General features: G+C 43.4%; 4 protein-coding genes and 1 long non-coding RNA gene across 9 annotated transcripts in view; 3 read left to right on the top strand and 2 right to left on the bottom strand.

Moving 5' to 3' along the window:
* The window catches only part of LOC127612875 (uncharacterized), a 70310-nt gene extending 18240 nt beyond the window's left edge, over positions 1 to 52070 (bottom strand). The window contains exons 1-2 of the long non-coding RNA XR_007965988.1: positions 51948 to 52070; positions 7881 to 7974 (exon numbers count right to left, since the gene is read on the bottom strand). This is a non-coding gene — a long non-coding RNA (uncharacterized LOC127612875). The remainder of the gene's footprint in view (positions 1 to 7880; positions 7975 to 51947) is intronic.
* A 4858-nt stretch (positions 52071 to 56928) lies between these two features.
* Positions 56929 to 71374, top strand: ednraa (endothelin receptor type Aa). The gene is made up of 8 exons (XM_052083677.1): positions 56929 to 57184; positions 59127 to 59604; positions 62670 to 62797; positions 66652 to 66850; positions 67668 to 67820; positions 68511 to 68644; positions 68746 to 68854; positions 69432 to 71374. The coding sequence occupies exons 2-8, from the start codon at positions 59170 to 59172 to the stop codon at positions 69567 to 69569; spliced, it is 1296 nt and encodes a 431-aa protein (XP_051939637.1). The 5' UTR covers positions 56929 to 57184; positions 59127 to 59169; the 3' UTR covers positions 69570 to 71374.
* Positions 71375 to 73073: 1699 nt separating this feature from the next.
* On the top strand, positions 73074 to 77426 carry tmem184c (transmembrane protein 184C). Its single transcript, XM_052083676.1, has 10 exons — positions 73074 to 73598; positions 73966 to 74096; positions 74180 to 74216; positions 74514 to 74719; positions 74810 to 74884; positions 74953 to 75046; positions 75141 to 75253; positions 75351 to 75450; positions 76137 to 76308; positions 76748 to 77426. Exons 1-10 carry the CDS (start codon positions 73482 to 73484, stop codon positions 77068 to 77070), a joined length of 1368 nt encoding a protein of 455 aa, XP_051939636.1. The 5' UTR covers positions 73074 to 73481; the 3' UTR covers positions 77071 to 77426.
* A 629-nt stretch (positions 77427 to 78055) lies between these two features.
* prmt9 (protein arginine methyltransferase 9) lies at positions 78056 to 89425 on the bottom strand. 2 transcript variants are annotated; one of them, XM_052083630.1, is made up of 14 exons: positions 89112 to 89425; positions 88316 to 88519; positions 88052 to 88200; positions 86090 to 86326; positions 85827 to 85994; positions 85164 to 85266; positions 84624 to 84733; positions 84256 to 84448; positions 82043 to 82226; positions 80843 to 81207; positions 80242 to 80564; positions 80005 to 80158; positions 78976 to 79098; positions 78056 to 78801 (listed from the first exon to the last, which is right to left on the bottom strand). In XM_052083630.1, exons 2-14 carry the CDS (start codon positions 88514 to 88516, stop codon positions 78580 to 78582), a joined length of 2532 nt encoding a protein of 843 aa, XP_051939590.1. In that variant the 5' UTR covers positions 88517 to 88519; positions 89112 to 89425; the 3' UTR covers positions 78056 to 78579. The 2 variants fall into 2 exon arrangements, with proteins under 2 accessions (XP_051939590.1, XP_051939591.1); XM_052083631.1 differs by having other exon boundaries at positions 80852 to 81207.
* Positions 89426 to 90997: 1572 nt separating this feature from the next.
* Positions 90998 to 136784, top strand: arhgap10 (Rho GTPase activating protein 10). Of its 4 annotated transcripts, none has more exons than XM_052083650.1 (23): positions 90999 to 91753; positions 100044 to 100139; positions 101362 to 101423; positions 102912 to 102977; positions 103789 to 103890; positions 106947 to 107057; positions 109018 to 109122; positions 109415 to 109544; positions 110143 to 110249; positions 110340 to 110434; positions 111294 to 111375; positions 111503 to 111545; positions 111758 to 111826; positions 112147 to 112221; positions 116792 to 116876; positions 117799 to 117857; positions 119802 to 119907; positions 122792 to 122951; positions 126288 to 126429; positions 128443 to 128608; positions 132336 to 132413; positions 134644 to 134732; positions 135844 to 136784. In XM_052083650.1, the coding sequence occupies exons 1-23, from the start codon at positions 91600 to 91602 to the stop codon at positions 135930 to 135932; spliced, it is 2271 nt and encodes a 756-aa protein (XP_051939610.1). In that variant the 5' UTR covers positions 90999 to 91599; the 3' UTR covers positions 135933 to 136784. The 4 variants fall into 4 exon arrangements, with proteins under 4 accessions (XP_051939611.1, XP_051939610.1, XP_051939612.1 ...); XM_052083652.1 differs by lacking the exon at positions 135844 to 136784 and adding an exon at positions 133372 to 133438 and having other exon boundaries at positions 91000 to 91753; positions 102912 to 102983; XM_052083649.1 differs by having other exon boundaries at positions 91004 to 91753; positions 102912 to 102983.
* Positions 136785 to 144179: the final 7395 nt, after the last annotated feature.

The following is a 144179-nucleotide window of genomic DNA, read 5'->3' as shown; positions in this document are numbered from 1 at the left end:
CAAAGAAAGTATTGGAAATAATAATAATAATAATACAATCACGGTCTATGAAATGTAGTATTCTAATTTAAGTAAGGCTTTCAGCATACAAGAGATGCTGCAAGACTGAAGACTGAAGCCAGTATGATGACGCCGGGATCAAAACGACCATCACATAGCCAAACCCAGAAAACAGGAGAGCCGTCACAGTGACGTGAGCCACTCTGTGCTGTGATGTCGTTTTCAATCCAGAGACAAAATGGCTGATGTGATCTCATTTTCAGTCCACAGGCAAAATGGCCGCCCATCTTTGGCCAAAAGTAAGTCAATCTGATGAAAAATCCACAGCGACCCAGCGATTAGGTTGGGAAAAATAGCATTTTGTTTGATTCATGCACTTTAATAACTGTTGGATCAAAAATAACCCAAATTGGCAGTGTCTGCTTTTTGGGTTGTTCATTTAACCCCAAAATTTGAGTATAACTTATAATATAATATATTATATATAATATATATTATTATTATATAAATAATATATATTATTTATATAATAATAATATAAAATTAAAAAAAATAAAAAATCCTCATCTCACCCCTCGGGTGGTGTCCGTCCCTCATTCAGCTTGGGTCCTCTACCAGAGGCCAGGAAGCTTGAGGGTTCTGCGCAGTATCCTTGCTGTTCCCAGCACTGCACATTTCTGGACTGAGATGTCCGATGTTGTTCCAGGGATCTGTTGCAACCACTCATCTAGTTTGGGGGTCACTGCCCCGAGTGCTCCGACCACCACAGGCACGACTGTCACCTTTACCTTCCAGGCTCTCTCCAGCTCCTCTCTGAGCCCTTGGTATTTCTCGAGTTTCTCATGTTCCTTCTTCCTGATGTTTCCATCACTTGGGACCGCTACATCCACTACAACGGCTTTCCTCTGCCCTTTATCTATGATCACGATATCTGGTTGGTTCGCCATTACCATCTTGTCAGTCTGGATCTGGAAGTCCCACAGGATCTTCGCTCTGTCATTCTCCACCACCTTCGGAGGTGTTTCCCATTTTGACCTTGGGGTTTCCAGTCCATACTCCGCACAGATGTTTCGGTAGACTATGCCAGCAACCTGGTTATGGCGTTCCATGTAGGCTTTCCCTGCCAGCATCTTACACCCTGCAGTTATGTGTTGGATCGTCTCAGGTGCCTCTTTGCACAACCTACACCTTGGGTCTTGTCTGGTGTGGTATATCTGGGCCTCGATGGCTCTGGTGCTCAAGGCCTGTTCCTGAGCAGCCAGGATGAGTGCCTCTGTGCTGTCCTTCAGGCCAGCCCTCTCTAGCCACTGATAGGCCTTCTTGAGATCAGCCACTTCAGTTATGGTCCGGTGGTACATCCCGTGTAGGGGCTTGTCCTCCCATGATGGTCCCTCTTCCAGCACCTCATCTTCTGTTCCCCATTGTCTGAGACATTCTCTGAGTACGTCATCCGTTGGAGCCTTCTCCTTGATGTATTCATGGAGCTTGGATGTTTCATCCTGGACAGTGGCTCTCACACTCACTAGTCCCCGGCCTCCTTCCTTTCGGCTTGCGTACAGTCTCAGGGTGCTGGATTTGGGATGGAACCCTCCATGCATGGTTAGGAGCTTTCGGGTCTTAACGTCCGTGGTCTGAATCTCTTCCTTTGGCCACCTTATTATTCCTGCAGGGTATCTGATCACTGGCAGGGCATAGCTGTTTATTGCCCGGGTCTTATTCTTGCCATTGAGCTGGCTTCTTAGGACTTGCCTCACTCGCTGGAGGTATTTGGCCATAGCCGCTTTCCTTTTTGCCAGTTCGAGGTTGCCATTGGCTTGTGGTATACCAAGGTACTTGTAGCTGTCCTCAATGTCTGCTATTGTTCCTTCTGGGAGTGAGACCCCTTCAGTGCGGACTACCTTTCCTCTCTGAGTCACCATCCGACTACATTTCTCAAGCCCTATATATATATATATATATATATATATATATATATTAAACAAATCTGAATAACCCATAAAACATTGAGTTGGTCTCTTTTTTGATTGTGGATTTATTTATTTAATAGATTTTTGGACCCAACTGTTTTTAGCGAAAAGGTCGGCATTGTCAGGATGAGATGGGATGTTATTTAAGTAAGCGTATGCCAGAAAGGCCGCAATTATGACGTTTAAATCTGCGGGAAATCAACGACAAATAAATCTCAGACCTGCTATTACGGCTCGGATGTAGCAAACGGATGGGTTCAATGCTATTTTCTACACCACACCAGACACTCGTGATGACATGACTTCATCACCTGCTTGCGTCACGCAGTGACGTGAAATAGCTACAAAGATGCTTCGGACTGATTTGCAGTCTTTTGCGCTCGCTGCGGTTCAGGTTTTCATGGCCTTTGCCTTATTTCTCGGTCGCCTTCGAGCACGTGGCACGGAGGCCGTAATGATGCCACCATCAAAGCGCAGCTTGGCTGCCAATCATCCCGTCAACCGTTAAAGGGCGAGGGGGGGGGGGGGGTACATGAGTTACAACTCTCGAGTGTCAGCTAATGACTTGTAGTCCAAACCGGCAAATTCCAGAGACTCTCAGGTGGCTTCGTCTTCCTCCTCAGCCCGTGCAGGCTCTGCCAAGATGATGAAAAGCGGGAGATAAAATAAACTGACACTTGCAACTCCTCGCGAGGAGCCGACAGCACTCCAGCATCGACTGAGACCCCGCAAACCCCCCAGTAGTCCCCACACCCTCCCCCACCCATTTTCCTTTTGTCCTCTCAACGCACAGCACTGTGGAGTAGAGACCTGTTTTTAGTGTCTCTTCCACGCAAAAGTGCAACCATCCGCTATTGCCTTCGGACAATGAACTTTTGCGGACGGTGTGAAAGGGGCTTACGCTACGCCCCTTTTCAGAGAGCCATCAAAATTGGGGCATCAGTGCCAAAAGACCCAGCCATCATCTCCCGATGCCCAAAACGCAGCAAAGATGGGATAACACTACCCTGCCCCACAAGAAGAGAATAGATTGTTGTCACATGGATGAAACAGACACTTACTGTACTTGCCAGAAATTCCTGCAACTTCTTCAATCCTTTTCTGTCTGACTTTAGGCAGGCTCCCGAACCAGTTTTCAAAAATGTTGCCATATTTTCTCGGCTCGATGACTTCCTAGAATGCCATGTTACGTTAAGTCCAACCGAGATGTCCAAAATGTTGTCTTTCGAGCACATAATGGAGGCAAAGTAGCCACCTTTGAAGGGCGCCAAGGAAAGAGCAGCGGTGACTTTTTCGGATCACTGACCGTGTCGCTTCCACTCGAGGCACAACACTGAAGTGCGTGATGTACGCTAGCGTCGTGCAACTGTGCACGACATCAGGACACAAAATAACAGCTTATCCCCCCCCCCAAAAAAAGTCCACTTTGTTGACTGTCATGGAATGAAATTCATTTGCAAAATATGGATGTTACACACAGTGAACACTTATTTTGACACGCATCAAATTCCACATAATTCATCGGATTCAGTTCATTCCAGTTTCAACATATTCCCAAAATGACACCCTGCTGATGACAAAAATGTTCCTGATTCCAAAAATTCAAATCGTTTCACGTCATTTCCACTTGAAATGAATACAACCAGCTCATTCAAATCAGCTCGGGAAGAATTTTCAACACGCCAAAATTTTTCAACAATGCATTTTTTTCATTCAGCATTTTAACATTCACGTGACATTTCTCCAGAAAATGCAAACATCTAGCATCCATCAAAACTGCCCAACACTCATTTTTGCTCAACTCCTCTTTGCACACCACATTTCCACCGCAGCCTGTTGGTGCACCAAACTCGTCGGGCCTGAATGAATTTGCACCCTCTGCTGGTTGCTGACTAAATTTTGTGTCAGACGGGTGGCTTGATATCCATATGACAGAGAAAATGCTTAACAATCAAACAGCCCCCCCCCCCCCGCAAAAAAATCCTTCCATCATGCCCGTTTTAGCAGCAGCTGCCTTGAGCCAGTGAATAGAGTCTGCCCTCCTATGCAGACTACACAGTATTAAATATGAATGGTGTTTGGGTGCCGCTTCATTTGCCTCCCCGTCTCCACGTGCCAATCCTTGTAAGTGGATGTTTCCGTAATGCGAAGCCTCCTCAGATGCGCGCCGGCTCCCAGAAGCACACAAGACAAACAGTGGTTGTAACCTCGACCCCCCTCAGTCACTCCCCCCCACACCCAATACCCCAAGCCAATGATTCCCGCGGAATAGAAAGTCAAGGAATAGAAGGGCCGACGAGGAGTAAAATGGGAAATTCCAACGGGCATCTTGGCCGTGTGTGTCTAACCCGGTGAACACACACGGGAGACGTGAGTTTGATAGAGTTATTACACACGGCTGCTTCCAGCATTTGTGCGCCTGAATCTATTATCCGCCGGGCAGACGGTTGGGCTAAGCTGGGATTCTGCCGGGACGTCTCATCACCTCTGTGTCACGGGTCAGGTAATTGCAGCAGCCACTGTGTGCTTTTCATTACTAAACTACAAACTTTAAAGGATTCTCTTTTTTTTCCTTCTTCTTCTTCCCTGAGATCGAACGGTGTTGACTTTAGTGGCGATTACGTTGTTATTATTTCTTCCTCTCAAAATGTAATCCTTCAGGCAACCGTTTGTGCCACAGAGGCAGATGGACAGACGTTTTTTTTTTTTTTTGTAGTATCATGCGTATTGTGTACAAAGTATTTATTGGGCACAATTTTGATTTTTCGCAAAGGAACGGGACTGCATCAGATTGTTTGGGGGGGGTTTTTTTGGTTTTGTTTTTCTATTCTCAAATGTGACAGGGCGACGCTGCCTCCCCGATCTCCCCTCACCGCACATCCCTGATTGAGTTGTCCAGGTTATCTTGGTATCATTTTTTCCCCCTCGATTACAAAAACATGCCATTTGAACATTATATTCATTCATACTACTGAAACTCCGGAAGCAAAAAAAAAAACCAATCAAATCCTGACTGACTTTTCCTAAAAAAAAATAAATTAAAAACATTGTATCTATATTTATCTGTCATGTGAGAAGAGCATGCTCATTTTCACGGTACGTACCCCCCGCCACCTCCACACCGTGCGCCCATCGGGGAGTAGAAATAAGATGCTGGTTATCAGCGAATCCACCTCCCCTGACAACTGTCCAATTATGTATATGACACCGGGCCTTACTGTTTGCACTGTGAGTAATCAATAAAGGATGTGGCTGAGTGCACATAGATTTCGGCAGAACCGAATGCATGAAAATCACTCGGTGGTGAACAAGCCAAGGGTGTCGGAAGGTGGGCGGGGGCGGGATGGGGCTGATTAGGGAGCGGAGGGCCAAGTTTGATGGGGGTCTCAAATGGAAAGGGTGACAGGTGGAAATGGGGATGAAAAAAGGTGGTTTCATGAATAAATGTAAACACAGACCCATGCAATTACCACAGACGGTAACCTTCTTGACGGTGCCTTTTTCTAATGAAAACACGCAGGGTACTGGGGCGTTTAATTGTATATTTATAAACACACATCTCACAGCCTGTTGAATGCAAGAAAAAAAAATCCCACAGCTGGAAAATGGGATTGGGTTAAAAAAAAAAAAGGCGGCGTTTGGGTTATTTATTGATCTCTCAGATCATCACACGGGTTGTTGCCTTGCGGAATAACTTAAGATGATCCACTCTTAAAACGGTGGCATATTTAAAATTTCATTTCTTCCCATTTTGGAACAGTTGATAACAATTTTCAAGGAATAGCAAGTGATCATATACAAAAAAAACCCAACTCTACAGTCAAAAAGCTGTTTTACGCTCGAGTATATTTAACTTTTATGTAGGCGTAATAACGAATTGAAAATTTCCCGGAAAAGAAAGCAAAAGAGAATCCCATTCCCTCGGCCGTGTGACGTCACAGCACCGAAACGGCACGCCGGCTGAATTTATAGCCACACTTGATGTTCTCATCTGCATGCATAATATGCCGGCGTTCCCACTGATCCACTGTAGAAGAGGCAGGTCAAAAGCACGCTACAGTTATATCTTTTCTATTACCCAGGTTAATCAATAATTCATGGGTCACAATAGCAGGCTGTGCGAGCTGGGGGAGGGAAGTAAGAGGGGGCGGTGGGCAGTAGCAGGGGGGGAGAAAGGGGGTGCTCTCCCAAAACGGGAAGAGGAAATCAAAGCATCTCTCATCTGTCGCAGAATGTCGGCCATATTCGCAAACGTGACGATAGGTTGATATTTTCCCCTCCTCGGTCGGTCGCTACGTCGTGCGGGGGTAAAGCCTTAATAGCGCGGGACAGGCGGGCGGCCATTAAGGGCTCCTTGCGTTTCTCACATAAAAACACTTACGGCCCACGAGATGTTAGCGCACCGTGCATGAAGAAAGCTTTTTGATAGCGTGCTAATCTGCGCCATTACTGTGCGGGGTGATTTACAATCACTTAAAAGGCAGGCGCGCACGCGCACACACGGACGTACTGGCTGGCAGGGCGGATAATAAAGATGCTGGCACATGTGGATCATTAGAGAGCTTAGAGTGAGTGTGTGTCTGTGTGTAGGGACTGGATGCGGTGGCATTTGGCTTAATTAGTAGGCAATTTTGACATGAAAGAGACAAAGAGAAGACAACGAGGAGACAGCATGTGCTTGTTCAAAAAAATTAAATGAAAATAAAATGCGAACAGTGAGTGCACCTGCAGTACAAAATGTAAGGATATATGTGGAAATATATCTACTCTAGATCGATCGATAGATAGATAATTAGCTAGCTAGCTAGCTTGCTAGATCATCACATCATTTGTTGCATCGTCAAAGAGCACAAGCCATTTTCAACACCCACAGTTGATTGACTATATATTTATAGTCTATACTATAGACTATACATAAGAAAAAAAAAGAAAAAAGAAATCCATCAAATTGTGGCATAGGATGTTTCAGCCTGCTAGAGAGTGAATCGAACTGTTCCACTTGAACTCAGCGCAACTTCATTTTGAAAATATATCGAGATAAGTATGAAATCTTTGAGAGACCTTTGTAGGAAATGCTTCATTGACAGTACTGTCAGGGACGATCATATGTATGAAAAATTACTAGAAGAAACTAATTGTTTTACCTCCCTCGACTGAGTCCTACTATGTCGAATCAATCCCACTCAACTGACCCGAATTAAATCACTGCACTTTAAAAAGGAAGCATCCTTGAATCGTATCGCAATTACATTTACAAATACATGGAGGTACATATCAAATCGTCTTTTCTTACAGACACAAACATACACATATAGTATTTGGGGTGTAAGAAAAAAAACTATGTTAAGTGGAAAATCAATTTCAATTTAACCAAACCAATGAAATCTTGAACATTTTGTAATGTACTGTCCACAGGTGAGATAGTTTCTGTGACATTTTGATTTGGCGGTGTGCCGTGACATTTTTGTAATGTCATAATATGAATGTAACGAATGTGAGCCTTGGCTCAATAAATGCTGATCAAAAGACCTGAGGTCAAGGGACGATGCTGTTTGATGGATAATATTCAAGGATGCTCCATAGGGTTGAGGTGTGGCGACAATTTCGCCAACACCATCACTTTTTGTCCTTTCATAGCAGATAATGCCCCAATGGTGGCAGTGTGGCGCGAACACGATGGTGCATCCACGACTTCAACAGCCCACGCGAGCAGTGATTTCGTTGCCGTGTTTGACACTCCCCGCGAGCAGGCGTCGTGCCACCCGGTGTTACACCTCGTTTCTTTCTCCCGTCGCTTCCTCAACGTGTTAAGCCGAGGGAAATTGCATCAATATTTCATGGCGGGGCCGCACCGATTCAACGGGTGAGGCGATAAACAGTCGGCCATTAATAATGCAGCGCGGTGACACTGACCTTATTTTGCGCCTTTCAACCTGCCGTCGCTGATATTTGGGGATGTGCGCCGCCCTAGAGTACACGCAAGAGGCGGAGCTCTTTTGTTCAAAGTCTGCGAAGGAGAAGAATAAGAGGGCGGGTTGAATTAAAAAAAAAAATCCACAAACTTCCTGTTTGACAGAGGTTACGTTGCATTAACTGAGCACGGAAGCATATCTTCATTTTCTCAGAAACGCCACTCGACAAGTGCTGCTGACAGGCGCTCGAGCACATGCCTCCGAGGTAAAGCGGGAGAAGCTTTGACAGGAAACTTGGAAAAAAAAAAAGAGGACAATGCGCTCTGCTTCAGGGATGCTGCTTCTGAAGCAAAAACACCTGGTCCAAGTTTAGGCAACATGTGTCAAACACAATAACTGAAGGGGAAAAAACAAAATCTCATTTTAAAACGAAAATGATCTTTGTGTTGCTTGTATCAGCACAACTACAGAATAACGAGGCAAGATCAAGGACGTCTCGAAAATACGAGCACTTGGTATGAGCATCGTGAGCGAGGTTGAATAGTCCGACAACGAGATGTCGGCCTGGCACAATTTATAAAGGTAGCTGGATCACGAGGATGATTAGCGACAGGTGAGGCTCTGGAGGAAACGCCCTCCGCTCCCATCGGATATTGAAAAAACAAACATGAGAGGATCGTGAAATTCGGTTTATGAACTGTCCGGTTTATAAGCCATTTTACAAGTTTACAGTCATGGATTGACTGAAGAAAATTTGCTAGCAAACCTACTGTTAAATAAATTAAATAAATAAAAAATAATTGATTATCTCAATGAGGTAAATGTGTCCCTCTGCTGATGGTACAGATAAACGGCATTTCCATGCATCTCAATGGAAAACATTAACTGCCTTGGCAAACGTTTTGGTTGAAGGATGATTTCGGGAAACAAATTACATTCCGAACCCCATGTTCTTTTCATGGGACACCACTGTAGGAAAGGCCATTGTGTAGTTTGTACAACAGTGGAAATTCGTTCCCTCCTCAAAAACAACTCAAGACACCGCAATTAAGAGCCAATATGTGAAAGTATGTTTTTTTCGTCGCTGGTGTCATGTGGTGTGTTTGTATAACAAGATCTCAGGTGTGAATGTGAAGCTAGTGTGTTAAATTTGGTGGGACTGCTGTCACATTCGTACATACTCGAAGTTGAAAACAATGGCACCTAACATACAGTATCAAACAGTCCCTCCATTTTAAAATCGCAGGTACAGTGCACTCCGCTTAATAGAACACCATTGGGCTGAAGCGCTTCTGTTCTACTAAGCGGGGTTTCTATTAACCGGAGACACTTTATTAGGTACACCTTCAGACACGTCGACGACCAAGTTATGCACGCAGAAAACCCCCTGCTGACGAGTTAGAAGAGATATTTCGACTGTGGACGTCCATATCTTTAATCAAACAACAAAACAACAACTTTAATCAACTTCAGTCAAACATCTCAACTCACGAGAAAAATTTCGTTACTTTTGTCTGGAAACAGGAGTCCGTAATTTTGCGGTTGACTTCCCTCTCAATGCGCTGGATAAGAGGGAAGTCCTGGAAACCGCGGGCGTACCTTCTGAGAATCCGGCAATGCATCGTATCGTCTGAGTGTGTCCTTCTTATCCGCAGGTGATAGCCCTCGTCTCTTGAATGAAGTTGAAGCCATTGTGACGTGCGTGTGTCTATGTGTGGAGTGACGCGTGCTACCTGTAACTGTATACAGCTAGAACTACCGCGTTTTCTCGCGATAGTGGTACAGTATCGCGATAGCTACACTTCGTCTCTCTCTCGTCTCTTGAATGAAGTTGAAGCCATTGTGACGTGCGTGTGTCTATGTGTGGAGTGACGCGTGCTACCTGTTACTGTATACGGCTAGAACTACCGCGTTTTCTCGCGATAGTGGTACAGTATCGCGATAGCTACACTTCGAAAACCACTAGTTTACAATGTTCATTGCTTACGGCCTGTTCTATTAAGCGGAGATCTGTTCTACTAAGCGGAGTATCTTTATAGGAAATTGCATTAGGCAAATCCGTTCCGGAGCCTTTTGCTCTATTAAGCGGATTACTCTATTAACCGGTGTTCTATTAAGCGGAGTGCACTGTATTAGGAACACATTTAAAATGAGACTCCCGTGAATCGCGCTCTTTAATCCTGTCTAATCCCCCGCCCAGGACGGGCTTTCTGCAGATGTTCACGTCCCGTCGTCTATCCATAATTGATGCAACAGGGAGGTCGCGTGTACCGGCCGCTAATAAATGCTTATTGACCAAACAAGCCAGCGTGGCAGCGAGGCGAGGATGGAGGAGGCGTTGCGAGGAGGGAGGGAGGGAGGAAGAAGCGGGGATAAGGAGGACTGCGAGGTGAGCGTCGGAGTGCGCCGAGTGCACTGGGCCAGCTGTCCGCTCTCCTTTCATCTGCGGGCTTCACGTCAGATACAATCTACCTCGCTGTCAAGCGTCGGCAAACATCTCGCATCCCCTCCTCCCCCCCTCCTCTCTTGTTCCCTCCTCTATCCCCGTAGCCTACCACCAAGCCCCCCTTCTCTCCTCACCTTCTGTACCCCAAACCATCTCCCCTCCTTCCCCCACACACCTCTCCATCCATCTCTCTGGTGGCCTTGCTCATTCTCCTTCAGCTGCCTCCCCCGACTTCAATGTCTCTCTGTTCATGCCACAAAAAAAAAAAAAAAAACGATATTTTCGATGACATCGCATTGGATTGGGTCGCCGGCGGTTGCCTGATTTACCGAGTTGATTTTGTTCGATCTGTCTATCTGTCTGCCAGTTAAGGGGTGCGCATCTCTTCTATAAAAGACGATTTGAGGCGTATCTCGATACAGGGGGTGGGATACGATTCAAGGATCGTTCATTTTAACGTGAAACAATTTGATTTGTTTCGATTCAGTGGGGCTTTATGTATCTCACGATGCTAAGCCAACAAGAAAGGTTTGGACGCAAACAACAATATAATCACGTCCTGTGATTTATTTTTTTTTACATTTTTCATTTTTTCCAGTGTGAAAGGCCCTCTTGTATAAAAATGACCATTCAAGGGCGGCACAAAATTGCTGAACAAGAACACAACCGTCCCATAAATAAATAAATAAATTGGGCCTACTCACGTTGAAGTACCAGTGTAAATGTAACTAAGACTGCCATCTTCTGGTCATCGGTGATATTACAATATAACATTACAGTCAGAGTATTATTCATACATGCAGATTTTTTTTTCATTCTTTTGTAAAATATATTTTAATATTTTGGAATGTTCCTGTTTTTTTTCTGTGATTCTCCCCGCCTCCCCCCCAAAATTGGGGTAACCTTTTTTTTCCCTCAAATTTTTTTTTATTAATTTTTTTTGAGTTTTGGGTAAAGAATGTATACTAAGCTTTTATCAGTGTTTTTGAAGACCTTTATAAGTAGGTTTGCAAATAATTTTAAAATGTCTTAAATATTTTGTCTGCCTATACCAAACCTTATAAATACAGTTTATATTTTCCTACTTTATTTTGAAACATCAACAGAATAGTTAGAAATTTTACAATTGAACAAAAAAAAATAACCAGCTCTCTACATGACAACGCCTTATCATAAGTAGAAATTCTAAAAAGTAGAAGTAATGTACTTAATTTTAGACCGAACTTTTAATTGTCAACACAAGCTATTGATGTCACACACGTATCCTCCACAAGTGGCTCATTTCTAAGAATCAGCTCGGGGAAAAAGGCAAAGAGGACAACATGCTTCTTTTTTTAGTCTTGGCAAAGAAAAAAAAGAGAGACAGGCGTTTTTAGACACAAAAAACCCTAAAACACACACGCATTCACACACACACCCGCACACACACAAATCTGGAAGTGAGCTAGTTGATGGAGTCGCCTTCGCCGCCGCTTAATTACCGCGCGCCGTCATGAATATTTCAGGCATATGCTTTCCCACTTTGTCATTGGAGTTCGGAACTAAGAGAAACAAGTTCATATGCATATTAATAAGGGGTGAGGAGGGGGAGGTGAAGGGAGGGAGGAGGGAGGGTGACAGCAGGAGGAAATGGCACTGGTTCCCCGGCAGCTGCTCTTTTTAGATTCCCCCCTCAGAGGGAAGTGCCCGAGGAGGGCCTCCACCACAAAGGGGATAAAGGAGATGAGGGCTCTTGATGGAAAAGAGGCAAACAACCACTGGGACCCACCCAACCCCACTCCAAACCCCCCATCCCAGCACCCTCCATTGCACCGTCCTCTTCCCACCCTCCCCACTTCACACTACCCCATACACCGCACTTAGCCGAGCCTCCGAGGAGTCGTGGCGGGGCCCTCGTTAGCATGCCCCCCCCCCCCGCTACCCACCCGCTAAAGCCGAGCTAATGGGCGGTGCTAGGATGACAGACTGAAGGTGATGAAGGCAAGGAGGCTGGGGGCCTCAGAGCCCTCTGCCGGTGGAAGCCGGCACACGCCTTGAAGACGAACATTACCGTGAGCCTTCCTTTATTCGCGGTTCAGCAGTCACAAATGAAAATTTTCCTGAGATATTTTTTTGGTTTGGGGTGGAGGGTTATTAGTTGATTAATCTTCAGATTAATCAAAGTCATACTTTTTTGCTTTGGCCTCAGCCAAGGTGAGTTTTTCAGGGAATTAACAGAGGAAAGCCCCCCCCCCCCCCCACACACACACACACTTTACGACAAATAAGAATCAGCTAAAAATAAAACAAATAGCTGCCCGGTGTCTAGTGGTTTGCGCATCCACCACACATCGCAGAGGTACCGGGTTCGATTTCAGCTCCGGCCTTCCTGTGTAGAGTTTGCATGTTCTCCCCGTCCGTGCCTGCGTGGGTTTTCTCCGGGTGATCCGGTTTCCTCCCACATTCCAAAAACAAGCATGGCAGACTGATTGAACACTCCAAAAATTGTCCCTAGGTGTGAGTGTGAGCGCAGATGGTTGTTTGTCTCCATGTCCCCTGCGATTGGCTGGCGACCGGTTCAGGGTGTCCCCCGCCTACTGCCCGGGAACAGCTGGGATAAGCTCCAGCACACCCCGCGACCCGTGTGAGGACAAAGCGGATTGGACAATGGATGGATAAAATCCAAATAATCGAAATGACCTTGAAAAAAAAAACATTCATGGGCTATCTCTGGTCATAACATGATTTAGGACCCCAAAAACCTTTCATGCACAAATAATGACAACCTGTAAGCTAATCAGCTGTCCGCTGTCAACGAAAGGGTTAAAATGCTAATTTGGTCAAGTTGCACAAATGATGGATTCGCTCTACGTTTGGGGTATTCGCCAAACCTTTGTAGCAACTCTTCAAAATGGCTGTCAAGACACTTCCCCCTACCTTGATCGCGAGCATAATGACAGTTGAGTGGCGGGACACCAAACGGTCTAATTGAATTCATGAGCTTTTAAAAGCCATCATTTAGCAGGCAGTGGAGCATAATGATATGCTTTATTTAACATATGTAAAAAAAGAGCACTATACGCCATTGCGCCTGTTTAATGAAGCGGCACGTGTATCTCATTGAGACTGTCCTTTTGCCAACCCCACACAAATAAAAGACTCCCTTCGCACTCCTTTAGTGCTTTGCAAAGTGTTAAAAAAAAGTGTCCTGTCCCGAGCTAATTACCACGTTTTCACCGCGCTCAATGAATTTCACCTCTGTCACATCTTTTTCTGCGACTTTTAGCGGCGGGTTCAAGCGGCGCGCTAATTAGTTTGACCTTAGCCACCGCGATTATCGCGCCTCCCGCCGGCTGGCGGAGAGAACAAAAGCGCAGACGCCGTTGTGGTCCCTTTAATTGACGCTGTCGGGACGATGCGCAACGGCGCATTTGCATAATTCGGAACACAAATAGTACAGATGAACTTGGGTGAGTCATTTTAAGCATTTTACAGTAGGTCAAAAATTGCTGGATTAAAAAAAGAGACTTTGGTCAATTTGACTCAACTAAGCCAATTTTTTAATTGAAGAAAATATTGTTGCCCACAAAATAAAATAAAACTGGACTGCTTCTATAAAACATAACTTACTGATAAAAGAAACTAAAATGAACAAAATTGCTTCGTTTTTGTGTTTGTCAATGAACTTCATTCATGAGCTGTCGGGTTTCGTTATTATTTTACGGATGTGCGAAAACAGTATTTTACTTGACTACTTTCGATACTGATTGCAACTTTTTTTTTCCGTGCACTTGACAAATTTTTATCTAAAAAAACTAAAACTAAGACAAAAATTTAAAAACACAATTAAAACCAAACATTTTTCAAAAACATAAATGAATAAATCCTTTCTAAATCCATTTTCCATCCATTTTCTAATCCGCTTTAACCTCACAAAGGTCGCGGGGGGGGGGGGGGCTGTAGCCTTTCGCAGCCATCTCCGGGCAGTAGACGGGGGACACCCTGAACCGGTCGCCAGCCAATCGCAGGGCACACACAGACGAACAACCATTCACGATCACAATCACACCTAGGGACAATTTTTGGAGTGTTCAATCAGTCTGCCATGCTTGTTTTTGGAATGTGGGAGGGAACCGGAAGACCCGGAGAAAACCCACACAGGCCCGCGGAGAACATGCAAACTCCACACAGGAAGGCCAGAGCTGGAATTGAACCCGGTACCTTTGAACTGTGAGGTAGAAGCACTAACCACTGGACTACCGGGCCACCCTAATTTAAATTCATTTAATTAAAAAAAAGATAATTTTTAATTAACTATGGAAAATGTCATTGCCTGCGCGATGAAGTTTCCACCTACACTGGCTGCGAACAGACTAAAAAGTTCTCGACTGGTCCAGTTTATGCGGCCTGGAAACATCTGTGTTAATATGTCCGAAGCAAATTTTGCATCGGCCTAATTTTAGTGGTCGACTTGTTCGACTTTTCTTCCCTTGCTGCCGGGCCTTCTGTTTTATGATCAAATTGTGATTGAAATGACCTTTGAAAGGGGTTGCCGTGGGAAACTTTGCAATTGTCGCCATCACAGATCTCCCTGCAATTCCGCAATCTTTGTGTCAACATTCTGGTTTGGTTTTCCACTCGGAGAACAAGGCAGAGAAGACCAGCTTTTGTTTTGGTGTCTGTGTGTCTTCGCCCCCCCCCCCCCCCACGATTACACACACACACACACACACACACACACGCACACACACACACACACACACACACACACACACACACACACAGGCTGGTTCCCTCTGTGGGGATCTGGTGTGATTATTACACTTTCAGTGGAGGATTTAACCACGGGCCAGTTGGGCCGTCGCCTCAGGGAGACCCCCCCACCCCCCACCCTCCAGCCCCCATTTTCAATGCCCATGTGCTACTTTCTCCCCCACTTTTATTGCCTCGCCTTTTATTCCGCCAGGCAGTCCCACTGACATCAGGGGGCTCTTAGAATAACTTGCCCGGGGCCATCGGATCCACGCAAACCTTAAATCAGTCGCGGCGCGCCCACACTGCGACGCCTTCCACATGTGAAAATGGAAACGGGGACCGCAGCATTAACGAGCTTTTCTCCGTTTTTTTATTATGATTAGTGTCGGAGAGTTTTTTCGAACAACAACAAGTTTGGGGAAAACGATATTAAGAGAAGATGAGCTGCATGCGTGACATCCATTGAAATGTAATGCCAGATTTGTTTTGCCATTGGTATCGTGTCTGGTATCGGGACCCTCCGAGAGTATGCGATACTTTAAAATAAGGGACTCACCCAACAATATTCTTTCGTGTAACAAAGCAAGCAAGTGTTTTTGCTCCAAAACAAGTTTTGGACTTGTATCTCGAAGTTGAGGCATGAGGCAATTTGCCATTCTGCACGGTGTAAAAAAAAATAAAATGGCTTCACCGCATTTTCATGAAAGAAAAATTGAAAATTGTTTTTGTTCAATTGCCCAATTTAAAATAGTATCAAAGATTGTTGTGGTGAAACTTTTGACTTCACCCAAATTATTATAAATTTTTTCACTGTGCGGAAATCTCCCGTGTGACTGTTGATCGTAGTGCGTTTACATTGTTTATAACTACTGACATATTAATTAAGACACAATGTCCACTTTTTGACAAGCAAAACTAATCAAACAATGAAACCTTTAACAAGAGGCAATGGGCAAAGTGTTCGGCTCCCCGGATGGGAAATGTGCCATGACTTCAGAAAACAAAAGAGGACGAACCTCCAAAAAATAAAAATAAAAAATAAAAATTAAAAACTAATTATTAGCTACATTCACCCTACTTATCTAACACCAGCTGTGGGAGGATTTCAAAAATATTTTTTCTTTCGTTCACATTTTTATCTTCAAGGGAAGTAAACGGTAGTAAGTGCAACGTAGCCCCCTCTACTGGTCGGCTGCCAAATATGCGGTCCACCCCCTCTCCCCCAAAAAAAGAAAAGAATCCCAATACGAGCACTAGTGGTCACGGTCTTGCTGTTTGGATTTGATTTTTCCTATTTATTACTAGAGTGGCTCAGCGTGCGGCAGGCCGAAAGCTAACTTAAAAGTTAGCTGCTCAACTAGCTGAGCAACGGAGGAGAATGAGTTTTGAGTCCTTTTCTTCCACTTTCTTTGTTGTTTCACCCCTCCGGATGAATGAGTCGTGTCACGCAGGCCTTCTTCATCTTCTTCTTCCTTTTATTTACTTCAATGAACTCATCAAACCTCGACTTTCATGCCCCTCCACTCGCAAAAAAGAAAAGGGCTCACTCCATCTGGCGCAAACGGACTTGTGCTCCAAAAAAGTAAAGTGATGCAAAAAGGTGAAATCTGCTTTGGATGATTTCCCGTCTTCTTCTTCTTCTTCTTCTGGGTCGCCTTCGTCACTCTCCATCAGGCTCGCGTGTTTGCCTTTTCACATGTGATGTGAGCGCCGCATTCTCTTTCAGACGTTGGCTTTTTGTGGCGCCCCTGCTGTTGCCCGCCTGCGCTAAAATGCTATTTTACACTCCCCGCCACCGGCACCCTTCCAGTTGGATTAAAATTGCAGCCAGGGCCCCCCCTTTAAGTCGTTTTCATGCGATGTATGTTTTAGAGGGTGCGTCAATTGTTAAAGACGCCATCGGCTTCTTAAGCGCTTTCCATAAAAGTCGAGCCCGGGTGCTATTTTGCTTGCATAAAGCGCATAGAACATCTTAAAATGTGCCCCTCCAACAGAGATACGATACAGGAGGTGATGACAAGGACGCCCCCTATGGGCCAATATGAGCCACGTTTTCTTCGCGGCATCATTTCAACAGTTGAGTCGATGTTGTGCAGTGGATTTATTTATTTTTTTTCCTTTTCACTTCGTTCCCTGGTGAAATGGTTCCCACGCAATTTTTGTTATTAGTTCACGTTCCAATTGAAATGTCAAAAACAAATGGAAAAACAACCAAAAATTTCTTTAAATATTTGGCAGCATCACAAATCATTCTGACTCGATTTGGTCAAATTTTTCCTATCTTTCAACTTGGGTTGAGTAGAATTAATACATCAAAAATTGTTGCGCCGGGAAATTAGATCACCAAGTTGCTGAAATATATATATATTTGAGAGGAAAAAAAACATGATTTAAAATAGGTGGTTTCGTTTCTTCTCACCGGGTCGTAAGAGTGGGACTTTTTTCATCAAATGACAATCACAAAATAACGACTATTTACATATTTTCAAGCTTTCTTTTAAGTGAATTTCATCGTTTTCCTCCTATTTTTTTAAAATCCTAAATTAAAGGATTTTCCAGTGAACACAAATTTATAACTCATAATTTTTAGCACTCGTAAATTCTAAACTGAAATTCTCATAATTCAACTATACTATCATATAATTTCAACATTTCTTGAAACAACTATAAAATTACAACTTCATACTCATAAATGACTATTTATTGACTCATCATTTTATAACTTTATACTTTTAACTTGTGATTCCGTTACCGTTACTAATCACCAAATATACTTCCAACAGTCCAATGTCACTCCCACTTGAAATTTACCGTTAAACTTAACTTAAAACCAAAAGAATTACACATTGTGTTTCAAAAACAACCAAACTACGTTGCCTTAGGAACTGCCCCCACTAGCTTAATGCTAACATATAATGGAAAGGCTCACCGATGTGCTCACATGAGCATCGATGGTTGAGGTTGTACATCCCTTTAAGCAACAGACATAGCAACACTCACAGGTATATATTCTTTATCCTTGGTGTTGACGACCATGACAGCACATTGCTGAGTAGAAGAAGTCTGTTCTTCTCCGTTTGCGTCTGCATGACTATTATAAAGTGCTGCCTCCTGCTGGCTAAGGTGGGCTTACCACAGGGAGTAGCACACCGAATTGGAATGCAGAATTAAATCACGACGCGCAATCTGCTATACGCTTTACATTCTATTAAATGAGTTCTTGTACTTGATGTTTTTAAAAGTACAATCTTATAAATGGCTATTTTTCCTTAGCAAAGAACAAAAAAAAAATCTGGGTGCTTCGAATCTGCATGGTTTGTTTTCGATCAGCAGGATTTCACTCTGTATTGTTGAACATGGGTCAATCAAAAGTGAGCGAGATGATATTTGTCGAGGCTAGAATTTCTGATGCGGGATCTCATTAGCTTGCACAGGTGTACCTAATGTTGCAGCCCGTGCTGGTGGAAAATTAATTAGGTTGATACATGGCTGCGGGTGCTCTTGGGGTAACGCGGCATGTCATGATCCCCCAGCAAAGGGGGCGAAAAACACGTTTGCATCACGGCTAGCCGCTAATTATTTTTTAACTACGTCAACTCTGCCCGCGTGTTATAAAAACGCAATTTACGGATGCCGTTCAACCTTCCCGTCCCATTTTTGAATCTTCATCAGCCCACGGCCATTCAAGACGAGCCGATGCTTTGACTCTGTCCATGAAGCCTCCGGATGCAACTTTCACCTCCAAAAGGAAAGGTAGCCATAAACGTATTCAAAAATCCGTCTTTGAATCATACATAAAGGTTGTAAGTTGGGGGGCACTTTTAATTGTTTTAAGCTCGAGCTAACTAACCTCCCTACGGTTCACGAGGTTGATCTGCAGAGATGAAGGTCAAAAAGTGATGCTGGTAATCTGACGCACGTCAGCTAATTATCGTGAATAGATTAAATGGAGGTGATTTGATGAGAGCAGATTACATATTCCGTATGCTATGAGGTGGGGCTAATTCTGTATGGTTGGAAGACCTGTTGCCATTATGTTGGCCACTGCTGCAACAAGAATAACTACAGTATGTTCTCGAGCAGGGACCGTGTTTGTTTGTGTGTGTGTGCGCATGTGTGTGTGTGTGTGTGTGTGTGTGTGTGTGTGTGTGTGTGTGTGTGCGCATTCAGGTGCATTGGGAAATCCTGAGAAAGCACACACACACACACACACACACACACACACACACACGCACACGCAGACACACGCGCGCGCGCACATACACACAAAAAACAATCACAATCAGAGGAGTGATAGTTGTCATGATGCATCAGTCATTACAAAGTAAAGCTCCTCAAAATCTGTTGTATTTTACACCTTGAAGCCAAAGAATCAGTCACTACAGTGGATGCCATGGTGCCAAAACCAAAATGACCAACATCCACTCAGGTAACCAATGCACAATGGTGACACTGAGAAAGAAACACAATTTTGAAGAGCTTCCCACAGTAGCGACTGATGCACAACTTCGACATCAAGAGTCGCCCCCCCCCCAAACGACAAAATCACCAAATACGGTATTTTTTTTCCCAGTGCAAAGGTCTCGCTTGCAACATTAGCATTCAAAGATGGCACAAAACTGCGGAACAAGAAAACTTTCATTCCAAGAACTCATTTTGCACAAAAATCAACTCATCCCAAAAAAAGGTAACATTTTTGAGGTGCTACACTTATTGCATATCATTCCATTTCGCAAAAAATATTAGGTCTGCTGATAACGTCGTGAAGGGCAACATAAGACACAATGTAAGCGCAACTGAGGCATTTCCGCCATCTATGGGTATTTGGCAATATTACAACTTAAAGCCACAGTTGACCCCTGCAATGTCAAAGTTCGGCACCTGCTGGATTTTCACAATCATAGATTATTCTTGCAGTTTTTTTTACATATTACTTGTTTATATACATATATATATATATATATATATATATATATATATATATATATATATATATATATATATATATATATATATATATATATATTAAGGGTGTGGAAAATAATCGATATGAATCGATACATCGATGCGCACGTACGCGATGCGAGTGCATCGGCTCATTCACTGGGTACGACGCGATTGACGGGTGAAATCGAGATTCATCATGATGCATTGGTGGGTATTGGTAAAATCTGATTCAAGCGCCGTTTTATTCATGTTAAACGTCACCTATCTGCCCTTTCCTAGGCGCAATGAATGCACCATCATTGTTGTGTTGAATACGGACGGAAGCCGTGTGTCACAGACAGTGCAGTACACAACTAGCGAAATATTATGGAGTTCGCGCAAGCAGCAGCGAAGAAACTATTGTATTTAATGCTTCCGCAACATTCAGATCGTATGTTTGGAAATACTACGGCTTAGAAAAGAAAGACGGAAAGATTGATAAAAGCTCCGTAATTTGCAAAGAATGTCGCACTACGAAGCCATACAACGGCAGCACCACAAATATGCAGACCACCTAAAACGATGGCACCACATCACCGACAAGTTTCCCGCCCCCTCCCCCGCCTCCCCGTCCAGTTCCTCATTGGACACCGGAGAAACTCTTGGCAAACCAGGTCAGGATCAGAAAAAAATCGCCTCTTATTTTGGGGGTCCCCTTGCAGCTCACTGTGACCGCGCAAGGAAAAACTATATATGGATGACTCTTTTGGACATTTCATTTTGACACTTAGTGAGAGTGGTCTGTGTACGCTACAATACACACAGCAGCTTTGAGGCTGTGACTGCCACATTGTTTCAATTGTATTTTTTTTTCTGTCCTATGGAGATGGATATTTCATATAAGACACTCAGTGAGTAGTCTGTTTGTGTTTACACTACAGCAATAGCTGTGAGTCTCAGGTGCCAAATTGTTTACATTTTCTTTGCACAAATCCCAATTGTGAAAGGGCTCAAATAAGTTGTTTTACACGTTCTACTGTTTATAAGGAATAAAGTGGTCTACTTTTTGCACTACCATACTGAATTCCATCTTTTTTTAAACTTTTTTTCTTTGCGTATTTGCATCATATTTAATTGCACAATATCACAACAAATTGCACTGTATCGGATCGGATCGCATTGATTTGAACTAAATGTGTATCGCGTCGTATCACATCGTGAAGACGGTGAAACGTATCGCATCGTGTCGCCAGAAAATTCCATGTATCGTTTAAGTATCGCATCGCTGGTAGTGCATCGAGATGTGTATCGAATCGTCCTCAGTGCTGAGATTCACATCCCTAATATATATATATATATATATATATATATATATATATATATATATATACATATATATATATATGTGTGTTTTAAAAACATATTTTCATGTTTTCCCCCCCCACAATTCGGAGTTATTTATTTATTCATTTATTTATTTATTTTAATCAAAAGGGCCGCTCAAAGTGTAATCGCCGGTTGCCCATCCGTGTACCGGACGAAGAGTTGAAGGTCACCTGCACCTATTTGAACTATTTCAACAAAGTTGGCCATCTTGCCTTGTCTCTACGCGAAGACAATCGGCGTAATTTGCCCTACATCCATCCCATAATAGTCGCGACTGTCTCTATTGTCTTGTCAGTCAAGCTTGAAGAACACACACTTGAGCGGTTTTGATCACACACATACACATACACGTACAAACACGCAAGCACACGGGGGCAAGGCTTTTCCTTTTCATATTCAAATGAGGACATTAACATTAGCCATCAGGCACGGCGCGGTCCCTCTCCGTTAACGTCTCATTTGAATATCTCATATCTCAGAGACGCGACACCACTTGTGACGAGCGAGTCATCTGGGCTTTTACTTTTTTGGGGGCGGCGGGGGTCCCCGATGCGAGACGACACACACACACACGTGCCACCTCCAGCATCAGTTCCCTCCGTCTGGTAATTTGTCGCGGCACGAGGATGAAGGGGGGTAACGAGCTGTCAAGGTTGTAATGGTGAGCGTAAACATGGCTAATTAATTAGCGGGCTGGTGAGGAAGGGTCAGGTCACACACCCCCACCTCCCACACACACACACACACACACACAGACACACCTCCCCTGCTGCATCATTAGCTCATATGTCACATATATAAATAAATACATCTGTATATTGTATCAAGGGGGGAGACCACCTGTAACAATCTCAAAGAAGGTGCGCTTTACGAATACAAAAAGCGGAGCCATCCCACATTAGAGATGAAGAGGAAGTGATGCACGTTGGGTGGCAAAAGAGTCCACATTAAAGCACAACACAAGCCCAAACCAGGGGGAAGCCATTTGATGGGATATGATGTTTAGAAATAACAACTTAAAATGTTTTTTTTATTGTAAAAAAAAAGAGAGAGAAAGAAAAGTCAAAGTAATTGTTCAATGTGGATGTAAAAATGTAAAACAATCGTTTTTCTTTTAACAAATATTTTATTTCACGACAAATGATTTAAAAATTTGAGAAAGTATCTTTTATATTTATACATATTTCAATGTTTGAAAACCCTAATAATCCTGTTACTTGTTAAATTACATAGATGCATTTATAATGAAACTAAATACATTTTTGCACCAAAATTAAAACCATGACAGCACAAAATATGAAAAAGGAGGAAAAAAAGAGTGAACCTACTTGTGATTTAAAATTTACAAAGTGATTTTTCTTCACAGAAATATTTATTTTAAGAAATTACAAACATGTTTCATTCAATAATGCAAATAATATAAATGCTGCACAGGCCATCCTTTGCCCACCGTCAGTCCAGTACATTTGTTCAGCAGTGTGTACAGTATATTTGGAGATGATGACTGAATGCCGAAAGATCCCACCATGCACTAATTACCAGTGGACTCCATCTCATTAACACGAGTCTGGATAAAGACGTGCGGAATGCCAATTCATCCGCCTCAGGCTCTGGACTACTACCACTTTTTTTTTCCTTTTAAGTAATGAATGCTGACTTTTTTGGGGGGTGAAATTCCCCATGATATCCGAGAAAAGAAATTAGGATCTGTCTGAATTGGAGTTAAGAAGTACTGATCAAATCCTTGATGTATTTATTTGTCTTAGGTGATGGAAACTACATGATTTCACCAAACAAAGCAAAAGCAGCTACCGTATAACAACCACAAAATACATCACGACATATAAGAAAAGACAATTCTATCTTTTTAAAAAGGTACATTTTGGAAGATATTTTTAAATGTCTTGTTTTTCCTTTTTTACTTGGCTACAGACAACGCCAGCAAGTTCTGAACCTGTGCCGGGTTTTAACTTTTTCTTCTAATGACAGGAAAATAAATATTCAAAAAATCTGAAAAAAGCAGAAGAAATCAGGAAATGCATGTTTTAAAAGAAAATCCATAAAGTAGTCAAAAATGTGAACCTTAAATTACTCATAAAAATATATACAGTATTTCTTCTCCTTCAAGTGAATGCACTACATTTTCGTACCACTACCTTTATAACTAGCATTAATCAGACAGATTTTTTTTCTTTACTCTCAACAATTTTCATTTTTCCAAAGGAAATCAAAATAAACAGAGAAATCCATTTGGTATGAATTCGTTATAATTCCGCTTGACTTTGACTTTCACTTCTGTTGAGCTTTCCGGTCACGCGAGAATAAGCCGGTCTACACGCTAGTCATTCAGTGTCACTGACTGGCCTGTAAAGTGACTCAATGTGGGATGGGGTCTGGCGGGTTGGAGAATAAGGACCCGTGGTGGTGGTGGGGGGTGCGGGGGTATTCTGCTACCATATGGCTGATCCAGGCCTTGCAGCCTCCCCAGGGGGTGAATCGCGCCTGGATCAGGGAAACATAACGGTGCAGTTATGCACGCTGATCCACGTTACGTTACCCCAGCTCAACCTCACACAGCGTAACACCACAGATGTGTCTTGCACCATGAACACAGAGTGGATGTAGTGGATTTGACAACAATCAACAAGATGATCATCTACAATCAAAAAGAGCACAAACTGTTTTTGCGGCGATTACTGTCATGCTTCAATTCCTGTTCTTGCTGATTACTGTCAAGTGGCACCATGTCCCATCTGCCATTGATTGTAAGATGATTATCCTCCTAGACGCAAGAGCAGGAATTTGAGCTTTATTTATTGATTTATTTGATCGCTGATGGCGTTGTCATGCACTCCCCTGACTTGTGTGCGGGCAGTGTGGGATCGGTTCCAACTCAGTGATGGTGTGAATGTGGATGTGGACGTGAATGGTCATTTGTCTCTAGATGTGCCCTGTGACTGACTGGTGACCAGTTCAGGTGGAGTCTGCCTCCTGCCCAAAGTCTGCTATGATAGGCTGCTCCCTGCAACCCTTTTCAGGATAAGTGGTGTTGAAAACACCCACTTAATTCCTTTCTCCACCGATTCTGTCTGTACTTAAGAGTCAAAGCTGCATTTTATTTCCTTCTCAGTCCTAGGCAGGCATAGGAACGAGAATCTCATCTTGGTGGGCAGGTTTTAGTCCAATCCATTGACTTTCATCCTACCTCATGTCACACTCTCTGGTTCAAATACCAAAGGAATCCCTGTTTCTGCTGACGTTCTGCCAAGGGGCACATCGCCATCTGCCCCAAGTTTGTCATTCAAACAGCCAAGTGGGAGTGACTGGTGCGTTTAAAAAATTTTTTTGGTCAATTCTGTTTTGGAATAAGAGGCACAAGAACAGGAACAAGAATCTGAGTTTTGGGTTGATCAAAGCAGACGTATGCTTTTTGTCATTGTACATGTCATGAAACAAACGTTGCAGGAACAGCAACAAGAGTCTTCATCCCCCTTTTAGCTTCTCAGTCCTTATTAATACGACTGTGTGACTTCCATCACGCGTGCCTCACTCCAGAGTCCAAACATCAACTGAAATACTGTTCCTGCTGATTCTCTGCCCAGGGTCATGTCATTTCCTGCCCCGAGTTGTCATTTATACCTCCGGCACTTTTCCGAACATGTGTAACATGTTCTCCGTGTGGTCCATGAGTTCTGAATTCTGCCAACATAATAATAATCATTTCGTTGCACTTTTGCACTTGAGTCTGGAGTCGACACTCATTCAATAGGCAAAGCGAAATGTTGTGATGTGAAGTGCACCAGAACAGCAACAAGGGATAAATGCGCAATTTATTTGTGTTGCAGTGAGTTAATACCGATACATTGCGTCAAATGGAATGCTTTCTTCTCCCATTCCTTTTAAAGTAATCTGAATATAATAGAAACAAAAATATATAATAATAATAATAATGATAATAGAAAATCTAATATACTATGTAGTAATGTTGGGGAAAATGCATATAGAGTGCAACGGTTTCCTAAAGCATGCCGTTTGTTTAACTGAAACCAAAAATGATCACACACACATATTCTAATTAAAAACAATGACTGCTTTGCGACATACATTTTCTTCACAGTAAAATGTTCAAAAACCTTTTCCAATCAGTTACTATTTGAAAGATGTATTTGTTGTAAGACAAACTTTATTTTGATACATCAAAAATAAATCATGGAAGGTTCAGCGGGAAACCCCCCCCCCCGACATTTTTCTAAGTATGCAGCAGCACCTGTCGGTCAAGTCGGAGTACTACAGCCACTTGTAAGCAGGCTGCCGGATGAAAATGTCCCATCGCTTTTAATTCGTTCATTAACACTCGAATAACAAACATGAGACTTGTCATACATAATAGATAGCAATTAGGGTGCTAGGCGCTCTTCATCATCATCTTTTTTTAAAGAATAAAATAAATAAAAAGAAGTCGGGGGATGTTTTTTGGGACTCCAAAGCAGTCACACGCACGCACGCGTACACATACGCAGACACAGCGAGCAGTCAAGTCAGCCTGTTAGGAATAAAAACACTGCTTCCTTAGGACATACTAATGAATCATGTATTAAAGATAATCATTATTGGTTTATAAGGCACCGCTTTTTTTTCCTTTTTGCCTCGCGAGTCCCTGAATGTGCAACAACGGGTAATGATGTAATAAAGCAAAACACATTGGGAACCTGATCGGGAGCCTCTGATGATGACGACATATGTACATCTATATATAATGTGAAAAAAAGACCGTTAAATTGATTATCGGTTTTAATTAAATTATTTATGTATTTGACAATTAAAGTTCAAAGGTTCTATTTTCGTGGCCGACTCAAGTCCAGCCCAACAAGTGGCGTGAATCTGCAGGGAGAGAAATAATCTTGCTTTATTTGGGCATCGCTCGCTGTCACTAGTTATGACCAGTATTTGAATTTGTTTTTCCTTAAAAAAAAAAAAGAAAAAGTTTCTTTCAGTTAGACTGAGTACATTGTTGTTTATTTTATTTAGTGCTTAGCTTTTTTCGTGTCTTAAAGTTTCTTAGTACACGTCTGACAAGCAAGCATGTTAAAAATCAAACTTGGATTCAGACCATTTTTATTTTGTTATTAGTTACTATAAGCAATTTGTTGTCCCTACACTTTACCCTCAAGCGTGGTAACAACACTGCATGCGTGACAGTTAAAAATGTTAAAATGCTTATTTCAAATCGTGAATGCAAAGTTTAGAAAAGTGAATTGTCGTGTATTACAGTGAATCCCTGCTTAAGACATATGTGACAAATGCATCAATTTTCTGTCCTCTTGCGGCGTTTTGTCGCTATGGAACTCTGTTGGAGTGAGTTGAGCTTCACTAAGACAAAAGTAGTCCTGTGATGCCATCTGTATGCAGTGATGAACATCTTTGGGTCAATTACTCACCAACTTTTCATATCCACCCCAGGGCTCTTTCCCCATCCCCCATTTATTTCTACAATTTCTGATCTGATCTATTTTGTTTTTCCTGAAGAAATTGCAGGTACACCTAAGAGTTGTTGTATCAAAATGTTCAGTGTTGTAAAATAGTCCATTCCCAACTAAATCTAGCGTTTCAAGTTTTTTTAACAATTATTGGCTCGATCATTCTGGAGCATATTTTTGTGTCGTGACCCAGCAAGAGAAAAAGCAGATATGCCAGAAGACAAACACAAGTACATGCAACCAGCCCTGGCACAGAGAGATGTGATTAGCCTCATTAAGATGCCCTACAAATATATTGTGTATGATATAAGGGAAATTAAAGTTCAACAGGTGAAACTTGCTCGCCACATGCGGGTCAGCGTTCACCTTTCATCGAGCAGCCACCTTTGAACGAGTGCTTGCGCATGTGTACGATAAATGGAATAATTCATGACGGCGTCATTAAAAAATGAAAACTTTCTTTTCCGTGCACTTGCGACAGCATTTTGAAATTATACATAATGGACCGTCGAACGTTCTGAAGTTCCCCCGAACATCCTGGAGCTACTACTGCGCCGACGACGAATACCGCCCCCCACCTCCTCGCATTTCACCCGGCAGGAGAGAAGGGGAGGTAACGACCTGGGCTTTAATTATGTGCAGCGCTGAGGGATCATTAGCATAGATGGAGGTGCTGAGTCGCTCCAGTCAAGGCGCTATTCCACCTCTCATGTCACTGACGGCCTTGTTACTCAAGCGCAGGTTAATAAGCGCCTGATGTGAATCCACGCATGAGTGCAAGACCCTGAAGTTTTTGACACACTTGTGGTTTTACTCGCACGACCTAAAGCAACTCATTTTATTCACACCGTCCACTTTATTTGGAACATCCTGAACTTTGGGAATGACATTAGCAATGCCAAATCTACAGGCCGGCTCCTCCATAGGCCGCATTTTCGGTCGCATGATGTCACTTCCGGTGAAACTCGACCGCACGCGGTGTCCGAATTCACATTAAGCATGTCCAAATTCATCACGGTTTGAGCAGTTCACAGAGAAAGAGCATTTTCAAAGTCTGTGACGACATCTCTAAGTTGGCAGGCGCGTTCATTCTGGAAGGGGAATGTACATCTCAGAGATGTGAAAGCGAATTGGCTCAGTAGCGCCCCCTCAGCTGCAGAGGACCACTTTGTTTATCCATATGAATTTTTGCTGCCGTGTATAGCATGACTCGATGTACAAAAAAAGTCTCACGTTTCCATGATGTACAATGCACAGGAAGTCGGCCATTTTAATTTGAAAAAAATTTTTAGGGTTATTTTTAAGGGCTCTTCGCAACCTCATTCAAACACGCTACAATTTATTTGCTCCCTTTCTGAGCTTTTTGTTTAGGCACTTAAATGCCACCGTATTTTTCCTGAAGCTGGGTAAATTGTGTGAAAAAAATACAACTCCAATACTTGCATTTGAGATTTTACACTGTAACGTCTGCAAATATAAAGCAGGAATCGTAACGCGATTTCATTTAAATTTTGAAGTTTTAACACAAGGCAAGGTTCAGTGTGCTTTTGTTGTCATCATGAACATTTTGCTATTAGATTGTTCATTACTGACACATGCGCACACACAGACACACACACACACACACAAAACAATTAAATTTAAAAAAAGAAGAAGATTTTTCTGTAAAGTATGGCAACCCCTCATCAGATGCTTTGTTTCTGTGCCGCCACTATTACGAACAAATCCCTTGCGGGGGGCTGGTAGAGCAAACTGCAAGTCTTGCACATTATGAATTTTCTCTTGAAATGAAACTGGCCATTTTTTTCCTTGCCCCGCCTTCCTTTCTGTAGCCTCACAAAGCCAAACGTCCCCGCGGCCATTATTAGACACAAACGGCAACGCAATTAAGACCTGCGAGTCCCAAAACAACTGAGTGTGCACAAAAAAATAAAATAAAAAATAGTGTTTTTATTTGCCTGAAATCACATATGCTTGTGTCTGCCTTACAGGTAAGTTTGAATTTCATTTGGCAACCGAGGATTCATTAACATATGCACAACCAGTCTTATTCAAATAAAAAAAAAAGGAATCTCAATTACAAAGGAAATTGGGATGGAGTTTTCTCCCCCCTGAGCATTGATTTTTTTATTTTTTTGGGCAGCACTGGAGTGCTTAATCATCACACACACATAGACCCCAAAAACACAGACGTCAAAACTTGTCACACCTTCCGAATATCTCCCACGTTCAAGATATTTGGTCCACTTCATTGTACAGACTTTGTTTCCAAAATAACACACATGTGGTCCCCGCGCCAAAAGAGACATGATTGGCTAAATGAATTTGGTCCCTATAAAGAAGGAAAACAAGAACAAACATCAAAAACATGCTCAATGGGCCAATGCTTAAAAAGGAAAAAATAAAACTCTCAACTGACTTCTGGACAGCTCCGACATGCAAGAGAAGACATAAGAGGACAGAGATGTGTAAACTACATTTGTCCATACAAACCTATAATACAAGCACACATATACACTGAGGGATGAGCCTTCCAAAGGTATGTCGTTTGAAAGCATTCAAACGACATACCTTTGGAATGCTTTCACTCTTCATGAAATGTGACGGGTCTATAAACTGCTTTATTCATTCCACTCTAAGCTCATGTTTCATTCATTGATTTTCTGGTCAAAAGAATAGAGTCATGGAAAAAGGCAAATTTCGCCAAAGTCACAGCAAAGAGCCGTATTTTAATTCACAATATTATTTCACCATTTTTCAGTATTCAGCAAAACTGTCAAAATTAATATCATGATTTCATAACGCCACCGTATAGAAATATTTTCCTTCCCCCTAACCATGAAGAAAAGACAACATGACTCCGTCATGCACAATTTGTTATTCATCCCGGTCTTCTGTATTACAAATGGTCTCCAGATTAGGACAATTCGGGGGTTCCTCCGAACTATGTTCCTTTTTATTGTTTTGTTTTGTTTTTTTCCTCGTACAATACGAGTCAGCTGAGAGGCACTGGCCCCACAGAGGACCCCTTCGACGAGGCCTGAATGTCATGGGAGGAGAAAAAAAAACTGTCGCCGTGTTCCACTCGAGACAAACACAATTTCATATTAATGAATAATTGAGAAAGTTTCTCAACTAGGTTGCCGTGAACGCACACCAGTCTCATTGCTGATTGTGAGGGTGTTTGGGCGTATGCGTGTGTGTGTGCGTGTGCGTGTGCGTGTCTTCCTACAAAGGTCGCGACATCAAAACTCATGAAATGTTATTCAAGAATGTAGGCGGTATGTTGCAGGAGAAAAAAATATTTTTTTCTTTAACTTTTTCATTAAAAAAAAAAAAAAACTAAAGTAAAATTACTCCCTGTATGAAATGAAACGAAAATTCCGCCCAAAAAAACATTTGTATTTTTTAATACAAATTCATATCCATTTCACAAATTGAATTCCATTTTATTTTAAACGCAACAGCTTTGTCTTGAATTAATTTTTATATCACATTTTGTACCAAATCTCCTATTTTTAAATTACTTTCCGGATAAAAATTTCAGCTAAATCCCAATGAATTACTTTTTCTAATACATTTTGTGCAATTTTTTAGAAAATGATCACATTACTTTTCAAGAAAACTAAACCCACTAAACTGTTGCATGACTTGTCAGGTATTTTGCACAAAATCTTGCTAAATTCTTAGGTTAGTCATTGGATAGAATATGGTCCAAAATGCAGCCAATAAAGTTAGAATTTTTGTTTGGAAAAAAACCCACAACAATTCCACGGTTATTTTTTGTCCGTTTTGTTTAACCCCTAATTATTTAAAGTAACTTAATTTGAAATTTCAACTTCACTAAAATGTCATGTTCACTTTTCATGTATAATTCTCAATAAAATCTTACTAAAATCTCAGAATCCATTTCATGTAAAATGATGCACAAAATCCCACTCAACCCAAAGTTTACTTTTTGCACAAAATATACAAAATCTTATAAAAACGATCATGAGCATTACGGGATCTTTTCTATCATGGGGAAACATTTTCCAATCACAGCTTTCTGTGTATGCTAATGTTAGCCTTGCCTGGCGTTAGCCCCCCTTGACCACCTGTTGGGCTGTCCCGCTAAATATTTCACGACCCCTCCCGCGTTTCCTTGCCGCTTCCTGCACAGTGTTTTTGATGTTTTTGTTGCCGCTTCTCTTTCATGCACCGAAAACTTTGCACTGCGTTCGGACGCGGGGCCGGAGAACGCTCTTTCCTCCCAAGCTCCCCACCCCCTGCTTCCCATCGCTCCCTCACGTGTAGGTCTTTGATAAAAGCAACGGGGCTGAGGAGGTGCTGCTGGATGCCTTTCCAAAGGTCTCTGGGAGGCTGATTAGCATCGGGGAGCCGGCGTGCAGCAGCTTCTCGTTAATGAGCAGAAATGCCGCTTGGCTGCCATTCGACGGCTCGGTCAAGACTTATTACAGCCGACGTTTTCATCGCCCCGCCGCCCATGCCAAGTAACTTGAAAGCTTCGCTTCTTGTGCAGCGTATCTTGGCGTCGGACACTTTTGCTCGCCGATGGGAGGGGGCGTTCAGAGGTGGCGGATGGGAGAGGTTACACATGTGTTGCTGTGCGGATGGCAGCTGGCACCGAAAAGCTGGCACCCTGATGTTTTCATGAGGAAAGTGGTATGACCACTCTGCGGTGGAACTCTTTTGATTTTCATTAGTTTATGTAAAATGTAAATGTGAAAAAAATATCCCTGTACATATATTCTTAGGTTTCTCATAAAAATAAAATAAAATACTGGACTTTCTGAATTATTTTTCATTTGGAATTTTGGATCATTCGAGAAAATGCACATCATGCTAAATACCTAATTTCTGAAGACTCACAAGAAAATATCTTTTACCAAAATTGTCACCCAAAAAACACTAAATTATGCAGTCGGTTTTGAAATTTAAACTTTTGGCTTATCCGGGTTCGAGCTCATCCGCAATGGACTGATGCAAAGCGGAAACGTGTGCTGTGGTCTGACGAGTCCACATTTCGAATTGTCTTAGGAAACTGTGAGTATTGTGTCCTCTGGGCCAAAGAGGAAAATTCCGCTAACCGATTAATGGGCTGATTGATTTTTTTGGGGGGGTTTAAAAAAAAAATAGTTTTGTTCCCTCCGTGCTTGAAACAACAAAAATATGAATAACAGGCAGAACACCTTGGACTGTTTTAAAATATGTTGTGCTGTAAAATTTGTTCAACTTTAAAACGGAGAAAGTTGGAAAAAAATGGCCGATTTTTTTGGACAATTTATTTTTTTTTGGGGGGGGGGTGAATGTCATTATCTTAGTATTATGTTGTTATGCATTTTTAAAAAATGGAGGGGGGGGGAAATCGGTGAAAAATTGGCTGATTTGGGCTGATTTTAAACGAGCAAATATATTCCAATGAAATCATCCCAGCCCGAATATCTGTTACTCGTTCTGAAGTTTATCACGCGTAACTCAGACTGTTGCAAAAATACAGACATAATTTCTACAATGCGGTTGTGCAACTAATTCAGCATCGTTGGGCCTTGGAAGAGTTTCACTCAAATAAGTCGTTTTTTGGAGTAACACCGTTGAAAAGAGAATGACGGAAGCGCAGTCTTGTGCCCTGGCGTAGCTCGGCTCAACGACGCTGTACACCAGTGATTTTTTTTTCACCTCCTCTTTTGTGTCTTTTCCCCTGTTAGAGAATTGGCGGCAGGGGGAGAAAGGCGAGAAAGATCTAAAACCTCTTTTTTTTTTGTTTTTGACTGAATTTACATCTTCCCCTCATTTCTCCCGCGTCTCAGAATTCTAATGAAGGGCAGAGTGGGATATCTACAGGGATGCGAGAGGACCTGGAGACAGGAGAGGATGCAGCCACGGATGGTGAGAAATTTCCATCAAAAGTACAATCAGGTTGGAATTTTAAAAGTGAATGTTTAAGTAGTAGTCGACGAGACGGCCTTTGATTTGCGCTCCGATCAAACCCGAGACGTCTCATTCAGAGAATAATGATTTTCCGCCCTTAATTATTACGGCTTTTCTGTACAGGTAGAGGGAGAGCAAAGCCCAGTAGTATTGGCCCGCCCCCCCAAGCCCGCCGACAATACGTGAGAGCACGCCAGCCTTTCTTCTGCCACATTAGACGCGGGCAAAAAGAATTGGAAATGGAGAATCACAAATCAATGCGATGCGGAGCACCACCACGCTGAAAACAAATAATAATTAAAACATAATCAGAATAAAATAAAGTCGGAAAAATATGATCTTTAGATTGATTTTATGGGTAAAAACTTTATGAAATGTGCTCGTTTATCTCCCTATCCCACTCATTATTTTATATTACTCCTCAATTTTAAAAAAAGTTGTATTTCAAAAAAAAGTTTAAAAAATTGAATTAAACTGCCTTTTATTCCAAAATCAAATTTGTCCCCGTTGTCGGCAAAAAAAGTCGTGAACCTATTTATTTATTGACGTTCCACATTTTGTTCTCACATTACAACTCAAGTGGGATTATGTCATAAATTTCATGTAAAAGCGAGGTGAGAATTTAGCATTTAGCATTCGGATTTTTGTACAAAATTTGCCCCGCCCCCAATTTTTTTCTCCATCCATCGTCGACTCTACTGTGCTCTAATCACAGAAACTCCGCCTCACGGACCGATGGAGGAGGCCGAGCCACAAAAAAAAAATTCTCGCCCGTAACGCAATGCGGGAAAGGACGCGTTTGTTTGCACAGAGCGTGGCATCGATACGTTCTCTGCTTTCAAAATGTGATCTTTCAGACACGCGTGTTTTGGCTGCGAGCTATTACGCTTTCATGGCCTCCTTTTGTGCGTGTGTGTGCATGTGTGTCGAAGTTTTCTGACCAATTATTTTCAGACAGATGCAGGGATGCAGAATGACTCGAAGCATCAGCTCTTTTTTTTTCCCCTCAACCCTCCGCCTAAGGTAAGGGGAACATGGCCGGAGGCTACGGCAGCCCCCGAGGGACATGCACGTTATATGATTTTATTTGAGTTTTTTTTGTATAAACCGCAAAACTGACATCTCTAATCTATTCCAAGTCAAACTTTAAAAACATCGACGGCTCCCCACCCCAAGCGTGGCGCCCGAGAGGATGTTTAGCATTTTATGAATTTCAAGTATTGACTTTTGACGGCAACTGATCAGCGATCCAGGGACCCAGACGTGTTTCTTTTGATGTATTTGGCTTGGCAAAATCAATACAGGATGGAACCGAGTTTATACCATCGATATGTACATTTCCTGCGAAAGAAGTGTTTTTCTTTGGTTTTTTTAAAACTTTTTTTCAATATGAGGTTAAAAAAAAAGCCTCGCGGGTTGCCTCTAGAAATGTTCCCCTTGCTTATGCGGAGGCCTCTTCGCAAGGTCACCGGGTTTGAAGGCTGTCACCTCCACTTAGCGTCGCTGCAAAATAATGCGCCACACACGACAGCAACATAACCCCCTAACACCACCAAAACAAAAATTACGCTGGTGAACAAATACATTGACTACATAGATGCAAGATTTTGGTTTGTGCGCTCATTCCGAATCTGCCCTTGTTTTTTTCATAATAATAATAATAAAAATAATAACTTTAATATAAGAGTTAATATAGTAATACATTTAGTAATATTTATGGATTAACTTTAGGGTGTGGTTTGGTGGTGGTTGTATGTTTTTTTTCTGAAACTTTCATAGCTGTAAATTACAAGGCATGGTCAAATCTGTAGCGCGAAAGCTTTTCTAGAGCAAACTTAAAAGCAATTAAAATGATGATCGCTCAATAATCGGATGTGCCAGAAAAAGAGTGAAAACATGTTTGAAATCAGCATCAAAAATACGTTTAGGGACACAAAGTCCTCCCCGACTAGAATTTTAGTGTTGATCAGTGCAGTCATTCAATAATCCAAAGCATCTTGAAAGTCATCTTTGAGGTGCTCAATTGTTTGTCTTCTTTTTAAGAAACATAATTGCAATCCGGTTTTCACTCAGTATCAATGAATACAAACGACATCCCAAAGTTAATAAAGAGATCAAGAAAACGATCAATGCTTTTAAGGTCACTTGTGTATGTAGGACTATGCTTGTCATTAGGGCGGCATGAATAATTGAACGTGCCCCACGGTATTTGCAGACTGACTCGAGTCCAAAGTAAGACACAAAAACGGGACAATGCCGTTTCCCAGTAGGCCTAACGAAGCCCCGGGTTCCAGTTGCCAGTTCTTCTCACTTGGACGACCATCAATCAGCATTTGTCCGGTTCCATCCCAGACCCTTTATTCCTCCCCTCCACCACCACCACCCCACTTCAACGACTTAAAGACTTCAAGTATGACAAAAACGCTTCAGAAATCTTAAATGACCTCAAGACTGACTCCCACCAGACCTAATCAATTCTGCTTCTCTCCAAACCTCGATAAAAAATGCCCCGAAGGACCACAAGACGTGACGATCATCCATGAAGATATGTGATACAATGAGAAAGGATATACGACGATATGAGCATCAATCAAAAGTAAAATTTCTACAAATCCAGGCTGACGGGGTTGGAGCTCAAAGAAAAAGATAAACTCCATAACCGAGGGGTCCCTCAAGGCTTGCACTAAAGTCCCCTTTTTTGGAGGGGGGTGTGCATTCAAAACTAGAAGAGTGACAGAAAAACGGTTCCAGCATAAAATGCAAGGCTGAATGTGATTCACATCGACAAAAGTACATCACCTAAAAGCATTTACAAACACAACAGCGTGGACATAAAAAGACCGAGCAGCTGAACAGACATGTTTAAAATATATATACAAAACTCCACAACTAAGGGGTTCCGCAAGGCTCACACTGAAGCCCCCCGCCCCACCATATTTTTTTTTACACAAACTCAAATCTAATACAGCAAGACGTTCAACTCACTGTTCTTTGAACATTCATATCGTCACTCCAAGAAATTCCAACAGATACTTAATTTTGAAATGATTACACCGCAGAGAGCTGTATCCCTCCAGATAATGACAGCTAACATTCCAGCTGGTGCCACATGGACAAAAAAAAACCCTCAAGATATCCAGCCATCCGTTTTCTAATCCGCACAAGGGCTCGCGGGGCGTGCCGGAGCCTGTCCCACCTGTCTTCAGGCAGACGGCGGGGGGGACCCTGAACTGGTTGCCAGCCAATCGCAGAACTCAAGATAGGTCTGTCTGAGGTTATTTAAATGTCCACAAGAGCCCCGAAATTTTGGCTTGGTGGAGCTATCTTGGCACATTAGCCGACAGTGTGCACGAGTCGCGAACAAACGCGGACAGCGTGGGTCAGCGCAAACAGCCAAATCAATATTGAGCTTCTTCGACAGCTTCTGCTGGGCCAAACAAGCGTAGTACAGGAAGAGACGTCACCTCGCTCCCACCGTCGCTAATTACTCCCGGTCTGCTCTCCCGGCTTGCTCGAAGGCATCGCGATTTGATTTTCACCTGCCAAAATGAATAAATGATCCTCATGAAAGAGTCATCTCACAGTTGCAACCCAACGCTAAGGCGAACTTTGTTTTGCGGGAAATGTTTGTTCCGACTTTGGATGCTCAACTATTCCCGATGCCTGCCAATGTGTTCCTTGTATGCTGCTTCTTGGTAGCACTTTGGTCTTAAACAGCAAAGATTTCATTGCTGTTCATTAGCTTGCTGTCACTTTTCATATAGTTCATCCAGGTGGTCTAAAAACTCAACCTAAAATGCGCGTGAACAAGACTCCGGTAATTTTTCAAAATAAAACATCTTCCAGAGGGCATAATAAATGAAACAGAAGTGATGCAAGTTATTAATCTTTCTATGCAGCCTGGCACCAAATGACCGGTGCCGGTCCGCGGCCCGGGTCTTGGGGGACCATTGCCCTACGATGTACGAGGGCTCACACTACCAACATTTGTGACATTATGATGTGGTGGGAGGTGACATTGGGTGGGTGGGGGGGGGGTCCTCTGGGGCCGATATGTGTGTGGCTTTTTTTTTTTTTGGTCTCTCTGCAGCACACATTGTCACGATTGCGGTTGGGTCCGGAACATATGCCTCACATTGAACATGGTTCACCGTACCAACATTCCCAACATTTTAGTGACCATCGACCGCGGACGCCTCTCTTTACGGAGACATGGATGTCCTGCAGGACAAGCTGAGGAAGCAGGTTGCAGTTTTTCTTTTTCTTTCTTTTTTATTTTATTTTTCGCCTTTGGCTGCTTTGCCATCACTCAGGTCCTCAAAGCCTGACGTTATTGTCTCTGTCAGCCGAGAGGCAGTGCTTTGCCACGGCTCGCTGTCACCCCTCCTGTCAGGCCGTGACCGATAACGCTGGCGCCGGTGCCAATCTCCCTTTTTTTCAGCTCTGCTGGCTGTTCCGTTTCGCCACTAATTAGCTCTTCAGAGATTTCTTCTCATAGAGGCAGGGGGTTGGATGATGAGGATGATGATGATGGTGGGGTGGGGAAGGTGTCGTTGAGAGGGTTATCGGGGGCTTGAGGCCCAGTGAGGAGTGGAGTAAGGAGAGGATGTATGTGGGGAAGCGAATATTATTGGATGATCAGGACCGTCCACTCGGTGATCACTGGGCCGGCAGAAAAGAGGTCAGCGGAGGGAATGCACAGAAGCACGGATGAATGACGGATGGCTGCACGGTCGGATGGCCTGATGGATGCGTGTATGGAGAAATGACACTTGTGTAGATGATGCAGACATATACTTTGCCGAAGGATGCAAGCCTGCTTAGATGAACAAATTGAGATAAATAATTGGACTCGTGGATGGACGATTGAATGGATGACAGAAGCATGTGGTCCAGGGTCAATGGAGGGATGAGAATGATGGCGAGATGGATGAAAAGATCAAGTCATGAATGATGGAATGATGCGGCGAAAAATAGATGGAGGGAGCGATGGATGGATGGTGGTCAGATCATGGATGCTGCACTAATGAATGAATGGATGGATGGATGTTTGGATGAAACATTGACAGATAAACAGAGCGATGAAAGTCAAATAATGGAGGGATGGATGGATAGATGTTAAAACCAAAACTGGTTCAGGGTGTCCCCCGGCTACTGCCTGAAAACAGCTGGGCTAAGCTCCAGCACCCTCCGTGACCATTGTGAGGATAAAGCGGTTCGAAAAAAGGATGGATGGATGGATGAATGCTTGGTCAAGATAATCAGTGCTAAAAAGATGGATGCATGGTTGGACATAAATCGAACGGTAACTGTATGTGTAGGTGAATAGAAGGGTAATGTTTAAGTGTTGGAAGGAGGTTTGGTGGATGGATGGATGAACGAATAGATATGTGTGAGACAAAACAATGTTGAATAAAGAGACTCATGAACACAGACAGATTCTGGATGGATGAATAGATGATCACGATATGGATGGATGATGGAATGCTCTTCTTTTATGGACAGAAAGAAGTTTCTTAGATGGCCCAGATAAAATGAAGCGGGAGACATAAGCGATTTGGCCCCCGGTTTTTCTCGTTTTTCCCAAAACATTCCAAAATGACTCGTGCAATTATGCTCTGACGCAAACCAAATGGATGTTCGATGGACGGAAAGGGCAGACCGGATGTTTCCTGGCTCCGTTTTAAAGTGGCGTCCGGCCCTAGTGTCAAGCGCACCCTGTGAGGCTATTAGCATGGAGACACGGGGGGTACTCGGCACATGAAAAGCCGGCCCTGCTTCTTTGTCTTGCGCCGTGTAAATACCGCACCCGCGGAATATGAAAGTAGTGCAACGCAGAGCTACAAAAAATACAGGGGAAAAAAAAAAGAGAGATCAAGAGCGGGTCTCGCATCAAGGAGGACCCCGAGGATGTCTTTGTTGTCAACTTCACAAGCGGCAGATGAGGAAACTGGCAGAAGGGGGAAAGATGCCAGAGAGGAGCTCAAAGGGATCGTGGGCGCCCGGGCGAGGTGATCGGTATTCCTCGGCAGTCTGCCTCCTGGCTCAGATCAGCGGGAGTAAGCTGGCAGCCAAGCCAGAGGGCATAACAGCACAAACACACCTTCAACACTAGGATGGTGAGGCGAGGGGTTAAGGGGGCAGGAGTTGGACGGGGAACCAAGTGAAAATAAACACCCGCTAATTACCTCGCTTCGTATCTACGTGCGAGTGCTCAACACCGTCCCCTGAGGGACCTCGGCGCTGGTCACGGGTCGGTGAGGACACAACTCGCTTCTGTCTTCGGAGCCGCAGACATGGACCTCATTAGGGTCCCCGGATGGATGGGCAGGACGCGCGTTAAGCGTTGTGACGGCCAGCAGATGTCCTGGCACGGGCTTGCTGCCTCGGTGCCCAATCGCCACACACGCAAACACACATACGCGCACGGACACACGCACGCAAACGCACTCTAGCAACACCTGCAATGCAACAGAGCGATTAAGTGGATTACCCAACAAGTTATCACCAGTTAGGCAAAATGAAAATATAGTGTTCCTAGGTGAGAGTGATTGACACCCTTCCAAAATAAGGGTAAAACATTGCCGACTGATGCCACAAGATGGTGACAAAGCTCTTATTTTCTTTCAGAGCAGGCTGGCTATGGTCTGATGAAATAAAGCTCCTTCCATCATGTCAACGTAGTTCCTTTGCACCGAGATGCCACGAGAAAGCTCAAAAGCAACATTTTTGCTTTGGCCTGATCATAAAAACACAAAATGAGTTTTTCAATGAATAAAGGAGGAATCGGTTGAAAAAAAATGACTACATTCTATGTACAAACTACCTTATATTACTAATCATATTGCACTTGTTAGACAATACTTTATCAAGTTGCAAAAAGTGCATTTTTACCCAGAATGAAACACAAAACGGAATTTCCTATTCCGATCACACAGACCTTGAGTTTATGCGAAAGGCCAACTAATTGAATAGATCGGAATATGTTTATTATGCTCAGCAAAAAATCCATTAATGATATATGATAATATTCACGGTCATTCCACGTCTTGATGTAATATAACAAACAGATCAATAGGACGATGAGACGAAGCTTTAGCGGAGCGCCTGCGGAGACCAAGCATCTCGCCTCAAGGCTGCGCTGAGGTCAAACACTGCGTGTCTGATACAATATGAAATTAATAAATTTCACAAACATACATAAGTCATGCCTACATAGGGGAAAGATTTTATTTTTTTTGCACGGTCCTAATAAGAGTTTCCCCCCTCATGTCTCCTCTCCTGCTGGAGGTCAAAGCACTCGCATGATAATATGGATTGAATATATAAATGCAAAGAAGAAGAAGAAGAAAAACAATTAGACATGCATCAATAGCACGATCAATAACCGTGTTGGGTAATTATCACTTTTGGGATCGGGGAGATGCGCTCCCCCTCATCGATGAGGCCTAATTCGCAGGTATGACCTGAGGGCCGAAGGAATAAATCAAAACACATCAAGGTAATGTGCGCACGCACACGCACACAAAATTCCTTTATGGCGAGTGTGAATCGTTAAATATTATTGCTGCAAATATTAAAAAGTTGAGCTTGTTTGCGCGCACGTGTGTGTGTGTGTGTGTGTGTGCATAATGTTTCCTGATTTCATTAGCTCAGTGAGGTGTCACACATGGCGTGATAAAGCACTAATGTCAAAACACATAGGAAAAATACACATTAATGACATTTAATTTTTTAATATACTGTATATGCATATCTATACACGTCCATACACACATAATACACAGTATATTCATTCATTCATTTTCCGTTTATCCTCACAAGCGTCACGTCGACCTCACAGTGCAGAGCTACCGGGTTCAATTCCATCTCCGGCCTCCTTGTGTGGAGTTTGCATGTTCCCACCGGGCCTGTGTGGGTTTTCTCCGGGTACTCCCACATTTCCTCCCACCTAGGCGAAAACATGCATGGCAGGCTGATTGAACACTCCAAAAATTGTCCCTAGGTGTGATTGTGATCGTGAATGGTTGTTCGTCTGTGTGTGTGCCATGTGATTGGCTGGCAACCGATTCAGGGTGTCCGCCGCCTAATGCCCGAAGACGGCTGGGATAGGCTCCAGCGACCCCCGTGACCCTTGTGAGGATAAGCGGATCGGAAAATGGATGGATATATTATATATATACTAGCTGATTCGCCGCCCTCCGGGTGGCTCATCAGCTAGTTCCTGCGGAAGGCTGGTAAGGTGGTGGTTCGCCGCCCTCCGGGCGGTTCATCAGCTAGTTCCTGCGGAAGGCTGGTAAGATGGGCCTTCGGCCCACAAATGTGTTGTTGCTTGGTTCAACTTTTTGTTCATCTTCATTGCTTATCGCGAAAATAAAGAGATGTTTAGCTCTACTAAATAACTAACAATTTTATTGCAACGCTTGTGGGTAGACAAGATGCCCGCGCGATCGTAGTGAGCCACTGCCTGAGCGGCGCAGTGGCGGCGTGGTGAAGTAGGTACGTTTTGAAAAGGGACAGGCGGAAGGATAGGCCGCGTGCGGGACGACGCACAATATATATATATATATATATTATATATATTCATTCATTCATTCATCTTCCGAGCCGCTTGATCCTCACTAGGGTCGCGGGGGGTGCTGGAGCCTATCCCAGCTGTCTTCGGGCAGTAGGCGGGGGACACCCTGAATCGGTTTCCAGCCAATCGCAGGGCACACAGAAACGAACAACCATTCGCACTCACACTCACACCTAGGGACAATTTAGAGTGTTCAATAGGCCTGCCACGCATGTTTTTGGAATGTGGGAGGAAACCGGAGCACCCGGAGAAAACCCACGCAAGCCCGGGGAGAACATGCAAACTCCACACAGGGAGGCCGGAGCTGGAATCGAACCCGGTACCTCTGCACTGTGAAGCCGACGTGCTAACCACTGGACTACCGGGCCGCCTTATATATATATCTTCTTATATATATATTGCGCGTCGTACCGCACGCGGTCTGTCCTTCCATCTGTCCCTTTTCAAAACGTACCTACTTCACCACGCCGCTGCGCGCCGCCACTGCGCCGCTCAGGCAGTGGCTCACTACGATCGCGCGGGCATCTTAGCGAAAAAATGTTGTCTACCCACAAGCATTGCAATAAAATTGTTAGTTATTTAGTAGAGCTAAACATCTCTTTATTTTCGCGATAAAGCAATGAAGATGAACAAAAAGTTGAACTAAGCAACAACACTTTTGTGGGCCGAAGGCCCACCTTACCAGCCTTCCTATATATATATATATATATATATATATATATATATATAGGCTGATTGAACACTCCAAAAATTGTCCCTAGGTGTGATTGTGATCGTGAATGGTTGTTCGTCTGGCATATATATATATATTATATATATATATATATATTAAGGGTGTGGAAAATAATCGATATTAATCGATACATCGATGCGCACGTCCGCGATCCGAGTGCATCGGCTCATTCACTGGGTACGACGCGATTGACGGGTGAAATTGCGATTCATCACGATGCATTGATGGGTATTGGTGAAATCGCGATTCATCACGATGCATTGATGGGTATCGGTAAAATCCAATTCAATCGCCGTTTTATTCATGTTAAACGTCACATATCTGCCCTTTCCTAGGCGCAATGAATGCACCATCATTGCTTTGCGTTTTGTGTTGAATACGGACGGTAGCCGTGCGTCACATACAGTCCAGTACACAACTAGCGAAACATTATGGAAGTTAGCGCACGCAGCAGCAAGGAAACTACTATATTTAATGCAGCCGCAACATTCAAATCTTATGTTTGGAAATACTACGACTTCGAAAAGAAAGACAGAAAGCTTGATAAAACCTCCGTAATTTGCAAGGAATGTCGCACTAAGAAGCCATACAACGGCAGCACCACAAATATGCAGACCCACTTAAACCGATGGCACCAGATCACCGACAAGTTTCCCTCCCGCTTCCCCGCCCAGTTCCTCGTCGGACACCGGAGAAACTCTTGGTAAACCAGGTCAGGATCAGAAAAAAATTGCTTCTTATTTTGGGAGTCCCCTTGCAACTCACTGTGACCGTGCAATGGCTATAACTAAGGCCACTGCTTATTTCATATGCAAAGACCTCCAGCCTTAGCGTGGTGGACAACGAGGGTTTCAGACAGCTCGTGCACGTTTTGGAACCCAGGTATAAAATACCAGACAGGTCTGTGTTCACTTACAAACATATTCCCGATGTGTACAACAAAGTGAGAAGTGAGATTACTGTGTCGCTGAACAGTGCGCAAAGAGTTGCACTTACAGTGGATGGGTGGACATCTTGCGCTAGAGATTCATATACATATATATATTATTATTATATTTCATATAAGACACTCAGTGAGAATAGTCTGTGTTTACACTATAGCAACAGCTGTAAGTCTCAGGTGCCAAATTGTTTACATTTTCTTTGCACAAAACCCAATTGTGAAAGGGCTTAAATAAGTTGTTTTATTTCTATATATATTTTTATATATATATATATGAAAACACAACCACACAACCTGAATGTTTAATAAAAGGATGATGATGGTGATGACCACAGTTTGACCCAGCAAGGGAGTCTTCCATATACCGGGTACACCATTCATGCCCGGGCCTCCTGTTATATTACTGATGCCGATTGGAGGAGACAATTCAGAAGGTGAGCTGTCTTATCTCAACACGCACACGCGAAGGCCCACAAAAGCATGATCACTCTCCTCATCCTCACATCTGGCGGCTGGCAGCCATTGATTTTCGAAGGCCTCGTTGCCTTTCCTTCCCTCCTGCTCTCTCGACTCCTTTTGATGATTAATTCACAGAAGCAAAAGAGCAGTGGCCATTGCTTTGAAATCCTAACTGCTCACTCAAGAACCATCTGAGCATGAGAAGAGGAAAAGACGACTAACGGCAGGAGGGGTGGGATGTGGAGGGGGGTGGGTGCGCTTTGTAACATGGAGGTCCATTCGTTGGCACGGCTTTAGCAGGACCACAATCCATAATCGTACAGATTAATAGACTGATGATGATGAAATCCAAGCGCAAGTGAACAGCAAAAATGTGCTGCCTGTGTGGAAACTGACCGTAGTAAATAGATATTCCTAATATTGTGGAGGGTTAGTGTCACTTGCCTATTTGGTCACTAGAGGGGGCTAGTACAAAAGTCAACTCACGACAGTGTGCCGAGATGACCAAGTGACGTTTTTTTAGGCACTCGGTGTAATATTTTTTAAATCATTTTTAAACTCAAGTCAATGATAATACTCCAAGTTGATTACTGTTACAGATGTTGTTTACTCCCCTCCCCCCAACGTTTGATTACAATAAATATAGAATAATAGTTATTCATAATGAAGTGTAGACAATACTACAATTTTATTTGGTGATATACAATTGAAGAGGGAGTGGGACAATTAGTTTTGGTGGGACATTTTGGAGGTGAAACCCACTCGTGGCACTCGTGCAAAGTTTGACAGTCACAAGACGAGGAGCGTGTGAAATCGCAAAGCTTTTTTTTTTTGGTTGCCCAAGGGCTTAACTCTGAGGACTCACGTCATCCTTATAATAATAATAATGCATTTTGTTTAAAAATGCCTTTCATGCCACCCAAGGACACTGTACAGACAATAAGAAAATATAATGTAAAAATGTGTAAATGAGATATTATATAAAAACAGGACATAAAATCATAAAAACAGAGGAAATGGAAGAGCTATGTGTTGTAGGCAATCCTGAACAGGTGTGTTTTTAGACGGGACTTGAAAGTGGAAAGAGGTATGCAGTTTTGAAGATCCGGAGGTAGCTCCTTATAGCGAGATGTCGACTTTGAATCCCAAATCTGGATCTCAATCCGAAAAGACGGCAAACTGTTGATACTCCTCGCAGCAAACTTTGCGAAAAAAACAACTTCAGGCCGCGGTCCAACACAAGCGCACAGCGGGCTGCTCGCACTCGTTTGATCCCTCCGACTCGAGCGTGTTTGTTTGGCCCGCCGAGAGAGCCGAGCGGATCATAAAAGAGTCGTCGGGAAGCTCTCGGGGTCGCTCCCCGATGCATTTTTTAGCGCACGATTAAACATATCGATGAATATTAACAATTAGCCGCCCGTCTTATTTCATCCAACGCCAGATCCAGGCGCTGTTTTTACCCACAAGCGGCGCCCGCCCCTCCAATCCGCCAAAAACCTCACTTCCATCTCTTGTTTGATACATCTCTTCCCCACCACCGGCAGCATCACATTCAAAGACGTGATACAATATACATGCTCCATCTGGTCAAACTCGGTGAACTTAAAGATACCTGTCAAGTGCAACTTTAAAGTGTGAGGGCCTAATCCACCAAGGCCTTCATTAAAAGGCAGAGCCCCACTTTCTTTCTCCCCCTCGAACGTCTAAATGAGGGGAATCTTCTCATAGGCTGGCGGGCTGCGAGGCAGAACGAGGAGCCGGCGGTCTTCGCGAGTGGGACCCCGGCTTCGTGGCTTTCATCACTTAGAGCGCTCCTCGGCTTGTGAAGTTGCACGGAGAGGCATCTGTCTCGCTCCAAGTGGGGAGCCAAAGAGACGAGGCGAGGGGGCCGGGAGGACATGGCAGCCTCCTTTTGTTCTGACTCTTCACTCATTTACAGACTCGTTCCGCAGCAATCGTTTCCACTTTGAAGATCCTTTAAAAAAAAAAAAAATCTTTTCTTGTCCGTCATTGATTGGAAAAGCTTGTTTCTGACCTCAAGTATAAAGTTCATGAGCTAAAAATTATTAAGTAAGTATGCAAATATCGAAGAGTAGATGGACTGGTTTAGTGTCGATCGCAGCACATTCAAATCAAAAGAAAGAAGCAGACGCAACAAAAACGACGCAACACTGACATCTAGTGTTGCTTTCCAAAGGTACACATAAAAAACAAGCACATAATACAGTGGTGATATTGGAATGTTTGGATCATCAATTAATTTATGTCCTCGTGACATATATTTACATATCGCGATATATTTACATATCAGTATATATAGTACTTTTTAAAAATTGATTTAGGATTTTACTGTTCGCGCTTACATCTTACATTTCAAAGATGGTTGAGTACTTTTAGAAGTTAAATGAAGTCATTAAATGCATCTCTTCATTCCACAGCCAAACTAAATATTTATTCTATTATATGTTTGGGAATTAAATGGACTGAAGAGCATTTTAAGATTGCAGGATTAGCTTGAAGGGAAGACTTTATTTGAAGACTGGCTTCCTGCATTGTGTGTGTGTCTGAATGTTTCTTTCGAACTCCATTTTAATACTGAATGACTTCTGCGATCTTTTAATGGTTTATTTTCTCTTCTTTTTTTTCCATTGAGATATTGTTGGAACTGAGCCAAGGCCTGGCTGAACTCTGCGCCAGCAGTCACAAATTTCCCACGCTAGACTCCAAGTCATTTATAGTCAATAAACATCAACACTGGAAGACTCCTGCACACGCAGTTTAAAATAATTAACTTAATTAAATTTAAGAAAGAAGATGTTGTGTGAATTCAACGTTTTAAGACCAAAAAAAAGTTAACATATTTTATGAAATATTTTGGGTTTTCCCGTTGTGAAAATTCGTATTCCACATTAACACCACAAAGTAATAAAAGTTGACGGAATTAACCTTGTGCCACAACTTAAAGGTTTAAGGTAAGTCAAGTCAACAAGTCAAGTCAACAGCATTTATGATTTAAAACAAATGAACAAAATTGTTTCGGAGCAAACAACTTACTTGCTCTGTTGTCATAGCTTATTTCGTTTGGATCGGGGAAACATGTACAGTCAGAAGGGTACACGTTAATTCCATCACATAATTATTCATTAAAAAAAAAACCTCAATCTCTCCAAACGGAAAAAGAATGAAATTTTCAACATGTTTACCCTTTCTTTGGAAAACAAGAGAAACCCGAGATTGAAGAAGCCCCACCACTCTTTGGCCGCTATTTGTGCTGCTGTTGTTATTGTTAAATCGAAAAGCGACGTCCAGCCTCTCAGAGCCTTGAAGCCATTTCCTTATAAAGTGTTACCACATGGAAGAGAAAGCCTCCATTGACGCAGTCACATGTTTGTCATTAAATGCTACGGGAAAAAAAACCACAAAAACGCATCGACACATCACGGCTCTTGGGTTGATAACGGTGCTAAATTATACTGCCCCGCCCCCAAAGTATTGAGACATTAAGGCAAATCCCTTTTATATTAGACTGAAAATGTCATTTAATTTGTTTCATTTCTATTTTTTTTCCCCATATAGACACGATTGTATTACAAGTTTTAACCGACTAAAAAAACTACCAGAGAGCAGCTTATGGATGGAAAAAAAAAAACCCCTCCAGTAATTGCAATTTGGTAGGCATGTCCATCAGGAGCAGAACCACAAAAAAAGGATGTCTCATTCAGCCATGCCTAAGAAGAAAGAGCAAGTCAGCCAGTTTGTTTCCAAGTGGCCATTTTAGGGGGTTTGATTCTCGGGGGGTCGTTCAAAAGTGAAACTTTTCCGGGGAGCACATGTCAACTGGCGACCAAATTTGAACCACAAATGCTCGACAGACACGTGATGCTAAGTTGGCGAAAATGTCGCCCGTTTTCTGAAGCTGAGCCCTGAACATCTGTGCTGTCATTGTCAGTCGACAGCAAGTGGCAAAATGGCCGCCCCGCCAAAGATGGCTTAAAAAAAAAAAACGGTTGGACTTTACTGCTGAACTGATATTCCACAAACACGATATTTAATCAGAATGCCGTGTTTAGTCTTGTTGGGCCAAACAGAACATGACTTCCCCTTTAACTCTGGCAGTGGCACAAGGGAAGCAAAATTCAACTGACAACCCACACATGCGAGCGCACGCGTGTGCGCGCACACACGCACACACACACATACACACACACGCAAACTGGGTGTGTTTTCCTAACGTAATTAAATCATCCCATGCTCTGTCTATGGGCTCTCCCCAGAGAGCCAGCAGAGGCCCCACACTGACATTCCCCCTGCAGGTCAGCAGGGTGCACGTTTCCCTTGGACATGCTTCATGAGACCTCTCGCCAGACACGCCGACTGCAATTCTGGAACACGGAGCAGTTGTCCAGCTCAGACTCTTCTTCAGCCACCCACACCCCCATCACTGACAAGCGACATGGGCCTAAGATTAGAAGTCCGCCCCGGGTAGCCTCCTCGCATTCCGCAAGAGGTCATATAAGGGGGCTTTTTTATGTGTGCACTACTTATGCATAATTTACGAGACCGGTCATGACACCGCGAGCTTTGGATCAACACCACATTTTGCTTTCGCAGTGATAGAGCGAGCCAGCTATTGCTTTTCCAATGTGAGAAAGGGAAGAAATGTGACTTGCAGTAGCATTATTCACAGGGTAAGGAACAGGTGTCAAATTCAAGGCCCGGGGGCCAGATCTGGCCCGACACAATATTTTATGTGGCACTCGAAAGCAAATCAAGCATTTCAAGTTTCATGATGCTTGCTAAAGTCTGAACCAAATTTTCAAATTGTCATATGTAATCCACAATAACAGTCATTATTCTTGACTTCTTATTGTAAAACAAGTTATTGATCAGTTTGTTGTGCGCTGTGTATGTAATAGGTGGAGGGAATTAAACATGTATACGGTTTCCCCAAAATTCGTAGCGGCCCTCAAAGGGAAACCGTAACTACAATGTGGCCCGCGACAAAAGCGAGTTTGACATCCCTGGTGTAAGGGATCAGAACATGGTTCAAAATTTGGCATGAAAAAACGGTGACTCACAGTGATAAATGTCAAGTGAGGTTTGCAAACGCAAGTTACGTGTGCATCAGAAGATTGAGGATAATAGTTTTTAGTCACAACCTGGTCTCGGAATGAGATTTTACAAAAATGGAATTTTGCAGAGGTCAGTACTTACTAGACTGGATTCTACAGGGTTTTTTTGGGGGGGAGGGGGGGGGGTTTAAGCCACAACGCAAAGTTTCCTCATTATTCTCAGTTGCCTTTTCAACGTTGTTTTATACATTTTATTTAACACAATGAAAAAAAAATGTAACCCAAGACCTTTATTAGCCTTTTAGTATCAGTGTCTGGCATCGGCAGCCTCTGTGAGTACCCGATACCTTAAAACAAGGCCTCATTCCAATACAGATACACGTTATCTGTACATTTTCCCCCAAAATGTTACATGATATTTAGTTCCTCTTTGGTACGCAACACAATTGGTGTCCATAACTGGGGGTCGGCTTCAGCTCCTGAGCCGACACAAATCCAATCTTCAACCCAATCATCGAAATCCACACCTACCTAGCGAGTGGGTTCACAAAACAACTCAGCATTTTTTTTGTGTGTGTCTGAAAGAGAGATGTAATAAAATGTGGCAAATTTGAATGCTCAGTTTTGATGATTGTGGTCCAATTGAAACTCGAAATTGAAATTAGAAAATTTGTTGTCGTTTGTTTCTTTAATTAATGAAGACTATTTTTTGTATTTTTTTCTGAACACAAATACATATTCTGTTCATATAACAAATTTGACCTCAGATTAATAATAAAATAATAATTATTATTAATAATCATATAATGCTTGTATGTGTGCTATTATTGTTATTTTTTATTATTTATGTACAGCAAGAAGAGATAAGATATATTTGACATAGATCTTTGATTCAAGCTTGTTTAATTGTGCCAGTGTACCTAATGAAGTGACCGGCCAGTGCAAGTTGGGGTTAGTTGTAACTCGTCTTGCCGAATTTGCCCTTCAAGAGGCGTCAGGGCCTTGGAGTTGGCTAGATTGTGGCTTGTCAAGGACTATTGATGCCGTACACATCCAGACACGCAGAGCAGAAATCCTGCCTGGTCACATATTCAAGAAGGCGAAGAGGGGACGGAGTGTGAGTGCGAGGGGATTTACAGTACTTGCGATGCTGCTTCTTCAACATGGATCACTGTAACCTAATTGTATTCACGGCAACAGTGTAACATGAGAGGCTTGATGAGGTTGCTTCGAAGCTTATCAGGGCACAGAAGGTCCATAATAAAGCAGACTTCAGACAATAATTGGGAATTCGGTAAGCTTACAGCCTATCAGCCAAATCGTTTTCCAACCGCCAAAGTTAAGAGCAATCATATCGCTACCATACCATATCGCTTTCTTCTTAGAGAGAGTGAGCATCTCCGTCTCACTTTTCAAAGGAACCATTGCGTCAGAGTGCCACGTCTGGATGAATTGGTGTTTACCTGGACCGATAATACGCGCGCAACAACATGTTGTCAGTGTAACGTCCCCACAAAGTTAACGTTACTAAAAGGCGAAAAAGTTAAAATCCAGGCTAGCTATCACGATTGTCGATATCGATGCAAGTATCGTGGGAGAGTGAAAATAGTACACCGAATCACCAGAAGAGTTCGAAATGACTCTTAAAAACTTTCATGCCAACTGAGACAGGTCACTTCCAAGCACGGATACCGAGGAGTAAAATTTCAAAGTCAAGATGGTAAGACTTTGTAGATCGTTGCCTTAGCAGCCTCGGGGACAGGCAAACAAACGTGCCAAGTCAGAACGCGTGGTGTGAGGTACAAGGCTGATGCACACGGCCACAGGAACAGCCAAACGTGATACGGCACCCCCAATCGAAAGGCGAAGGTGAGTCGCACGGTACAAGATAAGAAAACGTGAAGCGCCGCTGCGATGCTTGGTCTTTAGTGGACGGAGACCCAAAAACGTCAGACACACTTTGATTCTAGATTTTAAGGCTGTTTTTAGAACCATGCGCACATTCTGAAGAACAAAACAAAACCAGAATATGTCTAATTTCTTTCGAGAAGGAGCAACACATCGCAAAACAGATTGCATTTTCACCGTCACGTACGCCTGCCGTCGTCTTCCAAGAACGCTCAGAGTAAACACGCACAGGAAATGATCAACGTGTCGTCTGCCAGGACCGTTTCTTTTCTCTCTTTTTTATTTCTTTTTTAAATGGCAAGTTGTCGGATTTACACGAACAATTGAACTTTAGCGAGATACTTTTCTTTTCCGCGCGAACATTCACCATATCAGTCTGGAGTCGCAGTGCGGACTCGAGGGAAGCCGGACTCAAACGCGGCACGCAGCCTGAAGTTAATGACGCATTACAATGTACGGCGAGCAACTTATTGGTCCGCCCTCTGTCTTTTTTGGGCGGCCAAGCTCATTTCCCTTTAGCTTTAATCATCTCACACAGGAAGCAGCGGTCAGAGGGCAGCCGACTCACTATCACTCTTTCCGCACTCTGGCTGAGTCTGTATCGGACGGCGGCCAACTGCGCCAAAATACAATATCGTGGCCCAAAAATCTGAGTGCAAAGTTGTTCTTTTGATACTGATAGGAACTTGTATTCCATAGAATAATATTAACGTGCAGAGGATAGTGTGTGCGTGTGTTGGGGGTTTTTTTTTTTCAGGATAAGCTTGTGTGAAGTGACAAATGAATCACCTTTTTGTGTCTAAAGGGTTATCTAAATGAACTTGAGCTTTTTGAAAAGAATTATCTTCACTGATTGACACAAAACATGCTTGGACCAAAACGGGACACACACTCAAAAGTTTAAAAAAAAATGTCAGGGACTCATGGTCAAAGTGAAACAAAAAGTCAGCTCTTAAGCGGCCATTTTCGGCAAACTCCAATGTTTGGACTTGAACAGACAAACTCCTACTTGGGAATTTTGACCAAATGATTTCCACCCAAATTAGGAAGCAGCAAGTATCTTAGGTAGACGGGCGATGCGCTAAATTGCTCCACTTTTCTGGCTGAGCCACATTATGTGGGCGGGGCCTGTCGTCAAACTGATGATCATTTTGAAGATAACTGAAAAAGGCTGAGAAGTTGTTGTTTTTTTTTAATTTTCTTCTATATCAGCACCTTAAAGCAGTTTTGCCAATGGACACGAAATTGAGTGGCCGTGTTTATCATAATGATTCATTATGAATCAAAATGGCCGCAAGTGAACAGGACGTCGGCCATTTTGGTTGGGATTTATGCCACATACGCCCCCCAATAGGGCAAGTTTTATACCTCATCCGATCAAAACTCAAACATTTCCAAGTACGCTCGCTATTTTGTTGGGTTTTAATCAATCGATTACAGTTGAAGGCACTCGGTGGTTCTCTGACGGTCAATACCTGTCAGTCCATCGACTCTCGTCGGCAGTGTGTGGTCCCATTACGACGTCTAGTTTCCACCAACTCGAGGCCGCTGCATTTCTTCACAATCACCCTTGTAGTGGCCAGAATATCTTTTCTCTGCCAGAAACACAAAATAAAAAAACATTAAGTATTAATTCTGAAGTTTGTTTTATACATTTATAATGTATTGACCCTAAACCACACCCACTCAAGAATCAAACAGCTTCTTAGTGTTGCGTTTCTTCAAGCTTCCTGGATTTAATTGTCAACACAGGTGGGCCCCTTAAGTTTCCTTTGGCCCTCGGGGGTGGAATACGTTTCCCATTAAGAGGGTCAAGGGTCGCGTTGGTGCTGGAGGCCAACCGATCGGGAGGGCTGCTTAGATAAGCGCAGGCCGCCAATTGTGGCTAATCAGCGCCATTAGCCATCAAAGGTTTTTATCTTTTGCTTTGAGTGCGGCGGATTCGTGTGAAGCACTTGGTGACGCTTGACGAATTGATCCAGTTTTGTTTCGTCGCAGAAAGGCATAATTTCTCATTGAAGACTCGAAGACTGTTAAGGAATCATCTCGGCCAGACAGATCGAAGACGTACCACGGTTGATAAATTATCTCCTTATCGGAGGCTTAACCACCGCCACATGCTTTCGAGTCTCGTCTGCCCGACTTTTGGGCATCTCCTGCCTGCTTACGATAAAGTCCACAGAGCCTCGTTTTTTGCTGCGAGTGGAACTCCGAAGGAGCCTTTACAGTCCGAAAAAAACTGATGAGTCCTGGTGTTTGGTAATCACAAAGGAATACAAACATAACACGACCTAGCATGAAATTCTGACAAGACCACATGAGGGTGTTTGACAAGACGCCATAAACATTTGGAGAACTTTCCCAACTATGCTTTTAATCAACGTGCCTTTGGACCAAACAAAAACAAAACGATCCGTGCAAAATCACACCAAGATGCGACTAATTGAGTCAAGATATTCATGGCTATCCGCACCACGAAACAATCGAGTAACTTCGACACTCGGCAAGAACATTTCAGCTTTTCTCTTTCTGACGACACTCGGCCATTCTCGGGCGACCAATCAACAGGCCGCCATATGTCTAGGGTTACTATTACTGCTGTTGATGGCCTGAATGAGTCCGCCTTCAAACGTAATGACTTGGATGCTAAAAGGAGCGCTGAAAAACAACACCGGCGGCGATCGAGAGGACTAAGTGGAGGGATTTACGGGGAAGCAGTGGGGGGGGGACCAGTCGGGAGGGTTGGACCAATTAAAACAGCAACTGGATTTGATGGAGATTTGGGAACAGGTTGCAGGAAATGGCGCAAGATTGTCTCCAGAGTTCAAAACTCCAAGACAGCACACTGGGATAAACTGTGATCGGCAAGCAACCTGTAGCTTAAAAAAAATAGTAAAATTAAATACATTTTTTATAATGCAAGATTTTTCAATTTTTTCTTTGATTTCTGGTGCCACAAAAACCACGCATTATGAACTCGAGACTGTTATAATCAGTCTTATGACATTCGGTTTTCACAGCTGTGTTGAAAAAAACACTGCATTCAAATTGTCTGCAGATGTCTTCCCCCCCACCAAAAAGCTGACACGAACAAAATAAGTACCTTGACCTCGACGTCAGCGCCTGCACTTTTTGCAGGGTTTTTTTTTTTTTTTTTTTATGTTGACAATGCCATATACAGCGGAAAAAGAAACTAATCCCAGTTCTGCATATTCCATGACATTTTGTTCAAATTACGTCTGGGATAGTCAAAATATGGATTCACAGGCTTACTGATGAGAGGGGGTGGGTTAGGCAAGGCAAGTTGGATTTATCAGCGCTTTTTAAAACAAGAGCCAGATTGGAAACAGGAATGTGTCCAGGCTGTAGGGAGTCATGTTAAAGACTCACTATCAGTGTGTCTGTGTTTAGCCCGTGGCCACGTCAATGACACGAGACTGAAGATATCATCGCAACGAGAATGTACGCGCGAAAGAGGACGCAACAATGAAAAGCTTTACTTCGGATCAGGTTATAAACATCATTTTTGAAATCCCAAAGTACTGAGAATATTCTCCACTAGCTGGCATTGGAACAGGAACATGAAAATAACTCAACGGGGAATATAAAGAGACGGTAACTCCATATAAAACGCGCATCGGGTTATAGGGGGCGCTGTCGGCTGTTGAGAAAATGGAATGCTTTTAGGTGCGCCTTATACTGCGGAAGATACGGTAACTTAAAATAGTTGTTTTGGATGACGACAACTGCTTCGAATCAAACCAAATTGGAAATTTGGTTGCTCTCCATTACCCCCCACCCACTCAAAAAAAAGTTTACGGTACATAATATTGCACAGGGCCAATATTACAAAATAAATATCTACATTTCCACAGAGAGGAAAAAGTTCCCCAAAATTTGGTGAAAAGAACCCGGTCAATTCTCCGCTAGCTATTTTTCATCCGATCTCATCACGATTATTTGCGCCTCGCTTCCCAGCCTCCGAATGAAAACAGTTTGTTCATATCTCGCTATTTTTCCAAAGACGACTAAAACCGAACGGACGCTGCAACGCCACGGAACCCACCGCTCATTAGCTTCAACTTTTGTTTGACACGCTCTTGTGTCCCAAATTAACGACGCCTGGCAATATATTGAAATGTCTTCCTTCTGTCACAGCCTGTCACAGTAGAATTGGCCTCAAACCTCCTTCCCTTCTGTCTTTCTCTTGCTGTGCCACTCTGTGTTCTGTTTTTTCTTCTTCTTCTTCTTCCCCCTTCTTGCAAGTGTCCCAGTTAAGAAATTGCTTACATCCTCTACAGTCTGGGCTTGGCTTGAAATTTCCCATCGGGCATGTACCGCTACGCAGAGAAAGAGAAGGGAGCGCACTTCGACAGATGCCGTCAGAGAACAAGCGTGTGAATTACCAGGCAGCCTGCCATCTTGGAGTTCACACGGAATGGCATTAATACGCGATTAGCATCCAAACAACAACAACAACATGAAAGCCGCTGCGGCGGCAGCGTCGACGGGGGAGCAGGTAAAGGTTGCATCATTTATATATTAATGGATTGACTAACAAAGACTCTGCCGCAAAAAAAAAGTTGAAATGTCACAGCGATCGAGGGACTTTGGAGGATTTTTTTTCTAAGGGCGGGGGAGGGGTTGAGGGTAGGACGAAATGCCTTCAGCAAATCACGTCCCGATGAATTAAACATTCGCTACTGTTGACCATGACTTATTAAGCAGGCATGGCGTATTCATGAGTACAATTAAAGATGACACGATCCTGTTAATTTTGAATGCCGGTAAATATTGGCATTACCCAATTAAGTCACATCGGACGACGGTGGAAGGGCCCGCAAGTGAACCGTGAATGAGAGGAGGAAAGAAAAAAAAAAGTTACAATTGAAGTTGAAATCAAAGATAGAGAAAAAAAAACAATGACAGTGTTGTCATGCTCTTGCATGTGGGCAAGGAGAGCCACAGTCCATGCACTTTGAGTGGGTTATTGAACAAAATTCCAAACGCGCAAATACAAAGTGTGCTGTTGGCCACATCTCACGCCTCAATGCTCACACGCAGACAAACCTCCAGATGTCACTCACGAGGCCTCGCCCCTTAAAGTGGCTACAGGATGATTTTTTTCCCCCACCAGCTCATATTACAAACACAGCATTTGAAACAAGGGTGTGTAGACTTTTGATACACACTTATTCTGCAGGATTTTCAACGGCACGTAACGAAGGCACCAGGTGCATTTTCCACGTCAACGTATCATCTCCTCAACTGGTCTAAGTGTTTTCAAAAAGTGGATTTTTTTTCCGACCGCCGTCTTCCTGCTTTCAGCGCGCGTCACCATAAGCGCTCCATTTCCAAATCCATAATGGACCCAGAAGCACTTTTCTCCCCCTCCCCTGCGCTACCTTACATTAAACCGTCTTTGCCCATCAGTCGGGCGGCCTGTCATGGCTGAGAGCATCATCTGTCTTGATTGTGGTTGTCACTTATTTGGATGGGGGGGTTTTGGTGTTGTTGTTTTTTTTTGGGGGGGGGGGGGGGTGGTTCTTCAGAGAATGGTTCTCAACGCATAAGAACAATGATAGGGTGAGCTGATTTGACCCTTTCAGGTCGTGTGGACTGTGTTATTCCTGTCTCCTTATCTTTGTGGGGCACAAGTTTTGACATCCCACTGATCGATGATGACAGCTTTTTTGCGAGGACATGCCCCCCCCCCCCACCCCCACACACAAAAAGCGGCCAGTTTTACTAGCGGGACATTGCGTGGCCGAATCCTATATGTCGCCTTTGTCAAGGTGGCCCCAAAATTTTAATCAGTTCATCGACAACTAATCGATGAGCAAATTAAGCGACAACTTATAAAATGTTAATACGCGAGTCATCGTTTTAAACCATTGCTGAACTTGGATTGTCCAAAACTTGTGATTTACGCCTCTCAACGGTCATTTTCCGATTTGGTTGTCATTCGTGGAAGCAGAAAGTTTCGGTCGCCGAATTGTCACTCAACCCACGTGAATTTCCAATGACACTCCCTCTGTTGCGTCGGCGCCGCTAGATCGGTCTGCCGAATTCCCAACTGCCACACAATGAGCCGTGCCCTCGCACGAAACTCCAGACCCGCCGGCATTTGCGCCCCAGCACAGATGCACTGACATCCAAAAACAGACGCACGCGTGTGTTCTCGTGTGAGCGGAGTTTTGAACTTTTAGCTCTCTTTGTGTGCAACAAGCATTGACGTCACCTTTGTCAAGCGGACGAGAAGCACAAAAAAACAGACGACGAGCGTGCGAGTGTGTTTTCGTGCGAGCGTGCGTGCCTCACAGATAAGTATCGGCAGGCGGTGTCTCAGAGAGGAGCGAAGTGGGAAAGGGGGTGGAGGGGGGGCCCGGTCTGTTACCAAAGGGAGGTGGAGATTTACTATCCCACCCAGTCAAAGTGCTTCGCTGGTGCTCTGAAACACACGTACACACACACACACACACACACACACACACACACACACACACACACTCCACAGGAAACGGTGAGCCATAATGCGACGGCACCTCGGAGCAGACGGCCGCCTTTGCTCAAACCAAGAGGGGATCCGGCTGCGGCTTTGATAGCGCGTTAATTACTCATGTGATGTGATACAGATGTCTGGGGGCTTCAGCTGAAAGTTTGCCTGACGCTTTCCGAGGGGGCCTGGCGGCAGACAATTTTATGAGAAGCGGTAGGTGGAAAAAAAAAAACCCCTGCAAAAACGGTATTTATTATTGATGGGCAGATCAGTTTGCGTGCTGTCACGGGTCCCGGCGGGCACGGCGCTGATGCTAAACTGTGCTGCTACTTGAAGGGCTGGCTGCTAAATAGTTCTTTGTGTACTTGGTGACAGGCGGGACTTTGAAACAGGAACGACTCGGGGGCGAAGGAGACGCGACATGATGCAAAGGGCTTTAACCGTCACGCTGACAGCTTTTGGAAACTTTACCTACTCTTTTCACGTGACAAATGCTGGTGGAGTCTGTCGCAGTTTCTACCACCTCCCCCTGGCCATTATTTTTTTTTTTTTGCATTGATTTTAACGTGAAATGGAGTCATCGGGAAAATGCCTTTTGAGTTTGAGGTACACCGATTGTTATGACTGAATAGTTGGGCATCAACTAAATACGACCAAAATTATATACAAGTTGACATACGTTAGATCGATTTTTTCTTTTTTTCATTAGGGGAGTCAAGCTGCAAGTGCATCTGTTCACAAATTAATGAATTGGTCTCACTGTAACTTGAACCGACAACAAAGTTCTGAATTGCTGGGTTTTTTTTTTTAAGACCCAGAGATTCAATCCAAGGTAAGTATTACAATGTATTTACTTTATGTATTGAAATATTAATAATAATGATTCACGTGGTAGATTAACCCATTCATACAGCCTGTAACCTGATAAGCTGTCCACTGTTGTAACCGCTGTCCCCGAAAGGGTTAAAGAAGGGTCCGAAAATGGGTGGCACTGATTGAGTTCATGATTTGTCGTTCCTTTGAATTGAATTCACTCGTAAAGTTTGGGCTTCGTAGATCGTGACATGTTGTGAATAAACTTGACAAAAAGTTGATTCCTAGAGTAAAAATGAATGCTTACTTTCAACAAGAAACCCTCTCGAACCAAATCGAGTCGTGCCTTTGAATCATATTCAACTCTCTGGTTGAGATGAGTCAAAGGAAAGCCTTGAAATACAGTCCATTTTGATCACCGAAGCACACACTCCTGCTGAAAATGGTCAAAATGGTTCAAGAGACATAGAATCAAGCTCCTCCCATGGTGCCCTCTGTTCCCTGACTTCAACCCCACTGAAAAGCTGCAAAGTGAGCCAAAGAGGAGAGGGCGGAGGAGAGGACGCCGGTGTCTGGATAATTGAGAGTGCAAAGACAAATGGTCAAGAATCCCTCTTTTAGGTGCTGGTTTGTTGCCAAAAGGGGTTTGTACAACGGATTAACATCAGGGGGTGCAAATATTTGTTTCACAATCGATTAATTTTTAAGAAAAAAGTGGGATTTTTTTTCCCCCTACTGAATAAATGCACAAAAATATTTTGGTCCAACATACGGTAGTCCAGAAAAATACATTAATTTTATTGGAGGCTAAAGAAGACATCTGAACTGGGGGTGCCAAAAATTGTTGGCATTGAATCAAATCAAAACATTTGTTTTCGTGTGACGCACCAAATCAGTTCATGAGTTCTAATTCATTCATCTTTATGTCATTTCCACACTGTCAATCTGAAATAAAACGTGTTTTTCTATTCGATTGAATGATTAATTTACAATGAACAGATCAATCAATTAATGGCAAAATAAATAGTTGCAGTCCCCATATATATACACACATACAAGTGTGTGTGTGTGTGTGTGTGTGTGTGTGTGTGTGTGTGTGTTTGCGCACGCGCGATAATGTGCACACTCATTCGATAGCTAATCTATTGCTCAATTTTGTTTGCACCACAAAAACCTGCCATTTGAGCAGGCGTGTGTTGACTTTTTAAAAACATGTAGTAGCAGTCGTTTTTTTTTCCGTTTTTGTTTCATTTGTCCTCTCAGACCATTAAAAGCATGTAGATGCACTATTCTGCAGGTTGTAAAAAAATACTAACATTTTGTCTCCATTGTGTTGCTTTAGTGATAACTGGGGAGCGGAATCAAAGCGCAGACAGCGTTCCATAATGGGCGACGCAGCCTTGCGTATGCTGCTGCTAATGGCTTGTATGGCGGCCAGAGGAATGTGTCAGATAAACAGCGCCGGAGCCGAGGAGGAGGACCCCAGGCCGGGATATCTCCAGCACTCCTCCACCCTGCGGCCCAGCCCGGGTCCCGCAGCCCACCCGGAGGCCGTGGTGTTGGCCAACACCACGGTGGTGAGGAGGCCCGTGCCGCCGCCCATGTGTTTGGTGACCACCTCCATCAATGACTACTTCAAGTACATCAACACGCTGATCTCCGTGCTGGTGTTTGTGGTGGGCCTGGTGGGCAACGCCACCCTGCTGAGGATCATATACCAGCATAAGTGCATGAGGAACGGGCCCAACGCTCTCATCGCCAGCCTGGCACTGGGCGACCTCATCTACATCGTCATCGACATTCCCATCAATGTATACAAGGTAGAGCCGACGCCACTTCCCTCCATAATAGTGTGAAACTCTCATAGCAGGCTGTTATGTTTGCCAGCTGGAGGGGTAGGTGGGGGGGGGCAATTTTAATGGTGAAATACCATATATATATTTTTTTCTTCTTCTTTCTTCTTTCTACCTACATTCTTGCTGCTGGAGGCTGTAAATTTCCCCAGTGTGGGACAAATAAAGGATATTTTATCTTATCTTATATAGAATGCAATTTGTAATTTACATATTATTTAAGATTTTTTTAAGCTTAAGTCAAATTAATAAAGGTATTGCACAACCGTACGACAGAGTCCAACATTAACGGTGGCCCGCTGGCCCTGGGGCCACCCTAAGTTCCCTGATGCTGGCCCTGACTGAGCCACCAGTACAAACCTCATCCAACAATAACATGAAATCAACACATTGTTATTATTGATTGATATATCTAATCATCAATATTTTGAGTTTTATCCATGAAAAATGCTCAATCATATGTGCTTGTTTTACCCCAGATATGTAAATTCGACTCACTGCGTCGAATCGCTTCACAGTTTCAACCAGAGTTTGGCCTAGGTATACCATAAATTTCATTCAGTATTGCTATAAATCACTTAAAAATCCATTTTTTTGTTTTTAAAGTGGCTGCCTTGATCTCCCAGCGGCACGACATACTTAGCTGCATCCTTGCTCCTAAGGCGACATGCTGCTCGACTTAATCCGCTGATAGGCAGACAAACGCTATTATAAATTTGGTTAAATATTGTTTTAAATATAACATCTGTATACTGGGGAGCGTGTGGCGCTGACGTCAGCACCCAGCTAATTATCCTCATATGGGAAGCTGCAGCAGCTGTGCGCAGACACTTTTGATCGCTTGAACACAAAACGTCAAGTCGCTCCTCACCCATCAAGAGTGAAATTACACAAGTAAACCTTGAGCGCTGCTTAAAAGAGTAGGGCGCAATTTGACGGGAAAGCGCAATCAGTCGAGTCGCCGTTATCTTCTTCCATCCCCCTCGTGTGGCCACATGGGTGATGAGAGCTCTGCTTAAAATAAATAAATAAATAAAATAACACTTTGGCCGCGTATGCGTGTTGTCTTGAGTTGACCTGGGACATTAGTCATTATCCTTATCTGGAGGCCTTATGAAAATAGCAGCTCCAGGAAGATAAATCACTTTTTTTTCCCGCAAGAAAAAAAATGGAATGGTTTGTTGATCCCTCAGGCCTTGTTTGATTTTAGTTTAGTACTCGTTCAGCTTCTTCGTAACCATTGGTCTGCACATTCCGTTGATATCTATTCATGTTAGTTTTGTTGGGCTACTTGTATTGCATCAAATGTTAAACTAACGACAGTTCAGGGTCCTCCATTTTTTTTTGTTGGTACATTTAATAACTTGGGTAGAAGTACTTTATTTCCCAAAAGCCTACTTTTTGTTGAAAAAGACCATCATCGGCTGAAATCCTGCTTTTTATGCCAACATAAAGCAACAGCAATAGCCGCATTATCTGAGACATCTTTGGTGGAGATTATTGTACATTGTCAGATAAGTTCGTTCGTTTGGGAAAAAAACTGATTTCTTGACTATAAACACACAGAGATCGGGACACTCGTCGTGGTTGTACAATACTTTTGTGTGATCCATGCTCTTGCTCTCTCATTATACCCATTTAATTGTGTTTGTCCAAACTAAATCAGACAAAAATCCACTCCGTTGGGGAAATTACCTTAACGTTTGCATTTCGTGCTGCTAAAATAGTTAAAAAAAGGAACATAAATGGCCAGCACAGAGCTCCGGCGGTCAACGCTTTCATGGTGATAAACGCACAACGAAGTGTCACAGTGACTCTTTAGTGCGAGGGGGGGGGGGGGGGGGGGGAGGAAGCGGACAACGCTCAAACAATGACGCCCGGACCACTTTAAAGCCTCTTCCTCGGAGCTGTAACGACAAAGCCCAAAATAATCAAGGCGGCCGCAGAGTAAAAACAGTGACTCGAGTGCCTTTCCTCTCCCGTGTGGGAAAACTTAAACAGCTGGTGTCAACAATCTGAGAATCCGGGAAGCTCCAACGCGGGGCTCTTCCCTTATCGGAAGCCTAATGCATCTCGTAACCCCTGAAGGAAAAGTGGCAAGACGACGTACAGTCGGCATCTCCACCGCGTTTAGGCCTTAAGAGCTGCGTGAGACTTTTTGGATAGCAACACAAGGATGTGTCGACGAACAAATGAGACATTTAAAGTCAGCTCGCTCATGGGAAGACATGATGCCTACAGAAGAGGAAAATGATGATGCGATTTCTCAATTTGTGTTTAGCTATAATTTTAATTTAGTTTTTTTTCAGTTTTAATTTGTTTTTACAGCAAGTTCGCTCGGTATGATTTTTATTTTTTTGCTAAAATTACTCAATTCAGTTTAGTTTTTTATAAGTTTGAGGGTTTTAAATATATGTGCTTTCGTTGACAATGATAACCTTGGTTGGTCGACCATCTTCCACTTTTCAAGCTCCTATCCCCATTAGTGGCGAATATTTGCGAGCATTTGCAAAGGGAGCGATTGTTGGGGGTCTCGTCAGGGTTCGTTCAAGGGCGCGAATGTTCACCGAGCGGATGCAAGACGCCAGACATTCGCCTTCATTTTTCTTGTTGCAAGGGAGTTAAAAATAAACTGCATAAATTAATACATAAATAAAAAAATAAAAAAACATACATTTTAAAACTGAAATTTTTGGCAACCGTTTGGCAAACATTTGCGACCTTGAATGAACCCTGACAGACATGAACGTGCATTTTACACACAAAACACACACACACACCTGCTAAGTGTTTTTGCCATCAATGATACGCTCTCATTGGGTGGTCAACATATGTCAGTCCGCCAATCATTACGCAACATAAAAAGGCTTTCCAAAGGGCCACGTAATTATCCATGTACTTGCTAAGGTAAATAATTAAGATCCAAGAATCTAATCCAACCCCTGATTTGTTCATTAATTGATTACAAGGTTTGTTTTCGAAATGTCTCTTGTCACTTTTATCATTGTGATTTTTTTCATCTCTGCCCCCAGCTACTAGCGTCACGGTGGCCATTTTACGACAGCGCCTTTGGCCTGTTCCTCTGCAAGCTGGTTCCTTTCCTGCAGAAAGCCTCAGTGGGCATCACCGTCCTGAACCTGTGCGCCCTCAGCGTCGACAGGTCAGTGTTAAGACGGACGAGACTCCGAAAAGATGAATGAATACATAATTTAACAAAAGAAGGAACCACAAAGTCAGTCTTTTTTTTTTTTATTTTAGAAATATTTCCTTAGATTTTTTTTTCATTAACACAGGTCAAGATGACCTACAGTAAGTAACAGGAGGATTAAAGAGGGAACACTTATGTGTTATTTAACGATTTTTTTTTTTGAGGTCATCACTTGTTAGGAACCATGGACTAATTGCGCATTATCATGTGGGGGGGATGATTCACGATTGGTTTGTTTTTGCTGGAAACTTCCATTACAGATTAATGGGTCGCTATTTTTGCAACATTAAGTGCATGAAATATGCATCGCAGATCTAACGTACAGCGTCGAAAGCGTTCTTAAGAGCGAATGCGGTGAGGTCAAGTTCCACTCTGCCCGTGGTCGTTAATAGAAATATACCCCGCACCCCCGCCTCCCCAATGGAAAAAAAATAATGACGGCCGAGTGAGGCAGACATAACCGGCGAGATAAGAGGCTCTCTAAGGCTCTCGTTTAACGGCCTTCTATTATGGGAAACGGAGATGATGCGTTTGAGAGCTTGTTTTTGCAAAAGTTGCTTCGATTAAAAAAAAAGATGAAGGCAGGGTTAGTTTAAGATCAGGGTGATTCTAAGTCAGCAGGAAATTAAAGACGGACTCGGTAATGTGACGTGAACACGAAGACACGCACTCTCCTCGAGTAGATTTTTCAGATACAGTATCTATATTTGAGTATTTATTTTCCCGACTGTTAACTACTTTTACTCTTAATATTTGAGAAATTACATCTGTATTTTGACTTTTCTCCACCTCTGTGAATGATCACAACTTAAAAAAAAAAAAGATGTACTGTAAATAGAGAGATGGAAAGTCAAACAAAGCGGACATTTTGTTTGATAGATTGAAATCTTTGGGACATGAATGAACACAACAGATTCAGAGAAAAAATATATTCTCTTTCATGCGCCTTATTCAAGAGAATTGTTCAGAGGTGTTGGATTATGGTGAATATTCTGGTCCATAGAACTAGGAAAAAAGAACAAACAAAAAAACATTTGAGTCGTTGTATTTTTTTCCAGGAGTAACTAATTTAGTATTTTATGGCGGTTGGTTCATGTTAGCAAACCTGTGAGAATGCGTGAATGTTTTTAAGTACATTTCAGTCTGGCCTTTTTTGATTTTACAAACTGCAAATGGGCCTGAAGGAGTTTAATCTGTCACGTTGTGCCCGAAGCGATAGAATGATCGTGCACAACAAAATAAGGAAGAGGATCCCCGAAATAGCAGACACAGAAAGATGTTTGTCAAAGAACAAAAGGAGTCTTTAATATGAACACAAAATAACCCGACATGGAGAATAACAAAAAGCGATGGTCAAAATAGGGACCAGGGATCAAATAAAAGGACAACAGAAAACGCTTGCGGAAAAAGATAGCAAGGAGGGTCAGATTAGACAATGAATATAAATTTCATTCGCAAGGGGAACAACGACTCGTAATAACAGCCACAAGGCTAAGAGGCAATGAATCGAATGCAAGTAGGAATAGGGCGAGAGAAATTTTGGCACGGCGTGGAATTCTCCGGCAGTGAGTAGACTGCCAGAGCGTCCAAATAAAGGCTGAGCAATTACTCCCTAATGGGTGACAGGTGTGTAAACGGCGGGCAGAAAGCCCGCCCCCTGCTGGCAACCCCACGTGACATAATCAGTACTTTTATTACATATTATTAAGATTAAGATTAAGAAAACCTTTATTAGTCTCGCAATGGAGAAATTCCAGATTCACAGCAGCAAAGTTATGAAAGGAAGAAGTAGAACAACAAAAAAATAGGAGCTGCTGGAAAGGCAGCCACTCTCGCGGCGCCATTTTGAAGTCAAAATAACAAAAAATAACACAAGACAACACATAGGACAGAGACAGTCGTGCAATCTTCACCACTTTTCTGCATACACTTTGTTGTCTGAAGCAGTTATAGATGAAAGAGGAGAGGATCAAAGTGTCCTTTCACCAGTGGATCAGAGACATCATGCTGAAAAATGTGCACACGTCTGCTAAGTTTTGAAAGCAAACACGAAGCTGTAGCGTCCATTGACGAAAAGAGATTAGTTCACTTCTCCTGTCCCACATAATCCGCTTCAAACTCCAAACCGCGACTCCCAGCTCCAAATCCGCATCGGCACTCCGCGCCAACGCTCCTTTCTTCTCATCGTCGGCTCCTCAAGACCTCCATCCATCCAGCCGCAGACTGCCGCAGATATACTAGCTGGTTCGCTGCCCTCTGGGCGGCTCATCAGCTAGTTCCTGCGGAAGGCTGGTTAGGTGGTGGTTCGCCGCCCTCCGGGCGGCTCATCAGCTAGTTCCTGCGGAAGGCTGGTAAGGTGGGCCTTCTGCCCACAAAAGTGTTGTTGCTTGGTTCAACTTTTTGTTCATCTTCATTGCTTATCGCGAAAATAAAGAGATGTTTAGCTCTACTAAATAACTAACAATTTCATTGCAATGCTTGTGAGTAGACAACATTTTTTCGCTAAGATGCCCGCGCGATTGTAGTGAGCCACTGCCTGAGCGGCGCGCAGTGGCGGCGCGCAGTGGCAGCGCGCAGTGGCGGCGCGCAGCGGCGCGGTGAAGTAGGTACGTTTTGAAAAGGGACAGACAGAAGGACAGACCGCGTGCGGGACGACGCGCAATATATATATAGATTTACTTCCATGTTTCAATATTAGAGGATGATGGAAAAAAGGGACGGATCCATTTAGCGCTTCGTGAAATATACATGCCAACATGTTGTCGAACAGAGAAATTCAAATGGGCCATGAAAAATATATTGTTTTGTCCATGAAATCTTGATGCGCGATTTTACTAAAACATTTTCGACAAGCTCTTTTCTATTAATGAAACAAACAAGCAAACAAGCCGACGGGCGGACCCGCCAAACGCGGAGGCCAGGGCCTGTTCGGCGCCGTCACGTAAATAAATATTAGATATTTTAAATAAACAATTGATCATCTCTCCACATGGATTCTTGAAAGTTTGATGGGGCGCCGTGCTGACTCGACAGTTTATGCGGCTGCTTTGTGCGCTGCCGTTTATCAAGCCAGAGGGGGAGAGAAAGAGAGAGCGAGAAAACTTGCTACCTATATCAAGATTGCAGACAATGAATGCCTATTTTTGGATAACGGCCGGTTACCTAAATCCATAGATGGACTGGTATGAATCGACGGATAGATATGAAGGATAGAGAGAATACAGACATGGCTTTGACTATAGATGTGGGGGATAGCTATAGCTATGGGGATAGATATGACTTAAGATGCGGCTATCCTGACGAGATATGGATCATAGCGGTGATAAGCATGAGCATGATTTGGATGGGGACAGGCAGAAAGGGACACAGCAGTTAGCAAACTAGTTCTAGAGAATGCTTTTTAAATAGCTAGCACAACAGTTATCTACTGTGATGGAATAGTAGCCAAAGAGATTGCTAGCTTGCAAGAGCGCTAACTTCAAGGACAGAAAGCACACGAGTATTAAGCACGGCAGTGGGCATGATAGATAACACAGTCAACAGCTCACTAGCAATATATACAGAAATAGTTTCACTGACTGTATTGAACCCACGCGTCACGTTTGGATGACAGGAATGACACCAATTGGCTCGCTTTTTATGTATTTACCTATTTACGGTTTTTTTAGCTGAAAAATACAACTATTTGTGGTTTTGATGGCCTTTCTGACACACCCTAAGATGCCACAAGATTAGCGGCAGGGCCCAGTAGCGGCCTAGTACATCGAGCATTAAATTAAATCTCTCTTTTTTTCCCCCTGTCGCAGGTACAGGGCAGTTGCATCTTGGAGTCGAGTGCAGGGCGTCGGGATTCCACTCGTCACAGTCATGGAAATCCTCTCCATTTGGGTCTTGTCGATGGTGTTGGCCATCCCTGAAGCCGTGGGCTTCGACATGGTCAGCTTCAACTACCGAAACCAAACCCTGCGCACCTGCATGCTGCAGCCCAAGTCAGACTTCATGGTGGTAGGTTGTCATCCCGCTTTTATCATTTCGTCTGTTTGGCTTTGACTGGGGGCAAACGTGCTTGGGTGTAAATAAAGTGTTAAAAGACTTTCGTTTTGACTAGACAAAGCTTTTTAAGAGAAGATTAGAGGCACACCTGCTTGTGGGTATTGACTGTTTGGATTCTTAGGTTTTTTTTGTGCTTAGTTTTTGATTTGATTGAAGGTTGTTGTTTTTTTTTTCCTGAGGACATCATCGATTACGGGCCGAGTACAATTCCAAGACCTGATCCTTGAAGCCACATGCAGATTTAATCCATATGCGGCCTAATCGAGTAATCACTCTCAGACAGTCGAAATAACATAGCAAAAACAAAAAAAGGAGCCGAAGGCAGATTAAGAGCCTGTTGACTGTTGCAGCAATATTTGGTGGCATTTAGTACAAAATACTTCATAACTGTATTTAAATGTGGTTCTCAAGTGTATCTGGTTTTTACTTGCATGTTCATTTGTCTTCATATGACTTAGATATCAAAAAGGTAAAAGAGATAAAAGTCAACCTTGGGTGGAATCTTGATTGATTGACTGTCTCCATTTCTCGAAATGAATGACGTGTTACAATTGTGACGTGAATGATGTGGTATTGAAAAAAAATGATTAAGGTGGGTAAATCCCTACTAAAGGTAACAAATGCCAGAATCTTTGCAAACATGAGTCCAATTCTACTCAGGTACAGAGTAGGAGTATTTTTTTTTTTGCCTACTTTGGCAGTATCCATCCAGCCGATATGAATAAATAGCTACCAAATTGTAATCCCAAGATGGATATCTCTCTTTTAGTTCTACAAGGATGCCAAGGACTGGTGGCTGTTTGGTTTCTACTTCTGCGTACCGCTGACCTGCACCGCCATCTTCTATACCCTGATGACCTGCGAAATGCTCAACAACCGGAACGGCAGCCTGCGTATCGCCCTGAGCGAGCACCTCAAACAGGTTGGACGTACTCATTCCAAACGTCATTCATTCAGTCGAGAACCCGCCTCCTGACCCCTTGCGACTTTCGTGCCCCTCAGACCTCTTTATTACCCTCCTCCTTAAGTGACCCTTGATCCCCTTGCTTATACCTCCCCATTTAAAAGTATCCCGAGGAAAGAATTCAGTCAGACGCAAGACGGGTAGCTCAAGAGGTGGCTTGCGGAATAGCTAGCAAAATAGCACGGTAAATAGCAACCTCGAGACCAAGATAAATAGCTTGAGAGATGGTTTTTCAAATCCTGGTGGTTAGCACTGTGGATAGAAGGGTGAATGAACAGATGGATGTGAAACAGTAAAAAGAATCTCCAGATTGCTTAAGAGGATACAAAGAATGCTAGTTAGCATGATGGACAGCAAGATCGCTAGCTAAAAAATACAGTCTCATGAACTTGCCAAGTAGGGTCCTCCTAAGAACCTTCTTCCTAAGAATGTGAGTCTCTTTGTCAACTGGAACAGCAAAAATGCCAAATGAGAAATGTTTGGATGACATTGAGGGAATAAAAGCTTACATTGTCAAAGCTTTGCGTGTTTCAACGCAGAACTCGTAATAGCCCGTTTGCTCGTCTGTCTCTGACGTCTTTAATATGGAGAGACATCGTTGCTCAAATGGGAAGACGTCATGTTTTGTTTTTCCTCTCCTCGCTGCAGAGAAGGGAAGTGGCCAAGGCCGTCTTTTGCCTGGTCCTGATATTCGCCCTCTGTTGGTTCCCGCTTCACCTCAGCAGGATTCTGAAGAAGATGGTATACTACCAGAATGACGAGACACGCTGCGAGTTGTTCAAGTGAGTCGAGGAGACCACTGTGTTCATGAAGCCATGCAACTGTCTTTTTTGTTTTTCTTTTCAGTCGAAGCTTATGATTTTTGTTTTTACTATATTTCCAGCTTCCTTTTAGTTATGGACTACCTAAGCATCAACCTTGCAACAATCAACTCCTGCATCAACCCCATCATCCTCTACTTTGTCAGCAAGAAGTTCAAAAATTGCTTTAAGGTAATGTACTTCCTCCGATTGATAAGTGAGATTAGACAGTCAAATGCCATCTAGATTTTGTAGAGTGCAGCTGCCATGTCTAGAGGGTAGCCTGAGGAATAGGGATGACAAAAATTGGAGTCCCAATACCAGTTTCACCGCTGGACTGGAACAGCAGAAAAAGCCTCAAAATTCCAAACCCGAAATTTAAAAAGTGGGCCTTTTGAAAGAAAGTCACCATTTTAGTCAAATCAAATTTAAATTTCGGCCCATCATTTGATGAAACTCTCACCAACATTTTCAATGGTGTAAACTTTCCCTCAGAGGCCAGGGCAAATCACATCTTTTGTTCACGACACTCGTAGCAAATGAAGTTTGTCACAGAGCTAACGACGTTATGTTTGCGATGATCTATGAATTCACGTTGTTTTGAAACTGTTGAGAACTGTCAAAGAGGGGGAGGAGCCTGTGCTGGAGACAAAACATGCCTGGAGGCAAGCTGAGCCTAAGACTCAGAAAGACTTCTTTGCTTCCCCCCCGCCCCACTTGGCTAAAACGCTCTCAATCCTCTCTCCACATTACCCCCCCTCCCCCGCAGTCGTGTTTGTGTTGCTGGTGCTACTCGGACAGCCAGCTGAGCAGCATCGGAGCGATGAACGGCACCAGTGTCCAGTGCAAAAGCCCCGAGCCCAACAACCTACTCGCCGACCGCAGCCTGCGGAAAGACAGCGACTGAGCATGTGGCACTCGGACACTAGTCTAAACAGTTAGGCTTCCAAAATATACTATGCATTATTATGACACTTTTTTTCAGAAATACAGTATACTTAGGAGTACTGATACAGCCTTGCATGACACTAGCAGAGGCGCCAAGGAAAAAAAAAAAAGGTTTCACAGGAGTGGACAAAGTTACCTGGAGGGCTTCGAATCACGGGATGCATTTGAACTGTGAATTACCGTCATGATTCCAGAACAAGGGCAGGACGGTGCGGCACAATGGAAAAGAAGACAACCAGCTGTCGGAGGAAATGACGGCAAACGAGCGCTCGCATCCATCCCAGGAGTCAGAAAACAGGAAAGCGTGTTAGCGATGATTAATTCTCCATCGAACACGCCCGTGGATGTACTCATTATTCATTTAGCCTCATTGTGTCATCAACTTTTGAGCTTAAAGTCGCTCGGCATCTTTGAATATTTCACAAACGAATGGTCACAGAGACAGCATAGGAAAGATTTCCTCTCAAAACAATGTGACAGTGGCAGTATTCTTGCGATATTTTTACGAGCGTAATTCACAAAACACGTACCCGTATGTCCACTTTTATAAAGTGATTTTATTTTTGGCCAGTAATAGTAAATATTAATCAGTGACAAAGGCAGATGAATAGTAACACAGTCCATCCCTGCATATTCACGATTCAGCATTCACAAACTAGATTTTTTTTTCGGAGCTTCATATCTCACCTAGCTCCTGTTTTTGTAGTCTGGCCAAAGCTTTGTCTAATATAAAATAGTAATTTGGCGCCAGATGGGAACACCTTGCAAAGTAGCGAAGGTGAACTGAGGGGAGGAGCTTCATTTAGTCAGGCTTGTCTCATGAGAAAAAAAAGTTCTGTGGCATCTTCAGGCAATTACAAAACCTTGTTGGATGGGCGTTAATCCGTGATATGCAGAACATCATGTGAGTGAACTTGGAAACGTGATCATTGACTTCCGGTTACAAGCAAGGGAACTGGTTGGTGGCGAGATTGTTAGAAGACGAACTTGCTTTAAAAAAAATAATCAAATAAAATACATCTTTTTGCTAATTTTGTAATTATTTTTATTATTCTTCATAATTAATGGCTTATCTGTTTGTGTATGACCACATCATGGATTTTTTTCCCTTTAAGTTAAAAGGTTCTACATATTTGGTGAAGATACAGTCAGCTTTATATGACAACTCGAAACAACTTTTCAGTCCTTGCTAATACATAAGTACAAAAGTAATTGAATTGATAAATAATATTTGATGGACAGTGTGTTGCCAGGCCGACTATGCTACGTGAGCACAGCAAACTCCTGTGCCAACTTGCCATTCCGCTGCTGAGCTAGTTAGCCGCAACAGACGCTAAGCTAAACCGGACGTGTCTATTTATTGGCGAGTATTCCCTTCACAGCATCAACACTTGGTACCAAAGAAATATTCTGCCTTTAAGTGTAAATGTATTTTCGCTTCCCTAAACATTTGAATGCACCCGTCCGACTGTTTGATGTTTCAGTCCCATTTGCAATTTTTGCTTCGCTCAAATTCAGCTCAATATTATCTTCTATTTTCAGTTCATCCTGAATATTGACCTCAAAACCGACCATAAACCATTTTTGTGAGCAGCGTATGTATTATTGCAAGTGTGTGTTTAAGAGTGATGCATGTATATCTTAAGTTGGGGTGTTTTGCACACTGTATACAGAAGAACTGGCCAAATATGTACATATGTTGCCGTTGCTATCATTGTGAGCATCACTTCTTATCCCAATAAATCCAGGTCCAGTGCAAGTTTATTTCCCCAGCCCGTGCTAATATCAGCTCCTCAGGGGGAGTCAAAAGGAGAGCTCTTGTTTCCCCATTCGGCATCTGTGAGAAAAAGACGTCTGGGAGTGATTGCAAGCACACAGTGACCCGCTGTGACCGAGTGAGGCCTTAAGGCTTCCTGATCTCCGTTCGCAGAGGATGTGGGAATTTGAAACTCGTAACTCGATTGTCACATGTGTTGCCAAAAACAGGATCAATGAGGAGCTTGAGATTTTGTCGTTTCTCAGCTCAACGTGGCAGGAATGCGTCTGTTTTCTTTGTAAACATTACCGTTCTGGTCGGGGGGAGTACCACCTTGAGAAAAGCTCAAGGCAGGATCAAGCTGCGGCTAATTCAAAATACTATTCGACAAAGAAAAGAAAAAATTTTAAATCATGATCAATTCGTAACATTACGATGTTGCTACTGTGCAATCTTGCAAAGTTCTCTTATAATATCATGCCATTATTCGTATTCTTTTTTTTCTTCAATTTCCAATTATGAGACTTTTTTTTCGGGAAGACAGTCATCATGCTTACAGACGTTTGTGATTGGTATCGACACCAGGTATCAATTCTTGAACGATTCCGGCCTCATACTTAAGCATCAGGTAATCCCCAAGTCTGCTGATAGCAAACACCGATACTTCAAAGTATCATTGACAATGAGTAAATTCTCCTCTGAAGTCATTGGCGCTGTACTGCTGCAGTTTGAATCGTCGTCTGCGTCAGAAAGAAAGGTTTTGTCTCCTTTGTAATGCATTCTGGTAAGCGCCATATTGCCCAACTGTGAGGCACGATCCACATGAAAAGAAAAATAAAGCACATCGGGACGGATGCCACATCCTTTAAGCTAAAACACCTCTCGGCTGTGATTAAACGCGACATATGTTTATCCACCCTAACCCTCTTGGCTTTACCCTGCCTGACCGTCCCTCGGAGGTACCCATTTGCTTGTGTGACTCGTGGCAAAGACGATGTCTTATTCATAAAAAGCCAAAAGGCAAACATTCATGAACAATCTGTCCTGAAACAACCGGTTGGGTTGGGGCGTTTGCTCGGGAGAATAAAAGTTCTGCCTTTTGTGAAGACAAATACACCGCATGGAGGAAGAACCTCCAAAGTCATACAATTAGTTTTTTGTTCTTAGGTTTCTTTGGGGGTTTTTTTGTGTGTGACATTTGTTGTTAAACATGCTGGATTTTTTTTTTTAAACACTTGTATGGCAACAAATGCTCCAAAGACTTTCGTGGGCAGGAAGCTGATGAATCTCCATTTATATTTCGCCTCCACTGGTAAATAGTTTTTATGTTATGTTATTTTTATTCAGTATTATGATGGCATCACAATGCACAATGTATTTTAACACAGCTTGGCCTGGTATCTAGATTTTGCACCGCGACTGTATTGATGACTTCTCTAAATGTTTTGCCTCATACGATATGATGAAAATCTCCCTATAAAAGCATTTCAAGATGATTTTGTTTGGAAAGTAGATTTTGTATTATCACCAAGGTGATATTTCTTATTTATTTTCAAGCTACTAACTTCCAGAGCAAAAAAAACCCAAAAACTGTCATAACTGATAAACAATTGTTAACGAACATCGCCATCTGGTGGAAGTTTTCAACCCCTCCCGCCCCTGTTTGAAAACATTCTTCACTGATTGGCTCACGCAAACAATGCCGCCAATCACCTTAGGGGTCAAACACGGAAGCAGGAAGTAGCCAACCGAAGGAAACAAGTAAACTTTGAACCTTAACACCAAAGAAAACCGAGTTGAACTCATTTAGATTCGTCAAAAGAGCGACGATTTGTCTCGCTATTTGAATAGCGTTTCAATAAGATATTAAGATTAACGCGGTTCCGACAGCAGTTTAAATACGGCCACGTACGTCGTTTGTTGACATGGCAAAACGACTGCCGAGCTAACATTAGCCTAGCCACTCGGCTAAGGGGAATTCAAGTCACATGAGCTGACAATAAACATGTATTCCTAATAATAACGACGACTTTTACTCACTTGGAAGCCTTTGTTGGGGTCGCCGTTCGTCCAACGTTTTGTTAGCCCCGAAAATCCTGTCGTCTTCATGATACGATGCCTTGTTCGTGTGGGAATTGGAGAAGATGGATTCGGCCTTTGGTTGTCTTGTTGTATATTTTACTGCTGCTTGTGGTCCTGCCGCTGTGCATTTGGGAACTTCAGAAGTCGGCGGTGAGTATACCGCCATTACCTGAGCGCGGTGCATTATGGGGCATTTCATACGTTTCTAAAATCATACATATTTTATTCGAATGAACTTTTTGTTTCCGTCACAGTGATTTCAAATGTGTCATATCACATTATCATGTTTTCCCATACTTGTACGGTTACGGTGTTACAGTATTTGTATTATTATCGTTTACACATTTTGGCTGTTTTAAAAGGGGTTTCAAAAACCTTGGCATATTGGTACAGTATTGGGGAAAAACATTAAACGAAAGGGCTTTACCAGCAATATTGTCCCCAAAAGCAACCTGACAGCCACATGTTTAGCTAAAATGTTTTTTTTTCTTGTAGTAAATTATTATTCTCATGGTAGGTTGGCACTCATAACAAGGCATGGTTCATAGCTGGGATATTTGTCTTCATGACCATCCCCATATCATTATGGGGCATCCTGCAGCATTTGGTTCACTACACTCAGCCTGAGCTTCAGAAACCGATCATCAGGTAAAGAAGCATTTCAAACTTGTACTGGAAACGGCATTTATTTTTATCAATATTCCTTACCTTTTATTCCGCCCTCTTTCTAGAATATTGTGGATGGTGCCAATATACAGCTTGGATAGTGTGAGTTATTTTTGGAATCATAAAACCTATCGCTCCTTTTTAATGACAGTGCACACAAGTAGGTAAAGTAACAGTTAAAAAAATAATAACCTGTAACCTGATAACATGATATGCTGTCCACTGTAGTAACCACTGTCCCTGAAAGGGTTCAAGCATTCTATCCCCCACAAATATACCAATTTCGATATGCTGTCCACTGTAGTAACCACTGTCCCTGAAAGGGTTCAAGCATTCTATCCCCCACAAATATACCAATTTCATTGACCTTTTTTTTCCTTCTCCTCAAAACTCTTGCAGTGGATTGCCCTGAAATATCCCCACATCGCCATTTACGTGGACACGTGCCGCGAGTGCTATGAGGCCTACGTGATCTACAACTTCATGACCTTCCTGCTCAACTACCTAGAGAACCAGTACCCGAGTTTGGTCATGATGCTGGAAGTCCAGGAGCAACAAAAGCACCTCCCGCCCCTCTGCTGCTGCCCGCCTTGGCCCATGGGAGAGTGAGCTCACTTCATGTTCGCAGACAAGTATTTTATTTAATGTTTGAATTATTTATTGTAATTGAGGGAGATGTTTCCTTTCCTCCAAAGGGTTTTGCTCTTGAGGTGCAAGCTGGGAGTCCTGCAGTACACAGTGGTTCGACCCGTCACAACGGTTATTGCTCTGTAGGTCAAACGTCATTCATATTTTGAGATATTGCTCGTTCGTTTTGACGTGTCGTCTCCTCGCACAGTGTCTGTCAACTGTGCAAAGTGTACGACGAAGGAAACTTCAGCTCCACCAACGCTTGGACCTACCTGGTGATCGTCAACAACATGTCACAACTGGTACTGTCAACTCGTCATTTTTCGTCATTCGTCTCTCTCATCGTGTCACCAATGTCGTGTGTGTACGTAATGTTCAAATCTTGTGTCCGTCCAGTTTGCCATGTACTGCCTGGTGCTGTTCTACAGGGCTCTGCGAGAGGAGCTGAGTCCCATCAAGCCGGTGGGCAAGTTCCTGTGCGTTAAAATGGTGGTGTTCGTCTCATTTTGGTAAATACCGTCTAGGGTTTTTTCAAAAACACTAACATGTCAGGATTTTTTTATTTAGGAGTGGTGGCAACTTGATGATTTGTTTTTTCTTCTCCAGGCAGGCAGTGCTCATCGCCTTGCTGGTCAAGGTGGGCGTCATCTCAGAGAAACGCACGTGGGACTGGCAAAGTGTGGAGGCCGTAGCCACCGGACTACAGGTGAACAAATCAAGCGCACACATTCATCAATTTTGCAGCCCGTTCGTACCGATTATTGTCGTTAGCCCCTTTGTGTCCTTTTTTAAAAAATAATAATAATAATGGTGTTTGTTGGTTAATCAACCAAACAGTGTTTTTTTCCCCCAATTTTCATGAACGAGATCGTGAGTTTTTGTTGTAGAAAGTTGGCTTTTTCTCAACTGTAGTTAGCTAACTTGGTCATTTGTCAGTTAGCTTGTTCGTTGTAGTTCGTCATCTTGACTTCTCATTAGATTCTTGTCAGCAAATTAGTCAGTGTGATTGCTAGTGATTAAGCTAGCTTGTTCACTGTTGTTAGTCAGTTTGAGTTTTTCATTTGGCTCGTTGGTTGCAGTTATCGTGGCCATTTGTCAGTTACCTTGTTCGCTGTTATTGTTCGTTAGCTATTTAACGTGATAGATTAGTCGTTGTCATTTTCACCTTTCATTTGATTTCATCTTTCTTTGCCATTCATTCTTTTTCTTTCTCATTATTCGGCTAGCGTGATGACTTGGTGCGCGTGGCTCACTCCAAGCGTTTGGAAACTCAAATTTGACGTTCGGTTCTTCGGTGTGCACCTAAAAAATAATAGTGGTCGCTAGTTAGTTTGTTCTATTTTTATTCACTCGATCATGAGTTAGGTTGATGAAATGCTTTGTCTTTCTCAGGACTTTGTGATCTGTGTGGAGATGTTCCTGGCAGCTATAGCTCATCACGTGAGCTTCACGTACAAGCCTTACATCCAGGAGGCCGAGGAGGGCTCCTGCTTTGACTCCTTCATGGCCATGTGGGACGTCTCCGACGTCAGGGCCGACATCTCGGAACAAGTCCGCAATGTCGGTCAGTGGCAACAATTCAATTCCATTTTTTTTTCAAATATCGCACCAAATCACAACAACTGCAAAACAGACTAAATAGAACTAGAAATAATTCACGTGAATATTAGACATGGCCATCGTTAGCAAGTCAGTTAAGCAGACAGTCGGTTTGCTTGTCTGTTGCTCTCCATGCTCGTCTTAGTTAACATCACCACTCCTTAGTTACCCCAATTCTTAGTCGAGTTGCTGTAGCTAGTCTGTTGTCATCATTTAGTTGCTTTGATTGTTAGTCAGCCTGAACGTTAATCAGTTTGCGCATCAGTTGTTAATTAACATGTTAGCTAGTCAACATGATTGGTAGGAGACAAAGAGTTGTAGAATTCTGAATTGGGGATGAAAAAGATCATTAGTCATAAAACAAATTAGATTCTAAATTTTTCTTTTCCTGTCTCACTTGACAGGTCGAACAGTGATGGGTCGCCCCCGGAAGCCATATTTTGGTGAGGCGCAGAGCTCTGGCGAGCGCTCCGGCCTCCTCTCATCGTCAGCCTCGCAGGACAATATCGGCGAGGCAGCGTCTGATCCGCCGTCGCCCGGCGGGCACTACCAGGGCATGGGACGGACGCCGCACTCCCTGTCTGCCCCCGCCGGCCTCGGCCATGGACAAGAAGTCACAAGTGACGCAAGCAAGGACGATGATGCTGCTGCTGATGATAACGACAACGGGGGCGGTGACGGCGGAGCCGAAGAGCCAGCCCAAGCGGATCTGATAGTCATCACTTAGTGGCCTAATCGTTCATGAACGGGCAGGCCGCGATGACTTTGCTAACTATGGCAGACCAATTCATAACATGACAGCTGCAAGAATGTTACGTGTGGAAATGACACGATGTGGGATCACACAATTGACTCACACGTCTCATTTATAGACTTTGAAGTTACAATTTAAAGCAATAGCGCCTTTGCCATTCAACCTAATTTGTTACTGATTTGCAGGGATATGCACATCCGGGGTCAAATTACCCACGGGTTAACAATGTATGTCATGTACCAATTTGTGCCATGTAAGAAGAGTATTTTAGGGCCACACTGAAAAGTCAAACTAATAATTACAAGAATGAAGATAGAATGTGATGAGAAGGCGTACATTTTTTATCAGAAAAAAACACTACAATTTTGTTCTCATATTATGACTGTTTGAAAAAAAAAAGATCCAGTATCCAGTACTATATTCACCGTTTGCGCTTTACATCACAGCCTTCATGGGAATGCCCCTCTGCCTTGACGGACGGCAAAATAACTAATTGCGCCTGTTGAAACCGTTGAACTCCCGTAAAGCGTATAGTTTTCATTGTATCCATTTATCGAAGTGATTATCTTCTAAAAATGGTCATCTTGCTGTGCTGTAGGATGTACTTATAGACGAGAGAAACCAAATTGGGCTTTTTATCGCATACCCAACAATTAGATTAAAGACTGCGATGGATAAAAGCAATCAACTGAAAGGACGAGCAAGCCCTCCCAAGTTTTCGAGGATTTGCAGCGATCGTTTTTTTACAAGGTGAGTAGATCATTGTTCATGTATTTTACTCATAATCATTCAATTACTGCATGTTGCTTTGCACAAACATAGGATGAAATGTGTAAAAAAAAAAGTCAGCATCATAAGCAACTTTTACTATTGCCATTACAAGGTATCCCCCCCACACATCCGGTGTGAGAGTAACATCTCATCCCAGGGAACAGCCAGCGAAAAAAAACAAACTGGCTTGAGTCCCGACTTTTATATCAGCTCCAGCATAAACGGATACGGCATTGAAAGCATAACGATAAAGGGGGTGCGCTGTCAAACAAAAACTCTGCGATTTGATTAAAACAGTGAACACAGCTGTTGAAGAGGTGGATGTCATGGCTAGATGGGCAAAAATAACTTAGCAGTCGCTAAATCGCTCCCGTTTTTCCGGCCACTTCAGGTCGGCATTCATTCACTGTGGCCGTACATCGTGGTGCACTCGCGTGATCACGTGACGCAGCTGCAACGGGTCAATAAAACACTTTTGTTGCTCTTTTCAGTGTGGCCCTTCATTCTAATGCCTTCCGTAGCTTTATTTTTTTCCGAATAAAACAACAAATGGTGGTTTGTTCATAAAAAAGACAGTTCGTTTATTTTCCCAATTGTATTTATTATTAAAATGTAGTTTTTTTTGTTCTTAGTTTTTCAGAGGTGAACGCAACGCGAAAAGGCCAAGTGGCACAGTTGAAAAACAATTCATGCAACCACTTTGTTGCAACATCACTCATCTCTCCGCACCTCGATGGAGATGCTGCTGTTGCGGAGCTTGACGGTGAGCCGGACCGTCTCTCCGACCATGACCTCAAGTGGGCGCTGCAGGACCACGGCAGCCTGCTTCCAGTGAGAGTTCGGGGCCAGCGTACTGACACGAGTGTCCTCATCCAGGTGGATGTCGTACCAGAAAGGCACCGCAGTGATTCTGCCCGACAATGTCGACTGGACCTAAGTAAACGGTCGTACAGAAAACCATTTGGTAAAGAAAACGACTTTGATTTGGATCTTATTTGACTGGACTTTATTCATGTTGCTTGTATAATTTTGTGTCACACTGTTGGCTAATTATTATTCTGATAGCTTTCAACTTGTTTCCGTCTTTCTGTATGTACAGCAACTCACCTGGACCTCCCTCTCGTCGTAGTTAGCGTCAGAGTCCATGAGGTCCAGAACAAAGAGCTCAGTCGGTTCGCTGAGGTGTCGACATGCCAACGTGGAAAAATCCAGGAAAACGTGGACTGGAACCTGATACACAAAACATGATTGGTTGAGACAGTTGTACGGACCTGGGTACACAGCATGCAGTACTCATTGGTAGTTGAGTCGTTTACAGTCACTTTGAAAAAGGCTTGTGAAAAAAGTTTTTTGAGATGGTTGCCATCTTTTAATTGATTGGCTTTTTTTTTTATTTTTTTTTTACTTGAAGCCAGGGGTGTCAAACAATTTTTTTGTCGCGAGCCATGTCAGAGTTACGGCTTTCCTCAGAGGGCCAATGCAAAATCTCAACATTATTTATTACCTATGGCAATTTGACATTTCGGTACAGATTTCTGCAAGGATCATGAAAGTTGACACACATGATTTGCATCCGTGGGCTGCATAGAATGACGTGGCGTGCCGGGTCTGGCCCCCGGCCTTGACTTTGACACCTGTGCTTTAAGCCTTTAAGAACATATTGTAAGCAGGCAATATTTGCACTCAGGTAGTATTTATCCTCTACGTAGAACAACCAATATTAGCTGACAGCGTCGCCCCATCAGTTTTGGCCTACAGGGGCTTAAATAGCTAAAAAATCTTCACCAGGTGTCACACATTGGCAATTGAGATGCAGATTTTGAGCGACATACACACCCAAAAATATATACAATATATATATACATATATATATATATATATATATATAGAGAGAGAGAGAGAGAGAGAGAGAGAGAGAGACATAGATTTTACTGTTACAAGACAAGCGCAATGTTCATTTTTTTCTGTTCATTCTGAAAAACCAATCAAAATAATTTAAATGTACGGTATGCTGTTTATTGTCTAAATTCACAGACAGTCGCAGTAGATATATGAAATGACTACAGGCGCTACAGATAGTGGATAGCTTGACAGTGGATGGTGTTTATTTGCGGGAGGCATTTTATGACGACTTACGGTGAACTGATTGATGAACGGTGCGATGTCGAAGCCGAGCGTGGCCTCGCGGCCCTGGACGGCACTCTCCAGCAGCAGCGTGTCTGACTCCACCAGCACGCCGAACATCATCAATTTATGTGGGAAGACGCGACCGCCGCACTCCAGCAGACATCTTGGGAAATGCAAAACAGGAACGTCGCAGGAGGTCATAAAATAAGAAAATGTTGACTCCACACTGCATAAGTCTTGCCTCACCTAGCCAGGGACGCCTTCTCCATCAGCTTCTGCCTGACGAGCCCGCACGTCTCCACGCAGTCCAGGAAGATGGCGCTCCACAGTTTCTCGCGCGAGGGCCTCTGTAGCTCACCCTGCTCATCCTCGCCATGGTTGAGCCAAAACTCCAAGCTGCCCTCCGGAACGCCATTGGCGCGCGCAAGGTGTTCCAGCACTTCCTGTTGCTTGCTCTTTTCCACCGAGCTGTAGGCCTTCACGTCACCGTGGCTGGCAGCGATGAGGGACAGCATGGAAAAGCCCTCCGACACATCCAGAATGTACAAAGGGTCCGCAGTGAAGGGTTCCTATCCATTACAAATGACAATGCAAATTATTAATTGGGTTTGTTAAAAAAAAATACATGGAAAGAGGACATTGAAAAATCACACTCATTGCAAATAGATTATATTTCAGAATCGTTCAGCCCGAACACTTTTTGTCCACAATCATAGAGGGGCTTTGAAATGGTCAAACCTAAGATGGGAGGAGTCATTGGTTAGGACTCAAGAACAATAGGTGGTCCCTGGACCCTGATTTGAAAGCCCTGGAAATTCGTTCAATCAAATTCCATACGAATGCATACTTCACCAACTTGCGAAGGAACACCGGAAGGGTCCTGCAGACTTTGAGATTGGGACTTCAACCGGCTGATGAGTTTGGACAAGGCGCCGGCAAAGCTCCGATGGTAGTCGGAATTGTTCAAGAGCGCCATTTCCGAGCACTCCAACATGCAGACGTCTTGGTGTTGCCGCGTTTGGAGCGATGCCAGGGCACTGCACAGCTCCGCTTCCACGTTGGGGACGAAGTCATCGGAGTCACGAGGGTCCGGACACGTGCCGAGACGGATTTCCTGACCGGCTCGTAGCACAGAAACGCTGCACAGCCTGAGGTAGGCGTCCCGGCAGGACACTTCCACTATCAGCTCGTCGCCGCCTTTTAGGAGAAAACCTGACGGGAAAATTACAATTAAAATTAAGATAGCATAACACATCGAGCTGTGATGCAAGCATACAAAGTACTTTTTGGAGGGTTGGCTTTTTTAGCAATCAAGCTACTATTGATTGAGGCATGATGATGACTGAATTCTAGATGAAGTGGAATCAAAGATCAGGACAAGGAGAGCAATGAGATTCAAAAGGACAGGGGGCGGGGTAAGGTGTGGTGTGGGATTCCTTCAGGAATACCATCTGTTCGTGTCTGCACGTCAAGATGAGAGCGATAACTTCATGATCGCTAAAGAGCGTCACAGCCGATCACGGCGCACAAAAACAGCGGACAGGAAGAAGCGGATGGAGTTGATGGGCATGAATGTTGACGGATTCCCGTGACGACGGCGACAGTTAAGTCAGCTGCCGTCTGGAGGATAACGAAGTGCGCGTCTGACTCCATTAGTGTCGTGACCACATTTGGTTCTATTGTGAAGAAACGGCATTCTCTTCTGATTCCGGGTGGAAATGCTTGATGAAAAGATTTATGTGATCAACTTAATCAGTCCGTAAAGATTGGAAGACCCACTCCAAACCAGTGAAAAACATTATGAGGGCTGACCAATAACAATTTTTTTCAGGTTGATGCCAATTCGTAATTTTGGCAAAATAAAATTATGACAACCGACTAATGACTAAAATACTTGTAATGGATGCTGGAGAGACAGGGCACCAAAACCCCGACTGATGTGAGACACCACTTGGCACCATCCCTTGCCCTTTGGAGTTCTTCTTCCTTGACTGAGAAGAGATTGGTGGTGATTTGGCGCTGTGCAATTAACAAATTCCTGTTTTACCCTTGGTGGTGTGCTCAGGGTAGATGGCTTGCTCCCAGCAGGTGTCCTCATGGGGTCCTGTTGACAGGCTGCTCTCTTCGTCCAGGTGCAGCTGGAACCACACCGCCAGAGCGTCCAGCTCGCCCTCCCGCACCACTGGTAGGCGCACCCGCTGCACCGGCCTGGAGCTCAGACCTTCCAGCTCCTGCAAAGGACATACAATATTCTTATGTTTGACTTCAACTTTGGGATGTAAAAGCCCTACAGGCAAAGCAAAACCAAGTGGGTCACATTCGGCAAATTAATAGGTCACAGGTACAAATTGTCATCATCAAAGAACATTTATTAACAGCGCAGGCATGAATTTAATGTTCATGTTATGTCATTGGGTAAAGGCTACCCCTTAAAAAATTGTACATGTTTACAGAAACCTTTTTTACTTGCCAGGCTGTATTTTTTCCCGTTTTTTCTTGATCTTGTTAATCCACAAAGGTTGAATCCTCTTATATTTATTGTGGGGGCATTTTTCTGAAAACCGTTCAAATTACATACAGTATGTATAGGTGGAGCAAAAAAAAAAAATACACGTAACAAATTGGACATCCTTCATACAAGTGTGTCTTTTGACAATAAACCTAAAATAAAGTCAAACGAGATAGCCTGGAAAGTATTCACAGTGAAATACAGTCGCCTAGTCGCAATTAAAGGTACTGAAGGAATTATAAATTATACACCTTTACAAATGTTATAATTAACTTAATGCAATCTAATTTAATTTTACGTCTTGCTTTTACTGTACTGATGAAGTAAGCTAGGTCTGACGCTAGTTTTCCAAGCGAAACTTCTATTGTGAAAAAAAAAACTTCATCAGTCATTGCTACTGTTCATTCCTTTTGTATTCCCTTTCAAACAAGTTAAGCGCGTGACAAGGATGAATAAATTACGTCGGCTTGTCTGCATTCCAATTGCCGAGCGACGCAGCGTCTGTGCTCGTCTGATAAACTTGTTCATAATAAAATCTGCAAGGAGCTCATGAATGAGACAATCCCCGGCAGGCCAAACATGATGCAAAATGTTTTGCTTCCACGAGAAGCAAGTGAAGTCATTATGTTTAGGATGATTCATTGGTGTGGTTATTGGGGCCCCATTTTTGATCAAAACATTTGTGACAAATATTATACATTTACAAAGTGCATATGGCAATGTTGCTTACCGCGTCGCGACATTTTTTAGAGCTCTTTTGCAACAGTCATCAGTAAAGTGTATTTGTAAGAATAATTAAGGCCTTATTTCTGAAAAGGTTCCTTTATTTCTTTCAAGGCAGTGGTTATTTGATGACCAGTACTATATGTTTTTTTTCTTGAATATGTTTACAGTATTTGTGGAAATGTTGTTGGCAGTAGTAAGTATATTTACAAGTATGTTAATATTGCTCATAGTAATAGGTTTGCACACTTTATTTTATTTTTACCTATTTTTCTTAGACTGCAAGTTTCTTAAATTCATTTTCAAATGATCGTTTTAACCCGTAAGAATTAAAACTGCTCACTGTATAATAATCTATATATATATTTTTTATTCCCCATGACTTTTGATTACCGCAACAGGGGGATGCAAATAGATCAACTGAAAATTAACAGAGCTATAAAATAAGCAGTGGGGGCCCGGTAGTCCAGTGGTTAGCACGTCGGCTTCACAGTGCAGAGGTACCGGGCTCGATTCCAGCTCCGGCCTCCCTGTGTGGAGTTTGCATGTTCTCCCCGGGCCTGCGTGGGTTTTCTCCGGGTGCTCCGGTTTCCTCCCACATTCCAAAAACATGCGTGGCAGGCTGATTGAACACTCTAAATTGTCCCTAGGTGTGAGTGTGAGTGCGAATGGTTGTTCATTTCTGTGTGCCCTGCGATTGGCTGGCAACCGATTCAGGGTGTCCCCCGCCTACTGCCCGAAGACAGCTGGGATAGCTAAGATAGCTGGGACAGCACCCCCCGCGACTCTAGTGAGGATCAAGCGGCTCGGAAGAAGATAAAATAAGCAAAACTAGATGAGAAAAATATATCATTAGGACAAATTATTATTATTGTTGCCGGTATGACTTGGTCACGGTGGGGATTCTCCCCTTTGTAAGAAGACTTGACAAAATCTGAGCTATGATGTTTTTAAAACTACAGACAAGCTCTTCCACACAAACACACACACAAACCGTCTCCCGGAAAAGTGTTCAAATGTCGGCTCGCCTGCACGTGGTTGAAGTTGATGTGGAGGACGGTGAACGGCTCAGTGAGGGCCGTGTAGCCTCCCGGCAGCCTGCTGAGTCTCTCGGTGGTGTACGGCTCCATGGAGTCATCTGGCTCAGTGCTGCAGCTCACCGGACTGCGCAGCTGCTCGGCCGCCGCCAATGACAGACCGCCCACTTCCGACACGCAAAGCCTAAACCAAAAACAGACCAAAAAATGTTAATGATAGATGTTAATGATTGGCTGCACAGCCAACAGAGAGAGTTTCCACTTCTTCAGTTTAAAATTAGTTCTTCTATGTCTTAAAATCGAAACCAAATCGCAGGCTCATTTGAGAGGTTTATCCCTGAACAATACGGTTTGTTTACTTATTGTGCCGACGGATCTCCAAGCACTCCACAGCCATGGCGAAGACGGTGGCTCTGGCGGGGATGACCCTCCCGGTCGCAGAAGGGTCCGTGGATGCAGTCTCCCCACTCTGTGTGAAGACACAACACAAATGACTATGATGCAGCAATGCAAGATGGCAGCTCATTTCACAAAAGGGGAGTGCCACTGACGTCAATTGCCGTCAAAAATGTTGTTTTTCAAATTATTTAGTTATTTTATTTTTAAGGGATTGGGCTGATAAAAACAATCGGTTCAATTTATCAAGCTGGAAAAGTTATATTTAGATGTAGAATTGACGCAATGTACAGACACATACGCACACACACTACTCAATACTACTACTACTAAATAACTTGCAAATAGTTTGTCAAATGTAAAACTCTGGCAATGGTGATATTTCTAAATCCATTATTTTGCCATCAAAAGCACATTTCCATTGTGATTGTGGGTATTTTATCAGTGAAAACGAGAGCATCTATTATATTGCGACTCCCTTCCATGACTACCTTTGTCGTTACCTGCGGCGGAAGGAGCAGGTGGTGCCAGGCGTGGATGAGACTCTCAATGATACCTTCTCCGAACAAGCCAGCGTCTACAGTCTCTGTCACCACCAGCGACACTCTGGCAGATCAACAAAGCAAATGAAAGGGGACGAGTTAGGAGGAGGGTCGGCTGGAGAGACAGATTTTTTTTCTTTCTTATCTCTATTGAGATATGGTTCTACTCTTGGATTATAATGCCTACTTAAGTTTGCATCTGATTGGTCAAAGTGAGACAAATGCATACAACGCATATGAAAGTCATAATTTATTGCACACCTTTGCAATACGCACATTGCATGTAGCATTTTCCCAATGACAATATTTTTTGGATATATTGTGAGGCCCTAATAGATTACATGAGATCAATTCTCAAATGGTAGGACAGGCCCCCTGGAAGCGAAACGAGGGGGCATTTGTGTGACCCAAGGGGAACATGCATTTTTGATGTATTGCAATTTCACATACATGACAGTAGGTGGCAGTGGTCATCTCATTGTTAGAGTGTGCGTGGGGACGACCAATGTGCAATGAATGACAAATCGTGGCTCACCTGTTTTGAGTTTGGTCATGTGACGAATTTACAAACTCAAATACGATGCTTTTCCCATTCTCGCAGAATGCAAGAACCTTGTGCGGTACCTGTGTGGGATGTCCTTCGGCACTTCCATTTCCAAAGACTTCATGTGGAGGATCTTGGTGCCTTCGTCCATCCCGTTGGCCGCCACCACCTCGCAGGCCAGCTCGTACATAGTCTTGGAAAGCTCACAGGCGTAAACCTCGGTGGCCCCTGCCTTCTTAGCGCACATGCTGACATTGGAGAAAATTGTCGGGAGTAACGTTAACGCTGAAGCACGACACAGTCGCGCCCAATCACAAAACATACCCGAGCGTCCGCATCTCACCCAAGGATCCCAGTGCCAGTACCTATGTCCAGTACAGTGTTGCAGCCGCCGCGCACCGCCTTCTGGATGGCCTGCTGGTATTTACGGTTGCGGCCGTGGTCATTGAGCATGAGGAAGTGCCAGCGCTCCACCAGCCAGTTAGCTACACGGTAAAAGTTCTCCCTGGCCTCCGGGAAGTCTGGCTTCAGCTTCAGGGCTTTGAAGAAATGGCCCGCCGCTTCATCTCGGAAGCCCATTCTGAGTTGTTTTAAAAAAATGGTTGACAAAATGCTATCCCCAATAGGTCGCATTGGATTTTCATTGGCACAGGCAGCACTTCTTCACGAAGCTGGCTAATTGCACATCAGTTAGCGTTCAGAAAAATATACGAGTAATGCAGTCATGCTAACAGAAATATAGTAGACGTTCACATCTGCAGTAAGTGGCTCAGTAAGCTTCAGTAATATTGTTTTTTTGGAGTTTTTTTTACAGAGGATAAAGAATATATGCCTGTGAGTATCATTACATTTTCTGTCTCCATGAGTTGTGTTCAAATACCCGTTGCCAGATAGATGCTTTTCGTTAGCTCATCAATGGTGTTTTACGTTATTTGTTAGCATTTAGCCGAGCCTCAGGTATCAAACTCAAGGCCCGGGGGGTGTGAGATCATTTTATGTGGCCCGTGAAAGCAAATCATGCGTGTCTTTGAAGTCAAGATGGCGCCCGAGTAGGCAGCCGTCAGCAAGTGCTCTCATGAGCCTTGCTTTTTTTGTTGTTCTTGTGTTTCTTTTGTCACTTTGTGTTTGTTGTTACGTCGTGTGGACTTGATGTGGACCTTTTTCAGCATTTTTGGCCACGACATTCACCAAGGAGGAGACTCTGTGCTTGGTGGTTGCGCCTTCTCGGCAGCATGGGTATACCAGCACTGTTTTTGACTGGAGGAATGTCGGCGCCATTTGACTGTCGTTGCTGGGCAGTCCCGGGCGCATGTGTCTTGCGCCTGTAATGGGCAGCATTTTTCACAGCCCCGCTTTGTTCAGCGGAGAGATCGGTGCTGTTGAACGGTCTGCGGCTGGATGGATGGAGGTCTTGAGGAGCCGATGATGAGAAGAAAGGAGCGTTGGCGCGGAGTGCCGATGCGGATTTGGAGCTGGGAGTCGCGGCTTGGAGTTTGAAGCGGATTATGTGGGACAGGAGAAGTGAACTAATCTCTTTTCGTCAATGGACGCTACAGCTTCGTGTTTGCTTTCAAAACTTTGCTTGTAGCAGACGTGTGCACATTTTTCAGCATGATGTCTCTGATCCACTGGTGAAAGGACACTTTGATCCTCTCCTCTTTCATCTATAACTGCTTCAGACAACAAAGTGTATGCAGAAAAGTGGTGAAGATTGCACGACTGTCTCTGTCCTATGTGTTGTCTTGTGTTATTTTTTTTGTTATTTTGACTTCAACATGGCGCCGCGAGAGTGGCTGCCTTTCCAGCAGCTCCTATTTTTTTGTTGTTCTACTTCTTCCTTTCATAACTTTGCTGCTGTGAATCTGGAATTTCTCCATTGCGAGACTAATAAAGGTTTTCTTAATCTTAATCTTAATCAAATTCCATGCCCCTTGCTAAAATCTGTGCAAAAACCTTCCATTTTTATGTGTAAACAAATGATAAACAACGGTGATGATTATTTTTTGTTCCCCTTTTTACAGTGGCTTCAACAATAATTCAACTACTATCCTTGAATTCGGATTTCGAAATTAGCGTGCCATCAATTTGTGATGTCTATGTCAGAACACAATGAGATGATTAAACATTTACGGTATTTAGTTTCACCGTCATGATGGCCCAGTGAGGGACGCTGGAACTACGAAAAATACGATTTGGACCCCCCCCGAGCTACTGTCAGGGGATTTAAAATATATCTGTGTGGTCGTTTTCCATACGCAAAGTGGAAACTGTTACGTTGCGTGACCATCAATAAAGGAGCTCATACCTGAAGAGGTGCTCGCCCATGCTGTTCAGAATGAGCTCATCTGCAGGGAAGAGCTCCAGTGCTTGCTCGTAGCAGCCAAAGAGGTCCTGAATGCGGCCCGCTGAGTCCAGCTCCTCGGCCCATTTAAAGAGTGTGAAGCGGAAGGACTCCTAGAATTTTATGAGTGTTTCAGTATCGGCACTGAGGTATAAAAGTCAGAATTTTGCAATGATGACAACACTAGTGCCACTCAGTTTTTTTTTGCAGCGTGCTCACAGACATTACCCGGGCAAAGTCCTTGAACTCGGGCGCCAGGTTGAGGACCACAAGGTAGTGCACAAATGCGGGCCCATAGTCTTGGCTGAAGAGGCACTGTTGGGCACTTTCCAAGGAGCTGGCCAGCAGTTCATTCCTGGCCGGGTCCTCTCGAGGACGCCTACGGGTTCTCCTGCCACTGTGCTTTGGCTTTGCGCTGGCATTAGGCATCCCCTGGAATGGTTATGGGACATTTCGGAACACAATCACATTCACGCCCCATAAAATGAATTGAACTTATCTCATTCTTTTTATCGCCTTTTTTCTTTTAATATTCTATTTTTCACATGTTGCTATTAAACAAAAAAAAACATTTTTGCAAAATGTATATTCGTCATTGTATTACCATTTTAACATTGTGATATTTTGCTACTAATCTTATAAAATGTTAATTTTAACCCAGTGTATGATTAGTTTACCTCAGAATGTTGCACTACAAATCAGCATGTATTGTATGTTGTTGTTGATCTTGACATGTTAACGTTTTTTTCAGGCAATATTTTCAAACCACTGCTCAAGTAGTGCTGCTGTTTTGCTTTATCATGGGATTTTATTATTAGTTTTTGTGTATGCAAGGAGCGTCACGACGAAGACACATTTGAGCAAGGGCAGATTGACAGACAGTACTCTAAAATTGGGATACTGTACTCTATAACAAGTTATGTGTTAATGAAATACACCACACCGAATGATCTGAATCATGCGTCATTGACATGTATTAATTTAATAAAATGCAACTCGCCACGCGTCACTATTGTTGACCCACCGTAAGAGTTTAAATCACAGCCAGGTAATCTCTGCAACGCGGTGCTTGTTGTCGTTTCAAAACAAAAAGTAAACAATACAAACGACGTTTTGGCTGACGTTTCGGGCACGCTTTACGTCAAAATATGTCTTTAATGATAAGCCTCCGGAAGGCTCTTCTTCTCTAAGGAGGCATCTCGGAGTTGGTTCCAACCAAGCAGAAAGAAACCACCAATACGTAAGGTTTCCCCCCCTCAATTCAAATACACTGGCCGCGTTGTAAACCGGAGCTAATGGCACTATGGAGCTAGCCGTGTCCTTACGGTAAATCTACTCGGGTGTTCAACACTTAAGAAAATACCGTTCCGCCTCAAAATGTCGTCTCCCTCGATTTTAAAAACGTCGAAAACGTTATTTCGCAAAGACATAAAACAATTCGAAAACTAAAATTAGAAACAGCCATGACAATGACCGCGTTGATTCGTGTTTGGCTTGAGATCCTGAGCTCTTTTATTGTACTATTTAAGCTTATTCGTGGTCATTTATTGCATTCATTTTTATTCAGAGCGCCTCAAATTACAGTTACTTTTCACAATGTTTCACAAAAACCTCAAAATTGACTTTTTAAAGTGATTACTTAAATGTATTTTCAGTACTATACTACTCTTACCATTCATTCATTCATCTTCCGAACCGCTTGATCCTCACTAGGGTCGCGGGGGCTGCTGGAGCCTATCACAGCTGTCTCCGGGCAGTAGGCGGGGGACACCCTGAATCGGTTGCCAGCCAATCACAGGGCACACAAAGACGAACAACCATCCACGCTTACACTCACACCTCGGGACAATTTAGAGTGTTCAATCAGCCTGCCACGCATGTTTTTGGAATGGGGGAGGAAACCGGAGCACCCGGAGAAAACCCACACAGGCCCGGAGAGAACATGCAAACTCCACACAGGAAGGCCAGAGCTGGAATCAAACCCTCTGCACTGTAAAGCCGACGTGCTAACCACTGGACTACCGGGCTGCCCTACTCTTACCATTATACTGCTAATACTGTCTTTCTACAACCTTTAGCAGTCTACAGCTCGCACAGGGAACATCCACATTTTAAACCAAAATGCACAAGATATGTCTGATATTACTGATGTCTGAAAGGCTACATTTCCAATCCAAATTATAATGGGTTTCCCCTTCATCTTGGGCCAGACGGTCAACTAGCACATCTCCAAAAAAACAAAAATTGTTTATTCATTCAGTGTGAGAAGATGGTGTGAGCTGTGGCAGGACAACCACAAAGCTCAGGTGTGATTGAGGATGCTTTTAATGTTCTCGCCTGAGCATCACACAGTTCCTGGCCTAGAACATTAAAAGCATCTTCAATCACCCCTAAGCTGTCGCCGTGGAATTTTCAAGACGAGACAACTCCAAGAAGGCCATGACGACAGAGGTGGAGGATCCTTGGATCCTATATCTCCAGTACGGGGTGAAGGGGAAAACTTGTAGTGTTTAGTTTTGATTTGAAATGTATTGTCTGTGACATCAGTCCTATAACCTTTCTGACATGCTCAATCGATTTTTCTTGGGGGGTCGGGGAGGGGGTTCACCGCGGCATGAATAAAACATGCATGGCAGGTTGATGGAACACACTGAATAGTCCCTAGGATGAGTTGTTCGTCCATGTGTGCCTTGCTACTTGACTGTCTGGCAACCTATTCAGGGTGTTCTCGCCTACTGCCCAAAGACAGCTGGGATAGGCTCCAGCACAACCCTTGTGAGGAAATGCACATTGGAAAATAGATATATGGCTCGATAACTAAATAGATAAATGCGCGAGTATAGGGTGAAACTGGGGGCGGATTTGGATGCCCTAATGCTCCTCGACGAGACCAAGAGTGTTCAATTTTTTCACGACGTCACAATATTAGCCAGCCCATAAGATACGAGGCTATTTGAACAAGTGACTTAGGTTAGAAGCTTGAACATTAATAAGGCTACCACTAGTGTTCTTTTTTGTTTTTTTAACCGTGTTATCTCAACCGTGCTTTTTTGATTGCAATTTGTTGAGTTGCCATGCAAAAGGGGAAGTGGTAAGGAATAGATTCTCTTAACAGCGCTGAGCACTCTTTGGTTGAAGTGCCACCTACACGCACTCAGTTGTCAGCAGAGTTTCTCAATCTGTCACTTTGCTAGGTGGAGTGCGTCTATTGAGGGCAAAGAAAACATGCACGCGGCAGCTTTCTGACAACCGCCCTGGTGTGGACCTTCTACCGATTCGACCCGTTTCTGAACAACACCGCGCCTCGCTTTTGCTAGCTCCTCTTTGCCCTTAAAATTTGACCACTAAAGAGCAACTCTCGCGCGCGCGTGATACAAGTAGTAAACCACGCTAATCGACATTAGCCGCTCCGAAGCTAACTAGCTATGCCGCTGACCCAAAAAGTATAGGTTTTATCCCGGATTTTCCTCCCCCACCTCCCCTCCAAAAGAAGTCGAGAAGCCGACGGAGACATGGGACTTCACCCGCTGGAATTCAGCGAATGCTATCTGGACAGCCCCTGCTTCAGGGAGAAGATTAAGGCTCACGAAGCGGAGCTGGACAAAACCAACAGGTTCATTAAGGAGCTGTACAAAGATGGCAAGAACCTTATTAACGCCACCAAACGTGAGTCTACTTGTAGTGGTCTGTCTGGGCTCAAGTTTATTGGTTGTCTTGTGGAAAGGTCTACTCGCAATGCATAAGGTTTGCAGAACACTCCCTTTCATTCCTGGATAGTACGTTTGGCTGATGTGAAATGAATTGATGGGGTTTCGATTGCGTCGAGACGTTTCGTTTGCACGAAGACTCTTAAGGTATCGTCATGCCTCACCAGTAAATTGCAGAATAATAGGAAATGTGTTGTTAAAAATGAATGAGTGCAACTATCACCTAGTGTAGTGGATGTGCAATTACACGTCATCCTAGTACACCTATAAAAAGTTACCCGGGGTTAGCCCCACCCCCGCCTTCAAACCCCTTACACCCCTCCTAGAATGTGATGAATCAACTGTCATGACTGACCGAGACTCGTTTTCCCCACCTTTTTGGTTGACACTGCAGCGTTCACCATGCGACAAGCATTTAAATAACAACGTGACAAGTCAAGTTTATTTGTTAGCGCTATCACTCTTAGTCACAAAAGAGTCTCAACGGCCTTCACAAGTCTACAGATGGCAAATATTAACGCCAATCCCTGATCTTAAAGCCCCCTTGCCCCCAACCAGACAACGAAAAACAAAAGATTTCACAAAAATGACAGACTGACAAAATGCTGAATCTGGTTAGAATAGCCGATTCAATCTGAGTTTAAAACATTTTGAAAGTCACATGAAGGGTTCTGGAGAAATTGATTTCAATTGAGAGTAAAATCGTATATCTTGAGTCACTACCAATATATCTCCTCGGCCCTTTTGTTTCGCCTTTTACTCATCCCTCATCCTTTGACCCACCGCCCCCCGAACAAATCCAACCTAAATCGCGCAAATGTAACATTATTCATGAGAAGAACAGTGTGGGCAGTAGAATAGTGACCGGTTGCTTTTTTTTTTTGTCCAATCTCTTCATTAATCCCCTTGAGAATCTGCAGAGAAAAAGTGTTGCATCCACGCAGAACAATCCTTATTCTACGGAGAGCAAATCTTGATTCTGTGGCCTGAAAGTTGATTTTCCGTGGGTGTTTAAAAAAAAAAGTAGAGCGAATCTTGATTCTGCGGCCTGAAAGTTGATTTTCCGTGGGTGTTTTAAAATAAATAAATAAGAGACCTAAAATGATCAGTTATAAAAAATGAATGGACTAATTAAGGAACATTTCCTTTGGGAAATCATTTGCAAAACCAAAATATTGTGGAACATTGTGGTTATAAAATAATCAACATCTCCGTTACGTGACGTCCTCTTTACTGGACCTCTCCATAAAATGAAGAGAAAGAAAAGCTTTGCCGTTTTTCCCCCGTAAAAATCCCCCCTCCCACCCCGCCTGCATCGCCCTCTGTCGACATAAGATGTTAAATGAACCCCGACGCTTTGGCTCATATTTACTTCGGTAAACACGGCTGCACGTGTCGTCGTCTTTTGTGTGTTTGTGACTCGACGTCGTGCATTAAGGGGGTGCGTGTCACATTACGGATGCGTTCAGGTTGCAGGAGACGACTCAATTTGGTTTGTCATGTGAGCAAGAACATCAAAAGGATTTAACCCTAAAAAAATATTCTGAATTGGGTGTCACGCCCTGAAGTGTGAACACAGCTGGTCTGTCCACGACGATGAAAACAACATGTAAGTAACATTCTGTAGTTCGTATTTTCCACAAATAGCTTTCAATTTCACAGAGAGTTTTCAAACCCGCCGTAAATTCCGTAATCACAGATTCCATCGTGGCCTAATTTGTTCTGGGGGGTTTTAGAGGAGCTTGAAATTCTCAGTTCTTGTTTTATTTAGTTTTTTTTTTTGTTTCAAAAATTCCACAAGGCTGGCAGTCACTAGTCATGTTGCTAATTTAATGTGTCACACCAGACACTGACGGTGCTGAGTCACTCAGTGAAAGTGCACATTGTCACTTTCACTGCAATCTTTTTTTTTGCTTTCCAGCGAGTAATTTTTTTATTTTATATATATAATATATATATATATATATATTTTGTAACCTGTCCGTGCGGGATGCCATGTCACTGCTTCGTCCTATTGTAAAAACCTCCCGCCTGTTACATCAGGTACTTGGAAACCGCTCTCGGGATTCTTCTCTAAACCTTTACCCCAAATTAAACTAATTTAACAGTAATAAATCAATGATCCAACTATGGAGACAAAAAAAAAAAAAAAACCCAGACCTCAGTGTTCTAGAAAGCAATGGCTCTGGAGCTTCTTGCCTGAGCTCTGATCCAGTCAGACCGAAGCCGATCCGGTACACTAATAAAACAATAATCCAACTTTTAAGGAACATTAAAATGCCACTGCCAGATTCCCAGAGTGTCCTGGAATGTCCATATAAAGGCAATTAAGGACCAACAACATTTTAGAAACCAATGGAGAAAAAAAGCTGACAAGGATACTTTTGATATCTTGATCAAACAATCTTGGTAAGAATTAAAACTGTCTCTTTTTTTGTGTGTGTTTTCTCTTGAGTCATCACTTTTCGGGCAAGGTCTGACTTTGACCTCTTGTCCTCCACCCAAGGGGCTCACCAGGAAGCCCGTCCTTTCTTCACTTAGCTCACGTTTTTATAGTGACTTTTTCAGTCCTTGAAAAGCATCCACAATGTTAAACTCGAGTTTGGTAATTCGACTTGGGGTACTTTACATGAACCCAAAACGATGCGTGCCATTCTGCTTTGAGTTGCGCCATATTATCGTTGCTTCAGCTTAACTTCCCATAGCTGACCTCTGGTTGTTCCACAGTCCCCAAATTAGCTGAGTTTCAGGACACAACTTACTTTTTAGGATGTAAACTACTACCTATTGAGGAATAAATCCCCGAAAATAAACTCGAATCTTTAGGACGTCCTCTCTTTTTCAAGGTATGTGTTGCAGTTAAAAAAAAAAAACTGCTCACGTTTCTGACCTCAAAACATTTGCGATCGTGTGACGTCTCTCACTCAGCGACTCCCTTCCATTCCCTCAGCTGGGAGGATGTCCCGCTACGGAAAGTCCTTGGGTTTTGGAAAGGAAACTTGGCATCGGGGATACCAGGGGAGGCCAAGAGCCGTGACATGGAAGTGTCCACAAGAGGAGCAACAATCAGATGGGCTTCTATTTCTTGAGCTTTCCTCCTCAGGAACCATGTCCTGTCTGTAACTGTTGCCCTTAGGAAACATGTCGATTGATGGTTTGTCATCCTGGAAAAAGTATGAGCGTATCTGACTGAAGGCCTTATTTGCGTTTGACCTCTTGGTCCCTCTACTAGAATTACCTGGGAGTTCAAAAAATCTCATCGTCATTTCCGCAGCCGGACTTGCTTGCGCCACTCGCTGCCGGTCTCCCTAGACTTTGCGAGGGTCTGGGTTTTAAAGAATAGTCGGCCTCCGTGTGATTTGGCCCGCTCCGCTTCACGAAAAAAAATCACCTCGCGACTCGTGCCAAAGAGCCACATCACACAGCCTTTCATTAAACTTGCATTAGCCTCACGGTAGAGGTTTTCATCTCGGACCGGAGAAACAACAAGACGACAAAATTGCACTTTTGAGCATCGTATAGGAAGGACGCCACCGTTGTCGGTGGAGTGATCGCTGTTGCCGTAAATAAATTTAAAAAAACAAAACGAGAAAGAGATGCACATCTGCGACCAGCCACATGATCAACATCATTGTTGCCGGGAGGCCTTCCAGCATGACCTCACTCCCCAGGCTTGTTTTGAGAATCAGGAAGTATCAGATGCACTAATGCATCCTCGGTGGGCAAGGGATAACGGGATTGTGGGGGGAGGGGGGGTTATGATCTCTGAGCAAGGCTGCGGTAAGGGCAAACGTCGGAGGGCAAGGGGGTGCGCAGCGGATCAGCATTTGTTGGACTGGAAAAGACGGCAAATTGAAACAGGAAGGGGCTGTGGAAAAGCAAAGCGTGCTTGCTGCTCTTTCAACGTCCGGGGGAAGGTGAGCTGCGACCGACGGGAGTGGAGCAAGCAAAACAAACAGGGCGCGTCGGGCGGATACCAAGAGGACATCTTCAGTGCTTAAAACTTGGACTTTCCCTTTCTGCTTTGTTTTCTGGGAAGCATTTGAATCAACTCTTGATGCGCTGCTCTCAAGACAACAATCGCAGCCACGTCCTAAAGCGAAAGAGTGAAATAAATTGCAGTTGATGCAGTACTCAATGGTTTTCATTTGACTTTTGGATATTTATGACCTAGTGGCCTGACTTGGTCTGGAGTGCCAATCACCCGTGTAGCGAACACACCCTAGACAAACGAAGACTTGAATTTTTAATGTCATGTGAATTGTTTTATTCTCCCTAAACATGCACCACATTTGTTTCGGAATCAGAATAGCTTCTTTGTCGTTGTCAAACTATAGCAGTGGTTCTTAACCTTCTTCGAGGTACCGAACCCAACCAGTTAATATGCATGTTCACCGAACCCTTTATGAGTGAAAAATATATATATTTTTACAAATTCAAGATACAACTCCCCCCGCCTGTTTTAAAAACAGAAAAAAGTAAACATTTCGAGAGATAACTAAATATTTTTTTTGTACGTACTCTCACAACAGTCACATGTTACAATACATCCTGATTTATACAGCGCTTTCACAACAGCTGCAGCTGTAACAAAGCGCTGATTCGGATGTGTCTTAATCTCCATGGCAGAGGCTCCGTCGAACCCCTGAGACCGATTCACCGAACCCCTGGGTTTCGATCAAACCCAGATTAAGATCCACTTCACTACAGGGTGCAATGAAACAGAACAGATGCAACACCATCCAAGTGAGAGAAAAAAAAACGGTGGCCAGCAGGTCGATACAGAATGGGAGTCTGCTGGGTCACCTTTTACAGCAGCTCGTTTTGGCAAATGAGGTGGAGGGTTGCGGGGGAGGGGGGGGACCGAGACTAAACTCCTGTAGGGGGGAGCACACTATGGATTTGGAAAACAAGAAACGCTTCTGTGCACTTGCCTGTGCACTGCACACCTCTTTCCCTGAGTAGGGGGTACATGTGTTGATGTGACACAACCGAGCCTGTTTGTTTCCATACTTTCCAGGCTGGTCACAGAAAAGAAAAGCATGCCTGTAACATCAGCTGGCTGCAAGGTGGAGTCAACTCATGACTCATCGCCTTGAGCCGACAGAGTGGGGGTCTCTTCCTTTCTGTAGAGCAACCAGCCAACTTTTACAGTTCCCAGTTTTGCTTCAAAATGGCCCTCAAACCCCCCGCAAAAAGTCCTTGGACTCAAGTATGTCCAGGTACGCGTGTTTTTTTTTTGGTGGTGATTCTGTCTCATTGGTATAAAGACAACTTTCTGGGTGAATTTGACATTTTGGGATAACTTTTTTTTTCTTTAATCAGGGACACAAACTCACTTTTGCTTCTCTGAACGCTGCCTGTTGTTGATTAATGCCGGCGTCTCATGCTTTCATTCCTTGTGTTTTATGTCATGAAGTCCGCACAGCTTGTCCTCATAATGGCCTGTGTGAACCCTCCGCCCTTCAATCTGCTAGCCACGCGCGAGGCTTGCATCATCGCGCTGTGGCCGCGGGCTCGATCCGCGCCATTGCACAGTAGAATGCCACCCATCTTACATTAATCTCAAATATAAATTTGACTCTTAGTTGTAAGCATAAATTTTTTTTAACCTGTCTCCAATTGATGTCATAAATATTGTGGCCTAGCTAGTACGGCTAACACCAGTCTGTTGTCGCTCTCACGTTACTTAACAAAATGAAGAGACAATTCATGTCATATATATATACTGTGGACTCGCTATCGAGGCAGCTAATTCGCATGGCTAATACCAGTCTGTTTTATCTCTGACGTTACTTCACAAAGCGAGGAGACAATGTCATATACACTGGCCTTGCTACCGAGACAGCTAACTAACATGGCTAACGTCAGTCGTTTTTTGCCCTGACATTACTTCACAAAGCGAAGAGACAATTGCTGTCATATATACTCTGGCCTTGCTATCGAGGCAGCTAACTAGCATGGCTAACACAGTCGGTTTCCCTTCAGATATTACTTTACAAAGTGCGGAGCAGCAGAGACATAGCTATTTGCTTTCTGACAATTTGGCGCTTCTGTTTTACATAGTGATTTTATTGAGAAAATTGAATATATACTGTATATAATTAGCATTTACTAATTTACCTACAGAGTGCGTTCAATGGAAAAAAAATATTTACCAAAATGTTTTGACCAAAGTCAGCTGTGATAAAGTCCAAAATGAGACTGAGCCGTATAGAAAATGGTTTGATTGTTATTTAGCAGTTGCTCATTTAAAATGTTAACGTGTTGTCCTTACGTGTCGTTACGAGGTTTATGCTGTACCTCAACAAACTGACAGAGTCACTTTGCCGTGTGACCTCACGTCATATCATGTCTTGTAAGAAGCGGTGTCTCCGCTTTGTCAAGGTGTGTCCGGGTTCTTTATCATGTTGTGAAAACATATTTGTGCCATTAGTGGGAGCTGATCAAGTTTCCACTCTGTGTCTGACAAGAGTAAAGGCCTTACTTATTTCCAAACAGTTTCCAAGGGGCAAATAACACAAAATCAAGCTGGACCATAAAAAAATTAACAAGTTTTATGGGCACACCCTGCTCTGGATTCCAGCACGGTGTGTGGTTAAGATTTGTTCTAGATTAACAATTGGTTCAAAGTCAATTGCAACGCTCCATACACTGCAATATTTTATACTGCCAAAACGTTTTGCTGACCCGCCGTAGCTCCATTGCTGGTGGTAGAGGTGTTACACTTGACTGATAGATAGTTCGGAGCACTTTGTGAAGAAAAAAAAATCACTATGATAGCCTAGTTAGAAATTTCAAGTACTTACAACCCCCCCCCCCAAAAAAAACGTTTGTTGGTTGTTTGGTGGATTGGTTGAGGAATCGTGAGTAAAAACTGTGAATCCATCTCCTTTTTTCTTTTTTTTTTATGCCGACGTTCAAGCCTATAAATTCCCTGGTTGTTAAACTTGGCACAAAGTGCACCTGCCATTTTGTCACGTAAGGCTTTAAAGTCTTTTAAACAATCCCTGCAAGTTTGAAAGGTTTACAGTTAGACTTTTGTACCGCACAGAAATTTTCAATGTATGCTAGTTTGTTTGCTGGCCCGATTTTTTAAAAAATCTTTTGTTTTTGTTTTTTTTCTCTAACTCATTCGACTCACGCATATGTACATGCATTGCTGCGCACGTCTCTTATTGGACATTTGGATGGTTAGTCATTCAGTTTGTTGGTTGGTTTGGTGGATTCAGAATTTTGGGGTGCTATTCAGTTCATTTGTTGAGTGGCAAGTTGTTGTCAATTTGGTTGTTTGCATTTTTTTTAATTGATTAAGGAGATAAATACCTCCCCGACTTGTTAGTCGTGAACACACAAAAAACAATTTTCTTACGCACATCTCGAACCATTTCTTCTGACTCACAGTGTATGTCAAACCGCATGCGTTTCCTTTTCTTAGTGCTGAAGAGGAACCCTAAAGTTGTGCATCGGTGTGTCCCCCCACCCTTGTGCTCACCTCGAGCAGACTGTCCGTCACGGCTCACGTGTTTGGTGAGGCCAGTACCTTCGTGTAATCCACAGCACGTGTTTGCAAACTCTTCAGAGCCCCTCGAAGCTAAAAGGTGACTCCAACGTTTTGTTGGATAATTGAACAGGAAGATGGTCTCTACAATGCCAAGTGGATTGTTTTCATCAAGGCCGGAGACACGCCAATGCTCTCTTGCGCTGCACTGCTCCACTCTTAAAATACCCTGTCCGCATTCTGCCATGCTTCTTCCCAAGTGGGGGCGGGGTGGGTGGGGGACAACGCTACTGCCGTCGTATACATGCCAAGTTGAGGGAATCTCTGGAAATATTTTTTTAGTTTTGCTCTATGTGTGAACGCTATTTTCAGAGTCATTTTCTTTTTGCTGGTTGCCGTTGATGCGTGTGGATCGTCAACCCACCGCTTCATACAAGTTTTAACTTGCGGCCGGCCGCCCGAGCCTGTAAGACAAACAGGATGTTTGCAAAGGGGTTCACCACAATGCATCGGAGAGTGAAATGGCGTGGCGGAGAATGATATCATTGTAATGCTGGCGGTTCTTGAGATTCAAGTTTAACTTCACGGAAAAAAAAAAAAACTCAGCATTACTTCCACCAAGTGCTGTGGATAATTCTCAAGCACACTTGACACCAAGGCCCCAGCACGTCATTAATTGCAAATCAAAACAATGCAAATCAGAATTTAAAAACAAAAATGGTGAACAGTTTTTATGTGCTTTTTCCAGAGTTGGGGATGGCGCAGCGAAAGTTTGCCCAGTGCCTGGGAGAGTTTCAGTTTGAGTACATCGGCGACGCCAAGACAGACGACGAGCGGTGCATCGGTAAGCGCGGCCTTTGTGGCGTCCTATCCGCCGAAGCGCCGTCGTCTGTGTCGCCGCAAATGCGTATCTTCATTGGTTCTTCACGTCCAGTTTAAATAGAATCACTCCCGTGCATTCTGACGGCAAAGCAGCATGATTTAATGTTGCCTCAAATGTTTTGAATGCATCTATGGTGAATCCCCACTCTTCACGCTCTTCATCTTTTGCGCTTCAGTTCCATCGCCGATTTTTAAGCAGCTGTTCCGAGTAGCTTTTTCCAGTATACCAACAGGCTAGTCGAAATTTAGACCGTACGGCTGAACGACGCTGCGCTGCAACACGCCAAATAACAAGAGGGAAGGTTCCGAACTCAACTCGAGTGATTTATTTATTTATTTTCATCCCCGCTGAGCTGAAAGAATCACGTTTTCAATTTTCATAATTGTCGCTGCTCCTTGTGTTTTAAAGTAGCACTTCTTTGTAGCTTTGTAATTACTGGAATGTCTCCGCTAGTTTCTGTATGCTCACGCTGCGCCGATGTAACAATGGTGAGGTGGTTGCTTCAAGGAAAACAAACGTACAGTGACGCCTTGAGATAAGTTGTTCTGTGATCACGCTTGAAAGTCAAAGCTATTAATATTGTGCTTTACAGAACCAGAGTATGAATAAAGGTGAACAGGATGTAAAGAATCAAACGGTTTATGCGTCAGGAATTAGTTTAGTTCAAATCGTTTTCCTGCTCCTTCTGGTGTGTCCTGCCTTAGCCACTGCCTTAGCCACCAGAAGAACGTAGTATCGCTCAGTCCTACAGATGAACGAACAAAGTGTCACCGCTACGCTCTGTGACTTCATAAGCCGCATTAGTGTGACATTTATTTCACAGAAGATAAAGAATATATGACTGTTAATATCACCTACCATATGCTGTACCACAGTTATGTTCAACTATATCGGTTGCTTCAAAGGACAAAAAAACAGTTTGGCTATCGTTGATAATTGTTAGCACGAGGCTAGCGACAAAATGCTCATGGCAGTTATTTTCTGGTTTCTAATACACGTCATTTTCTTTGTTTTATGTTTGGTTTGACCGTAAACTTCAACTGGGAGTGGCATCAAACAAGTTTCACCATCATTTTATTTCTTTACTTTTCTCACAAATTGCTGTTTTTTGCAGAGTGGGTTGAGTGACTTTTTTTTCCTTTTTGTCAATGTTATCAGAAACCATGAAACTCATGTTTTCCAGATGAGTCACTGCAGGAGTTCTCCTCATTCCTAAGGAACCTGGAAGACCAAAGAGAGCTGATGGTGAGGACCCTCGCCGACCAGTCAGAGCCTGCTTGCAAAAGTCCGGGAAATACCTGCATGTGTGTTTTGAGTGTGTGTATTTCCAACCAGAAAGCACATACTAATGTCCATATTTGGTACTCGCATCTATGAACATCCTGCCCCGTCATCCAGCAAAAGGTCCCGGGAGGCAAATTTCATTTTGTCCAGCAACAGCAGCACCGGGGAGAGAAGGGGGAGGGGGGCACTGCCTACTTCATTGGTCACATGAATGCTGATAGTGTTGCGAATCCTGCCCGTCTAAGGGTCATCGCCGCTGCACCTTCATGGGAGTGGCCGTTGTGCTCTTCTCACTAGAAAACCTGCAAGCTCCAAGGTCATCGTTGTTGTCGTTATGTAATTAGAAGCCAGAGTCACAAACTCAAGTCTCGGTGGCTGACAACTGACTGTTTTTAGCCCCCCCCCCCGAGACAGTAGTGCGGTTCAAGTGTGGGATGACATCACTGCGCAGTCAGGAAAAGTGGGACGGGCTGCAAGCGCAGACACGTCTCCGTGCCCGCAGTTGCAGGAGAACCCCCGCGGGAACTCGGGGAAATATTTTGCCTTTCTTGGTGGGACTTCCAAATGTTTCGTCATTCTGGTTGACTTCTAAATTGTAATTATCCCCCCCCCCCCCAAAAACACACATAATTCATAAAAGGCTTTATTTAGTTAAGAGTGTTAATGCTTCATTTAAAAACAACACTGAGATTCAAGTTGGAAGTTACATTTGAAATCAAATGTCATGTTTCCGTAAACAAAGGTTTTATGACTTTGAGATTAAACATGAACCACCCCACCCCCCCAAGACTCACCAAATATCCTCCTGACTACCAGTAGTTCAAATTTGTCCTCTGTAATTGGACAACATTTTTTTTCTCCTGGTAGTCAGTAGGATATAAACTTAACCTCTATGATCATTTTAATCTGAAAGAAAAAAATGGACACCTTTTTTTCTTGAAATATTTTGTCTGTCTTCTCTCAATCTTATGATTTATATCTTGGAAAAATGCAGTGGGATGGAGACAAAGCCTTTATTTAAATAAAAAATCTGCACTTAAATGTGATGCTGCTACATGGGAGCAAATCACTATTTTGGTCTGAACATCATCAACAACATCAATGTCGTTCCTCTGTGCTGAGGTACCACAAAAATATTAACTTCAAAAAGTAAAGCTATTCCTTTTGAAGCTATTATCAACGGACTGATGAAGCAGCAGCTAAAGATCAAATGTTTTGACGGGCGTGTTATTGGACAAGAGCGTTTTGCAGGGGCTGGATGCATGTCTTCAAAGGCAGTGAGTCTTCAATACGTAGTCACTGTCGGTGTTTAACCCAACAAATGTTTTGCGACGGGCATTGTCAGTCAACAAACGGAAACAATTCATGGAATGTTTCAGGTCTTGATGAGTTTTGCATTTTGGACGAAAGCGGAGTCGTTTAACGGCGTTTGTCTCGGCTGCTCTCTAGATGAGAAACATCACAGAAACCCTCATGAAACCCCTGGAGAAGTTCAGGAAAGAGCACCTCGGCACAGTAAGGGTACTGTATGACGGCTAATTGCCTTCTTTTTATAATCTTCCCCCTACGCCAGGGGTGTCCAAACTTTTTGCCAAGGGGGCCAGATTTTATGTGGTAAAATGTCGGGGGGCCGACCTTGGCTGACATTCTTTACATTGAACAACAATATTGTTCAACAAATTTTAGTAAGCCAGTCTGTTTCACATTTCCATTTTTATTTTAATTTCAACAATCTTAAGAATTTCTTTTGGTTCATTTGAAACGAGTATATCACATGCAACTGCGTATTCACTTGACTTTTTCTTAAACGGAAGTCTCCTGAGTGCAAATGTATTGATTTGAAACATAAAATGTATCACCATGACTTTTCAATAGTCACAAAACCTTTCACTCGAACAACAGGGAAATGAACAAGCAATACACATATCCACAACTGCAAGCACCATTTGAAATAGGACATATCAGTCAATATAAACACGGAGTGATGTCTTGTTAACTCGTGAGTGATGCCCTCTAGTGTCTAAATGCTATTACTCATTTAGTGAATGATATTACTCATTTAGCCACTAGAGGGAAGCAGTACTCTATGAAACATCACTCACCAGTCTACGAGACCTCAGTCAATGTTCCATTGCGCCCAACCTGCGGGCCAGACGGCACTGATTTTATGACAGGGGGCCGAGGGCCGGATAAAATTCGACCGCGGGCCGGATTTGGCCCCCGGGCCGGACTTTGGACATGCCTGCCCTACGCCATCTAAATGAAAGCACTTTCCCTTGCTTTGTTTCTCCCTCCGCTGAGATTGACACGGCTCTTCTTGGCGCAGGCGGAGAGGAAAAAGTATGAGAAGGAGACAGAGAAATACTACAGTTCACTGGAGAAGCTTCTCAACATGTCTGCCAAGAAGAAAGAGCCGCAGCTACAAGAGGTATTTGGAAGCACGCTCGTGGAAAAAAAGCACATGTAATTCGAAGGATCTTACCGTTATTCTGTGGTGACCTATGTGATATAACGTCAGTAAAATGAAGGGGAAAGAAATCACTCATAAATCCATGGACACCGAATGTGTTTGGTATCACTTTTAAAGTACAACCTTCAGGAATGAATTTGTGGAAGTTGCTTCTTCTGTCTTTGAAAAAAAAAAGAGGACAATATGGATAGGAAACAAGAAGCAGCAATGGTCGCCATGGCAACTAACTTAAGGTTTGCACAGGAACGTTTTAATGTTAGCCATTGTAAGATTTAAAAGAAAAACTTGAGCGTGGTTAATAGCCGACGAGTCGTCATTCCTCGAGCAATGCCCAGGTACGAAGCACAATCGGCTCACAATGGTTTCTGAACGCGGCTGTTTGCGTTCCTTGCAATCCACGCACCGTTTTCCGAACGTTGCCACGATGAGGAGACAAGGATTTGGAAGGGGGACAAGCTATCATGTGCATGGTCTCAGTTTTTGAAAACAAGTCGCCTCTCCCATCAAAAAAAAAAAAAACAATGACTGATACGACTTAGAAGGAAGAAATAGAGCAAGACCCCCATCCCCAAAGAAAAAAACTGCAGTGGATGAAATTATCGTCACAATTGAAAAGTCACAATAACCGAACCCCGAAGTAGCGAGGGAACACTGTAAAGCAAACTAAAGGTGTGATTTTTAAAATTTGATTTGTTAAATATCACACATAGTGATGGTACCATTTAGATATCTACATATGTAGATCAACAGATTTCTAAAGCATTTATTCCCAGTAGAACCCCCACCCCCCATTAATCTACACAAGTTAACCACCAAAAAACAAGATTTATTCTTTTAGCTTTAAAAGCAAATATATTTTTTGTCATCCGTTCATCTTTTGGGGTTTTTTTTTCTTTTTCAAGTTACTAATCTCAAAGCCTCCATGTCGCTCCTGAGCCTCTGAACGCTCTTGTTTAGTCAGGCCTTGTTTGGGTTGTGGTGTTCCGACACGAAGCCCCGTTCGGACCATGTGAAGCTCCCGGTGACGCAGCTTTGAGTGACAATTTTCCTGGCACGCTTCGCAAAGGAAGCGTGCACTCTGTGTGACCGTAGCACCGAGGTCAACCGTGGCCTGCTGCGGCGCGCACTACAATCCACGCTGCCGTCTGAATGGAGACCCCTGGCCACCTCTTTGGGTTGCTCGTTTTTGCTGTCCCATGTATGTCCATGTAAGGTGATAAGCGAGGACACTCGAAGCTGTTGACATTGCGACTGTTTAAACTTTGTGGCGCGCGGGCGCAGGGGCCACGTCCACACAGCGGCGTAATTTAGATGATAAAAATAAGTGGGCATTTGTCAGTACACATCTCGAGCAAATGCTGAGACGGCGGTGCCTTGACATACGAGTTTAGTTCATTCCTTGACAACACTTGGAACTCAAAACATTCACATGTGAAGTTGTTCTTTCATCATTGAATTTTTTTTTTAAAGAAAAAGGTTAATCTGTTGATTAATTGAAGAATTGAAATTACGATTCAGTCACAGGCTTCATCTGCAACATGTCAGTAAAAGTAAAAACTGTTGTATTTTGATTCAACACAGAACTCACGGAGGACGACGCAAATGATAATATTTACTGTTGAGAAGCCGAATGAGAAAAACATTTGGCCAGTTTTAAATTTAAAAGGTATGATGCAAAAATAATAATTCTTTTGTTAGCTGCCAAAATGTGTCTATGAGCAGTCAGACCCGAAATGCGCCCCGCTGTGACAAAACTTGGGGCTAATTTACAATTTACATAATAACCCCACACCGAGTAAAGAAAAGGTAAAACGACCTGGATTGTGAGCATGACAGAACATTTCACATAAAATGACAATAATATGTAAATTAGCCTCATGTTAGGTCACAGTGGGGCAACATTCAACCCCGACTGCTCTCAGACACATTTTGGCAACAAATCAAAGATTTTCTTGGTTGTTTGATTAACCTTGACGGTTGGCACGGCAGTCCGCAGACCCAACTAGTTGTATGAAGGCAATTAAGAAGTCATTTTCAAATCTTCTGTCTCCATTGACGCGAAGGCCCGAAGCTGAAGAAATCCTCCTGTAAGCTCTTCATTCATTCATTCATTCATTCATTCATTCATTCATTCATATTCCTAACCACTTGATCCTCACTAGGGTCGCGGTGGGTGCTGGAGCCTATCCCAGCTGTCTCCGGGCAGTAGGCGGGGGACACCCTGAATCGGTTGCCAGCCAATCGCAGGGCACACAGAGACGAACAACCATCCGCACTCACACTCACACCTAGGGACAATTTAGTGTGTTCAATCACCCTGCCACGCATGTTTTTGGAATGTGGGAGGAAACCGGAGCACCCGGAGAAAACCCACGCAGGCCCGGGGAGAACATGCAAACTCCACACAGGGAGGCCGGAGCTGGAATCGAACCCGGTACCTCTGCACTGTGAAGCCGACGTGCTAACCACTGGACTACCGGGCCGCCAAGCTCTTCATTATTAGATTTTTTTTTTTAAATGCATTGATGTGCACATAACATCTTACAGCTGATGATAGTCTTTCTGTTCGGATCGTAAAACGCACATAATTACGGTGATTATCTCGCCTGGATTTCCTCCAGTCACAGGAACGTACACAGTATTTACCCAGAGTGGCGAGTCCTCTGTCCTCTTGCCATTTTTTTTCTTTGCAGCCATGAATTCTGCTTGTATTTTTGTCCACAAACGAGAATTTCAAGCCACCGCCGGTTGATTTTAATCATCCGAATTGAACCGTTTGACCGAATGATTCAGACTCTCCGCGCAGCATCACATATTCCCCTCCAGCGTTCCTCTTCCAGCTCGTTGACGGTTATTCAAACTCCACTGCTCAATTTTCAACGGTTCGAATCGAGCGACGACAAGGGAGGGCCCGCTAAGTCTTTGCGCCCACCGCAACATGTTCCACTGGATTCCAGGCTGCATCTGTGCACGATTAGAATGATCTTTGCCGTGTGTGTGCGTGATCTCTACAGGCGGACGTCCAGGTGGAAACCATGAGGCAGCACTTCCAGGAAGAGTCGCTGGACTACGTTTGTAAGCTGCAGGAGATCCAGGAGAGGAAGAAATTTGAGTGTGTGGAGCCGGTGAGTAATGTGCCCGGCCATGCATGTTTGCATGTACTGTCTATACCAGGGGTGCCCAAACTTTTTGGACCGATGATCGACTTCTCGATCAACCAACCTCCCGGGATCTCCCCTTACCGCTCACATGCATGCACGCCATGATGAGAAATAGCCTGACACGGAGGCACTTTTGCAGCCTGTTAAATATCGTAGCTCACACGTACCGTTTTAAAGTGCTTCCCTGGGCTCTTTAGATTCCTATTCTTTGCCCGTGCCCTCTGTGAATTGCACACGAAGCAAACTCGGAATGAGAATGATGACGATAAAAGATATAGCGCAACAGCTCTAATCGCAAGCTGCAATTGCAGACTGCGGAGGAGCGCTAACAACTTCCGGTGACGTCGGTCACGCGCCACCGTAGGTTAAAGCTTTACCTGCTTTATTTTATTTTTTAAAATGTTTTTGTGAAAATGAGACTGATAGGATGATTAGGGTGCAGTGTACATTAACACAAAAAAGATATTACTAACATGTACAAAGACACACAAATGGTTGTTTTTTTGGGTGGGGGGTGTTCCCCTCTACACCCCTCGGATCTACTTGGGACCAGTCCTAGATCGACCGGTCGATCAGAATCGACGTAATGGGCACCCCTGGTCTATACACTATTCATAATGTTCAAGGTTATTTTAGTTCATGTAAACTAGCAAAGGAACTGAAACGAAAGTTGAAAAAACATTTTTTGTCAAAGCAATGAAAAAAAAAAGGTATTGAAAAAAATTTAGCTGAAATGACTTTTTACTTTGGGCCCGATTCGGGAATTTTGCCGACGTTAGCAAAGAACATCGGAAAGGAGTCATCACTTCATTTCATGTGTTTTCGTGGAGGCGGGGATGAGGGTTGTTGTCATACGTATTACCAGGAAAAGAAATAACATTTGACCATTATAGTCAACTAGCTGGTTCGCCGCCCTCCGGGCGGCTCATCAGCTAGTTCCTGCGGAAGGCTGGTAAGGTAGTGGTTCGCCGCCCTGCGGGCGGCTCATCAGCTAGTTCCTGCGGAAGGCTGGTAAGGTGGGCCTTCGGCCCACAAAAGTGTTGTTGCTAGGTTCAACTTTTTGTTCATCTTCATTGCTTATCGCGAAAATAAAGAGATGTTTAGCTCTACTAAATAACTAACAATTTCATTGCAATGCTTGTGGGTAGACAACATTTTTTCGCTAAGATGCCCGCGCGATCGTAGTGAGCCACTGCCTGAGCGGCGCAGTGGCGGCGCGCAGCGGCGCGGTGAAGTAGGTACATTTTGAAAAGGGACAGACGGAAGGACAGACCGCGTGCGGGACGACGCGCAATATATATATATAGATATATAGATAGATGGCGAAGACGCACATCGTGCTTTATCGACACGACGTAGTGAGGAAACCGTTTTACAAAGCCCAATATTCAATTATTTGAAAGCGTATGAATATAATCAGCAGACGCATTGCTGCTGCATTCTTCTAACGATGGAATAGTTATTCTTTTTTGTTTAAAATGGCTTACCCAAAGCGAAATCTCACTTTGCATTGTGGCCAATGGTAGAATCTGGGTCAGTAATTGCACACTTTAGTGTTGTAAAACAGCGGTAAATAGTCCTTGCGGCACATATCCCGAATGCTGGTTAGCGTGCATGCTAATTGGTACATACCTGCGGAGACCATTGATTTGAGCTCGAGCAAGTCTTGGCTGCTGGATGGCGTGCATATAACCGCCGTCTTGGGGAAACTTGGCAAATGGGGTGATAGAAAGTAAGACCGTATAAAAAAGAAAAATGAATACTAAAACTAATAAAACTGAAACATTTTTGTCAAACTCAGACAATCCAACAAACCCACTCTGAAAAAAAAATGGAAATAAAAACCAACTACCATGAAAATTTCCAAACAATTATCACTCTGATACTGTATCCTAATTTTCTTCCTGTCACCCTCTTTTTGCAGATGCTGGCCTTCTTCCAGACGGTCTTCACTTTTTATCACCAGGGTTTCGAACTTGCCAAGGACTTTGACCACTACAAACGTGCACTACAAATCAATATTCAGAATGTAAGTCATATCATTGCAAACCTCCTGTTTCGACTTTCTCCGTACCGAGGAGAGAAAGTGGTTCCTAAATATTACGGCGGGATTGGAACCTGAATCTCGAACCCACGCTACCATAGCAGCGGTCATAATTAGGCTCCAGTAAGCACACATTTTAAATACGAATTTAAGGAAAACGCCTGAAAGTGTGTCACAAAATTAGATTTTCAAATTCCGGCCAAAAGTGTAAAACCGTAAGAGCGGCCGCCTATCATTTAGTGTAATCCTTGCAAATGTCACGCTTCCCCCCTCGCAGACGAGGAGTCGATTTGAGGGCACGCGCTCGGAGGTCAACGAGCTCATGAAAAGGATCCGAGAGACGCCTCAGGAGTACAGACAGACGAGCCCGATCAGCTGCGAGGGATACCTTTACGTCCAGGAAAAACGTAAGGATTTCTGTTGCTGTTTAAGTCATCTTTCCTTGTAAATACTGCTTACTGTCCGTACAAACGTGCTGCAAACTCGTTTGACTTGCTCCGACATTAACGGTAAAGCCCAATTTCCTTGTCCCCGAAAGGTACATTAGTTGTCGTTTTGAAATTTTGACTTGACTTGACTTGATTTTCCGTCACAAGTTATTATAAACTACTAGCTGGTTCGCCGCCCTGCGGGCGACTCATCAGCTAGTTCCTGCGGAAGGCTGGTAAGGTGGGCCTTCGGCCCACAAAAGTGTTGTTGCTTGGTTCAACTTTTTGTTCATCTTCATTGCTTATCGCGAAAATAAAGAGATGTTTAACTCTACTAAATAATAATTTCATTGCAATGCTTGTGGGTAGACAACATTTTTTCGCTAAGATGCCCGCGCGATCGTAGTGAGCCACTGCCTGAGCGGCGCAGTGGCGACGCGCAGCGGAGCGGTGAAGTAGGTACGTTTTGAAAAGGGACAGACGGAAGGACAGACCGCGTGCGGGACGACGCGCAATATATATATAAGATATTTCATATGAACCTATCTCATCCATGGCATTCTTTTTGGTTTTGCAGGACCGCCCCCTTTCGGTTCAAGTTGGGTAAAACGCTACTGCACGTTTGTCAAGGAGCAGAAGATCCTGCATATGGTGACTTTCGACCACAGATCTGGTGGAAGGAGTGTGAGTGTGGCATTTGCACAAATTGGATGTTCAAAGTTTCAGACCTGCTGGCAAAAGTATTTTTATCCCGATTTTGGTTTTCGTCTTCAGGGTGAGACGGAGTCGGTCACGCTCAAGTCCTGCGTCCGCAAAACGACGGACATGTTGGACAGGAGGTTCTGCCTGGAGCTCGACATTACAGATCGGTAGGGTTCGATTTGCTTGTCTTTGAAATGGCGGCTCGTAGTTGAATAGCGGCCATTTTATTTTGAGGGACGTGTCTATGAACTTAAGTTGGCCTTGATTTTTACGCCATTGCCAGCATGTTCCAAATTATGTCAAGTGCAAGTCGTGTTGAAATCAAGATGAAAAAAGACGGGGCTCGACAATCTCACACGCATAGTGGAGCGACCGGAATTGGAACGCCATCGTCATACGATGGAAAAGAATCTTTAATACGGCGTTCCACCGAGCTCATTTATAACATGGAACAATTGGACAGTTTTTACTCATCTGGTAGACTGTCACAGGCTTCGCTGCTGTTTTGATTAGCATCAGATTTTGAATGGCACTTCTTGACAGTTTTTACTTGCTTTTGTGCCATTTCGACCATAAACCGTAAAGGTACCCGAATTCAGGCTTTTTTTTTGTTATTGTTTTTGATTTTTGGGGGGATAATACAGGCGATCCCCGACATTTGCCCACGATAGCGACCCGGCCCAAGCCGATCTGCGATTTGTGAAAATCTGCATTATACGCATACTGAAATACTTTGTTGGCCATACGTTTCTCCATGGGGCTTTAGAGTCTGGCTACCACAGCAGTCGGTTGGAAATCCTTTGTAAATTGGCCCATGCCAAAAACATGTTCTTGATTACTCAACCTCAAGCTTTCATGTTATGTCATAAACTCAACTCGTCGACCAATCGCGTCCATAAACAGCAGTCATCACACTTCTCAGTGGATGATAAACTTGGTGACGATTTGGGAAATAGCGTCTTTTCAAGGAGTGGACCCTATTTCATACGGTGTTGGCTATGGTCTAACTTTGCTGGTTACTCTCAGGCCAGGCACAGCCCTCACAGTGCAGGCTCTGTCGGAGGGTGACCACAAATTCTGGATGCTGGCCATGGGTGGGAAGGAACCTGTGAGTCAAACAACCTTGCACTATGTCATCATCCGCAACTCGCTCTGCTATTAAAGTGACAGCAAAGCGATTGTTGCGCTGACCGGCGGCTGCCCATTGCCACAATAACAAACTTGTCTCATTACAGGTCGGCCGCTATCTCGGGAGGACATATTCAAAAGAAAGAGGAAGTAAGTGTTGGGATGATTATCAAAGGTTTCGCGTAATGGGGGCCACATTGAAAGGAAAATGATAGTTTTGCAAGAACAGCACTATTGTTACAACAAAATTCAGAATATAATAACATTGTCTGGAATAAGCTATGATTTCAGAGGCAGTAAGTGGAACAGAAAGTACGAATGTGAGCAAAAAGCCCTCTGTTCCAAATATTGTTGTGTTGCAGTCGACGCTCAGCTCGATGACATGGGGCTGACTTTTGTGAAGAACTCCATCAGCGCCATTGAGAGACGAGGTGAGCATCATGTAATGATTTCGTATACATTTACCAGGAGAGTTCACGCTCTCCAAGTGAGGGAGAAAAGACTGCTGACAACAAAACCGTGGGGGAGGAAATACTCTGTTGCAGTATCTCTTTTTGCACACCAGAGGTCAGGCCTGCACCAGTTTTGAAAATCACTTCCGCAAAGAACCACGGTTGCTTTCTGCTGTATTTACACTGTACATGCAAATGACAACTTGTCCCGCATTTATTTATTTAATGTCTCTGCTCATTCTTATACCACCAAAGCCTTTGCGATGCAACTCAAGCACCGTTTGATGATTGTTGCACAGGAATAAATGACCAAGGCTTGTACAGAGTCGTTGGCGTCAGCTCCAAGGTGCAAAAGCTCCTCTCCTTAATGATTGGTAAGTTGTTGTTATTTGTTTTTGTCTTGTGGGGGCGGGGCGGTTATGATTTCCAAACAGTTCCCAGGTGCCTTCCAAACATGTACAACAACCCTTCTTCAAAGTTGCCATGAGTAGGCTATCTTAGAGCTCGGCCGCAAGTCTGGTTTTCGTAAAACCCGGGGAGTGGGGAGGCGGGGGGCTAGAAGCTTTGCAACTAGACAAGCAGATTCTACTTGAGCAGGTGAAGGCTAAAAGAATTTTCACTTGTGGTGGCAGCACTTCATACAATTATCAATATGGAGTTGTGGTGTGGCGCAAGTTATGTGAATAGATTAAAAGGGAAAGTTTTTTGTTTTATAAAGAACCCAATGATGAAATAGAAAATTTATTGAGAGTAGTAGTTGTACAATGACTACTAGAATGAATTACAGGCAATACAAGAAAAAAGAACAAAGTCACAATATTGCGAGAATAAAGTTGCCGTCTCGTGATAAATAAAAAAAAAAATTGATGCTTTTAATGTCAAGATTGCAAGATGTCAATGTTCGGAAATTATCAGAAAAAATTATTGTGTTGAGATATTTTTTTTTTTAAATTGTCCTCCCAACTTTATAAAAATCAAGTCCCACACTTTTGAGGATAGACAAAAATGTGCTCTGCCCCCCAAAATATACCAAATTATAGAATAGAGAATGTGATTTTGCAAGAATAAAATGGTATGTCACGACACTTCATGTATTAGTCACTCAGTGTATATACACGCACACACACACGCGCGCGCGCGCGCGCGCGCGCGCGCGCGCACACACACACACACACACACACACAAAAGTCATATTTTACCCTCTGTATCACTCCTCAGTCCTTCATTTGCCTACCCCTACATTCACCCCCCACCCACCTCCTGCTCTCGAGTTTGCCGCCTCCTCTGGCAGACACGGACGGGGCTGACTTTTCCAGCTCTGTGTTCGGAATGACAACAAACCCAGGCAGCGGGAGCAGCCAGGCCTGTCTCGGATTCCACCGAGCTGCACGCTCACGCCCGACGCGTTAGCCGACACTCTTGAGTCTACTCCATAGTAAAGCAAGTGAGGTCCGATGCAAGAGCGGCATCAAGAAATGTGCCATTGGAATCATGAAAATGACACTCACTTGTTCGATTGTTATTGTTCAACGGCGGTTGTTCTAATTTTTCTCTTCACAAGCTGGAGGCTTCAAAATACATCTTCTATATATATATTGCGCGTCGTCCCGCACGCGGTCTGTCCTTCCGTCTGTCCCTTTTCAAAACGTACCTACTTCACCGCGCCACTGCGCCGCTCAAGGCAGTGGCTCACTATGATCGCGCGGGCATCTTAGCGAAAAAATGTTGTCTACCCACAAGCATTGCAATGAAATTGTTAGTTATTTAGTAGAGCCAAACATCTCTTTATTTTCGCGATAAGCAATGAAGATGAACAAAAAGTTGAACAAAGCAACAACACTTTTGTGGGCCGAAGGCCCACCTTACCAGCCTTCCGCAGGAACTAGCTGATGAGCCGCCCGGAGGGCGGCGCACCAGCTAGTTAAATATAAAATGCATGAGGCGTTTTTAACACTTGACTAGTATTTTTTTTGGAAACGCTTTCTTTTTGCTAGTTTTGCTGCTGTTATGTGTGAAAAATCTCTCGGTTGTGCACCGATATTATGAGGTGTGATTAATTGATTGCCTGAATGAACCCTACAAACCAAACCTAACTTTCCTTCTCGCTTCTCAAGTCGCTCACGCGGTCGCGCACACACTCATCACATTGACATCCACGGTACAGTGTAGATGAATCACACTTTAAACCCTCAGGACCTTCTTCTTCCTCTTTCCTTGTACAATCCATTGCCGTGGCCGCTGTCCAATCGCGGTGCACGTTACAGTACAAATTGAAGAGAGGGTTGCGTGTCAGACAAGACTGACTCCACTGTAGAGCCGTGCAGACCGTTTTATGCTGACCTTAAACATATAGAAACTGCAGTACACAGTAATACACTAGCAATAAAATGCAAAAATATATTGTCCAAAAACTGTTTATATAGCAAAATCAGCAGTACAGTATACACTCCAGGTGTAGAGTATAAAAATAACAACACAGTACAGTACGTACGGTATTTGAATGATTTTTTTTCCGTCTTGGGAAAAAAATTAGTCTATTTGGGGTTTTGTTTTGTTGGGTTCTTCGTTTCGATGCCATGATCTACAGGACGTAAGTGAATAAAGTAAAAATTTTTCGCAATTACGGTAAAATGCATGGCAATAAAAAGTCACATGTCGTCGTTTCAGATCCGACGATAGAAAACGGCGAAGCGAACACGTTTCTTCCACCCTGTCTTGCGTTGTGTCGAGTGATTTTTTATTTTTTTTAATTAAACTAGTGCAGAGCTTTAGCTTAGTGGGCGCTGCTTTTTAAGCTAGTGCCGCGATCTACAGGATGTAAGTAAATAAAGTTAAAATCGTTCGCAATTACAGTAAAACGCACGTCGTTTCAAATTCGATGATGGAAAACGGCGAAGTGAACATGCGCCTTCTGTTGCATCGGGTGGGCGCTGCGTGTATTTAAGCTCCCGAGGCCTTCTGTCTCCATCCGAGTTACGGATAGTGGAATTTCCGCTTAAGTAAGTTCCGGTAAAATGTAATATCGTAGTCAAAATGTTAATGCATAGGTTTTTATCCGGGTGAAGGAAATTCCTTTTCATAGAATTCCGCAGATGGGAATATTTACTGTATAGCAAAGAAGCAAAAATAAAAATGAGATTTGCAAGAAGTCAGATGCTAATGACCCAAACTAAAGGATTAACTAAACAATTTTATCCAAGATCTGACCGGTAATATGTCTGGCAGATCTATTTAGCCGATAATCAAAACCAGTGGTGCAGATCCGTTCATGTGGTGCATGTAGCAGACACATCGGCGAAAACAACCCCCGCTCTCCACCCACAGACTTGCCGAACTTTGTGACACCCGTCATACGCCGTCGGCAAAAGCAAATAAATCCCTCCAGGAATACTTTATGCAGCTATGCTTACCTTTAGCCTTTGATATGATAGTGTTCCAGACAAGCTGCCATCACTTGAAAGTGGCTCTGGGTCTCCCCCCCTGCATTATCACTAAGTAATCAGAGGAAAGAAGTGATGCAGTGGCGATGATATAAATTAGCCTAACTTGCTCGAACCAGCACGTAAATAGGGAGCTAACAAAAGAATGACTTGGCTGTTTGAACTCACACTTGATGGGTGGGCACGCATCCAACGAAAACAAAAACTCAACTATTTGCATATAAGCAATGATCTCATGTGTACACCTCTTTAGCGCTTGAATTTTATTTGAAACTCATTTTACATTACCCTTAATGTAAGACAAAGCGTGGCGGTGACTCTCTGTAACAACCCAGGCTAAATTTAGCACCTTCCCTAAGGGCAAGGATAGTCTTCCAGTCTGTATCACTTTACCATTTTTAGGTGACACTAATGACTACTTTCCTGTCAGCTTTTGGCGCCAATTTGTGGCATTTTAGAAAATGACCCCCACCCCTCAAAAACCCTGAAAAACATGCTTCTAGGTAGAGAACAGTTCCTACAGGGTAAAACGACTAATGGGTGGTTCGTGGCTAGCAAACAGCAAATAGGTGGTGGTTCACTGTGTTGTAACCCCCCTCTCCCACCCCCTCCAAAATGTGTTCAATTACAAGCATTTGTCAAAAATAATCTAATAATCGAATCCGCATAAAAAGTGTCTGGGTCTGGAGTCTGCCCACTGTGGACCTGCAGAGTTGACTGCAAGGCAAAAAGAAATGGGATAAAGTGTCCTGGAAACGGCGGAGGACAAAATTAGATGACTAACGTTCCCGCGCCTGACGTATGATGCAGCACGCTTCTGCAAGTTCAGTTCCCAGCCCGAAAGCTCCCCAGAGTCCCCGCAGAGGCTCTGAAGTAGTGAGGGATTAATTAATCTTGTAATTAGTGTAGAACCTCTAACTTGCTCTCTCGTCCACTGGGGCCGAAAGCCCCCCAGCTGCAGCGCTTTTATCGCCTCGTACGTCTCGTTACAACTTTTACTGTATATATTTATTCACGCCTCGCTCAGGAAAAGTCTGAATTTGCTGTTAGATTGCGGGGCGCGTATTCCCAGAGGTGGCCAGTACAGAAACTCGTGTTGAAAAAAATTACTCTGGTTAAAGTGGAATTAGTCATTCCTGTACCTAAAAGGGGAACTGAACGCAAACATGTTCTTTGCAAGAATGTGTTGGATGTGCCCCCATTAGTCTAAATGTGGTATTGATGTGGTATTGTGATAAAGATTGTGTTATTTATTTATTTTTATTCTCCATCCTTTGGGGGGGGTCGCCATTTTGGCCAACAGCTCCCTCTGCTGTCGACTGAAATTGCTGTCAAACCGGCCTCAGACTTGCATTGTCAATGTTGCGGTTCAACTGTTTTCTGGGTTCGCTCCTGCGACATTCGCAATGGCAGCCGTGATATCAGAGGACAGTGGATGAAAATGGGTAGATTTTTTGAAAAATATTTATTTCACATTGAGAATATCTTTGTGTGATTTGTTTAGACGAGAAGAGCAACGAAGTGGACCTGTCCACTAGTGAAGACTGGGATGTGAAAACCATAACCAGCGCACTGAAGCTGTACCTGAGGTAAGGTTCTGCCCATCCGTTAAATGCAACAAAAAAAACGCCCAATTTTGCTTGATGAAAGCACAACTGACGCAAGGTCGCCCGTCGATTCCGCACTCGCTGCCCAGATTGACGGCATGTGGGTGAAGTGCCAACATTAAAATGCACTTTGGCTTCAGCAAGCCAAGTCTGTTGAAATGTATGTATGTAAATGTAAGCAGTTTCGTACTTTAGGTTGACTCATTCGTAAAAGTTTGTCCCTTTCAAGCTGCCCTTTGAGTTCATCAGTCTATTCTTCGACGGTACTTGTTGTTGTATGAGTACACGGTGAACGCCCCCAAGGTCCAACATGGTGGTTAATGTTCAATTTTGGATGCCATTTTCCCCCGTCGAAAATAGAAATCTGTCGTCAAACTACTTAAATCTTACATATTGTAAAAACCTGTGAATAACACACATTTTATTTATATACAGTGTGTGTGTGTGTGTGTATATATATATATATATATATACTGTGTATATATATATATATATATATATATACACTGTGTATATATATATATATATATATATATATACACACACAGTGTGATAATTTTTTTTGTTTTAAAGAACTGTCCTGTTCATTCATTTCCTAAAGTCGTTAATGTGTTTGACTTGTCTACTCTATGTCTGGTCTGTTGGGATAACACCAATGTCCTCAGTTTCCTCCGAGACTGAAAGTGCCTCGGGACAGCGTCCAGCTCGGCAATGAAAGTACCTTCAGATGAACTTGGTTATCTCAAAATGGGGCGCTGTCTAATTCCCCATCCCTACCCCTCCACCCCTTGACCCGAGCCACATTCATCATGACTGTGCAAACAACCCCGTAAAACAGTTACGGCTGCTATTTCTGTCTCCCCTATTCCTGCCCCTCTCACGTATTTTGACTCTCCTTCTGCAGGAGCCTTCCCGAGCCACTGATGACCTACGGACTTTACAAAGAGTTCATCAGCCCGGCGAGTAAGTGTTCGAGCGCAAGCAACATGCAAGTAGCAGTGAACACGTGCAGTATTGGGTGGAACAATAATCGCGAACAAAACGGTGGTTGCCGTTAAAAAGAGAGTGGATGTTTGAAGGTTTATTATTGCCGTGTTAATTTCTGTGAGCCCATTTATAGTGTTTCACATATGCTAGCATTGTGTGAGAAAACTTTCATGAGACAAAATAAGGTGGTTTGGTAAAAAAAACAAAATGGTGTTGAAAGGACAGTGTTTAGTTCTCATTTCTGTTTCAGTTTTACAGTAAACTGGGTGTGAAGTCTTGAAGCAAACACCGGGCTCTTATTTGTGCTAGCTCGAGTGAGAGGAGTTACTTTAACTTTAAGTCGGGTGTTTTAATCATTGTAAGTGTGTTTTAAAAAGTTAAGATGTGGTAAAAGCATGCAAAAGTGGGAAACGAAGTTTAAGATTGTTCAGTGTAATTTAATTTCAAAGCTGTTTTGTTACCTCAAGCATTAGCCGTCCGCGGGCGGGTCACACACTCCCCTTATTCGAGTCGCCAATCTCTGCCCGCTCCGCTTTGCGGTAATTTCATAAAACCGTAGTTTTATCCTTGTTCAGTCTGAAGCGACACCAAGTGCGAAACATTTTCATCGTCAATGGACATTTGTCACTTGGAAACGAGCGGCCGCAGCAACAAATGTCAGTGCGGGAACACGAAAGGGGCAAAATATTGGTTCCAGCTGCTGCAAATACGTTTTTAAAATGTTCATTATAGTTTTGAGGTTTTTGTTTGGACCAATTTTTTGCTGGTCAATTTAATCAATTTAGTCTACTTGTTTTTTTTCCCCCTAAATGTCTTGCGGATTTTATTGTTTGTTTTTTTTAGTCGCAGATGCGTCTCGTATGTATTCCTCGTGGTAAAAGAGGATTCACTTTACAAAATGGCTGCCATTACCAAATCATAAATGCCGTGTATTTGTGAAAGCACTTCAACTGAAATCCAGCACTTCAATCACACCTCGATTGGTTTTACTTCAAGTCCTTTGCGGTGCTTGTCGAGAGAGCCTCCAGCACGCCGACTGACTGGCTGAGCTTTTCTTAACTTTGTCTCGCTCTCACTTTGTTCAGCATTTGTTCTTGAAACTTCTGAGAGTTAAAGCATCAATGTAAAATGACATTCATGAGCCCCTCATCTCTGGAGCACTCTTGTCCGTGTGTGTGCGGCTTTACGTTTAATCTCTCTCTGTCTTTTATTTTTTCTTCACCACCCTTGTGTAATATGTTATTTCACTTACCTACAAATGTTCCCTTCGACCTTGAATAGCAACCATCCTTATTTCAACCCGTGTAAGATGTTGTTTTTAATTAAATCTTATTCAAAACAAGTGCTATAATTGGATGAGGTTTGACGACATTTTTATCAGGCACTCACAATGAGAGGAGAGGGGCTTTGAAAAGTGGATTAGCTGTGATTTTTTTTTGGACAGATGACGGCGCACCCCTCCTCCCCCCCCATGTCGTCGTTTCCATAGTAATGCTATTCGGCGTGGGCGCTCAGATGCCCAAGTGTGAGGAGATATTTAAGCCATTCTGTTTTTTGTGGTTTTTTTAATGTAAATCTGTCTCCTCTGCAAAGCCCGCTAGCCCCCCCAACCTTCTCCATCCGCTTCTCCCACTGCCAAATTCCACCAGGCTGCACGCCGTATATTACCATTATGCCTCTTAAACGGAAATGCATCATTCCCTTGCCCTTAACGCGGCGTCCCAGAGCTTTATGGCACCACCGATGATTGCGTCCTTAAAGATCTGCTAACTTTTTATTTTTCGTAATGTGTCCTATTAGGCGCTTCGGGCCTATAAGTAGAATTTATAGGATGATTACAGTCTCTGTCCGCTCTTGGCTTTCTGCCACTTGCTTATTTGGGTGGGGGGTTTTTTTCATTTTTTTTCCCCCTTCCTACAGAGGGCGGCAGTCCAGAGTCTCGTATCCAGGCCGTCCACTGCCTGGTCCACAAGCTGCCAGAGAAGAATCGACAAGTCCTCGGGCTGTTTATGAAGCATCTGGCCAAGTGAGTGATTGCCATCCCGTAGTGGTCATAGTTCATGCAATCTGCATCCTCCCCAAGCTCAAAACTCGCTTCGGCCTGCCTGTCTGTCTCCTCGTTCTCACTCCACATGCTTCTTCTCCTTCTCCCTCACTCCCACTCTTCAGTCTTCACTCCCCCTTCCCTGCTGTCACTCCATCTCTTTCATCGCCACTGACGCCGCCAGCAGCCTCGCGCGTTAGCGAGTTTCTTTCGCCTTTTCATGTGTTTTGACAAATAACGGCCAGAGGGTTGTAGATTTGCTCAACTGCAGATGGGGCGAGGCATCTGTTAGAGGAGCGGGCAATTATGAGGGAAGTTGTACAAATCGGAAATATTTTTCCGAATTTTTGGAATAGCTGTCACATTTATTTTATTTGATCTTTTTAATTAAAGAAAAAGTTGCATATTTCCATGGGACCATAACCATGGACGCGCACAACATTGTGCGGTGGCGGTGGGCGAGGTGTACGTGCGTATTCCAGGTCGTCGAAACGATAAATTTAATTTAAAAAATGTCGGTAAAAACTGTCTAGGGTTTTTTTTTACCCCCCAAATTCCTTCCAGAATTCAGAATTATATCAAACTTGAAAATTTAACGACCCGGTAAGTATGAGGTAGTTACTGTCATGACTCACACGTTCCGAAGCTGAGTCTTTGGGCACTGTGATGTCATTTTCACTCGACAGTAACTGGCATTACAAGGCAAAATGGCCGCCCCTTGAGATTTATAAATACAGTTCGATTGTTCTGCTGAATTCACATTCTACAAATGTAATATTAATTAGAAGAACATTTTTAAACTAACAGGCGGGTTTTTTTTTTTTGTTTAACTTCCACTTTAAAGACAAAAGCATTTTCACTCGTGGAGGCAGCACTTCATTCACGACACTAATCTGTCCATCAGATAAGCTCTTCTCACAATCGTGTGTCAGACGACGCCGTCTGGGTGCCTTTTGAAAATGTGAAAAATTATTGCTCGTTCCAGCCGTCACGGGCGGAGAAAGTGCGGAAGCAGTTATGATGCAAATTAGCTGAATTGTGACGTCACAATCCAGCTGAAATGGCTCGCTCACTGTCACAATCCATCAAACACTCTATCCATCCTTTAGATACAAGCGATTAAAAAGTTGCTCTTCTGTAAAATGTCCACTTTAAATCGATTATATAGTTTGTGCTATCTAATACTACACATACTTGCACGTCAAACCGCAACGGTATCTATACCGTACTGGGAACACGAATGCTCCATGGCCATACTTTCAGCTCCACCTCCCGACTGCACAACCGTGGGTGATCAACAATTGCGCATCACTCTTTATCAGAGAGATTCGATCAGCAAGAAATAATGTTGGCTAACATTACAAGGTTTTACGTCGGCAAGCTTTTTATAAACTTAATATGAGCAAATTGAGGATAAGTAAATAATCCCACTCCTCCTTGGGGCGGCCAAAGGCTGCTGTATCTTATTTCATAGATTCCCACTGCGGGATCAGGCTCTTGTTGCAGGAGGGGGTGGGGGGTGGGGGGGCGCTATTGAAATTGAATTTGGATTATCCGCCGTGAAATTCTCCAGACTGGATAGACTGGGGGGGGGGGGGGAATATACATATATATTTATATATATACATTTTATTTTCACCCCCACCTCTTTCCTGGAGTTGGCGTGTGTGTGCATGTCCTGCGGGGGGAAAGGAGGAAGCAAAGCCAGAATTTCACACTCCTATCTGAAATGGTTTCAGTGATGTTATAAATGCGAGTTGTCACCGGCGTTTTTGTCTTCAAAGGAATCATCGGGAGCTATTTAAGAAGCCGTTTCCCCTGCAGATGCGCCACACTGCAGCAGAATTTGACTGTGAAATCCCTTCACCTGTCTTTAAAAAAAAAATAATAAAAGTCTTCAAAACTGAGCTTTTTACCCCACTTTTTTTCCACCTCCTCACACAAACTAAAATGCTCCAATTTAATATAAAACAATTTCACATCTTGATTCGATGATTTATCAAAGAGATATTACGGTAAAACGTAATAGAATTAATATAGTTGATACAGTGTTTAACAAATTGATGAGACGACCTGTCCTGAAAGCGAGCATCCGGGATCTGATGTGCTTTGATGCGGACGGACTCTTTCGATTTCTGTGAGCACTTGACCTTTTTCCCATTTTGAAGAGCAATGACAAATTTCAACCTTTTAGTCTCTACAAATGTGACAACAACGATAAGTAGAAAATACTTCAACATTTTTCCCTTCATTTCAAACATTTTGATTTAACAGTACTACAATAGAAAATGAACACAGTGAACTACGAAAAATTGACCCCTCTGAAATAATGAAAATTGAAACCATCTTTAAAAATCATTTTAAAGTTAGGATCCGTCGTAAGCATCGTTACTACTTGCAAATGTGTGCCTTCACAAGATGACCCGATTGATTTCTGCTTTGGTCCGCTAGCTGCCAGCTAGTTATTAGCAACTAATATTTACCTGGACAGACTGCAAACTGCTCGCATTTTAATACTTTGCATTTTCCGCCGCAGTACTTGGGTGCGACTTGTTCCAACAGCTCAACAGATTTGTTGTATCACCTTGGTTTTGATGACATGACCTTGCACGACGGCTCTCGCCATGTCGCTCTGAAGATCCCGAAGGAAGTTCTCTTGTCAAAATCGCTTCGTCTTTTCATGACAGCCTACCTGCCGCAACTTTAGCTGCACCCCCTTATTGTTACTATTATTTTCCATCTGCCTCTCTGCGGCCCGGTTGGAGACAACTGCTCTAGAATAAATCAATTTTCACCACGATAACAAACCCTTGCCAAACGGTGTCTTTTATTTATTTTTCCTGACTGGTGTTTCTTCACCCAACAGCGTGGCTGCCCACAGCAAGCAGAATCTGATGACGGTGGCAAATCTGGGCGTGGTCTTCGGCCCGACGCTGATGAGGCCACAAGAGGACACGGTGGCCGCCATCATGGACCTCAAGTTCCAAAATATCGTGGTGGAGATCCTCATTGAGCACCAAGAGAAGGTAACAATTCTCAAAGGCGGATATCCCAGATTGGTGTGGAAGGCAGCTAAATGGCAACTTCATATTCACCAAACTTTCTCCAACCATCCATTTTCCGATCCGCTTATCCTCACAAGAGGGGGGCAACTGCGGTCTTGTATGTGTCAGGCTGGCAAATTGGTATCAGTGTCATAGTATTGGAAGATCTTTTTTGAGTCGGACTACAAGTACAAGACATACATTATCTGCGCGTTCCTTCCCAAAACAAGTGTTCTATCCGACGTGTGATGTCACCAACAGCCAATCAGAGCCCGCAAGGGATTTTCGTGATAGATTATGCGCCACAACCCCCCCCCCCCCCCAATATTTTACCTCTATAAACCACAATATAGCGGGTGTTCACTGTATCGCTCTTAAAATCCTTTTAATGGGGGAAAAAAAATTAGACCCAAGTGTTCTCCAGATTTTCTCTTTCGTACTTGTTGATGACTCACTTCATGACTAATTTTCCGTGCATGGAGAGTCTCTCGGCCGTGGTTCGAAAGCGCGCCAGTCTCCTCACCTATGAGCCAGCTAGGAAGCGAGCGAGCTCAGCCCTTAATTAAGAAGAAATGAGACCCAAGCATCCAAACCCTCACTCGAGCGCCCGTGTGTGTGTGTGTGTGTGTGTGTATGTGTTTCCCCCATCCCCCGCCCAACTCTTGGCAGCCGTGAACGTCAATCTGAATCTCAGATATTGAACACTCGTTTAAACAATGTAATACGGTTACGTGTTCATCTGATCGCCTAATCTCTCGACTCATTGTTACGCGCGCGGAACCTCAAAGGAGGGAAGAGGAAAGGTTTGAGATTAGTTTTCTAATCTGTTTGAAGCCGTGCTTAGATCAGACGGTGTGCCAACTAAGAGTGTTGTGCGTGTGTCTGTTTTTTTTTCTCCTCCTTTTTATTCCTTCGGCCTCATTAAATGAAAGATGGAAGGAGAAATCTGCCTGCTGGCAAACCTATCATGAAATAATGGCAAATTCTTCTGCTGTTCAAAAGATAAGCACCTTCACCAAAGGTATTTATGTGCTGTCTTTATGATGAGGAATGTTTAGTTGAGGGATTTTATTGAAGGAAATGTTTTTTTTTTTTCACACTAACACCATTGTCCCTTTTACTAGTAAAAAAAAACAGGACTAATAAATCCTGACTCCATCTCCAGAAATGCCTGGCATATTTGCGGTTGCCTTTTCAAATTCAACTATTAACAGGGTTTTGTTTTTCTGTTAACTTTTTTCTTTGTGCAACCTTTTCCCATGGAAACTCAACTGTTGCCGTTTTTTGTGCTCTTTCTAAAACGCCACCAACGCTCTGTCTGAATAGGAAACTTGTTCCGTACCCAATGTCAAGGAGGCACCGAATGATGAAGTGATACATCCCAACGGAGTTTTTGAATTTGGACACATTCTCGTGCTGTTAAAAAGTTTTTGCCTCGCTCGTTACTGGAAAATACATCGAAGTCTTCACCGCATTTGTTTTTTTCTTTTTCTTTTTAATCAAAGCATCTCTAGACCATGTATTTTGAAAGTTGACATTGTAAGATGAGTTTGAAATGATGTTGCGAGTGTTTTGGAATTACGATTTGTGATTTTTTTTTTAAAAGTTAATTATGGAAATGGTAGTGGGGGGTCAGTTTCATGCAGATAGCGGTAGAGTTGGGTTAGTAAAACCCCTCGGTTACCATTTGCTGAAATACAGTAATCCTATCCATTGATTGACTCTTAATGACCCGCAATCAATAACACTGCATCGTGCCCACTCTGGTTAGAATGCAGCGAGGGCCTTTTGGAAGCTGGAGCGTGGAGGTTTGGACCCAGGCGAGCGAGCGAGCGACTGACAGAAACTTTCCACACAGCCAGAGTCCAACTTCAGACTGTCAATACCCTGCGATAGCAGAGCGGCCGCGTTTTACATTCACCTCCATCTGCCCAGAAAGAGGCAGCCCAAAGTCTCAGCCAGATCAGATTTCACACTTTTTCTCTCTCTTCCTGTCTGCCTTGCTCCAACAAACTTTCTCTCTCATGCCACCCCCCCCCCCCCCATGCGTCTGCCTCGCATGTTCACACTCGCGTTTTTCTGCCACTCTCTAACACACACACAGAGTTATTCCTCTCACCTCCATCCTCCTCATCTCTGTGATCTTCTCTCAAGCTCTGTTGCTGAGGCTTCCTCTCTCCACGGCACGCCTATTCTCTTTAAACTCCACTTCTGATGTCTCTATGTAAACACTGCTCGGGACCAAACCCTCTTTGAATCCAGAACCTGTTTGTTTTATTATACCAGAGAGCAGGGCCAGTTTCCCTAAAGATGATACTTACTGAAGTTACTGCTACCTTTTGTCTTGTTTTTTCTTTTTTCTTTTTTGAGGGGAGGTGGTATTTTTCAACTAGGGTTTCTCTCAGCTCCATGGATCATAATCAAATTGTGCTTCACTATAGATATGCACCTCTTGCATATGCCTGAAGATTCATGCATTATTCAAAAACGAAAGCTTAAGCCCGCAATGTGAGCAAAAGTCTGGAATGAAAAATCCAGAATTGGCATCATGTGCTGCGTTCGAGCCACTTGGAAATGGGACGTAGCTCAATTTAGGTTCAATCTGGTGCCCTGTTGCTTTTCGATGGTTAACAAGTTTCCTCCGAAGATAGGGCGCAATCATTAGTCGATTTATTTACAAATTAGGTGGCCCGGTGATCCAGTGGTTAGCGGGTCGACCTCACAGTGCAGAGGTACCTGGTTCAATTCCGGCTCCGGCCTCTCTGTGTGGAGTTTGCGTGTTCTCCCCAGGCCTGCGTGGGTTTTCTGTGGGTACTCCGGCTTCCTCCCAGATTCCAAAAACATACACGGCAGGCGGATAGAACATTCAAAATCGTCCCTAGCTGTGAGTGTGAGCGTGGATGGTTGTTCGTCTGTGTGTGTGCCCTGCGATTGGCTGGCGACCGGTTCAAGATGTCCCCCGCCTACTGCCCAAAGACAGCTGGGATAGGCTCCAGCACGCCCCGCGACCCTTGTGAGGATAAGCGGATTAGAAAACTGGATGGATATTTGCAAATTATTTAGTGAATCACCCAATCTGTGGTCGCCGACATTGCTGCCGAATTGCAGAGGATTGCCAATAACATCCCCAAGTTGTTCAGAACTTTTACATTGTATGTTCTGTTCAGCATTTTGACTGATATTCTGACCTTCCCTCTGCGTATTGATGTAAATGAGGCGATATTTGTGGTCATCCTTTGACTACTCAACCGTGCACAGATGCGCGCGCATCTTGCCGGCGACTTGTTTTCCCAGCTCATCTTTGCATTGCGTATTCAGATCTTTACAGACGCTCCCGAGTCGTGCCCTCTCTCAACCGCCGCCCCGTCCTTCTCCGCACCTACGAGGCAGTCCAAGAAGATGAATCGACAGAGCCGTCCGCTGGCTGTCTACAACCCGCAAGTTATGGACATTCAGACCGGTAGGAGATGCCCCGCCCGTCTCATCGTCTTCCGTCTCCCGTCCACCCCCCCCCCCCCACACCAGATTTGAACGAGTGCAGATGGTCAATCGCACCAATCACAGCAGTTCATTTGGGCGCGTTTTGAGGATCACCGCGTTTGACAAACGGTAGTCTGCGTTGATTTGTAGCCTCATGCCAGAGGCGTATTGATGCTTTTTGTATCTCGATGCAGTCGTTTCCGGATGAGGGAAAACTATTTTAATTCTAATCAAACAGACAAGGAAAAACTTGGTTAGAACACATTTGCTAGCCTGGTCAAGCCATGAGACAAACAAGTACCTGTATGATGCCAGTGGTTGTCCCAAGAGGCGTAGGCGGCACAACCGGCTCGAGAAACATTGACCAAAAACAGTTTAGACCTCGTATCAAAAGCAAAACTGATCACTCTTCGGTTACCGCAGTAAGGAAGTCACCAGCATCTGGGGATATTTTGAACACACCGGAATGCTGCAATTTTCCTGGTTTTGGACCAGCATTTGCTGTGCTTCAGTATTTTGAATCAAAAGTTCAAAACAAAGAAAATGTGTCCCTTTGCTCAATGTTGAAAGTTACTCTTAGAAAACTGGGGTTGAGATTTTGGCACAGCCTGGACACACTGTCCTGATCCCATTCATTATTGACAGCACAGGATACAGTGTGAGACGTCTGCTTGGTTTTGCAGACAGGTTGCTGTTTTAAAAACTGCATTGATGACCAAACTGCAGACACTGTCCTCTAAACTCATTCACTCCCAAAGACGTTTTTAAACGTTTTTTCAGACTTGGGTCTAGAATTGGCTGGTACTGAATGAGTTAATTAAAACATTTTTATGTATGCTACATTACACCAACTCGTCCTGTTTTTGGGAGGGCGGGGGGTCTTTGTCGGGGCTGGGAGTTGTAGTTCCTGTGAAATCATTCAGGTGGACTGGCCCAATCTAAATCTTCACATCAGCAAATTTTAATATCTGGGCTGGCTGATGTAATCTCTTTTTTAAACTTTTTAAGCGGCCCCTGATAATGGATTTAGTCTCCGTTGTCTCATCCGTTGTCTGGTTGAAGGAAATGTAAGCGGGGATAAAACAAGAGTCTGAGCCTGTGTGTGATGCGACATGTGACCGACATCCCCCACTTTCACACACTTGTTGGCTCGCAGGACGCCACGTTAGCTCACAAATGGCAGCAGGTCAATCCGAGTTTGTCGTCGAGCCAGCACTTACATTTAATCCCACACTCAGATACAGGTCATCAAAAAAAAAAAACAGACTATAATATTCAGTTGTGAATGAAAAAACTTGTAAATGTTTGCCATGTTTGTTTACCACGGCTCGTGTATAAATGTGTCGATGTACACACCACGGCATTTTTGCCTGAGAGAAATAATAACGTGAGAGCGCCCAAAAAATTGTTGCCTAATGCCTCATTAGACCAAAAAAAAATAAATGGACTGTTAAGGGTTATTGACTGCATGTAAGCATAGTTGCACACGCTACAATTGCAATTTTCTATAGATTTTATACTTGCAGTATTTCAGTGTTGAAATCCATTTTTAATGTGTTGAATTTTTTTTTTTTTCGATATTGCCGATTTTCACCAAATGCAGCTGGTTTAACGGGGGCTTACTGGACCTACATTTTGTGACGTTTGTGTTTGCTAATGTGCCGTGACCATTTTCCCATGCCAAATCAACGTATAAATAAAAAAGTTCAGGAAAACACAGTGCCGTGCCGCTGCGCTGCCCTCGTTTCAAATCAATAGCCATAACATCTGCTCATAATTGTTTGCTAGGTTTCCTGAGATGAGATGCATGATTACTCCTCAAGTGTTGCTCTCGCTGCTGCAATGTGGCCATTTGATGTCGTATTGCCATTCATATTGATCAATCATTTAGCTTTCATATCAGGCGCACCAGAGCTGGAAAGCCATTATAACCGAAGGGCAAGATTGTTCATGAAGAAAACAATTTTAATGAGTGCAATCCCCGTGTCATTAGCCTGCGACGCCTCCAACCTCGCCGTGGACGAGACGTCGATGGGCAGCAACGAGTCGGTGTCGTCGCAGTCGTCGTCGGCCTCCGCTTCGGAAATGACGACCCCGTCGGAGAAAAGCGAGCGTTTGCCTCTCAGCGTCAGCCTCTCCTCGGGCAGCAGCAACTCCAGGTGAGTCACGCGCGACGCCGGCCCGTGAATGTCGTCCTGAATGTCGATGCGGCGAATGAATTGTGGGTTCACGCTTCACATCCTTCTTCTGCTGTGTCATGTCTATGAGTTCACCTTGAGATCTTTTCCTCGCTCGCCCTTGGCCGAGGTCCATCAGCGCCTGACCGGGGGGGGGGGGTGCACTTCTTCTTTCATTCTGACCCCTCTCCGCTTGCGTGTCTGCCTCGCAAGATATGCGGGAGTCCGGCCACAACTTCTTATGCGGTTCTCGTGCGATACATGTCCCACCCATTATTGCATCGACGGCGGTGGAACGTTATGCCGAGAATCACAGTTGGCTTTTGTCCCCTGGCCTCGTATTTTCCAACATATATGGCGTGATTTTGTAAGGATGGGAAGGCAAGCAAGCCGGGAGGTCATCATGAATCTTCTCTCTTATTTGCTCGCCGGGACAGGTGGCCGCTCGTCCGCCGTGTAAGTCGTATTGACGTTGACCAGATATTCATCTTGTTTACCCTCCTCGTAGCCGCAAGCCCCTGTCCCTTTATGAAGGCTTCCGCCGTATGTCACCGCGTGTCACCCCGGCTTTTTTCGCTCATAAATTGAACGCTGCGAGATGACAGTGGATCCGTTAGCTTGTTTGCGCCTTCCCCTGAGGGGCTCAAAACCCGCAGATTCAGTTTCAGCCTGATTCCCCCCCAAAAAAAGAGCTGGAATCTGTTCTGTTGGCCTCGTGGATGTCTTACCAATGGTCATTCTGGAAAGCGAGATCATTTAGTGCCGCAACAGAATCTCTGTGGATCCTTTGAAGTTGTTAAAAAAAATCACAAATTTGCCGCATGTGATTCACTTTTTAGCTTAATAGTCGGGAATGAGCGCTGTTTTGAGATGAACGAACGGACTTTAACAGCGGAGGAAATAAAAAATCCATGTCAAAAACACTGCAGAACACGCAAATTGTGTGCTGCTGACCAGAACGAGGGATAAAATGGTTTGACGGTTTATCAATAAAACTGGCAAGCACAAGGTGACTTTGGTCATATACTCAAAATATGAAAAGAAAATTGTTCGACAAATAAACACGAGAATGATTGCGATGACGGTAACGGTGATTATTTCCGTCCCCATCATCTTTATCTCCCATTTTAACATCTTTTCATCTCCAGTCAGTCACCAATGCCAAATTCCGCCGCCAATAACAGCAGCTTTGCTTCACTTTTATTCTTTAAACAACGATGTTTCTTGGTGTGGCTTGAAAATGCCTTTGGCTCTTCTTCACCAATTCCCACGATAAAAAAAAGTCGTTGACTCGTTATGGTTCCGGTAAATGCTCGTTTCACATCAACTGCATTTTTTTGTGACCGTCAATTATTCACATTTTTCCGCTTTTCATGACGGTTCCGTCCACATCCTCTTCGAATGATGTATTACTGTACATGTTTAATATATCTACGCATTGTATCGTAATGTCAACTATCTCCCACGTATCTACTAAATGTTAATCTGTATGTATTTGGAAATATTCCCCACATCTCCCCATTTACTGCGTGTAATTATGTTTACCGAAGAAGCTTAGCTCTCTCGCTGATGGAGGAACACAACAGATGAGCCACTGCAAAAGCTCGGCGCTATTTTTTGCCGCCGGAGCAACGGCAGTGAGCGATTTCCCTCGCTTTGGCTTAGTTGTAATATAGACAGCTACCCCCCAACCCCCACCAATGAATCCATTTTACCTCCGCCGCATTTAACGCATGTCTAGGCCAGCTACGTGTCCGCTAGTTGATAACCTCAGCGTGGATTTATTTCGGTAGGTTTAATCGGATGCCGTTGATGAATGTCAGTGACTTTCCCCTCATCTTCACCCTCTCGGCTGTGACCGGGGCAAACCGCGGTTGCGCCGGGGTGCGGGTTAATGAGTGGATTTGCTGCATGGCGGCACACGGTCCCCTCACCCCATGCCGATGCGGTGCGGTCGAGCTATAAATTATCCTCAAGTGCGGTCCCAACAGGGCGGCCACCGCTGGGTATGGACCGGCTGGGGAAACCAAAACGAGAAAAAGCTGCGCAGAATATCCAGACACTTTACTGCAGCCGTCGCCCCACCCCCTCCACCGCCAACAAGGCAACCTCGCATCCTCTCGACCTCCGGCCCGCTCCCCAGCCGTTCCCTTTAATTCCCCTGATTAGCGTCTCTATGGGAGCAGCAGCTCGCCAGCAATTTGCCCCATTACGTGATGTATTAGCGCTGGCCCTGGGGCAGGCATGGAACGCAGAGGGACGCCTGGCTTCTCCTCATGCTCTCCTTGCTTCCACTCCGGCGTTTACCTGGACCCCCTGCCTGCCGCTGTACGTCGAAGCCCAAGGAATCGGCAGTTGCGACAGCGGGCAACGTAAAGCACTGCCGCAGCCGCTGATGCTCCGGATTAGGGTTGAAGCCGTTTACCGATAAACGGTGATATGATTTCAGCAGGTGTGTGTTAGCCTTTCAAATGGTCACTATGGTTACTGACGTACTTAGCATCTCAAGAAGTAGCAGTTGTCCTTTGGAGAACGAGACGCAAAAGGTAGAAGAAGACAAAGCCCAAAGGATGCAAACTGAGATGACGTCAGACGCGTATGTTACCGATGTACTGCGGTTACAGAAAGATGACGTCTTACGTTACCCTTGAAAATACGACACTTGGAGATGATCTGATTTCAGCAGTACAAAAACATGAATGTGGAAGATTCTCCGGACCTCTTGCGAACACCCGAGGCTGAAGTTAGCTACTCCCCCAACATGCAAAGACCTTCAACAGTTTGCCATATTTTGGCATCTTCTGACGTTTGGAAAATGCAACAATACACCTGGAAACTCTGCATAGGACAATATTTCAATGACGTCAAAATGATTGCTTAAAAAAAAAAAAATGAAGATAATGAAAGAATTTCCGGCTTGTGTACTTACTGGTGAAGAGGTACAACTAGTGTACCGAGGTAGGATGATGAAGCATCTTGCAGTATGAAGAAGATGGCTGATCCTTTATTCTGATCTGTATAGCCTTTTCCCAAATTAGTATTCAATCAAAATATGACTTGCAAGCAAATTCGGGGCTACGTCACCATCGTAGGAATGGAACTCTGGAACTTCACTGAAGTATGTCCTGTATAGCGTGGAGAATCCTTGGTCCACAGCTACCATTGATTATGATGCTCTGGGGACTCTTTGCTACATCCGGCACTTTGTGCTCGTTAGCCTCTATTCACGTGGAATTAACCTGCTGACTCACAGATTAAGAAAGAAACAAAAAGATGACGCGACACTATGATTTGACACAACACTACGCGACTCATTTGTCGGTGTAGAATGTAAGTACCGCACTCGCATGACTACATGTGATCATCGATTCCGAGGAAGTGGTCAGAGTCAAATCGATGGGAGTCCAGGTCGTCCGATCGTTGCCAGCCTACATACTATTTGAACGTACGACACACTTGCACGGAGTTTGGCCTTTGAGGCAATGTGAAAGGTTCATGCTTGTCGCCATAACAACGGGGCATCCACCTATCTTTGCATTTGCAACCGATGCTGAATACTTTAGCTAGTCAACGGTAGCTGATAAAACTTTGCCACTTTTTGACCCCCCCCCCCCCCCCCCCACCCCAAAAAAAAGAACTGTTGCCAATGCATTGTTTTCTGAGCCTGAATGTATTTTGGGGTGTAAATCTGTCATATTTTATTCTGCAGAGCGTCCATGGCAGCAGCCTCCTGGTTAGGAGAAGGTCAGCATGTCTGCACACCTGAAAAAGAAAAACCACTTGAAAGGTATTTAAAAATAAATAAAGAAAATTCTTCTGCACTTACTCCGTAATGATTTAATTTTGCCGTTATTTGCTTACGACATGAATGCAGCACAAGCAGCAACCTCGGCTCCTTTTATTGTCAAAAGCGAGACACCTGGAAACTCGTTTGTCATTCTGCGTCGACTGCGATGAAATTGGGGGCTCATTTGGCTGCTTTTAGGTGCGAGGCAGGAAATTGTAAACAGCTCAGGCCCTTACTCCGTCCAAGCCATTAATGTTATGAACACAAATGTTGATCAAAATTGTCAACCTGCAAACTCACTGACCTCGAGTTGCTTTCCATCCCCCCCCCCCCCCCCAGCATCTTACCCTCCTTCATTGCGCTTCATTGCAAGAAAAGAATATGAAATATTTATCAACTGCGCCATGTGTTGGAAGCACCCGGCGCCTACCTGGCAGTGCTGCTGGCTTGGAGATAACACTTTGCGATGGCAGGCAAAACAGCCTTGTTTGTTTTGTTTTTTTTCCCTAGGAAAGAAAAAGCTTTCTGTATTTGCGCAAGCCAAAACTCTGAATTTTCAGCGCCCTATTTTAATTTTTTCCAATGTTTGACATTGACATCATGCAGTGACAAATGTTCAAAAAAAAAAAACATACGGCAGCGTAAAGAGATTATAAAAAACAACTCGCAAAGAATCGGAAATCCTCAGATATACAAAAATTAAAATCAGATATGACCAAGCTAATTGTGAAAAGAATGAGATATTGACAGCCTTCTAAAATGTTTATAATTGCCGACATGTTTAGTTTGACAACTTAATGTCAAACTCCTCTCACAATATTAGCCTTAAAAATGTGAATTCCCACAAACAATCCAGACTAAGCTCAGCTCCTTCTCCAACAATCAAAGCTTATCTCTGACCTTGAGCTGTGTCACTTTACGCTACTTCCTTGACACCAATGTACTACTTTCCTACTAGACAGGGCTTTGGCGGCATCTTGTGGCATCTTAGAGCCTTTCAGAAGGAGCACAAAAAACATGGATAGGTGAGTTTTTCAGCCAATGATAGGTGGAATAGGTTCCACAGGGAGGGAAAAAAACTGCAAATTGGTGAGTTTGTGAATATGTGATAAGTGTGAATATGCGGGGCAGTATTGTAACAGAATAAGTCAGCGATGGGCGACTGCTGGGCCCCAATCAGTTATTTTATTTTTTTACAAACCCTAAAATATACAAAAAAATTCATTGAATGTTTTCCACCCAATCAGAGAGAAAACTGGGGGGAGTCCATGAAAATGTGAAAATACCCAAAATATATATATATATATTTTTTACTAAAAATAAATTCCTAAAAAAACGTGAGAAGATGAGAGTTGGCAGGGGTCGACTGTAGTTTTAAGTGGTGATATTGTAATATCACCATTCACCTCTAGATGGCAGACATTGCTTAGGGGTGCTTTCCCCGGGTCTTATACTTAACGTTAGTCAGAATAATTCTTTTTTTCCAGTTTGGAATGACATACAGGACAAACATAGAATTTAATAATATTAAAATTTGGAGTAAGTTAATTATATATTTCTTTTTCATGCAGAAAATGAATTGGTTTGCTGTTCAGCAATTTTGTGCCGCCCATGAATGTGAATTCTTATGCAAGCAAGCCCTAAAAAAATATATAGTATATAATATATAGTATGTGTTAGTTTGGTTGTTTATTTCAAACCCTTTGTTGTTCTCTTAGGACAGTGGCTCTTTTATACATTGCACTGAGAAATGTATTATGAAAAATTGAATCTGTATTTTGTATTTTCAAGAAAATAAATGTGGCCTCCTCCAGGATTTAAATTGCTCATTCGTGGAATAAGTTATGGCCTACTACCAATATATCAGCTTTGTGTTTAACTAAACAGGCCCAGACTTCACATGTTGTGACGTCACTGTGTGTGTGTGTGTGTTGTGAGACTATATATTATTAAACACACACACAAACGTTAGTGTGCCGCATACAATATGAACCAAACCTTAAACTCAAAACCAAAATATTTTACCGATCCATTATTTTTTTTCCCCCCATATCGTTACACTGCTAAGAGCCACCCAATCAAGTCATCGTTCAAGGGAATAGTCAAATTCCCATCCCTCGATCTCTCGCGCCATTCGGAGGATCAGTTATGAGGTCTCGGGTCTCAACTGAACTGTTCGGTAATCCCCCACCAAATACCAGCCCGCTCACTGATTGCCTCCATTTTTCAGTGTCATCAGGAAAGCCAAGGCGGTGTTCCCGTGCGAGGCCGAGCACGACTCTGAGCTCTCCTTCCAGGTCGGCGCAATTTTCAACGCTGGTAAGTGCTATCGCGCAATAGCAGCGGGCCGCGGCCGACATATTGGATTGGGAGGAAAAACGAACTCCCAATCTGATCTTCCATCGAACGGAGAGATAAGACGGGAAGAGGGAGGGCCACGGTGCCGGTGGATGGGAGACTCAGATTTCCTCCCCAGAGGACCCACGGAGCCTTAATCACTCTCGCAGGAAATGAAAATTAGGTTGCCGTACAGATCCCACGATGTATTTCCCATCGTCGTGATCTCCGTTTTTTGACGGGTCTTTTGTCGTTCGTGAGCAACATTTCCACAAACCACAATGAAACTATGGGAACTGGAATGGTGTTCAATTTGAGCAGCGGCTTCAAAATGCTCTTCCACTCACACATGTGTCTTCCTTAAACCTGCAATGTCAAAAATGATTTTGAAGTATCGTGCATAGGATTAAGTCCATTATGCCCGCGCTCGATGGTCATAATTTATTGCAAGGTCTTAAATTGAAATCAGGGGGTGTTAAAATATCCAAAGTGTGTCTTTATTAAACCTGTAGATAACCTTTTATGGTTATGAAGAAAAAGTTGGAATAAACTGAGCCCATCCTGAGTGGGAAAAACTTGTCCGCATCCAAAAGAAAAAAAAAATGAAGATGGATACTAATAGTATGGGCAAGAAATTGGCATCACGTTTCTGAAAATACTAATCCCGTATTGTTCATTCCTAGTGTTCATGCAAACACAAAGAGACAAATAAAAACAATACATGATTTGCAAATCATGTTCAACTTATTTTTATTTCAGGGAAATACATGACAGAGACAAAATATAAAATGTCAAAGTGAATGGATGTTTTTAGAAAAATAATCACAAACGTGGAACTTTATGGCGTGTGGCATGTGGCGGCCATGTTGTAAAACAAAGTGCAATGTCTCAAGCCGTCATATTTATTTGATGCGAGGCGGTTCAAGTGCCACACGCAAAGAAAATCAAAATAATGGTGAGATCCTCCAAAAAACACTCACTTCCTGTGTGCTCTGTTCTTACCTTATCCGCCGACCACTGAACACCCTACTCCGAAAACACCTCACCCCTGCCATCACCACCACCTCCTCCTCCATGTCCCCTCCTTCTACAGTGACCCAGTCCAGAGAGCCGGGCTGGCTGGAGGGGGAACTGGAGGGCAAGCGGGGCCTCATCCCTGAGAACTATGTGGAGATGCTGTAAACCTCCAAAATGGACACAATGAGGGGATTTATTAGTTGGCGCCTTATTCTCACCTGTTGTGTTCTCTCAAGCCATGGACCTTTTTTTTTTCACCCGCCCACTTATACATGGTATCCATGAGACACCCCTGGCCCCCTCTCACAGCAGCGCTTTCGGTCCGCCACTGTGCCTTGTCGAGCCCTGAATGTTAACGGGTATGTTTGGCCATAAATCATCCACATGGTTTTTTGTTTGCATATTCCAAATGAGGTGCACTTTGATTTTTTTTGGCCTCCCAAAACTCTGTTTATACAATCGGTGCACTTTTTTGGCTTTCTTTCAGCAGACATCCAAACATCGCACCCCTCTGCCAATCGTGCCTTTTTGTTTTTTATGTCAGATGAGTATGTTCATGTCAGCATCAGGAGGTAACTTTCTATTGAGATTATTATTATCGAAACCAAGTGTTTTATTATTTTTATCTTATTTGGTGGGTGGGGTGGTTTTTAAGCTTTTAAAGTTCACGTTGCCTTTTCCGGGCAGAAACACTCCTGCAAAACGTCTGGATTTAATATGATTTTATTTCAAGCGAAAGAAAAAAAAATCAGATTTTTATGGTAAATAAGCTCGTAGAGTATTTCAATTCAATTTGTGTACGTATCGTGATGAGGTTTTAAGGTGGAAGCACGTCACTTCACCGGCGGTTGCAATAATGTCAAGTTTTGATTTGTGGTGTTGTTTGTAAAGGGTTTTGGATTCATTTTTATACACCTTTCAATGGGGGCACCTCTCAACCAATGTTCAATAAAACATGTATTCTTGCAGTGAAATAAATTTTCCAATTGGTAATTTTTCGAAGGAATGGTCCTAAAATGGTTATTTCCCAGTGCATTTTTTTCCTTTACTCCCTTCAACAAATACGGTCAAGACAGTCATTAAATTCTGTGATAAAAATCTTTCCAAGCAGTGGTGCTCAAAAATAAAACTGGCGCAAACTACAAAAAGACCCCACAGGCCATTGAAATCCACTCCCAGTTGAAGTCCAATGTCAGACTAAAACACAAATCAAAGAATGACACTTTATTTTAAACCGCATCTTAGCCTTTCAGTCAGCTAGCTTTATGCTAATGCTAATTATCATCTATGTGGTGGTGCTTTCACGCTTTAATCAACAGATCGAACACCAAGTCGTTTTACTTGTTTATTTTTAACCAAAAATCGTTAATACATTGTTTTCTGCTTGGTTTATTGAAAAAAAACTGTTGAGTTTTCAAATTTTAACTTGCATCTGTCATTGTATGCTAGCTTAACCGCTGAAAGTATCCCAGATCATTATCCAAGATGATTAGTACTTGATTTATTAGAGCAAATAACGGCAATGCGCTTTAGTCTTTGTCCATTACATCCCCCCCACTCACTATAGGGCTGTTCACACGGCACACATTTGCTCCGGTGCTGCACCAAGATATTGTTGCGGGATATTTTGCACCGCAGCAAATTGTGTGGAGCGTTCACACGTACAACCCTGTACAGTCTCGGGGCTGCCCCACTTGCGTTCACACGGCAGTTTCTGCAGCGGAGCAAAACGACAGAAAACAAACGAGCTGTCGTGTTGGTTCTTTTTAAAACGTACTGTATATACACAACTCAAGCGACGACTGGACCGGCACGTCCTTCTCCTTCTCGGTTTCCGTGCCTTCTGCTCGAGAGTGACCACCCAAGAAAACGTAAATGAATGATGACTTCAATGACACTAAGAAAAGCAAATACTATTGTGCCAAACAGAAAATCAAGAGAGGAAATCACAAAATAAATTCTATGGGGGCGGGGGGTTGTGAACAAACAACAAAGGAACAAACAACTCCGAGACAGTCCAGTCTCCTACAAAAGGAAATATGTTACTAGCCAAGTCTTGTGTTGTTATGAATCAACACATTACGGAAGTCCGACAGAGCACGAAAGCAACGCATTCTCGCCATACGTACTCTTCACAAGCATTTGCTCTGGAGCTAATTTAACGCAGTTGCGTTCACACATGCACATTTACACCGGTGCTGCCTCGCAAACGAGCATTTGCCCCGGAGCAAATATTTGACCCACCTCCCTGAGGTGGGTCAAATTTGGTCCGGTATAAGCTCTTTTCCGGGGCTACCCTGGAGCTAATTTGCACGTGTGAACGCTCTACTGGGGCAGCCCCGGTGCAGCACCGGACCAAATCTTGCCGTGTGAACAGCCCTATTGATATGCTTTTCACTTAGATTGTAAATGACCCACTAAAAACAATGCATCCATCATCCAAAATTGTTGGCGGTTGGTTCAATAAAAACAAAATAACCGCGTGTGTGGTTCGAGGGCATCGCAAGCGCCTGTCTTGAAGTGAGACCTAGCCAGCGCAACAATCAATGACGAGACTCAAGTCGAAAGTAAGCATACAAAGTAGGAATGTGCAGATGAGTCAGATAAGAGTTGGGAGAGGAGGACGAAGAGAAGCGGGAGGAGGCGGAGACAACAGACTTGACAGTCTGGCTGGTATCACCGCTATGATTCAGCACTATTTCCGAAGGGGGGGCAGGACGAGGGAAAAGGATGAAGGGCCCTGAGGGTGGATGGTGGCAGTGATGGGGGGGGGGGGGGGGGGGGGGAATGTCACCCATCTCATTAGTGCTAGCTTGCGTTGTTACATAATCACCGTGTGTCTGTCTGACAATGCAGCTACAGTAAATACAGTGGAAACACTGCATAAAATCATACCAGTGCCAACCCTTTGCTCAGTGAGCACCGAAGGACTTTCTACACACAGGGGTCTTTTTTAAACGAAAAAGGCATTTTCTGTTACAACGCGAAGATTAAAAAGAAACAAAAAACGACTGAACAGTTTCGATCGTATCGTATGTGCGTGAATCTTAACCACATGCTTGTTTTCGTTGATGCCGGCTTCCTTGTTCCTCGAAATGACTGGGCTAAATTTAACTAAATACTTACTATCTTGATCACAGGATAATGAACATTCTCATTTAAGTGGCTGAGCGACAATAAGTGGCATGCAAGTCAAAATTTGAAAACAACACAACGTGGAGACAAAAGCCACTCACTATTTGTTGAATTAAACTTCTTAGATAAGAACTGATTTCTGCTTTTCGAGCTGATCACGTACACGAGGAAATGGCTAACAGTAAAAAAATATATTTAAAAACCACTTGCCGTTACTTTGGTTGAACCAACCAAATACTAACATTCTCAGAACACTGGGAAGCGCATTTTTTGTTGAATTAGGCCAAATGTTTAGTTTGTTTTTTAAAACATTTTTGGGTGAAGAACCCAAAATTGATCTGTTTTTCTCGATTGCATCAAGCTAGCTATATGAGCTATCGGATCCCCGTTTTCTAAAAAAAAAAATACATCAAATAAATGCCGGGATGGAAATAAACCTAAAAAATGGAACGGTTATGAGCTTTGGTCAACTAAAAAACAGCAACAGAAAACAAAATGGATCTTACAACTGTGCACATGGTAAACAAAGTTAAGTGAAAAGCCAGCTCCAAAGATGAGCTCAATCGGGATAATTGACCGTTAATAAACCATCTGAAGTTTTTCAAGAGCAATGCCATCCAGCACAACAAATTGACCATTATTTGGAGTTATCTTCTCTCTCAGGTTAATATATATAATGCGGACAATCCGTATTGATGGAGTGTGCACACAGGATCGAAGAGTTAAAACCGGACATCTTCATTTGTCCTTCCTCGATGCTTCCTGGCGTTGTTCCAGCCACACTGTGATGCAGTGTCCTTCATCTTTCACCACCACCACCTCCCCACCTGTATGCCATCCATACTTCATGACTCAGCGTGTATGTGTGTGTGTGTGTACAATCCTTTTATGGATATATGAATATATATATACACAGACATACAGAATCTAATACACATCTGTCTCTCTCTACCTCTCTCCCTCCCTATACACTGTATGTGTATGTGTGTATATATATATATATACATAAAACACACGCACAGTGTAAAGTATGCCTGAACAATCGACGGAACTGTGCGAACTCTGAATCTTGACGTGCTCGTACATGCGCTGAAAAACTCTTTTGCGGTTTAGTGTGGAAGCGTTTTTGTTCTTGTTATTTCTTTTTATAGGCCATAAGATAAGATATCCTTTATTCGTCCCACACTGGGGAAATTTACAGCCTCCAGCAGCAAGAATGTATGTAGAAAGAAGAAAGGAGAAAGAGAAAAAAAAACAACAAACATCTTTCAATTAAATACAATATGAACACAAATGGATAAATCGCAGTACTATTTACAATTTTCCTTCACATCATTTAATTATTATTATTATTATGATTGTTATTTTTTATTCATCAGCCTGACAGCAGTCGGTAGGAACGAGCGTCGGTATCTCTCCTTCTTGCAGCGCGGGTGTAACAGTCTCTGGCTGAAGGAGCTACCAAGTGCTGTCAGGGCGGGCTGGAGGGGGTGGGAGGGACTGGCTATCATAGCTTTTAGCTTAGTTAGCATCCTTCTGTTGCCCACCTCCTCCAGAGTGTCAAGGGAGCAACCCAGGACAGAACTGGCCTTCCTGACCAGTCGCTCCAGTCTCTTTCTGTCCCGGGCTGAGATGCTGCCTGACCAGCAGACAATGCCATAATGGATGGCCGAGGCCACCACCGAGTTATAGAACGTCTTAGGGAGTGACCCCTGAACCCCAAAAGACCTCAGTTTCCTGAGTAGGAGGAGTCGGCTCTGTCCTTTCCTAATCAGGGTGTCCGTGTTTGTAGACCAGTCCAGTTTGTAGTTCAGAAGAACACCAAGGTACTTGTAGGAGGTCACCCTCTCTATGTCCATACCCTGGATGTTCATCGGTGCTGGTGAGGACTTTTTCCTGCAGAAATCCACAACCAACTCCTTAGTTTTCCTAGGGTTGATCTGGAGGAGATTCTGCTGGCACCAGTCCACAAAGTCCTTTGTCAGTCCCCTGTACTACCGATCGTCCCCTTCTGTAATGAGGCCAACAATCGCAGAGTCATCGGAGAACTTCTGAAGGTGGCAGTTTGGAGTGTCGTGTCTGAAGTCCGAGGTGTAGAGGATGAACAGGAATGTAGCCAGAACAGTCCCCTGCGGCGCTCCAGTGCTGCAGAGAAGCCGATCCGACTCACAGCTCTGCAATCTCATGTGGGTGGATTATTTTTTATGACACGAGAGGGATTTTTTTTTTTAATTTAAAGACTGGCTATGTGTAGACATGGACTCAGGTATGGGGGGGGTGCACATGCGCGAAAGCATGCCACATTCGAGCACAAAGCACAGAAGCATTTGTGCGCGTACGGTAATAGTTAGCCGGCTATTGATCATAAAATTTTACTGTTATTCAGTAAAGCCCAGCTAGGCAGTGTATCAACGCCAGACGATGGATTCGCTTAGCTCCTGCTTGCTGGTACAACAAAATACAGATGGTTTACTGGACCAAAAAAAACAATGAGGAATCCTGTGAGGTGAAGTAAGATATTTTAAACGCAAAAGGAAAACCTTTCCTTAGTTAACACTGAGCATCATTCCACAACTTCAAATAAGTGAATGAATGAGGCTTTTTAAAGCAATTTAGTGGAGATAAAGCGCAGCATAACTGCACTTTATTTAACATCCCCCTTGTGAGCAAATGTGATTGTTGGACAATAGAATGTTTTTTCAGGAAAAATACAGTCGGTATCCGATTCAGGTTCATTCTGTACTAACTCGTTAGCGTGAACAAGAATAAGCCAACGCAGATATTGGGTGCCAGTCCGAGCTCCAGTAAAAGGTATTTGTATTTCCCACCACTGCAAACTAACAACCACAAACGAGCAAATGCAAGTGAGTTTTCTCGGGAAGACTTGGAGAAAGCCGAGTGCGGGGCTGCAAAAGTGGGCCAGAGATGCCGCCGCCATGTGCGCGGGCGCAGCCGTGAAATCGGCCTGATCCAATAGATTTTGTTTATCTGGCACCACTACAAGTGAAAGTGATTGAAAATCTGGGGGAGATTTGGAAAGGCCTTGCGGATTTGAATGGGGTGGAGGGTGGGAAAATAGAAAAATAAAGCAATACAGTCTGGCAAAGAGATGCGTTTGCAGATTGTGAGGTCAAGTGAATTTTTTTTTTTTTTTCCCCCTCCGGCCTACCTTTTTGTTTTGCTGGCTTCTGAGTCGTCCAATGCAGCTGTTTTAAATTCAACCGCAGCCAAATTGAGGTGGGCTTGTGCCCCTCTCAGTTGAGCCGAGCAATCAGTGGTCAATAAATGTCACGTTGCTTCATGAAAATGTCGCAATGAAATGCATTGGGAAAAAAATAAATAGATTGTGTGTTTTTTTTTTTAATTAAAGCCTGTTTGAACAGCTGAACTTTATTCGAGTTAAAAAGTTGCTAAAATTAAAAATTTAACATGATTGGTAAACTAGCAAATTTCTAATATTTTATTGAGTTGAAAAAATGTCAAACATGACAGCAACGACATGTAGTGACTTGTTGATTTTATTGTGGTGCTGGTCAACAATAGCGCCTTGGATTAGGAAATCATCTCAACAACAACAAAATAAACAAACAAAAAATCCATCACTTGACGCGTTTTGTTACAAAATAAGAAATACTTTTTTTGTCACATGAGCAATGATGAGAGGAAAAGTAACAAAAAATTGGGAGAAAAAAGGTTGTCGATATCTTCTGTCAGATTCAGGTACTAAGTCTGTCACAATATACTGTATATCGTACATTCATTTCTCCTTCCAACACAGAAAACACGGCAGGGGGCAGGGTGTAGGATTACACACATCCTTCCGTAGAAATGTTTTACACTCAACAGAACAAGAAGGATTTTTTTCTTGTTGTCGTCGTATGTACAATAGTGTTGAACTTTAAACCGCATGTGATTAAAAAAAGGCACAAGTTTCCCTTTTTCGTTCTTTTGTGTCTTAAATACAATGTAAACATCTTGTCATCAAAACGCATGCATTTTTATCAACATCTTACAAAAAAAAAGAAGTTAGCTTTTTTTGTGTGTGTGTTGACAAAAGTACTTAAATATTATTTTCCAGCAAAATATAATAATCTCAAAAATACTTTCCCAGTCAACCTTATTTAGACGTTAGCGCTGATTCCTTACAAAGGACAAACAAATGGGCGGGAGCAGAGGGCTTAACTTGAGGGTCCCTCCAAAAAAAAAAAATGTTTGCTCTTTTTTTTTCCTTCATAAATACAGTGGAACCTTCGAAGTAGAACAGGAATTTTATTTTCTCTCAAAACGATAACATTGGCGGTTACATTAACTCGATAATGTCATGCAATTCCATTAAAATGCCACTAGGTGACACCCATTGGATGACTTCAAAGTGTGTGTGTAAGTTTTTTGGGGGGGGGGGTTGTTTTGTTTTTATGTCGTTGCTAACATTTGTAAATACTTGTGGTCATTACGTTTTTCATGGACTGTAGATGCCACATGATGGAGAAAAGCTGTTCTTTCGTTTTCCCCAAATCACTTCAACTTCATCCCTTGGCACAAATATGCCATAAAATAGAGGCCAAGCACTACTTTTGTCTAGTGGAAGCCTCTCAATTCACGTAGACATAGTTTCTTGTCTACAAGATGGCGCCAAAGTAATCCTTTTAGATAGAGCAGGAATAATTCTGCCCTATGAATCCTGCCTAGCAACAAGCAAAAGGCAATTTTTCCTGCGAAATGACCAGAACATGACATTGACACGAGCACGATTTTTTGGGTATTGTTAATATTTATGATTTATAAGATATCTTCTTTGTCGTAAAATTTCGATTACCCTCATTGCCTCGTCTGTTTTCCGTAATTTGTATTCTGCATATTAGACGTGCTACAAAATGCTACATGGAAGTTTTACCATGGCGACAAATTGATCGACATTGTTCTCTCTGCGACAAAAAACAAAACAAAACAAAACAAACAAAAAATTCCACTTCCAGCAACTTGGAAGTCTACCGGCCTGATGGAGGTTCCACTGTATTCAAAACGAAAGCCATCAAGGACAGGTGTCCGCATTCCTTACTGCGCTTGTCCCAAATTGTCGATGTAAACGAGGATGTAAAGGATGACGATCCCCACTAGCTGCTTCCCAACCGTACCTCCTTTGTGCAAAAAAAAATAAAATAAAGCAAACAGGATATGGCGAATCCACCAACAAACCCACATCATACACTTTTCACACTGTCAAATTAGGGAAAGTAGTACTTGGTGGTCTTGGGTTCGAGAGGCAGGGTCCCGGGG

This window comes from Hippocampus zosterae, chromosome 13, assembly GCF_025434085.1.
Source record: "Hippocampus zosterae strain Florida chromosome 13, ASM2543408v3, whole genome shotgun sequence".
Taxonomy (NCBI): Eukaryota; Metazoa; Chordata; class Actinopteri; order Syngnathiformes; family Syngnathidae; genus Hippocampus; species Hippocampus zosterae.
This window is presented reverse-complemented; position numbering and strand designations above follow the sequence as displayed.

What these genes read in the sequence shown, in the direction of transcription:
- ednraa (XM_052083677.1), top strand. Translation starts at nt 59,170, where the DNA reads ATGGGCGACGCAGCCTTGCGTATGCTGCTGCTAATGGCTTGTATGGCG. An exon ending in TGAGCGAGCACCTCAAACAG is followed by an intron (nt 67,821 to 68,510) that starts GTTGGACGTACT and finishes TCCTCGCTGCAG; the next exon opens with AGAAGGGAAGTGGCCAAGGC. An exon ending in AGTTCAAAAATTGCTTTAAG is followed by an intron (nt 68,855 to 69,431) that starts GTAATGTACTTC and finishes CCTCCCCCGCAG; the next exon opens with TCGTGTTTGTGTTGCTGGTG.
- tmem184c (XM_052083676.1), top strand. Translation starts at nt 73,482, where the DNA reads ATGCCTTGTTCGTGTGGGAATTGGAGAAGATGGATTCGGCCTTTGGTT. An exon ending in CCGCCTTGGCCCATGGGAGA is followed by an intron (nt 74,720 to 74,809) that starts GTGAGCTCACTT and finishes TTTCCTCCAAAG; the next exon opens with GGTTTTGCTCTTGAGGTGCA. An exon ending in TCAACAACATGTCACAACTG is followed by an intron (nt 75,047 to 75,140) that starts GTACTGTCAACT and finishes GTGTCCGTCCAG; the next exon opens with TTTGCCATGTACTGCCTGGT.
- prmt9 (XM_052083630.1), bottom strand. Translation starts at nt 88,516, where the DNA reads ATGCCTAATGCCAGCGCAAAGCCAAAGCACAGTGGCAGGAGAACCCGT. An exon ending in TTCCTTCGCAAGTTGGTGAA is followed by an intron (nt 80,565 to 80,842) that starts GTATGCATTCGT and finishes TGTAATGGATAG; the next exon opens with GAACCCTTCACTGCGGACCC. An exon ending in GAGAAGGCGTCCCTGGCTAG is followed by an intron (nt 80,159 to 80,241) that starts GTGAGGCAAGAC and finishes GCATTTCCCAAG; the next exon opens with ATGTCTGCTGGAGTGCGGCG.
- arhgap10 (XM_052083649.1), top strand. Translation starts at nt 91,600, where the DNA reads ATGGGACTTCACCCGCTGGAATTCAGCGAATGCTATCTGGACAGCCCC. An exon ending in GAGCTCGACATTACAGATCG is followed by an intron (nt 110,435 to 111,293) that starts GTAGGGTTCGAT and finishes GGTTACTCTCAG; the next exon opens with GCCAGGCACAGCCCTCACAG. An exon ending in CAGCGCCATTGAGAGACGAG is followed by an intron (nt 111,827 to 112,146) that starts GTGAGCATCATG and finishes ATTGTTGCACAG; the next exon opens with GAATAAATGACCAAGGCTTG.